The 144,179-nt window shown below is 41.5% G+C and overlaps 3 protein-coding genes and 3 long non-coding RNA genes across 6 annotated transcripts in view; 2 read left to right on the plus strand and 4 right to left on the minus strand.

Annotated features, from left to right (window-relative positions):
• Positions 1-1,591: 1,591 nt before the first annotated feature.
• On the minus strand, positions 1,592-33,546 carry LOC144583092 (uncharacterized). Its single transcript, XR_013536684.1, has 2 exons — positions 33,320-33,546; positions 1,592-4,586 (listed from the first exon to the last, which is right to left on the minus strand). It is a non-coding gene; the product is annotated as an uncharacterized LOC144583092 (long non-coding RNA).
• Positions 33,547-33,654: 108 nt separating this feature from the next.
• On the plus strand, positions 33,655-49,209 carry LOC140707321 (uncharacterized). The gene is made up of 2 exons (XR_012087274.2): positions 33,655-33,833; positions 47,728-49,209. It is a non-coding gene; the product is annotated as an uncharacterized LOC140707321 (long non-coding RNA).
• Positions 49,210-58,628: 9,419 nt separating this feature from the next.
• On the minus strand, positions 58,629-119,349 carry LOC140707319 (uncharacterized). Its single transcript, XR_012087272.2, has 3 exons — positions 119,263-119,349; positions 59,644-59,696; positions 58,629-58,693 (listed from the first exon to the last, which is right to left on the minus strand). It is a non-coding gene; the product is annotated as an uncharacterized LOC140707319 (long non-coding RNA).
• A 2,227-nt stretch (positions 119,350-121,576) lies between these two features.
• On the plus strand, positions 121,577-124,637 carry RPS19BP1 (ribosomal protein S19 binding protein 1). The gene is made up of 4 exons (XM_020810137.3): positions 121,577-121,697; positions 121,810-121,944; positions 123,261-123,358; positions 123,819-124,637. The coding sequence occupies exons 1-4, from the start codon at positions 121,646-121,648 to the stop codon at positions 123,957-123,959; spliced, it is 426 nt and encodes a 141-aa protein (XP_020665796.3). The 5' UTR covers positions 121,577-121,645; the 3' UTR covers positions 123,960-124,637.
• A 2,827-nt stretch (positions 124,638-127,464) lies between these two features.
• Positions 127,465-130,460, minus strand: ATF4 (activating transcription factor 4). Its single transcript, XM_020810139.3, has 3 exons — positions 130,241-130,460; positions 128,648-128,962; positions 127,465-128,422 (listed from the first exon to the last, which is right to left on the minus strand). The coding sequence occupies exons 2-3, from the start codon at positions 128,862-128,864 to the stop codon at positions 127,554-127,556; spliced, it is 1,086 nt and encodes a 361-aa protein (XP_020665798.2). The 5' UTR covers positions 128,865-128,962; positions 130,241-130,460; the 3' UTR covers positions 127,465-127,553.
• A 6,828-nt stretch (positions 130,461-137,288) lies between these two features.
• The window catches only part of MIEF1 (mitochondrial elongation factor 1), a 7,475-nt gene continuing 584 nt past the window's right edge, over positions 137,289-144,179 (minus strand). Inside the window, exons 3-4 of the mRNA XM_078376148.1 lie at positions 143,016-143,278; positions 137,289-141,319 (exon numbers count right to left, since the gene is read on the minus strand). Coding sequence (XP_078232274.1) covers positions 140,510-141,319; positions 143,016-143,278 — 1,073 coding nt within the window. The 3' untranslated portion in view covers positions 137,289-140,509. The remainder of the gene's footprint in view (positions 141,320-143,015; positions 143,279-144,179) is intronic.

Raw genomic sequence — 144,179 nt, forward strand, 5'->3', positions numbered from 1 at the left:
GGAAAGTATCTGCAGAATTCACACGCCTGGTTTACATTTCTGCTTGGTGACTTTGGCTTTCTATCCTCAAATCCAAATGTTAGTCTCAAAGACTGGTGTATCTTAGTCATATTTTCCATGCTCCAAATTATGGCCCAGGATACTCTGTGTGGTATAGTGGACAGAGTAATCAACTAGGAGGCCTGAGTTCAAATCCCTGCTCAGCCATGGAAACTCACTGGGAATGTGGAACCAGTAAAACCACTCCTTAAACATCTAATTTACCTTGAAAGCCCCGTTAGGGTTCCTGTAAGTCACTTCTGACTTGAGAGCACATAACAAATTACGGCATACTCGTAAAGGATACATTTAATCCAGGCTTAAGTGGACGAAAGCACCCTTCTAAAAGCCATCTAACCATCTTGAAAAGCCTATCCTTCTTTGTATAAAATGTAGTCGAGGGGTCTGCTTAGTCAGGGGAACACCATTTATGGCACACACAGAAATAAAAGATACTTATCCAGTCGCTAATGCCAGTTTGGTCCACTTGGAACACATCAGACATGCATAAAATACTGTGGGTCTCTTCTCATCATCAGTTAAGTAGGTTGTAGATCTCAGATTCATATCCAACAAGGTAAAGATATTAGACACTGCTATGGCTGAACTGGTTAAATTACTGGATCACATACTGCATAATAGCACCGTATTACATAATGGATTGCATCTCACTTATGCAAAGAGGCCTAACATAATACACGAACTATTTTACATCTCTAGAGAGACCTGGCTGCAGGAGACTTTTGAAGAATCCATTGATCCACAATTGATTCACAAATGTGACTATTCAGCATTAAAGAATGGAGGCTTGGGGCAGAGAAAAAGAAAGAGCAAGGGGATGGTTTGATGCACCTATTTTTTTGAATTTATAAAATAAACACTATCAGACTGAACATTTTAATAAAAGAACCTAGGGCTCTTGCAAATGCATAATTCACTTTGCTATAGGACATGGTTTTGATGCTAATATCATCAGCATAATGTGCAGACTCCAAACAATATTCTTCTTGTCCAGATTTTTTCCCCACTCAAATCACAGTCAAATTTGGATGCTTTCTTCTCCTCTGGCTATGAAAGTGCTTTAAAAATCATTTTAAAATACTTTTTTTCTTAATTATCTCACTTCTCTCATAGGTATCTACAATATTACAGCTGGCTGAAATCCTATTACTTAACATAGTAAATCTCGCTAGAGGTAAGCCACTGAATCGGTGGGGATTTGCTGAATCAACTTCTCTGTAAATTCTGTTGATTCAAAAGGCCCTACTCAAGTTGGGACTTCGTATGCTAAAGCAAGTTGCACTTTGAGGAGGCCCATTTGAATCAATGCAGCTTACAGAGAAGATGACTCACCAATTCCCACTGCTTCAGTGGGCCTACTCTAGGATGATGTACTACACTAAGCAACAGGATTTTGGCCAGTACATTTCACACTGCTGATGGGCATCTCCTCGCTGACATATACGTACAGTGCAGTGCCAGCGGGACAGACCTCTCCTCAGATTTACTGTCCTTTTGCCCTGCCGTTCTTTCATTCTGATCTCAAGTTGCCCATGCTCTTCTATATCCACAATAGTAATCCTTCTTCCATTTTGTTTTCCTTTTCTTAGTTCAGGACCATAGCTACCTTGAACTCAGTGGAAGAAGGGCAGGATAGAAATGTAACTAATAAATAGCTAACACACACATACTGTCCAAGCCGAGGTGAAGAATTCCAGCTAAAATATCTGACAACTGCAGTTGTCCTCTTTTCTGTTGTGGTTTATATCCCTGATGCAACGTCTTCACTTCCTTGTAGCTTTTGGCAAGACTGCATTAAATCACTTCAACACTGAATAACTAGCATTACCTTAAAAAAATATTGGATCAGTGCTGTGTCACTCTGAGTATTGCAATGATACACTGTAGTTAGGGAAGGAAGAGGGAGAAGACCCAGAGTCCAGTGTGAATGACAGGTGGAAAAGGGAATAAATGACAACAGATATGTCATCTTTGAATGCAGACACAACATAAAGTGTCCTCTGCTGGGGTTAAAGAAAACAAAAGGAACAAAGCAGTGCTCAGCAGCACACAATTAGGAAGAGTGCTTAGTTTTTCAAAGACTAGTAAGACTACCCAGGCCCGTTCTTTTATATGTTGTCAGCTTATGCTCCTCAAACTCAAGATTTCAGTCATCAATAACTATGAAGTGAAAAGAAACTATTCTTCTTCTTTTGCAGAAGGAGCCATAGCTTAGTGGCAGCACACATACTTTTTCTTATGGAGGCTGAAATCCTGTTGCTTAATTATGCATGCAGAAGGCAAATGGCATTAACATTCAGTCACTCCTAGCAGGCAATTAATTCATCTCCATTGGGACTCTCAAGCACACACGAAGCCCATAGGCGCATACGCCCACGTGAAGCCCAGAGGCAAATCATTACCACATACAAAAATTTAAGCTCTCCAGAGTTTTCATTGGCCATATTAGTTGAGGGAATCATAGTCCACAGAAGTAGCTTTTCCAAATTCTTGGTGCAAAAAGAACAAAAGGAAGAAATATGCTTTCCTGCTGAAGATTATGTTTCCATGCATAGCCGAGGGGAAAGAACTCCTGCTCTACAACACAGTCCTCTGAGGTTGTTCATGGAAGCTAGGTACAGACAGCCATCACTGCTGCTATTAGCAGATAGTCTCCTCTCACTATGCCTCAAGTATAATTTCCATAGCTGTGAATTCTCACTGTCTGCATGGCAAGTAGGATAACAGTGAAACATATGATGTATAGACCACAAACCCATAAAACACCATCTGGTTTCAAAGATGAATGCAGAGTGGTATGGAACTCTAGAACATGATATCACTATAGTTATGAGACCATGTCTGTATTGATCTGCACCTGCCTTGTATGCAATCTGAATGATTCAGCAGGGAAATCTGCAATAAAAAGAGCTGCTACTTAAGATCACAGATTAAGACTTTGCTCCTGACGCATCCCTTTAAAGAGGATGGAGCTGGCCATGCAGTTGACTTCCCTGCCATAGGTTTCTTTGGCAAAAAGCTTAGCTCATATTTTTTAAAAAAAATCAAGATAATTCCCAAGGGCGAGTTTGATAGGGAAGCAGAGTTTTGAAAAGTTACTTTTTGGAGTGACATTTTTTAGCTTTGGGGCACTTCTAGCCCATTGAATTCCAGAAATGGAAACTGTTCCAAGCTCTTTTAAAACCGTAAACTGAATCTTTCAAGGACAATGAAGTGTGTGGTTAGTTAATTCAGTACACGCATAATGATAACAATTCCTGTGTTAGTTCAGATACACTCCATGTATCCAGCAATGGAGAAAGGCAGTGAATAGTATGGCCAGACAAAGTACTCTCCACAAACTTAATTTTAGAAGTTTAATGTTAGCTGTAATGTTTTCATTCCATCTACAACAGTGACCAGCTTTATCTCTGCAAATATTCTTTATTGCACACCTACATTTCCAGCTGTTTCTAACTGGCTGATTCCAGCTGTGGCCTGTAACAAAGGCACTGGCACTGGTCTGTTCTAAAGAAATTTCAGACCATATTCATATCAGACACATGTAAGATATAAGCTATCTAATCACTGCACAATCTGAAATTCCCAATCCTCTACAACAACCTTCCACAGCATGGCATCTCCAGTTGTTTTGGACTACAACTCATATCATCTGCTGTAACCATTGGGTTTGCTGGGAAATTGACCATAGTTGCAATCCCAAACAGCTGGAAAACGCTAAAGGGTGGAGGAGGAGAGAGGCTGCTGTGGAATATACTTCTCCGTTATATAAGAATACCAAATGCATACACAGCACAATGAAGTTCTCCTGGAACTAAGTTAACATCACCCTCACCTTTGCTCTGTGGCTTTCAAAGAGTCACACCATCATGCCTTTCATAGCACAGAAAAATAAAGAGAGAAATGAATGGAAAATAAAGTTTAAACACCAGACTCTCTCTCTCTTCTCCATGGCCCTCATTTCTGTTTTCTTTATTCTAACCGACAGAAGCTCTCTCTGAAGTTTTCTTTTTCACAAGCAGCTCCTTTTGATCACAAACTGTAACAGCCAAGGTGCTGTTTAAATGCAAGCAGGGAACAAAGCGATTTATTAAATATGTAAGGGATGCCATCTCTTACCTGTCAGGTGCTCTGCAAGGGCAGGAGGAGAAAGGGAAGGCAAAGAAGAAATAGAGGGAAGGCTAAAAAGCAAAATTCATGGCTTTGAAAGGATATGGATTGCACACCATCTTGATACACCAGCTCCGAGGGCTCGTAGTCTGTTTCAAGCAGAAGAAAACCACAGGGGCCAAATCAGGGTAGGGTACATCTGGGTCAGGTGCGGGCTCCATCTCAGCATCATCATCATCATCACCCAGGTCTGGGGAGGGTGGTGGCTGCTCCAGTGGGGTTGATTGCTCACTAATTCCCAAATCCACATGTTCCACAGGGCATAGAATAGGGTTGTAAGTAGGAGGGTTCCCAGAAGTCCAGGCAGAAGAGGTGTGGGTGCCATGTTCTGCCATGTTGGCACAATATGAGAACCCCTGGAGAAGAAGAAGAAGACACGTCTGAAGAACCATCTACCATCAAATGCATAATGTGAGTGTTTTTGCTTTGACAACGCTGGCAGGCAATGTTGGGTCAACAAACCCACTCAAAGCAGTCACATATGCTCTTTTAGGGAGAACAGTTCTCCATTTGAAGGGCTGCCAGATGACAATCTTCCTTTTCAGGTTGTCCTCCATTGGAAGGGATGCCTGGTCCAATCCTGATTCAAAAGCAACGAATCAGAAAGAAAGAGATCAAGGACCTGGAAGGTGCCCGCCCACAGTGAGCACTTGGGCAGCAGGCAGAGAGGTAAGCTGGTTACAATCTCCCCCATTCCTGAATGGCGGGTTGTAATTCATTCTAAATTATAAAAACTGCACTGCAAAATACAAAAATAGTTATGGTTGTAACTAGCTATATAGAATCGTTTCTTCTTTCTTAAGGAAAAACTACGTGTACTAATTTTGTATTAGGGCAATTTTTAAATTATGTAGATATACATAGTAAGCTAAACTACTTAAACAACAACAAACAAACAAACAAACAAACAATGTGCCATCAAGTAATTCCTGATTTATGGAAAGCCTTTTCAAAGTTTTCTAAGAACAGACTACTCAGAAATGGCTCCCCAGTGCCTTTTTCTGGATGCACTTTGTTACTGTGCAGTTTGCCCAAGGCTGTACAGGCTGACTCTTCTCTGGGAAGACACAGTGGGGAATTGAACTCCCTCCAGGCCCACAAGCAAATACCTAACTCACTGAGCTATCCAGCCAGCTAATTGTGTATCTGTCTCACGGAAATTAACAAATAGTCAACATAAATGGATTTTCCACAATAGTGTTAAAATTACTGATACTACAATACTGGAAGGTATTCAGCAACTTGAATTCATTGTATAAAGACCACAGTTATTTATTGATGCTTACCTGGACATTTGATTACCTTTAATTTAAGCATGTGTACAGTTTTTTTTTCCAGATCGTTGGGCTTTTCTTTTAGTAGTTATTACTATTATTTGATTCCTTGCCCCTTCTGATATTTGTTTCTAGTTTTCTGTTTGGGGTCAAAAGAAAATTGGCCTGTTTGTAGCTTTCTGATTTATTTTTATAATTTAAGTATAGGAAAATGTAAGTCATTTCTAACTTCACATCTATACATATAATGAACTTTATATAATGAACGAGCTGGGGTTCAATCCCAGGTAGCCGGCTCAAGGTTGACTCAGCCTTCTATCCTTCCGAGGTCGGTAAAATGAATACCCAGCTGGCGAGGGGTAGGCAATGTGTAGCCTGGATAATTAAGTTGTAATCCACCCAGAAAGTGCTTGAAGCACTATGGGGTGGTATATGTAAGCAGCACGTTTTTGCTTTAGGTTTTGATGGTATGCAAATGGCTATCCTAGACCTATTTGCTAATGTCCTTATTGTTCCAGACCAGGGATGGTCCATGTCCCAAGTCTTTGGTACAAAGTCCTGATTCCCAAGCCTGAATCCCTATTAATCACAAGCTTTTTTTCCCCAGAAAAGAAGAGAGGTGGGTGGGTGGGTTCCAAGTCGTGAGTCGGGTCTGAGTCATTGAAAAAAAATCAACATGAGATAAGTCACCAGAGCAACTGAAGTCTGACTTGACAGTGAGTTTCGTGATTGGAGCCTCCACCCCTTTCCCAGACCATAACAAATTAACTTCCCATAAGCCCTCCTCGCTCTGAAACAATAAAAATGTTTAAAAGGCATTAATAATAGACCCTGATATCAGAAGTGCAATCTGACTCAACAATGGTCTATTAAACAGTCCCATTTTATAACGGTTGCAGACCAGCAGTAAATAAGTGATGGTCTAAAGCAGTGGTCCCCAACCTTGGGCCTCCAGATGTTCTTGGACTTCAACTCCCAGAAATCCTGGCCAGCATAGGTGATGGTGAAGGATTCTGGGAGTTGTAGTCCAAGAACATCTGGAGGCCCAAGGTTGGGGACCACTGGAAGAAACTTCATGGCAAACCTCATGCAAGGACTAACTGTTGGCAAACAGCCATTCTGAGGCTGTGGTGAACTGTGATGAAGTACAAATTGATTTGCACCTAATTTGATTAATACTGGGAAGGGTACTGTCTTCAGACAAATGTATAATCATGAATTGAAATCACAGCTGTTTCTGCATTTCCAAGGCAATCGCAAGGTGTACCAGTACCTTAAAAGAAAGATGCTGAACTAACACCAAGGGAGCAGACCCACAGCTTCGCCCACCTATGAAGGCTCAAGCCTTTGCTGAACTCTCCAATTGCTGAGGCTCTCTAAGTCAAATCACTGACTTGTAGCATCTATAGTCCACATTGATTTCAAAGCTGCAGTTTAAAGTGAGGAACCTCCATTGCAGCAGAGTGCCTAGGTTTGGCACACTTGAATCCTGTCCCCATCCCCTTTCAACTTTGCTTGTTAAGGACTGAACACACATGTGTTCAAAGATGAATGCCTGCATTCCTTTAGGAAATCTGAGCAGTTAACTTTAGGATGCTCAGATCTATCTTTGTCCCTCCCTTGATTTCTCTTGTTGGTGCAATGGTGCCACTGCCAAAGTTCACAACAGCTGTCTCCTGTTTCTCTTTTGCTTCCATTCCCTGAGCTGCAGGTGGGGAAGTAAATCTGCTGCAAATTATTCTGATAGTATTGTCACATTTGTTTTCCCCATTTGCAAGAACAAATCCAGAAACATTCAAACACCAGCATGGATCTGGACAAGGACTAGGTCTGGAGTGTCTCCAAAAGGGCACAGGGCCAGTTAGACACCAAATTTTGTGCACTTATTCAGGCATAGTTCGAATGGAGGGGCCAGTGCACATCCCTAGTTGTGCATAGTTTCTGTAACTTACATGTAAAAAGCTTCTGAAAATTTACCTATACTGAGCCAAGTGTTGGAACATGGGTCATTCAATAAACTATTCAAATCATGATATCATCAAACCCCTGTTTCCTCACAGGCTGCCTAGAAGCTGCACAGATCTACTCAAGTCAAATTTTAGCATCCCAATTCAGTTGAAGTACTTGGCATCGAAGCTTCTCAAATACAGAAGTCTCATTCCATCTCTTCCCTTCATACCCTACAAAGCCCATTCAAAATCTCCCTGCCAAAGTCACCTTAATCACACCATGTCAATCCTTCCCAATTCAATTTGTGAATCACTTTATTAGCTCTGTGTTGACCATGAACATAGCACTGCAATCAAACTATTTTCAGTGTTTTCCAAGAGATTCGATCTTAAATCCAGGATCAAGACTCTACAACAGAGGCCTTGTCTTCCCAATCTTCTTTTATGTCAAATGCTTAGTCAATACTTGTGGGTAAGCAGCAACTGCAAAATACCAGCTGTCACCAGGTAGGTCTAGGAAAAGAATTCTTCCTTAGATTTTGAAAAAAAGTTGCCAATCATAGTTGAGAATGCTGAGCTAGAAGGCCCAATAGCCTGACTCAGTGTAAGGCAGCTTTTTGTGTACCTAGTTTCCCCCCAGAATTTACAGCCACCCCGATCAATGCTAAGGGATTCTGCAACCTCTGGTCAAAAACATCTGGAATGCCACAGATTTGCAATTTTGTGTATTGAAATCAAGAAATCACATTTACTAAAATTTCTGTAATTAAAAACTTAATTGGAATTAACCAAACTGTGAGACCAACTTCCTGAGTGAATCATTACACTAACCAAAAAAAATCCTGTTGCCTTTGACTCTCTTCAATGCACTCTAGAAAGCAATACACATATCAGGGAGTGGGAGGGGGGGCATGCTAGGTATTAAAGAGATAATAATGGAGACTATGATATCACCAAGTGCCCTCCTTTTAAAATACAAAGTGAATTGTACAAAGTGAATGGATGTGGCATTTTCCCTCTTGTTTCTAAGCTTAATCAAAAAGTGACAAAAGGTTACAGGAAAGAATAGGACAGCAGGCTCCACCACAGTCAGCTTGAAGCACTGCTGGGTCTGGCACAGCGCCCTGACAAGCAGCTGTTTAAGTCATTCTGAAACGTATCACAACTATTGGCTTTTTTTAAAAAAAAATTGCCAACAATTGTGTGAATTAAAGAAGCAGAGAGGTGGTCAACATTTCAACTGAAAACACAACTACACCATGGCTTAGGGGGTTGGTGTGTAGTGGAGTTTAATTTAAAACCTACCATGATGTCTGTAGTTTGAGTGAGTTGGAGGGACTTTTCTAGGATGGGGTGATTATCTATCCAGCACTTACCAATTGTTCTTTCTAATTTTTTAAATTCAAGAAGAGCCCCACCACTCTTTTGTCAGTTGGTGGCAGTTGTTTGTTGCTGCTCATCTGTTTGGTTGGTTGCAAGTGTGTGTGCAATAAATAAAGCAGCATGCAAGCATCATCTAGGGTGAGAGTTTCATCAGAAGCAATGCAGATTGCAAAATCCAAGGCTTCCAAGAAGAGGCATCAACAAATATTATCATAGGCATTATACAGAAGAAACTCTTCCACATACTCCCCTTTCTTTCTTTCTTTCTTTCTTTCTTTCTTTCTTTCTTTCTTTATTTATTTATTTATTTATTTATTTATTTATTTATTTACAAATAACAAGGAGTTGCGCGAACTGGGATTTTTCCAGTGGCCAAAATTCTATTACAAAATATCATACATATAAGGGGAATCACACAAGTAGTTTTTCCACCTGGCATGCCTCCAGCATGTCTGAGCACATGGCAGACAGCTGTCTGGATTGTACCGACTGGCTATATGCAATTTTTTATTTATACCATGTACACCCCAGCAAGATTCTCACCAATGTTTCTAAACAGGCAATGAATGAGTGTCAATACTCTTATGCTTCATAATGAGACAGGTAGCATGGTAAGGGTCATGTCCAAAGCACAATATGAAAGTTTCCGGCAGACTTAAGATCTCTAGATAAATGTAGGAAGGAGGAAATGAAGCCTGAATAGAAGGAAGTTGAGTAAAATCTTCTGAGAGGCATCTCTCTGGCTCTCAAGTACTGTAAACCATTTTCTTTATGCTATTTTTCCTTATACACAATGGCTCAAATCAGTAGGGAGTTAGAGGCCTGGTGCTGTTAAATCCTATGATGTAGAATCCGAAACCTCCAAATAGTCACCTTCTACCTCCTTTTTTGATAAGCACCTGATGGTGGTGCTTTTCTCCATGTTTTTGGACCTGCATTTAGTGGTTCCTTTCAAAAATAATTTTAGAACGGAATTTAAATGTTGTTTTTATGGATTACAATAAATTGGTTTGGGCAACACCAACTGGATATCAGGGTGGGGAGGGGGAGTGCGCCAAAGACATATTTATCTCTGCTTCTCTCCCTTATTTGACAAACCTTACCAGAGAACAGAACTTGCTTTTCATGAAATACCTAAACATAAATTTTAGGTGCCAAAAAAACAAGAACAAATACAACCACTGAGACAAGAATCTATTATCTCGGTGCTTTAGATGATGGCGTTCTGGTTTGCTATGCGACAGAATGGCATACCTGTCATCCAGTTATTATGGGTAGGGCATCATGAAACAGCATGTCACACTGAGGTGGCTTATGCAGCAATGCAAAAGCATTTTAAAATATCAGCCCTGAGTAAAATCCAATTGCTAACAGTACAGGATTTATCAGTGACAACGATCCAAAACACAGAGCTTATCTGTTCATAATCCCTTGCCTTCGCTCTAAAAGCTGAATGTTATCTTGCCTAGGCTTCCCAGATCTATCCCTGAGCTTGTCTTTCTTGTACTGTTGATACCCAGTCCAGGTTCAGTCAATTTTGCTCAATCTCAACATGTAGCACCTCCTGTTGTTTGCTTAAGACTTTTCTTCCCCATAGGCCTGCTTCCCAAAGGTGGAGAACCCGAACCCCTTGAGAGAGAATTGGATTGCATCTTCTGTTACCTCTTAAGACTAGCCAAGTGGCCATGTTGACAACGATTGATAAGATGTGGGAGGCCAACATCCTCTAAAGGGTCATACATTCCCTTTCTCTGTATCAGAGAAGCCCTGTCCATGACTGTGTCTAGTCAACACACCACATTTCTCTCCAGTGGCATTACTTATAATTATTAAAGCAAGGCAGAGTCAGCTATAACTCCGTTTTTTCTGATAAGGATAAATTTACCAAGGGGTACTGAGGCGGCATGTGAAGATTACAGTAAATCAAACATTGCTTCAAAGATACAGGAAAGACTATATTGTGTTGCCCAAGCAAAGCTCCTTCCATTCTGTGCAAATGCAATGTTTTTTTTAAATCTAAGAATAGTGTGGAAAATTTCGTAACAAAGAGAATTTTGCATATCACCAGAACATGTTTAATTGTTTTCAAACAATTTTCTAGTGTGGCATATCCTGGATGGTGGATTTTGGAAGTCTTTCCAAGAATGGACAAACTGGACAGTTACACTTCAGTTAAATGTGGTCAAGAAAGAACAGATACTTTTTTTTTGAAGAAACAGCACAGCTAATTATCCATTATTGGAATCCACTCTCCAGAAAAGCCATTCCTTCTGTGTCTAATATTCAGGCTGTGAAAGCTGTCAGCCTAAACAGCACCAACTGTGCATAAGATGGGGGCATCCCCGGGTATGGGAGAAATGAAGATTTACTGACATATAAAAAATATTTAGGAAAAAAACACATAATGGAGAGAAAGAACACTCCAAAGCAGCCCGAGGAGTATTGAGCATGCTCAGGAACCATAGGGTGATATTGCATGGAGTGAGGGACTGAACATCTGCTGTTGGAGAAAACGACTAGCTGGAATCCTCAAAAGGGAACATTTCACACAGTAACATTTTGTTGCAGATCTAGTCATCAATATCAACATATATGTGCAAAATCTTGTTCAACACCTGTGGAGTACGATGCCCTGGCAACAATAGTGCCATCTGATCCCAAGAGGAGATAACCCACTGAAATTAAAGTCCAAAACTTCTCCTTTATTGCATCAGAACTCTCTGTGAACAGAATGCCTTTCCAAGATCCTGGCTAATACGTTTTTTTTTATAATAAACTTTATTAACTGTTGCTATCTTTCTATTCTTCCTGTAATGATTTCATAGTTCATATGAATTACTTTTGCATCAGTACATATTTTTAATTATAGCATGTGTTGCAAGAATTCAACACAATTATACCAGTACTTTGGAGTTGCAATAAGACACACACTTAGCTGAGTATTAAATCCCATTGCAGAACCTACTAAAATTGTGAATAGAATTGTGTAGTAAGGATTATGCACATACAGTATAAGGCTATGTCTATAATTTTCAGAAGAAATTCTCGGTTTCATTTGCATCTCTCAAACAATTGTTTTGAAAGATCTGTGTGCCTAAAGGGAACATATTGTAAGACGAGGGCATGTGCATTTTTCCTACTGTACGATATGACTTTCAGAATTTGCAATATTGGTGTGAGAAAGGAACAGCAAACCAAAGATGCATGCTAAGGTAACTCATCCTTAAAGTAGAGAAGTCTGTAAGTGAGGCCACAAACATTGTATCATCCTTACAGTTATGGCCATAACTGTAAGGAAATAATAACCTAAAGAAATATATTGAGCAATCCAAACAATTAACAGCAGTACCAATTAGCTAAAGTAGTCACATAATCAGATTTGGTACATTCTATTTGAGATAATATCCAATTAATTTATTCAGTTTTCCAGCCTCTGCAAATGAATATAGTACTGGAAGGGTTAACATGGCTAGAGACAGTAGATATATTTCTTCTCATTTTACTCCAAAGCAGCGTGGCAATAGTTATGCTCCCTGAGGATGATGGAGGTTATATTCCAGCACATGTGGAAAGCATCCAGTTGAGGAACTCTGTTCCAAAGAGCACGACATAGACAAACAATTTCAAATAGCAAAGAACAGAATTTCAACTAAAGGTTAGGAAAAGCACCCTGACAATACAAGCTATCAGACAATGCATTACAGTGCTACCTCAACTTGAGAATGTCCCCATATAAGAACAATTTGAGTTAAGAACGGCTCTGTTCACAAAAAGTTGCTTCGACTTGAGAATGGAGCCTTGACTTAAGAACCAAAAAAAGAAAAAAAACTTTCCTGCCCTTTTTTTTTTTACCTAAGTTCACCTTAAGTCAAAAGAAGAAGAAAATAAAAGAATTCACCCCCTAGTGGTAGATACAGATTAACTGGCTTTGCATTAGTTCCTGTGGGAATTAATGCTTCGACTTAAGAACAGCACCTCGACTTAAGAATGAAAAACAGCAGATACAGATTAAATGGTTTCAATGCATCCCTATGGGAAGTGGTGCTTCGACTTAAGAACGTTTTGACTTAAGAACACAGTCCCAGTACCACTGTAGTCTTCCTTACAAAGTGGTGTACTTTTTTTTCTTAGAGGTTTCTGTGTTGAGGCTGAGCAATGCTGGTGGTCTCCTTTATTAGTGAACTTTGGGAAGCCTATACGAAATCTATTCTATTCTCCTATAAATGCAGTCAGCTAGGATGCTCTTACATCAAACCTTAAAAATCCATTTTACCTGTATATATTTATATTTTACACCAGAACCAATTATTTTATTCCATATTGTTAAATCACAGAAGCCTCTGTGCTGCAGGGTCAGAAGACCAGCAGTTGTAAGCTCGAATCCACGTCATGGAGTGAACTCCCATCACTTGTCACAGCTCCTGCCAACCTAGCAGTTCGAAAGCATGCAAAAATGCAAGTAGATAAATAGGGACCACCGTGGTGGGAAGGTAATGGTGTTCCGTCTAGTCATGCTGGCCACGTGACCACGGAAACTGTCTATGGACAAACACTGGCTCTACAGCTTGGAGACGGGGATGAGCACCACGCCCTAGAGTCGGACACGACTGGACTGAATGTCAAGGGGAACCTTTACCTTTAAGCCATTTTAATAGGCACAAAATCACCCACAGAGGAAGATTTCTCCTTCTTCCCCTTACTCTGAACAGTTATTGTCTCTTCAGCCTTTCAACATGCTGTGCTTCTGTCTAATTTCCATTCCAGTAACGCTACAGAGCAAAGACTAAGCAGCCAGGCAGGGAAGGGAGGGAGTCCTGCCATTTATAGTCAGAAAAGTAACTTTCCAAGCTCTGTTGCAGAAGAGAAAGTTAAGTATGGACAGGTGGGAGGAATGGCTTATTTATTATGCAAACATTATGTCCAGACATAACCCAAAATGTGCTTACAAAGCTTTATAATTAACAATATAATGCAACAAAGGTATGGAAAACAACCTCATTAGCATTTCCCTTCATCTCTTTGACTTTTAAATTCAGGGTTACTTTCGTGATCTTACTGCTGTCCCTCCACAAGCACAAAGAGCCAGGCAAGAACAAGCCTGGCAGATCTTCAGAGATTAAATTTAAAAATACAAAAAAACAAAACAGAAAAACAGAAGAATCACTGCATCAGGCAGATTATCTGTTTGCACAGCCTAAAACAACTCATTAGAGAATGCATGAATGCAAGGACAGATTAACCCGTTTGGGCACGGTGAAGCTAAGAGCACTCCCTTGATTGAGAATGGCCCCTCTCCATACAGCTCAGATAAATCCTCCAATAAACCCACCTCCAGTTGTAATAGGATCATGCTTTGTTGCCATCCAGGGCAGTGGAAAGTGATGGAATTCTAGAATGTTTGGAAAGGAGGATGAGATAGAGAGGATGTCAGCCAGTGACGCCAGCTTCAGGGCTTCCCTAAATCCATTCTAGGTTTTCACCTATACTTTTCAGGAGCTATCCAAGGTACTGAACTCTACAACAAAATACTGTAATGGGCAACATCTTGGATGACTCCTGTAAAGTGCAGACAAAAACCTGGGAACTTCATTCCAAGGAAATTAATTTAGCCGACCTACTCTGTAAATACTTGGCTTTTGTCCTAGTTAGGAGAGAGGCACTAAGCTGGGCACAGGGGATCTGTTCTCCAGAAAAATGCAAGAAACAGTTATTGTTATTGTGTGCAGGGGGGTTAGAGGAAGGAATGTATACATTAGCTGAGACAAGTATCTGAGGAACAGTAAGTTTATCAGGTGGACAGAGCTGATAAGAGAGAAAATTAATGCAAGTCATGTTGCACATACTAAAATGCAAGCTTCCTGGGGGGCAATGAATTTACTTGTTTTTATATAATAGATCCTAGGATTATGATTGGTAAGTATGATTATGATTGATTATCCAAATATTAAGTGATTATGTTTGATGCCTATATAATGGAATGGATATGCCCTTGATAAGTACCAGTTCTCTCAGAACTGAGCTTGTCTCAATGCATTGATTTTATTAATAAATAACTTTTGCATACCATGAAATGTTTCTTTAATTGATTAAGACCCTGATCTAAAGAGTCCGCCAACACCAGCTGTCAGAGGGAAGGAATTTGTCTCATCAGCCAGAGCCTTCCCATGTGCTCAATGAATGGAGAGCCTGGGCTTTTCATCAGCACTTGAGTTGTCAATTTCCTGCTTCTGACTGAGTTACTTTCATTTTACAAGTGAGAATCACTGGTGCCAAGTGTTCCTGCCACCCCCAGGATTTTTAACTTCAAAGCAGCAAAGCAAAATTTGGTACTTTGGACAGTCCCAACTCAATTTGAGCACCAATTTGGACTTCTGCATTTCACTTTGGATCAGTCTGGAAATGGACAAATACTCCTGCTTTATCTCATTTTTCAAATACATTCCAAATCTGAAGTACATTCCTAGCTATTATGATTTTCCTTTAAATGCATGCAAAGTCCAGATGTGTTCATCATGGTTTCTACTAATTAATGGTGTGTGTTTTGTGACATCAAGTCTTTCCAGCTTACAGAAACCCTACAAGTTAAGGACCTCCAAAAGGTCCTGTCAATAACCCTGCTTAGATCTTACAAATTAAATTCTGAAGATTTCTTTATTGAGCCTCTCCATGTCATGTTACTGTAGTCCTTCTTTGTTTCCTTCTGCCTTTAACTTTTTCTAGCATCCGTTTCTTTTCCAGATAAATTCTTCAGTAATCATAATTTTTGCCTTCATGTTTAACTATAGTTCTTTCTTCACATATCAGGCAAAATCAAAATTTAAAAAAAATGTTGTGGCACCTTAAAGACTAACTCCTATATTCTAATGTGAGCTTTCATGGACAATTCCACTTCCTCAGACATAAGAGTGGGACTACATAGAGAAAATGGCCTTTACACATGGCCTCAAATCAGAGAGTGTACTGGTGCACCAGTTGTTGACCTGGCAGTCATCCTGTTGATATTCAGTTCCCCTCCAGGAAGTATCGTTCTGTAAACAATGACAATGATTGGTGGCTAAATTAATCCCAGGCTATAGATAATGAGCCCTTCCTTCACAGTTTCCTCTTTAACCATCATCAGTAAAAGTTTCAGATCATTATGATTTTCTGGCACTAATGTGGTGTCACTAATAATTAATGGAATCAAATACTGCAATTTCTCTACCCTGATACTGCTCAAAGATATACTTTTAATCTCTTAATCAAACATACACAAAATTCAATCTTTAGAAATCAATGTGATAATCTGAATTCATCACTTGAAGTAATAGTGTTAGGTAGAATGTCAGTTAGGGTCTTTTAAGAGAAACGTTGAGACTGCCGCAAGCAAAACTCATATCCCCTCCTAATATCCCTTGCCTTAAGTTGCTTGCAACTCAGTGTGGTTCAGTTGCATGAGTCTGTCTTCCAGGAAAATGCAGCAGATTTTCCTTGCTCCTTAAAATATTCTGGGAAAGAATGTACATAGCCACCCCATAGCCAGCCTTCTGTTTTTTCTGGTGAAAAGAGCAGCACTCTGCTTTTTCTCATTGCATGTCCTGACATTCAAAGGCTGAGAGGATGGATCAGGATTGGTACCAAAGTAGCAAGATGGGAAGGTGAGCTGTTGGCTGTGGATGGACAAGTGGATGGACCACAATAAAATTATCTGTCTTTCCTGATGTTTTAATGCCCCTTGTTGACAGTAATACTACAAACACTGAACATATATCATATGGTTCCACTGAAAGCTAATGAAAAAGTTCACTATTTTAGTTAGCAATTAATACATCAATCCTTCCAATTAAATAAGCAGTGATTTCAGCCCTGATGCAAATGTCTTTAAAATAATCACTCAGTTTTTATTGTTGTGGTTAGTCTGGAGAAATACAGACAGGTGCCACAAAACCAGCCAAGCAATCTAGAAGCAATGAGATGGAAAACATATTGATGAGCATTTGGTGGCACTGGCTTTTGGCTAATGCATTATATGGAACAAAAGTAGCCACATTTTGCTGATTAAGAAGAGGCGTTATCTCTCAGTAAGGGAAGGCAGCCAAGAACATTTAGAGGATGAAGGACAACTCAGAAGATAGAGGGGAAAAAACCCCTAGAATGTATGTTTTCTGAAAATTCAAATTTGCCTTTACTAATTTAAGAGGTAGCTGGCTGGAGAGCTCAGTGAGTTAGGCATCTGGCAGCAAAGCCATAGATTGGGAGTTTGAGTCTTCTCTGTGTCTCCAGGGAGAAAAGCGAGCCTGCGTAGTTTTGGGCAAGCTTCATAGTTCCAGGATGCCCCAATAAAAGAGAATGGTAAAGCACTTCTGAGTACTCTTTACCTAAAAAACCCTGGAAAGGGCCACCATAAGTGAGAATTGACTTGATGGCACATTATTATAATTCAAGCGATGTGCTGTAGCAAAATATGCATGCATCTTGTTGGAAAAGTGAAGTAGCAAATAAGATTTTTGTACCAATTGCATTAAAGATGACGGTGCTGGAAAATTGCACTGTATCATCTATGGATCAGGATTTCATGAGTAATTCAACCAGTCATTATGAGCATGCACACTGAAGCCAGCCATGAGTCATGAAGGCAATGTGCTGTCCCAAAACAGAACAGTAGTGATGATCTTTTATTAAAAACAGCAGCAGTAGCAGCAGTAACAATAAGAGTCCACCATTCCTGCTCCTCTTTTCTTGTGAACCGGCACAGAAAAGTCAAAAACAGTAAAGTATGCTTTACCTAAAATGTCAGCTTCAAACAAAATGGACACTGAAAAAGAAAATGATTTCTGACTACCGTATTACCCTTTGTAGACCTAGTCACTGAGACCCACAGATGTCCTGTTAGTGTCAGACAACAAAACATTCTGAGTGCATGCACTCTCTCAATGGCTATGAACATGAGGACATCTCCCTTTTTGTATGGTGCTTCAATATGTCAGTACTGCATTAGTGCATACCTAAGAGGCCAGCTGACAAAACAAGTAACATATTCTCAGAAGAAATAAAGAAGAGCTCCTTGAAAACAGATAATCCTTCACTACTTATCTTTGGCTGGAAGGGACAACCTTCTCTGATTCTGTGGAGCAAGAAAGCAATGCTTTCACATACAAGGAAGGAGCCAAAACAGATTACTCAAGTGACAAGACTTTCATTAGACACTGGGAAAAGTGACACAGGTTTGAACTGAAATAATCAAAGAACTGCACAGGACAGAGATAAAATAAGCCACTACATGTAGGCCTTTGTGCAAATGTATTTAGCAGACGGTGGGGAATTTATTACATTCATAGGAGCAACAACGTTGGTCTTAGAAGGCAAAGAAAGCTGCACTTTAGGAGAAGAAAAAGATAATTTGGCAATGAGGAGAAAGTGCTGAAGGTCCAAGAAAGACGTTTCAGAGAACGTCTGGCAAAGTGTATTATTTGCCACCGTAGTCTGTCCATTTTAAGAGATACCTGGTTTTGAAGACTCCAGTGAGACAATCATCCAGTATTGCTTGACAACTGACAGAAGGGCAGGGGAAGAGCTGAAATTTCAAGAAAGTAAATGACAGCATCTCTTGACATGTACCAAAATGCTGTGAAACTGGAACTGTCATCATTTCTACTCCAGTCATCAAGTAGGTTCACACAATGTATTTCCATCCAGGAGTATACATTTCTACAATAAAATAGAGTAGATAACCATTCCCATTTATTAGTTACATTTCTATCCCTATTTCTCCCTGAGCTCAACATGGCACATATGGCTCTTCTCTTCTCCGCTTTATCCTCACAACAGTCCTATAAGGTAGATTTGGCTGAATCTATGTGACTGGCCCAAGGTTAACGTGCTTCAGCGCCAAGTAGAGAGTTTTAAGTTCCCCAAGTCCTAACCCAACTTTCTAACCACTATCCCACACTGTCTCTATGACAAAAATAAATAAGTAAGTAAGTAAGTAAGTAAGTAAGTAAGTAAGTAAGTAAGTAAGTAAGAAAGAAAGAAAGAAAGAAAGAAAGAAAGAAAGAAAGAAAGAAAGAAAGAAAGAAAGAAAGAAAGAAAGAAAGAAAGAAAAAGAAAGATGCATTAGATAATACTACCAAAGGAAATGCACAGAAATTCTGTCTGTCCACAAATCAAGACCATTTGTAGAGCCAAAAATATATTGTGTGAAGAACTATCCATCAGAGTCCCAAATACTTTATAATATTATCCTCCTCTAATTGTCACATTCATTTTGTATCATTACAAGGAACTGACAGCTAATGATTCAAGTGAACATTCAGGCCAGGGTGGAGGTGAACTGAATTCTCTGCCTTATCTGTGTGGGGTTTTTTTTTTACCAGCTGTCTTGGTGTCAGCTTCAGCACTAATAAGCTTACTGATCCACACAAAAGTTCCACAGTCTTTTGGCATGGGAGAAGACACCGGAGAATGCACCCCACAGTGAACGCAGAATCTCCTCTAGAACAATTCCCCACGTGCTTCACTTACACAGACTGGGATGCATGACTCATAATCACATTTAAACTCAATTTACAACCACAGAATTATGCAGCAAATGTTGGGAAGAGGGATTGACCACATGGTAGCTTTATCTTGTCATTCTTGGTTACAAAGAAGAGAGGTAATGGAAAGGAAAAAGCAGCTGCATCAGAGATAACTCTTCCTTTCCTGTCTTTCTTATGAAAGGAGGGATGATCTAAGCATCATTGGGCAGCAAAAAAAATGATCCTAGGCCCCAATTTTTCTTTACAGAAGAAAATGGGATGGGCAGAGGGCAACCAGTCAGCCAAAAACATTGAGCATCTAATGTGGAAAATTCAGATGGTATTTCACCATTCTTTTTCAATGGCCATAATCCTGTTGGTTATTTACACTGGTATAACATAATTGTGTAATTGCAATAGCGAATTGCCACTAGTTAAATTTATCTTCTTCCCACTTTGCCACTCCTTAATGTCTACCAGACTCTGTTGGCACTACTATCATTGTACCCAGGGAAGCAGCCACCTCAAGTGCCAGGTGCTGAGGGCCAGAAACACATATCAGAGCTGTGTTTTCCAGGTATATTGTGCATAATCATCCATCAGTCCAGTTAGTTTTTGTGTATGACACTGAATAGCAGACAGGTGGCATCTTGTCCTCCGCTCCAGGCAGCAGAAGATCTTGGGTGGGCCCAGGACCTGTAAAGTACCTGCAATTGCCCTCATGTTAAGGCCACCCTTGAAAAGAAGCAGAATCATATCAAAGTTCCCAGCAGGGTTTCTAAGCTCTGATGTTTCTCGCTGTGCCTCTCTTTTTAAAGTAGCCAAAGCTTGAAATTTTGTAAAGGTGTTTGGAACATTCTAGGCTGGAACTTTGACAAACCTCCCTGAATTGTTTTCATACATAGCACATGTTCAACTTCAAAGGTGCCCACAATATGCTGGTCTGAAATAGGAACATGGTGGGATTTGCCATGCCAATTTGCGTTATGGCAGCTGGCAGTGCAGACCACCCCTCAGCTTCCTTGCCTGGCTGTTTTTCCACTAAGCATTCCCTTTGTAATTCATCTCCTTCCATGAGATTTATAGTTGCCACCTATTTGCAGATTCCTAGCATGTGTCTTCACTTTGCAAAGCTATACATAATTAATTCTTAACCCTTCGTTATAAATTAATCTTCCAAGCCCCCTGGTCATCTGCGTTCTTCTTCATCAATTCCTTCTAATTTGCCAGAACCTTATAGAAAGTAAAGTACCAGTGATTAAACATTGTATTTAGAAAAAGGTCACAAGCAGAGAGAGAGAGAGGCAGAGGGAACGTCTATGGGGTGGGGGGGCACACAAAGGACTGTGCCTTCCCCCCCCCAACACCCTATTGATGATCAAGATAATCTCAAGATCTGCTATCCATTCTTTTACATTTTCCTTCTATGCCTGCACATTTTTACCTTTTAATACAGGGCACCACCACACGTACAACAAATTCTGTTTTATAAGGGGGGGCTGTGTCACTCTGTTGCAGGCGAAACAGGTGCAGTGGCACCTTTAAGACTGACAAGCTTTATTTCAGGTGCCTTTGAAGAAGTGGGCCCCAGTCCACAAAAACGTATACCAAATAAAACTTGCAAGCCTAAAATGTGCTCCGTGACTGTTGTTTTCACAGGCTTAACAGTGTGACATAGGGATCATAGAGTGCTGAATAAAGACTCAGGAGACTTGAAAAATCCCCAATCTGCCATGAAGACTGCTTGGTGACTTTGGGCCAATCATACTTTGCCTTAGTCTGCCTGCCTCATAAGACTGTTGTACAGATAAACTAGGAAGGAGGAGATCCATGTGCCTTGCCTAGAGCTCGCTGAGAGAACATTGGGATATAAATACAACAAATGAATACACTATCCACAGTTACAGTCTCTCTCTTTCCCACTAACACAGAGGTCCCCAACTCCCGGTCCGCGGCCCAGTGCCAGTCCGTGGCCTGAGCCAGGCCGGGCTGTGGAGACAGACCTCCCGCCCCCCCCGCACACAACTCACCCCACACACAACTGATTTGCGCATGCACGCTCTCTCCAGCATGCCCATGTGAGCGCTGGGCTGCCATGTGCACATGTGCACATGTGCACACACCCGAACAAGCACCACACTGCTGTTCACACATGCACACAAGCACGCCTGCACAAGCGCCATGCCGCCACTTGCGCATGCATGCACGCTAATTCACACATGCGCACAAGCACGGGAGTGCCCCGCCTTCCCCAACCGGTCTGCGGGGTGAAAACAGTTGGGGACCCCTGCACTAACATTATCCCACAGATACAATGTTTTTGTTTTAAAGGCAAAAACCATCTCTCTCTCTTTTTCTTTTCTTCCTGTGCTTGCTTCTAATCTTCCCCTGGTTCCCATTGTATGATTTCTCTATCCTTGGTGCCAACTGAAAACCTTCCAATTTATTTTCATCTGTCAGTTTCATTAATATGCTATTTACTCGTTCTGGATCTTTAATGAAGATGTTGATGACAATGGGGCCTGAGAAGGAGAAAGAAGAGGCTGTGTGCTAAGGAGCCAGCTCCCAAGAGTGAAGGGATGGAGGGGGAGCCTTGGTCTCACCACAGGGTGCCTCAGGCCAGGACGTTTAGCATTGGCAGGAAAGAGGAAACTAAACAACCAGCACTTTGCCAGGTCTTTAACATTCCTTGCTGTTACCTAGTTTATATGGAGTGTGAAGTTGTTTTCTAGAGGCACATTATTATTGTCAGAAAGCTTATTTCAAGAACAAGAATAAGAACAGCAACAAGAACAAGAACAAGAACAGCAGCAACAACAACAACAGCAAGAACAAGAACAAGAGCAGTAGCAGCAGCAGCAACAACAACGTATCATTACATCAATTCTGACTTACCGAGACCCTTTTTTAGGGATTTTGAGGTAGGGAATACTCAGATGCGGTTTACCCTTCCCTTCTTCTGGGGCATCTTGTGACTATGCCACTTGCCAAGGGCCAAGGCTACCTTGTCTGGGATGCACAGCGGGGAATCAAACTCCCAACCTCTGTGCCAAAGCCACTGAGCTCTCCAGCCAGTGTTATTCTTAACAACAAGAAAAGAAATCCTCCATTTACATTCAGTGCCATCATTCCCACGCTGGCACCACTAGAATGCCCTTTTAAAAGGCGAACTTCTACAGATTCTTCATCCAGCTGGGCATTACAAAGTTTGAGATGGCGGTGGAATCATTTTAGCTACAGGATCTGCAGTTAAACCAAAGTTCTAAGATGAAAACTCCAGGCATGAAAAATCAGGAGGACAAGTCGCATCAGGTTTTATTTCAGGCCCTGTGAATCTATTGGGATTGCCAGTAACTCAGTAATCTCTTTTTGTCAAAGCACAAGTCTCAAGCTTACCAAGTGACTAGCTGTTCTTTGCTTACTCAGTAGGGGAGAGACAACTGTTTCTGCATTCTGGAAAACTTCAAAGATTGACTTGTAATGATAAATAAAGCAGGAATGTCTGCAAGTCTTTGGATCTGAGTCCCAAGTCCAAATTCGAGTTTTTGGTACCAAGTCCTGAGTCCCAAGCCTCAAGTCTAGGTCCCTATTAAAAATGAGGGTGTTTGTTTGTTTGGCCCCAGAATAAAGGGAGGGATGAGTAGGTTCCAAGTCATGAGTCAAGTTTGAATCATTGAAACAAAAATCTGAGTTGGGTCAAGTTGCCGGTGTGACTTAAGTCCAACTTGACAGTGAGTCCTAAGACTCCAGTCCCCATCCCTGTACTTTAGTGGCCCAAGGGAGGTTCTTGCCCAATGCTGCTTCTGGATTTAAGGCTATTCCACCCACTGGAAGGACTGATCCTTCAAGCATAAGGGACCATGTTCCCAAATGGAGGCCAGGAGGGAAATATGCAACAGCAGAGTGGTAGGTGTGCAGGCTCCAGCTTTCGAGAATTTCAAAGATAGGATGGGTTGGGAATGAGGGAAATTGTCTATCTGCACAAAAGAGAAAGTATGCGCTGGTAGATAAGGAAATATAAAACATAAACATATGGCTTGCTTTGTTCCAGTCTGGTCTACTGCTGGGATCCATACCAATACACACTGATTTTCACTTTACGTTGCCCTACTTTCTATCTGGACTTGAGTTCTACTAACAGCCTTGCTTGCTAGGAATAATAGGATGTGTAGTTCAAAACATCTAGAAGGTTGGAAAAGGCAAGATGAAATTGTGTGTGTCGTGTTGTGACACAGATACTATGCCACTGCAAGGCCACTCTCATGCACTGTTACTTCACAGTCCCCTTCCTCTGCTCTGGTTTCAGATTCAATAGGCTGGTAGAGATTCAGATTTCTGCCTGTTCCAGCAAGGTACATTTATAGCTGCGCTGAATCCTTTGGGTGAGGCAGATAAAGGTGCTATAATGCGTCTATCCTATTATCTATGTCAGTCCTTTGTCTGTGGATTCATTGTGACCCATAAAAATAGCTAACAAATTTGATACACACCTATAGGAAAGAACAACTTCGAAATTCACCCATAAATGTTATTTACTAAGATTGGAGAGCTACAACTCTTACCAAGAGACTCAATAAAAGGCAAAGGTTGCAGCTACTAAAAGCAACCTCATTCTCTAGCATTGATAACTACTCTCAGGCATTCAGAGAGACTCATCTAGTTAACCCTTCAAACATACAAAATCATCAAGATACAATATCTCAACCATCTCTAGACAGACATTTATGATACCAGGCCAGATTAATTTACCACTGTTTCAACCCACAGTAATTAAAGTGGGATAGAAAGGCTGGACAAGGGGATTTTCTACCTGTCCTGCATTGCATTTAAGAGATTATCAATTATTCTAATTGACTTCAGCAATCATGAGAACACTCCAAGGTAATTAATCCAGGATTTTCAAAAACATGGGTAAATTCAGGTGAGGAGAATTCTTTCAAAAATGTTTAGGAGAAAGAGTTCAGGTGCCCGTTTATCACCTGATGGGTTGTACAATAGTCAAAGTATATTGACTTAATAAAATATATGTGAAAAGACACAAAAATGGTATTATGTTCGGTTCTAATCATCATTTATTGAGGTCACAACTCAGGAAAAAAATGCTTTCGGACTATTTATTTATTTAAATATTTTTACCCAGCCTTTCTCCTTTAAAAGACCCAATTACTCTCCCAGCATCTCCCAAGCTGCATGGCCAATGGCTATACTGATTCTGGGATCTATAGTAAATAGCAACAGCTTTTCCAAGGTCTGACTAAGAAACAGAGTGCATGTCTATTTTGGCTCTTTTGGAGTGGGCTGGTGCTGCCTAAATAGGGCTGCTTGTGGTCACAGGGAGGAGCAATATGCCCTTTGATGTGATTCTCATGTTCAAATGGCATATTGTCCTCCAGTGACCCTCTGGCTCCTCCTCCTATAGGTTGAGGACTTCCCCTGCTCCTCTGTAGAGGGGCAGGAGAAATGATATACTGTATATATATATTTTGCCTGTGCTAGACTATCAATGATAAACTGAATCACTTAGATTATTTTGTTTTTAAAATTGCCTTATATGTTGGGTCAATTGAGAAGCTGCCCGCAGCTGTAGTTCAAATCAGCACTTCATACAAAGGCAAAGAAAAATAATAATAATTTAATCTAAGTAATTCAGCACAACAGTGATGGTCTAGCAAAATCATATAATAATTTCACTTCTCCAGCCCCTTGGCAGCAAAGGAGGGGCAATATTCAATTGGCCAATATCCTGAAGTGGCTTGCTTATTAAGCCAGTTCACAATACAGGAAATTGAAACCAGAAGGAGCCTTGGCAACTTTGATAGTTGCAAGGCTCAGTTTTAGTCCATTCCCAGCAGTTGTACACACTGGAAACAGAGTAAACTAGAGCACACCAAGCTGCACCAAAGAGGTAGAAGGAGCTCAAAAAAATTGTGAGTTGGGGGTGCTCTGGATGCAAATTAGTTTAATCTAGTGATTACGACATCTGGTCACCAGAAAAAAGGATGAATCAATCCATTCCTGCAATGAACCAAACAACAGGGCAAACACCCATCTGTAGAAGCCCAGAAAGAGCTATACATACCCTCTATCCATTTATTTGAACTAGAAACCTGTGGCTGCATAAATAGCCTCCACCACCAAGAAAAATGTAATTGTAGACAAAACCCACCTACAGAGGAGGCTTGTCTGAGGAAATGAAGCAAATTTATTATTTCCAGCATTAAAGGGAATGCTGTGTTTATCCTATATATGCTCTCATTGCAAGGCAAGAGCAGCAACTGCATGCTAGAAAGTCTTTCTGTCTCCCATGCTTAACTTAATGCACTCATGTCACGCAGTCCTAGAAACTACAGGTCCTTTGTTTCACTGCATAACTCTCTGCAGTCTTGAGTAACTATAGTTAAAACTACATAGCCCTGAAAATGGGCTTTTTTTTCCTTTGGGAAGGTCTCTCCAAGTTTCTCTTCCTTGGGCAGCCTGTGCCCAAGTTCCTTCTGGTTTCAATTTCCTGTGCTGTGAACTGGCTCAATAGGCAAGCCACTTCGGAATATTGGCCAATTGAATACTTCTCTTGCTTTGCTGCGGAAAGGCAGGGGAAGAGAAACAACAACAACAACAACAACAACAACAACAACAACAACAACAACAACAACAACAACAACAACAACAACTTCCACAGGAAATCTCTGCATTTCAGCTCTGAGCCAGTGAGGTTGATTTGTGAAACATGACAGCAGCTGGTGTGCACACACTGTTGTCATCTGCACAATGGCCTGAATGCTACCAGCTGCATAGCTGTGAAAGGCAGGTAGAAGTCACTGTTAGTCAAACCAGAATGCAGAGCTGGATGTGTGTTGCCCGGCGCAGGATTCCTATCATGTTAGGCTCTTGGATTTACACCAAACCTGGAGACTTCATCCTGCCTCTAGAGGTTGGCGTTGGGTGTGCTTATCTCTTTCAGTGTCCAGAACGGGTTCTGAAAGCCGAGTACAGACATGCCTCAGAAGGTTACTGGGCTGGATCCCTGATTCAGACTGTATTAGCTAGACTCCCAGAATCCCTAAAAGGCTTCTTTTGCGCCATCTTGTGAGACTGCTAACCACTTTCCGCTGTTCTTAAATTACAAGCAGATATGACTTTAGAAATGTAATCAGCTACATCTGAAGACAAAGTTACAATGCTACGATCCACATGTGGCTCTGCCACAAGACCACACAAACACTGAGCACAGAACACAGTGTTCCTGATTCAATCCATGACACTCTGCCTGCATTGACTCTGCTCATGCAGGCCCAAGCCACACGCTTTATTTTTGATATAGAAAACTTGGAATGCTCGATGGTTTTCCTAGCTGAAAAGTTTCATTTCTTCCACAGCCACATTTCTTTTACGGTAATACTGATGACATTCATCAAATCTTAATTTGACATTTTCCAAAATGGGCCCTGTTTTAGGATACAATCTAAATAATAAATAAATAGCACACATGACATCTCTCACTTACCCTCTAAGAGATGGAGTGGATTTCATTACTATTTGCCATCAGCACGCTACTTTTAATCCACAACTTATATAAACCTAATTTTATTTCCTTCATTCTGAAAACAATTCTGAAGTAGACTACTATATTTTACAAATGCAGGACTGAGGCTGAGGGATTAATTATCCTGAAGTACAGCAAGAAGCAGAACCAGTGTGGTGTGTAGCAGATAGTGTTTTAGACTAGGGCTCAGAAGACACTGTGAATTGTGTTCAAATGCTGGCTCAGCTTTGGAAACTCACTGGTGGGTAGCAATGGTTAGCCACTCCATCAACATCTCACAAAAAGCATGTCAAAAAGGATGGTGACAAATTAGAACAAGTTTCAGAGGAGGGCAACAAGGATGATCAGGGGCTGGAAACCAAGCCCTATGAAGGAAGTCTGAAAGAATTGGGCATGTTTAGCCTTGGGAAAAGATGACTGAGGGGAGATATGATAGCACTTCTCAAATACTTGAAAGGCTGTCATACACAGGAGGGACAGGATTATCCCCAAGTGCAGGACACACAACAATGGGCTCAAGTTACAATAAACCAGATTTTGGTTGAATATCAGGAAAAATGTCCCGTTAGAGCAGTCCTGCAGTGGAACCAATTACCTTGAGAGGTGGTGAGTGTTCCAACACTGGAGGCATTAAAGAACAATTTGGACAACAACCTGACAGATATCCTTTGATTTGCATTCCTGCATTGAGCAGGGGGGGTGGACTTGATGGCCTTATAGGCCACTTCCAACTTCATGATTCTATGATTTCAAAAAGCCAAAAATCAGAAGCTGTTTGGTGGCATGTAACAACAAACAGGAAACATGCAAGAAGGGCCACTTTGGATGGAAGGCTCTTAGACCATTCATTGTCCATAGTGCAGGGCTTCTTCTCTTCCTCCTTTCCTCTCAATAACTTTTAAGTAATATGGCCGCTTATGAATTATTAAAAAAAAGGGGATACACATCACTCAAAAATAGGTCAGAAGATGACACAGGGTTCTCCAAAATAGGAATATTCTTAATAATACACATAAGTGTGCATAGAGAAACAATTACTGTAACTGAAAAAGAAACTCAACACATTGCATCTAAGTGGGGAACAGTATGAGAGCAGAATCCCATGTGTGCCTGCTGTTCAGTTATGGGTGGGCATCTTCAAGAGAAGTGCTAACTCTCCCTCCTTCTGATTCTTCAAATACATGAGGGATCTGGACCCTTTTGGACTGCAACATCCACCATTCTGAGCCAGCACACACAATGGTGACAGATTATCAGAGTTGCAGTTCAGCCTCTAGAGGTAGATGGCACACATTTCTTTAGTCCCAAAGCCCATGATGCTCTCAAATTGAGGACTGCCCTCTGACTGTCGTTCAAATGCAGGCCACCTGCTGTTAAATACCAAACATATCCACCTTTCTTCCAACTGAGTCAGCCAGTCCAATGGATCACGTGCTGGATTGGAGTCTTAGTTTAACAACAAACTTCACTGGCTAGCTGCTAAGTAAGAAAGCATCTGTCAGGTATCACCAAGAGATTGAAGGCAGAAGGCTTATGAAGCAGGTCCTGATTCCCAGCACCACCAAGACATTCAGAAGTGAGGAGCAGAGGACACCACAGCTGGGAAGTCATCATCCTCGGGGCCTAGGAAATCAAGTGATGCTTGAGGGCCAACTGATGTTTCTAAGTGGTACAGAAACCCATCAACCTTCCTCTCAACAATCTGTTCCTTAGGGAGGAAAAGAAGTCCTTCTCTGCTCCTCCAGACTTCTAGCTTCCAATTTACCTGTTCCCATTCTATCTATCACAGTACTATCACATGCACATGCATGGCGCTCACCTGTCACAATCATTTAAAGCTTTTCTTTCTGCCTCCATTTCCAAGCTATGTGATGTTATGACAACTATGGGAAGCCTCTCCCCCCCCCTTTTTTTTAAAAACTCTTCTGAAATAATAAAACAGACACAATTCAAATAGATGGAACACAATATGCCCATTTTCTTTTTCTTTAACTACGTTAATTCCAAATATCAAACATGCACCATCGAGGAAGGTATATTCAGTTGTATCCAAAGATCACAACACAGGTTTGCCTACAGACACAATAAACCACTAGAGAGAGTCCTTTGCTGACAAGGGAAATGAGGGCAGCTATACTTATGCACATGCACAGTTCAACTGTGAAAGGATGAGTTGCGTATGTGAAACAGACATAGGATAAGCACTTAAAAGTCACATTCAGACCTTTCATTTCCCTGCAAACTCTATGCTTCTCAATATAAGAAATTTACACATTGAGCTATGAGGCTTCAAATTAGATATTTAAAAAAAAAAAACAACACACAACTGATTGCACTTATCACCCTTAAAGCAGGGAGATCTGTTGGATCTGATCCCAAAACATGACTGGTTGCAGATTCATACCCACTGGTTCAGAGAGACCCTGAGTTTATATTCAGAGGCAGGCCTTAGATTCCTGGGCCACCTTTTATACAGATCCAATTCACAGCAAATCAGGAGCTGGTTATTTTAATGAATTCTGCTGCATTCACACAATTATGAGTCCAATGGGATCAGCTTCAATTTTTTAAATTGCTGTTTCTGTTCTGCAGTGGGAAGTAAACAGGAATAAAAGCCACCCACGTTTCTGCATTTCAAATAAAACCAGATACATAAATGACTTATTTGCATTGTTCTGCCTAGTGACTAGAATTCCAGTCTCTCCTTTTCTCTGCGCAACCCCCCCCATCTACAAGTAACACTACATCCTTTTCCATACTGGCCTTGATGTTTCCATACTGGCCTTGATGCTTGCAAAGTATGTTTCTTAAGGATGAACCTATTTTACTTTAGTTCTTCATCACAGAATGATTAAGAGGGCCAAGGGCTGCAGGGCAAGAGTGGGCAGAGCTGTGTGGTGGTTCCTAATCCAGATTGCTGGGAGACACTGCAGCAGCTAGGATTAAAATGCAGACTTAGGCTGGGGGCTGAAAGCAACAAGCAGCTCAGGGAATATCAGAACAAATGGAAGTGAAGGCCAGATTCAGAGGGAGATGAGCTTCTAAACTGCAGGAGTGTGCCCAACAGCACATATACACACCAAAAGACTGAAACGTAGAATTATTGCCCTCTCTAATTCCACAGATCTCCAAATTCCCCCTGGTCTCCTTTGCCTTACCCAATATGTGCAGTGGTACCAAGCAATCTTGAAACTACTGATCATTCATCTCTGGTCTCAGTTACACACGTGTTTTTGAATGGTGTCCAGACAGAGGCTTCCCATCTTCTGAGATATAAGAAGCATTAGATACAAGTATGGAAAAATATATTTTCCACAAAAGGATTCCAAAACTGGAAAGATGAAGAAACAGTAACATATCTTCGGCGGGACAGTAATGCCACCTGCACTAATAAATATAATATTGTCTCCCATATATCATTTGCATCTCTCTCTCACACACACACACACATACACACGCACGCACACACACATGCATGCACGAGCACGCACACATACACACACACACAGACAGAAGTCCTATATGCCTCCCTTTCTTGGAAGAAAGGTGGACTACAAGTGTACAAAACACACAAACAAATAAAGACAAAGGAGCCAGCCCACACAGGAGACTGGTCCAAATCCCTGGGTATTTTCAGGTGCCCTGAGGTGGTGCGCCTGATGCCTAGAAATCTCCCATTTGGAACCACTGCTCAACATTTCTCCACACATATTTACCCTTCTATATAGTACAAAAGATGTCTTACCTCCCAGACACCCTGTGCCTAGATCGGCACAACTGGACAGGTATCGCTAGACCTGATTATTTCACTGGACATTGAAAATGAGGACTTGAGCATTTGTTACACATGTAGCCTTACCTTTTTAATATTCCTGGTACACTTGTGGCTACAAATCATTCTTAAACCCCCTGAAGCCAAGAAGACAGGGCATGAGAAACCTCTTAAGGAATGAAGTAAATGGAAATAATGCAGTAGTGATGAGTAATCTAAATCATTTGTAATGCAATGACAGCCAGTTTGGAACGCTACTGAACCAGGGCCGAGAAGGAGAAGGACGGAGTTCAAAACCCCCTTCAGCAACAAAGCTGATGCAGTGTGCTTGGCACAGCCACTCTCCGAAACTCTTCCACTTATAAAATAGATCAGATTTACGTGAATTCCTTGGAAGAAAGATGGAGTGTATATCTGCGATGGAACATATAAGGAGTGCAGGGCAGCAAGGTCCAGAGTTGTATTGATCTTTTGCACATACCAGTCCTTTCTTTTGGTGCGTGGGCTAGGTTGAGTAAAAGGAAATCAGACACAGGGCCTTGTTCTAGTTCCCATCTGCCCAGAGAGCACAGTATGAAGATACACAGTAACTCCTATGGGTTTTAATATGTCTCTAGTACACGGAACCACCTTTGCCACAGCAGAGTTGCCACTTTAATATAAGAGCCTGGGAACCAGCACGTAGAAAAGGGCTGGAGAATGTCCCTAAGCATTGCCAGACACATCTTTGCTACCTGAGCCCCAGCCTGTCTTCAGGCTGAAGCCATCAGTATCCTCTCCCACTCTTGCACACAAGGGGTGACACCATCAATCCTGACAAGATATGTACCTGTATTTCTCCGTGTCATGCCCGTGTTTTGAGATTTCAAGTACCCAGGCACATGGTTTCTAGAGAGATGTCTCAGAAACCTCCCTTCCCTATTCTTTCCAACAACATCAGCACACACACACTTACACATACACAATGCCAGCGGTAGCTGGATAACTACTGCCCCCTTTCTAAAGCAGGGTAATGTGACATTTCTTCCCAAGCTAGTCAGGTGCACAAGGATGTGTGTACATGTGTCCCTAGCACGAGGGGGCACCTACACCCTCCCTGCGGAAGAGGATGACCTTCCAGAAGGTATGTCTAGACTGAGAGAGCAGGCTTAACTTTTTGTGCTTCATATGAAGCTAATAAACAATTATATGCCACTGATAACCATGAAATGTTGTCGCTCCAAATGCACTATTCTCTTCAGCTTGTTCACCTCAGCCAGAGACCCAAAAGGGCTTCCACACTCTCCAGAAAGGATCTACAGGGTTAGAATCCTACCATCCCTTTTACTCACAACTGCAAAAGTTGCTTTTACAAGAACATCATACCCCCCCCAAAAAAATTCCAGCTAAGAAGATGAGAAAGGTGGGAGGAAAGGAAGGAAGAGGCAGGGGAAAATAAACAACTACTAGTAAGAAAGCAAACCATCCATTCTCATTCCATATTCTTAAGATATCAGCAAGCTTCCTGTAACACAGAGGGACTTAACAACTACAGTATTGCTCTAAAATGGTAGAAGTGGAACTGAAGCTCTGAACAGAATCAGACAGATCCCTTCTCATCAATCTTGTTTTGCCCGGGAGGGAAAAAAAAATGTAATTTGGGCTTCTCTTGTTGTTTTCATTTTCTAGGTAATGATTCTTATTGAAATCTTCCACCCCCCCCCCCAAAGCTCCATCTGCTTCTCACCTGTCTGTTACTACCATGAAACCTATTGAATTCACCCAAGTGCTACAAAATAATAAAATGGGGAAGAAAACAAGAGGGGGAGGGAGAGAATCATCACTAAGTGCTTGCTAGTGGACATGATGTTCTATTCCCCCCCCTTCCCCCTTGCCCCAAACTTCAGAAGCTTTCCCACTTGGAAGCAGATCTTCTTCTACATGCTTGGAATAATGAGAATAATTCCTTATTTCTTACATTACAAAAGTGCAGTCCAACTCCGACCCTCTCTGCTGTACAGCCAGTTACAAAGAACAACTGGTGTGCTTGTATATTTTTATTTCAGTTTGTTAAGGATTCAAAGCTTTAAGCACAGACTTAAATTAAGATGAAAGAACAGCAGACAAACATCTCTGTCAAATGTTTAAAAAAAGAGAGAGAGAGGGAAGCTTTAACCAAAAGTTATAAGGAGAGCTTCTCATTTCATAACACCCCCACCCCCCACTTTCCACCTGCACAGAACAGAAAATCACCCATGACAGATATCATGCGTCTTTGGATTATTCATAGCTGTTATACCATATTTACCGTCATACAAATACACACATATGAGGGGCGATATTAGACCCACAGAGCTTTTCCTACAATGGTCTTGTTGATATATGGCTAGTTACCCGTTCTGTCCTCTTCCCTCCCACCCCACACGTAATATTACTTACTCGCTGGGTAAACAAATGTAAGGAGAGCCCGGCACAGGGAGAGGTAACTTTATTTCCTTTAAAAGAAAAACGGCCCATATTACAGGCAAGTTTAGTTTAAGCGATTCCCCACTTCATCCCCATTAGCTAAGGAGGAAACAGGTGCTAAAGTGAAACGTTGAAGGGGGCGAGGGAGTCCCAAGTTTCCTGCTAAAAATGAAAGAACGAAAACAACGCCCGTATATTTGGCTAGCCAGGTGTGCTCGTTGCCCACCTACCTTTGCATGGAAGAGAAATATTCAAGGGGTGTCGGAGGGCGGATGAGGTCCGGATCGGAGAAGTTGTTTAAAGAAAAGGGTGGTCTGAAAAATGCCGAGCAAAAGAAGGTACCTCCGGACCCGTCCTCGTCGGGCTTCCAGCTTCAAGACGACGCTGAAGATCAACTGAGCGCCAGGCAGTGAAGGACAGGCAGGCAAGCAGGAGGCGGTTGGGGTCGATCCCTCGCTGTGGGCATCGCGGGCGCGGAGGCAAGAGGAGGCTCGGAGGGAAAAGGCATGGTACGGAGCCCACCCCGGCTGGCCAGGATCGGGAGCCTCCGCCAAAACGCGCGCCCGAGCTCGCCCGCTCGCTCTCTCTCTCGGTCCCTCTCCCGCTCAGTCCGGCGGGGCTGTGGCGGCGGGGGCGAAGATGATGATGATGATGGTGGCGGCGGCGGCGGCTTTAGCGGGGAGAGGTGGAGGGCATCGACGAGAGGGAAAGGCGGCCAGCCGGCTTCCTGGAGAGAAGCGCCAGGTGAGCAGCAGACGCGGGGAAAGGAGGGAAGGCGGGGGGGTTGGAAGCCAAGCACGGGAGAACTTTGGTAGGGATGCTCTCCGGGAAAGGGCTGGGGATGCGCCGCGGCTTTCTCGCTTTCTTCCGCGTCGTCTCAGGAGAGGCTGGCGAAGGGGATGCACCGGGAAAGCAACAGAATAACCGGAGAGACAGGAGGAGAGAGAACGAGAGGGAAAGAGAAAGGGGGGGGGTGAGAGAGAGTGAGAGAGAGAGAGAGAGGAAGAGAAATGGTGTCCTTACAGTGACACCAAATGTCTTTAGGGGAAACCTACAATTACTGAAATGCAATTTTAAGAGATCCAGAAAGGAAACGCGCGGCTTTGATTGCCCCCCCTCCTCCCGGGGAGATGAAGAGGAGCGGCACCCCCCCCACCCTTCCCGCCGCCTCCACATGGCTTTATTTTCATCTTCCCCAACCCAGCGCCCTCCCAATGCATGGGGACTGCAAGCCCTATCATCCTCAACGACCATGGCTATGTTGGTTGGGGATGGTGGGGTTTGTAGTCCAGCGCCTTGGGAAGGCGCAAGATTGGGGAAGGCTGCTTTCTTAGAGGGTCTTCTACTGTAGAATGACTTCAGGTTTCTTGGTTTTGTGTTGCGCAGCGGGGGTGGGTAAACTTAAGGCTTGCAGAATGCGCTTGGCTTTTCCACTGAATCCTGACACCCACCAAATGGAGTCTGTGCAATACCTGTAGTATTCAAGAATTCTGAGTTCAAGAATTTCTTTTTAAGTCCTTGAAGTGAATAGAGCTCAGGGTCCCTCCACAAAAAAACCCACCCCCTTCTCCTCTGTCTTCATCTCAGCAGCATAATCTAGAAGTGGAGAAGCATTCTTTTCCTATTGTTAAACCACTCTGACAAAGAAATCCTTATCGATTTACTTTGCATCGTCCACAAAATGATCCATAGATCTACATTCTCCCCACCCCATTGGAAAGGCCAGTAAATCATGAGTGTGCCTCTCCTTTAGGGAACATTGGTTCCTTCGACTCCCAATGAACTGCCACCAGGAAATTATCAGAATAAATACATTTAATATGTTTTGAAGGCAGATAATACAAATGGTTAGAAGGATTTTATCAGACCAGAATCCTAAATTAGGATAGAAACCTCATCAAAAGCTGGCGCAAGTTGGTGGACCTTCTCCTTATTGACGTATCTCAGCTGTCTGAAGGTGTGCCCGGTCTGATCTAGAACTGTTGGGGAAACAGAGTACTCCACTAGCTTTGATACCAAGATTGCAATCCTACACATATATGCCTGTGCATTAATTCTGAAGAGTGTATGCCCAGGCGAATAAATATTCATAGAGTCAAACTATTAGATGTATAAATAATACAGGAACGGAAGGAGAGCTCTGCTTACTGGAGTGGACAAATCCAACACTTGGAGGAAGCCCACAAACTGGCCTTCCGAGTTCAGCAGTCTGTCCTATTGCTCCTCAGCAACTCACACCTTGGCCACTTCCAGGCTGGACTTCTAAAATAGAATCTAGCCAGGGCAGCACTCTGAATACAGTTCCAAAATTCCCCCTGGTTTGGAATATTATGACTAGATTTCTGTCCAGGACTGGCAGAATGGACCTTTTAAAGCAAATCCTGTGCCAATTTCATTGGCTTCAGACTTGTCTCTGGGATTATATTAAGGCACAGTCTTTGTCTTTTAAAGCCCTAAATGGGCTGGAGCTTATATTTTAGCAATCATATCCCATCGTATGAACCTCTTCAAGATCTACATTGAGTTTTTTATATCCTCCTCATCATTACTCATCCATTAACAGAACTGTGGACTAAGAAGTGAAGGTTCTTCAGTTGTAGCCACCAAGAAAAGTCAACAGGCTCCTTCTTGATTTTAAACTCTTAAAATTATTCTTTTCTGGAAGGCTTTACAAAAAAATGTTAAGCCAGAAAATTGTGCTTTTGATATATTTTTCAGTTTGCTGCTGTCAATATGACGCTTTGTGTTACAGTTAGACTTTTATCTACATATTTCTTGCGCTTTTCATGTTGTTATTTGTCAGTGGCTTTAAGACTGAGTTTATAATAGGCAGGCCAAGAATAGAAAGGCCATTTAAATAAATAAGATAGTTTTCACCAACACATTGCTTCTAAAGATGTGTTAGAACTCTCCTGTTTCCATCCCCCGCCAAGAATTTGTCCAAAGGTGTTCATCTCATCTTGTGACAGCAAATAATTCCTGAAATGAATTGTATCTTATTTGTGATTAAGTGCTTTTCTGTCTATCCTGAATCCAGTGCCAGTTAATTCCATCAACTAACTCTGAGTTCTAATGCTTGGGAAGAAGAAGATGCATGCATGTGTGTTTCTCTATATTGCACATCCTTTATAAACCTTGATCATGATACCTCCTATTCAAATATTATCCAAGCCTGGCCCTGCTTAGCCTCAGAAATCAGAGATCACAAGAACAAATGTCTTCTGCATTGCATAGTGGTATTGCATTAAACATTCTTAAATATTGGCTGGAATCCTGTTGATAATTTTAATTGAAGTAAGTTAAATTGGATAACTCTCAGTGATGAAATGCCACTAAATAACAAGGCAGTGGCCACATTACAAGGTGTGTGACTCATTGCACAACAGGCATGTGCTACTAATGAAAATTGATACTATTAGTTAATGGCAATTAACTGCCTCAAGTTGGGCAGTTTAACTAGACGTGTATAAATCACTAACAGGATTCTGGTCTGCAAATTCATAAAGATCTTTTGTCTGATTAATTACTATCAGTTCATCACTCTGGGTGTGAAGGTGTACACATTACATCAATGCAAGAGAAAGGTGATACCTTTATTGAACCACTTACAAATCATATATATTGCAAGCTTTTGTGAGTAAATCTCACTTCTTCAGGCTGGTCACTACCCCTTCATAGATAGTGCAGAAAAATTGCAAGTTAGAGTCTTAAAAATTCATGGAAGATGTCCCTGGTGAGTCTGCTGGTATGAGGTAAATTCAGAGGTTTTTTGGAATTTTTAATTTCCAAACTAATTACTCTTGTAATTGCCTCCCCTCCCTACCACACCATTTCATTTCCTGCTCCTGAAACTGTAAAAGTTTATTCTGGACTACATCAAATTCCACTTTCTTAAATTCAATCTGAATCTTATTTGCCATTTTCTAGTTCCCCCAGTTTGGACAGATCCTTTGGGAGCTTTAAATAACTTGATGTCACCAGCAAATTTCACACACCTCAATCCAGATTTGTTGCATCATCCCTGACCTACTTCTGAGAGGTTTGCAGTATTGTAGACAGCACACGATACAACTCACTTTTTAGAGTCTTGCTATGCTTAACTACCACTTAGATATATTGGGTATGTGGGTTGAATGCATCCATGCAGAGGTTGGCACATCATACGGTGGCCGTACTTCATTGTGCTCCCTTTGCAACTCAATCCACTTTTATCACAGCACTGTTAACCTACTTTCAAAAGATTTGTGCTATCACTGTTCATGTCAGCTTAGATGAGCATGTAGATGAAGCTCATTCCCAGAATGCCAGCTTTAGAATGCAGCGATGCTCTGAAGCGAAAAGTACTTCTGGCCTGCTGCATTTTGCCTGCTCTACTCCTCTGTTTATATATGGATGTCTTTATAGTAGCCCAGCCCTGACATTAGGTAAGATAAGGCAGCTCTCTCAAGCAGAAGATTATGAACATCAAGAAAGGTCATCGGATTGTTACCTGTTTAATTTGATGTTACTGATTTTTCACTGCCAAGAAGGAAAAAAGGTACTTGTGCGCTTTCTGTTGCAGACAGAATATAGGAAGTTATTTTTTAAAAGTAATGCCTTCCCATTACTTGCTACAGTTTTCAAGAACTGCTTCATTATGGAGGTGTTAAAAGCTCTGCTGAGATAATCACAAATCTGTCCATTCTTAAGTACAACAGTGGAACCAATTACCTCAAGAGGCGGTGAGTGCTCCAGCACTGGAGGCATTCAAGAGAAACTGAGACAACCGCCTGGCAGATATCCTTTGGTTTGTATTCCTGCATCAAGCCTGTGTGTGTGTGTGTGTGTGTGTGTGTGTGTGTGTGTGTGTGTGTGTGTGTGTGTGTGTGTGTGTGTGTGTGTGTGTGTGTGTGTGTGTGTGTGTGTGTGTGTGTGTGTGTGTGTGTGTGTGTGTGTGTGTGTGTTGGACTTGATGGTCTTATAGACCCCTTCCAACTTCACTATTCTATGATTCTATGAATTCCTTTTTTCTATCTGTAATACAGTGGTGCCTCGCATAGCGAGGTTAATCCATTCCGGATTAACCCTCGCTATGTGAAAACATCGCTAAACGGATCATAAAAACCCATTGGAATGCATTAAAGATCGTTTAATGCGTTCCAATGGGCCCTAAACTTACCGTTCAGCGAAGTTTCCTCCATAGCGGCAGCCATTTTCGCGCCCTCGGTAAGCAAGGGGAGGGTGCGAAAACGCTGCGCGTGGCCATTTTGGGCGTCCGGCGGCTGTTTTAGAACTGCCAAACAGCTGATCCGCGGGCATCGCAAAGCTAAGAGTGGTAAGCGAAACGCTTACCAATCGTCGCTATGCGAGTTTTGCCCATTGGAACGATCGGTATGCCTCCGCATTAGCGATCCCGAAAAGATCGCTGTGTGGATTCATCGTTGTACGGTGCGCTCGTTAAGCGAGGCACCACTGTATATTGTTTGACCTTTTGTATCTTCTCATTCATTGCATCTGAACTCTGGTTTCAAGTACCAAAATAACTTAGCCAGTTCGGGATACTATGTGTACCTTGTAGTGGTACAGGGGGGCACAATTTGCTGCTATCATTCAGTTCTCCTGAATGATACAGTTCAGAGCTTATTGCAGGGGTGGGAAACATGGGGCCCCAAGGGTCCAAATACACAAACTTAGTAACACACACACAAACACACACCCCACAACATTTCTAGTAATTTTAGGTGGGAAAGGAGTGTTTCAGAAAGTACCTCTGTGTCCTCCAGATTCCACTGGGTCCATTGATGATGGAATATCCTGTCTCAGCATAACAACCACACTATCCAGCCTTCAGCTTCCTTCTAGCTTGGCAGAAGTTCTAACAGGTATGCTCTTGTATTTCCATCAACATCATGGAAACAATGACTTCACTAGGTTCAAATAATTACAACTCTATTAAAATAAATTGACCAGAACCACAACTAGTGTAAATCATTTTAATACAAAGGCAGGTCCTTGAGAACAACAGGGTCAGCTATACACAGACCAGAAAGCAATCTCTGCTGAAACCAAAGGCTGTCTAGATGATTTTCTGAGTAGGTGTATTCAGTAACTCCAATGCTTTCTTCTGTCATAAAAAAAAATCCTGAAAGTATTCCAAGCAAATAAACTGGCCATTGTGTAACCCCAATGAACTAACTGGTTCAACTCAGTAGGTGAGGAAATCTCAGTTGAGAGAGAGCAAGAACTGGAGAGGGTAGGAGCTGTTCTTCTGGAAGATAATATAAGTCCTTATCATCCTGAGCCTTAAATATTGTATACTCTGCTGTGGATTTTCTGACTTGGGCAATAAATTCATCTGGGACCCATTTTGCATCAAAGAGACATCTGCACCATTTCATTTCCCCCTAAAACCTACTCATGCTCTTGAGTAGTGTTGGTAAATGGAATTTGAGAGTGAATATTTTGTAGCATCATTTGGATCATGTTACTATTACTACTGTTGTCATTCTGTTATTTGTGGGGGAGAGGAAAATAATTCACATCTTTGTAAAGCTCATTGTGTTTGTAGCACTCACAAAAAGAAGATAGCCCATAAAACCGAGAGAGTGGCAGTCTTGAAGGGTGTTATCTGCTGAAGCACATACTAAACTGTGCTTGATTTTTGGCTTCTCTACTGTCAAGCATTTTTTAATAACTATGGACAGCACCCTTCAATTATATGTATGTGGAGAACGCTTATTTCGTTCCTCCCTTTAGCTATCTATGTCCCAGGATCTTTGGAATGTAGTAAAGATCACCATGCAGATATCCAGTTTCAATGGTAGCTTTCCAGTCATGCAGTAGCTTAAGGAGACAGCAAGTCATCATATTTTTTCTACATTTTGGTTTGCCTTTGCAACTGATCCTGCTTCCACCTCACATCTGGTTGTTCCTAATGGACAATTCACTGGAATGCATTTGAAGCATTGCTTTCAAACAGTAGAATGTATAAGATGAACACATGACAGACAAAAAGAAAGCCAAGAAGTACTGAGGCTATAAACAGTACAGTAGTAAACCTGGACAGATTGCTGATATTTGAAATTCTTCTAAGAGGCACAGGAAAGAAGAGACAAATCCAAAACAGGATGGAGGATACTTGGTTAACCAACAGCAAAAAAATTGGGAGCTACATTTGAGAATAAGTAAAAGCATTTGTTTGTGTAATGGTGTGACACAGAAGAGTGTTGTGAGAAGTTATTTATTCTACCTGGGAGGCTCTGAGTTTATGAACAGATGCATCACTTCCAAAACTGAAGAAGAAATCGTATCACTCCATTCATCACTTTTAGGACCTCATGATTCTAGCTGAATTGACTTCATGGCAACACATTTCAATAAGGTCTTAGAAAAAAAAAGAATTCTACAAGGCTGGAATAGAATGTGAGGGTTGTTCACTTGTTGTGTTATCAGCTCCAATTAATGAACTACCCTACTTGCAGAGTAGTATGCTATATGAGAATGTATTGGGGCAAGACTGCATTGGCTACTCCAAAGATGCTGATACAGGAATTCATAGCTAAAAGATCTGTGACAGATTGGCATCCAACTTCCCCACAACCCAAAGTGGCTAAACCAAGACACAGGTTTACTGAATTAGTGATGGCTCTGACACTGACAGTTCCTAGAAAGACTTCAGTTTTTAATGGATGCCAAGCAGAAAAACATGGAATGAATAAGATTTATAAGCTACTTCCAGCACCATAGTCACCAAGCACAAACACATAAGGTGTAGAAGTTCAGCTTTAATGTCGAAGTACTTTTGTATTGGGCTTTCCTAGTTTCTAAAGTGCCCACACAAATTATATAAGGAATATGGTGAGATATCTTGGCTTTCGGTTCACTGAATCATACAAATACTTCATACAGAGTACTGAGGCACACACCAGCAAATCTCTCTGGCTGTAGATGGATCCCAGTTTTCAGATATGTCAATCAGAACATTCCTGCACCATTTTCACTATACTGTACTACAATGTTTTTTTAACTGAATATTGTTTGACTAATTCTGTAAATAAATACTTCAAATCCATTGGCAGATGGGCTACAAATTATCTAGTTAGGGCACCAATTAAACTGCTTTTTCTTTTAAAAATATCATTGAAATACTTTTTGGTCTTCTAAATTGCTGGCATCCATGAACTGACTGGTGATACATATAAACTTTTGAAATATGACTTACATTATCACCGTATGAAAAGTAAAGGAAGCAAAGCACAAAAACTGGGCCTTTGGAAGATCGCAGCTCTTTTAAAAAAAACTCTCCAAAATTAGGACACACAAATTTCTGCATGGTTATTACATACCTTTTAATAGTGTTGTTTTGCCTCAGGGTATTAAGAGGTATGTAATAACCATGCAGAAACTTGTGGATGTACCATTACTGTCTTTGTGAACAAAACAGCAGACTTAGCAAGAAGGTTTGGCAAGTCCGTAAATAACTTCAGTATGTAAAGCAAAACTAATGCTGCAACTGTTTTTCTCTCAAACTTTTTTCATTTCAGCAGTGGGCAACTTTGGTGGTCCCAGCAGCCAAGTTTCTGACCCAGGACCCTCTGGGGACCACAAAAATGTTTAAAAAGAAATGTGGTGGTGGCCAGACATCCATTTCCAATTTTGAAAAATCACTCTTTTGTGGTGGCAACCTTGCACTGGGCCTCTGGAACCCATAGATGTCAATTCCCAAATGCTTTCAGGAGCAACAATAACCCTTTTATATTACTATTGAGGAAAACCATTTTGGAAGCGAAGTAAAATAAAATTTGGATATATATTATGATGGACAGAATGAGAGATCAGGACTCAGGAAACCTGGGTTTGAATCCCTGTTTTTGCCATAGAAACTCACTTGGTGGAGAAGGTGGCCCTAGTAAAACTACTCTACACTTAATTGGAAAGCCTTATTAGAGCCATTAGAAGTCAGTTTCAACTTGAGGACGTACAGCAGACGCCGAACAGGACCAGAAAAGCAGCCTGGGAGAGCTAAATTGTGCTATTTGGCCATCTCTGCATTAACAGGAAAAAGAGCATGTGGGAGAAGAGGCCCTGAACCCTTCCCCTACGTCATGGAAAGAAACACACAGGAAAGAGGTTCTGAGACTTTCTCCCCCCTGCACCTCATTCCCTCTCAAATCCATTGCTCCAGTGTCAAATTACTGACAAATCAGTATATATCCCCAACCCAGCCACAGCAGAAAATTTAAGCAGAGTCAGAAATCTCCACCGCTCTATCACAAATCACTTACAGATCAACAATAAAAGTAGATCCCTATTGGCATTCTACCCTTCCCAGCTCCGCATAGGTCAAAGCCAGAAAAGCACAGACAATAGCTCTGGCAGAGCTAATGTGTTTGTTTAACCTGGGGTAAAAACATGGTGAGTTCATCTTGTCAAGGACAGCTTAAGTGGCAAAACTAGAAAGAGCACCATTCGCATACAGTGGTGCCTCGCTCAACGATGAATTCGCATAACGATGGCCTTTGCTGGAAATTTTGCCACCTCACCTAACGATGTTTCCTATGGGGGATTTTCGCATAACGATGTTTGGGACCTTGTTTCACTTAACGATGACAGTTTTAGGTCCCCTGTTTCGCTTAATGTTTTTTTTTGACAGCCCTGTTTTGACTATTTTAAAAATATTCTAAAATGTTTAAAAAATGTTTAAAATGCTTGGAATCATTAGTGCACCTAATAAAACTTTTGTTAAAGTAATTTGGCTTCGTTCTGAGTCTTTTTGAATTTTTGGTGATTTTTTTTCACCATTGAAATGTATTGAATAGGCTCCTATTGGAACAGATTAACCGGTTTTCAATGCATTCCTATGGGAAATGGTGTTTCGCTTAACGATGTTTTCACATAACAATGTTTTTAATGGAACCAATTAACATCGTTATGTGAGGCACCACTGTATTTAAAAGCTGCATGATATTTTTAGAAATATTGGCAATGGGGAGAGACAATAGAAATCTGGACCCAGGCATGAAGGGTAGGGGTCTTTAAACCTTCACACCACCCTACTGTAGTCTTGATCCATATAAGAGCCCAGCACCTTCTGTTTGCACTGGGGAATTTGTTCCCATTTGCTTCAAACACTTTAACCTTGAGTTAATTCCTTTAACATGTACTGTAAACATATTACATGGGAACCAAACTTGAAAGGGTAAAATGAATAGGTCTCAATTTTCTAACTCAGAATTTTAAAAGGGCAGCAGAAGCCTGGTGCGATGTTTTGTTGCCAGGATGTACCATTACTGCAGGCAGGGAAGCAAATAATTTAATGCCTCCTGAACTAAAATCATCTTTACACAGGCAAAGCTAGAATAAAATGCTAACTCAGAGCGATGTCCCTGCCATGTGAGGTTATCTGTGGAAGAATAGTTTAAGTCGGGCAGATTATTCAACTTCTTCCCTACACAATGAAACTGTGAGCTGATCACTTGTTTTAGCAATATGATGTCCCAGATGAAAGTACGGGGTGCTATTCTCTATGCTAGCAAAGGCTCTATACCTTTAGCAAATAAATGACAGAGATTTGATACATACAGTTTCCTCACCACTGCTGAGTCCTCAGTGTAAAGTTGGACCTGACAAATTTCATTACAGCTATCAGAGCCACAGAGCTTCCTCACTTTGGAAAGAGGATGATAACCTTATCTAACATTTTACAGTTCATAGTAGATTCCCAAGTTATAGCAGCTTGCTTTATGGCCCACGTACAGACACTTTTGCAATTACTACAATGTTATCCACTGCCCTCCTCCACTAATGCCCCAAACTCAATTTTTACAGCATCTATGACTGGCACACTGATGTCAGAAAACATAACAGAAGTGGATGGAGTAATGAAGTGTGAGAGAAGACCAAGACATACAATGTAGGACAGCCAGAGGAACGGAGGGAGTAAGAAACAAAGCAGAAAATGGATGGAAGAAAAAGGATGATAAAATCCAGCATATAAGTACAGCTACATTTTGCTTTTTACTTCCTTTGAAATCAAGAACTCTAGTAAAACATGGTCACTTTCCTCCACAGTTCCCCTTACCATCATTTCATCCATCAAGCCATTTCTGCTGGTTAGAATCAAGTAGAGGATAGTTAACCCTCTATCTTCTCCCTTTTTTTGTAGGAAATTTTCAGCCACATAAGTGAGAATTTCTTGGAAGGGCCACGTTTAACAGAATTTGCCTCCCAATCAGGATGATTGAAATCTCCCATTACTACTACATTGTGCCTCTTTGAAATTCTCACAATTTGTTTTTCAAAGATTTCACTTTTATCTTCTTCTCCTTGATTGGGTGGTCAGTGGTAGATTCCCATTACCACATTTCTTTTATTTTTCAGACCAGTTATATTAATCCAGATGCTCTTGATGAGACAACCAAGCTCATCCTGTATTTTTGTGGAGGGATATTTATTTATTTATTTATTTATTTATTTATTTATTTATTTATTTATTTATTTATTTATTTATTTATTTATATGCCGCCCACAATACCCAAAGGTTTCTGGGTGGCTTACAACATTTAAAATACAATAAAAATATGTGCAGGAGAGGTTTTTCTCTCAGTCCCACCACCCTCACAGGTTCATCTTATGGAGACAAAAGAGAGGGCCTTCTCTGTTGCTGCTCCCAGACTTTGAAATTCCCTCTCACAGGAAGCCAGACTAGCCCCATCATTGCTGTCCTTCCGCAAACAAGCAAAGACCTTTTTCTTCAGGCAAGCCTTCCCTCAGTGACTGGCTGCCTGAATGGGATTTTTTTTAATGGATTGTTGTATCTTAGTGCTTTGAATGTGTTTTTAGTGTTGCTTTTGTTTGCCATTTCTTAGAGTAGTATTTGTTTAATGATGTAAGCCACCTTGGGTCCTTTTTAAGAAAATAGGTGGAATAAAAATATTTTAAATAAACAAATGATCAATAAATTAATAAATTAACTTCTGACATACAGTATGCTGCGATTCTACCTCCCTTCCTATTCTTTCTGTTGTTTTTGAATAATTTATATACTTCATTTTCTGCATTCCAGTCATGGAATCATCCCACCAAGTTTCAGTTCTCTCTATCAAGTCTTATTTATTCCTCCTGTTTCTAAGCAGTCATCATCATTCTGCACTGCAGGGAAGATGGCCCATTGGTTTAGTGTGGTGCTCCTTGTCTGCCCAGAAGTTTTATTTAACTACAAATAAAACATGATTTATATATCATACCAATCTAATAGTAAGAATGCTTGCTTGCTCAGGAAAGATACCGATTCCCAAATAGGAAACTTGTTATACATCAAACTTTTTTTCTTAGCAATTTAAATCAATTAAGCACCTCACCTTGATTAAATCGTTCCAACCTGTCTTCCACTGACAAAAAGCGCAATTCAAACATGCTAATCAAAAGTAAACGGCTCACTCAGAGCTGTTTTTAATTGGCTGTCTCTCAGTTGCTATGGTTGCCACGTGCGAAACAAACTTTCCATTATGCACATTTGCCAGACCTCTATGTTTTTATTACTGGATTACATCACTTTCTTGCTACTGTTCATTGGCAGATTGTCGATGAATTGTGGTCATCATTCATGGCTCCATAGAATTTGCTGTTTACTACACTGAACATATTTTCACCAAATAAAATAGATTTTTTTAAAAATTTACTATTTAGAAATGGCTTCTAGCATTAAATAGCAGCCTGAAGCAGGGTAAAACAATGCAATCAGTCTGAACAGTTGATAAATACTGACTGGGAACCTCTTTCATCCTGTTAGCTAACCACTCATGCTATGACTGTAGTTCAAGCAATCTGAATTTTTCCAATGCTTACACAAGGTGGACTACAGAACTTCCTTGTGCTGCTGTAAGCTTGGTGTTCTTAAAGGATACCTCCTGTTACATGAGGTCAGCACTAGCACAAGTGGGAGATCCTGCATTATTGACTAGCAGAGCAACATGCACCGCTGGTGCTCTGAAGGATGAATCAGTATCACTGTATCAAATCCAGAAACAGATTGCTTCAGACATTAAAGGCAAGGTGACATAGACCCTGTCTGAGGACTACACAGGGTCATAATACATATTGTAACTAGCTCCCCATTTTCTGATGGTTAAGTTTGCCTGGCTGTCACTGTTTCCCCTCTCACAAACAAGCAGTCAACATGGAAGTAGTCATTATTCACACGTGGCTGTGTACAGACAGCCCCCTCCCTGCAAGAAACACAATGCACTATAGTCCTTGCATGAGGATGGTGCCATCTAGTCATGTGTATGGGGAACTGGCCCTCTCTGTTACCAACTTGTAGAGCACTGAATTCTCCCCACTCTCACTAGAAGCATCGCCGTCATTTCTTTATTTTGAGGGGACTGGCAGAGAAATAAGCATTTCAATTCTATCTCAGAAATGATAAATCGGAGCATTATGATTTCAAATGTCTGCAATTCACCAACAAGCCCCTTAAGGGGGGGGAGGAAAAACGAAATTGAATTTATTCATGCATGAATATCAATATGAGAGTGTGAGAGAGAAAGAAAAGAGATGAGCAAGAAAAGAGGACAGCGAAGAAACTGGGTTATGGCTGGTGGGGAAGAGACAGGAGTAAAGAGGGAAAACTGGGGTGTCAAAGTAAAGGAAAATTAGAATTTTAAATGTCATGAAAAGGAGGTGGGGGATCAAACTACATCTTCAAGATTTCCCAGTGATCTAGATTGGCTAGTATTGTTTCAAATACAGACTCGTAAACACTACAAAATTACACTTTTATGATGTTTCATCAAGCCCCTTGTGCCTTACAGTGATCTTAACCGAATTTTCATTGTAATGTGAGATGTTAAAGAAGTGGGATGAGGGGCCAGTAAGTTTTTGTAAGTGAGCAGGGATTTGAACCCAGGGCTGCATTTTAGTTCAACCCTCTGTCCACTACACACACTAGCCCAACACAATTACAGGGGAATCTGCAAAAAGACAGAGAAATATAATCTAGCAAAAGAAAGCGAGTATGTTTAACTTTACACAGATGCTAGTTTCTGAGTAGCATTAAACAAGCATGATTCTTTGGTTCCTACTCAGAGTAGAAGCAGGAAGACTGTGAGAAGCAGGAAGACACATTCTAAGACCAAAAAAAAAAAAAAAAATCAAGGCTAGCAATACTGGTCCCTAGCAAAAAAATCCTTAATAGGCCTTGCCTTTATTGGGACCCCTAAATATACCAAAATTAGTGGGTGAGCTCTGGAAATCCCTAGATCTCACTTCAAGAATGCCTGGATGGCCCATATTCAGGTTATTGCCAGAGAAAGATAAAATAATGGAGTTGGAAGGAAGATACAAGGTATCAAAACTAATGTCCTGCTCAATGCAGGAATCCGAATCGAAGTATTCAGACAGATGGCTGTCTAAGTGAGTGATGAGTGCCTCCAGGTTTGGAGTGCTCACCACCCCGACCCCCAAGGTAATTAGTTCCAATGTCATACTGCTCGAACAGTCAGGATATCCCATTATTAGTGTCTTGTACTCTAGAACAGTCAAAAACAGATCCTGCACCTCCTCTATATAACTATCTTTCAAGTATTTGAAGAGTCTATCATATATCAGTCTTCTTTTCTCTAAGCTAAACATGGCCAGTTATTTCCATCTTTTCTCACAGGTACTTGTTTCCAGTCCCCTAATCATTCTGGAGAGTTCCAGAAAAACATCTACTTCTGCTTCATTGACTACGCAAAAGCCTTTGACTGTGTGGACCACAGGAAACTATGGCAAGTTCTTAAAGAAATGGGAGTGGCTGAGCACCTTATCTACCTCCTGAGAAACCTATACATGGGGACAGGAAGCAACAGTTAGAACTGGATATGTAACAATTGATTGGTTCAAAATTGGGAAAGGAGTATGACAAGCCTGTATATTGTCTCCCTGCTTATTTAACTTATATGCAGAATACGTCGTGCGAAAGGCTGGACTGGATGAATCCCAAACCGGAATTAAGATTGCTGGAAGAAATAACAACCTCAGTTATGCAGATGATACCACTCTGATGGCAGCAAGTGAGGAGGAATTAAAGACCCTCGTAATGAGGGTGAAAGAGGAGAGCGCAAAAATGGTCTGAAGCTTAACATCAAAAAAAAAAAAAACCCCTAAGATCATGGCTACTGGTCCCATCACCTCCTGGCAAATAGAAGGGGAAGATATGGAGGCAGTGACAGATTTGACTTTCTTGGGCTCCATGATCACCGCAGATGGTGACAGCAGCCACAAAATTAAAAGATGCTTGCATCTTGGGAGGAAAGTGATGACAAAACTAAACAGCATCTTAAAAAGCAGAGACATCACCTTGCCGACAAAGGTCCACATAGTCAAAGCTATGGTTTTTCCAGTAGCTATGTATGAAAGTGAGAGCTGGACCATAAAGAAGGCCGACCACCGAAGAATTGATGTTTTGAATTCTGGTGCTGGAGGAAACTCTTGAGAGTCCCCTAAACTGCAAGGAAAACAAACCTATTCATTTTGAAGGAAATCAACCCTGAGTGCTCACTGGAAGGACAGATCCTGAAGCTGAAGCACCAACACTTTGGCGATCTCATGAGAAGAGAAGACTCCCTGGAAAAGTCCCTGTTGTTGGGAAAGTGTGAGGGAAAGAGGAGAAGGGGATGACAGAGGATGAGATGGTTGGACAGTGTCATCGAAGCTACCAACATGAATTTGACCCAACTCCAGGAGGCAGTGTAAGACAGGAGGGCATAGCGTGCTCTGGTCCATGGGGTCATGAAGAGTCGGACATGGGTTAACAACTAAACAACAAACCATCCTTGTTCTCCTCTGAACTTGTTCCAGTTTTTGGCATCCTACTTAAAGTGCTGTGTCCAGAAATGGACATAGTACTGAGGAGTGCTGAATACAGGGGAACTAATATTTCACAGCATCTGGAGACCGTACTTCTCTTAATATAGCTTAAAATAATATTTCCTTTTTTTTATTGTTGCACCACACTACTCCTATTTAGCTTGTGATCTATAACAATTCTAAGAACGTTCTCGGATGTGGTATTGTTGAGCCTAGTATCACCTGTCTCGTAATTGTATTTGGTTTCGTTTTCCTAGATGTAGAACTTTGCACTTAAACCTCTTAAATTCCATTCTATGATTCTGTTTTGTTTTATGTGTATATATTTTAGGGACACATAGGACTCTTATTGGAGCTAAGATTCACTAGAACTAATTTGAGAGCTCTTTGGCATAAACTGGTTATATGGAGTAATACAAGCATGTGTGTGTGTGCGCGCGCACGGTTTCAGCATAGGTTGCGTTTTCCCTCCATTTCAGCCTTTGCCTTTTTTGTGGTGGAGGGACTATGGCTTTCAAGAGAAATAATGAAAGCATCCATCTTTCATCACCTGAATCAATGGTATACCAGTGATAAAAGCAGGAGGCCAGATAGTTCAGCTATCAAGAGCCCTAAGCATTCAAATTCCACCTGGAAATAGACTTCAGAGATAACTATTGATTTTACTGAGAGGGGGCAATTGATACTCAGTGTGACTTGCTTAATGGCAAACAACTTCAGACAAAAGGAGTGCCAGTGGTGAAGAAAAGATGGTTGGGTCAGGTAGACTGGCTATCCACAACCTGCAGTCCTAGAAATGTATTACCTTTTGGACTATAACACCCATGAACCCCAGTCAGCATAGCCATTGGAAGAATTACCATACTGCCTGGGTGGTTGCAGTCTAACATGTCAAGGATTGGATCCAGACTTTGCTACATCAAGATTAAAACCGTTAGCGTTAGCAGGACTTAAAAGTCTAGAAAGTACAGTGGTGCCTCGCTTAGCGAGTGCACCGTATAGCGATGTTTCTGTATAGCGATCCCTTTTTCGGGATCGCTATACGGAAACATACCCGATCTTCGCAATGGGGAAAACCCGCATTGCGAAGATCGGGTATTGCGGCGGCCATTTTGGAGCCACCGAACAGCTGTTTGGCGGCTCCAAAATGGCCGCCGGAAGCCCGGAAATGGCTGCCGGCAGCCGTTTTCACGCCCTGCCCTCGCTTAGCGAGGGCGTGAAAATGGCTGCCGGCAAGGGGAATCCTCGCTGAACGGGTAAGTAGGCAAGGTTGGAATGCATTAAACTAAGTTTAATGCGTTTCAGTACATTTTCCCTACCCGTTTAGCAACGATTCCGCATAGCGAGGGTTAATCCGGAACGGATTAACCTCGCTATGCGGGGCACCACTGTACTAGGTTGGGGAAGACATACATACATACATACATACATACATACATACATACATACATACATACATACATACATACATACATACATACATACATACATACATACATACATACATACATACATACATACATACATTTATTTAACTTATATGCCGCCCACTCTACCCAAACGTCTCTGGGCGGCTTACAACAATTATTACAACAAATAGTTGGTCTGATCCAGGAGGATTCTTCTTATGTTTTGCTTAAATGTACTTTACTATTAAATCTAAACCTTCTTGTCCTAACCTAAAGTAAATACTGTAAACAGCTGTGTATCCTTTTCTTTAGAAAAACAAAACACTTCAACATGCTTGGAAAACGCTCACGTTTCTCCCACCAACACCTGTTTTATATTTTCTTATCACCAGATCCTGGAAATAGTCTAAAGTTTCATTCATAATTTGTAAGAGACAGATTCAATTCACATTTCATACTTTTATCTTTGTTTAGGACTCGCATTTATAATGCTCAAGCAAATCCTGTGCAGAGCGCAGGAAGTTAATTTGAAACATAATTAGATACCATTATACTTACAAGCACATACAGCCATTGGCAATGTTTGAAAAGTAACCCTTTACCCTTTCCAGTTCTGGGAATTAGCTAAAGTGGTTGTTTTAAATTACTTTAAAAAGTCTGGATCCTACAAGCTACTAACCTGTAGTACAAACCACACACTCTTCTCCACTTCATTGTCATATCAACATCACTTCCATAATAGGGCACTGCACATGGGGAGTACTTGAACCACATGACACTCCTCCACCACTACTTTTTAAAGCTGTATCCGTGTTAGTCTGTGCAAGCATTTCAACAAGAAACACAAAATAAAACAAAAACAAGAAAAACACATTGTGGCACCCTAAAGATTAACTGCCATAGTCTTTGTTTGTTTGTCTTTTGGTGATTCAAAACTATCAAGGTTGGAAATTTCTGGTTTTGAGACTACAGGACACAGAACCTCAAAGTGAAAGTGGCCATCTGTGTAATTCTGGGAGCTGTAGTCCAAAAAACGAAAACCCATCTCTGAAGAATACACTCCTGGGCGTGGGATCACTGTCTTTATAACACATGCTCATTTCTCTTTGTTTTTAGACAATATGTCTCTTCAAAGAACATATCAGCATGGTAATCTCCATTGGGGCAGTTGTTTTACTACCAGTAGTGGTAAAGCTAATCACCTATACTGTACAAGACCCAGACATCATGCACTACAAGGAGGATAGCTGAAAACAATATTTTGTTACTGGGAGTAAATAGAAAAAGATTCTCTATTTTCAGCAATTCTGAGGATTGTAGCTACGTTTACAGGGAACATGAGCAAGGAACTACCATAAATGACAGTGTTGTCCCTGCTAATCAAGAAGTCCTGTAACTTCAATCCTGTGAGCCCTGGTACTACTACACCATTATTTACCATATGTTCCACCAGCCACAAAGGAGAGAAATACACCTTGGGCAGATATAGGAGGTAGTTCTTGCATTTTTGTCAGGTTGACCCCCTGCCTATGGTAGCCATTACCTGCAATACCAAGTGGTAACGATAGACTTGGTGGAAGCAGGTTGCAATCAATCCCAGTTGTAGCTAGAGTAGGAGGCTCAGGCTGACTGCAATCTCTAAGAATAAATGTTGAACATGGGATAGATCTGCAATTCCCAACCACCTCAAACTTCAGTATTGTGTCCCGGCCTTGCATCCTCTGAATTCTCTCAGATGGATGAACTTCCCTATACCAACCAGAGCAAATCCCATTGTCCTAGGTGGGCACTGTGTCGGGGGCACTTTCCCCTTGATGAAACCTCTTTTAAACTGAACCTCCAGGCCTGGCCTTGCCACTCCCTTTCTTTGCTACTCTACATAAATGAATTAGTTTATTTTGCCTTTTGATGGGTAAAAATGGAAACAGTATTGGGCCCGTCCCTCTTGTTAAGGAGCTGATTCAAGGCTGAAAGGGATGGTAACAAAACTGTATCCACCACTACAAGGTGGTTATGAAATCACCCTGGCCCCCAATCAATGCCATTCTTATGCACACATCCAGAGCTCCTGTGAGTCACAGTGAATGTGCATGCAAGCCCAGGGATGAACATAGGATGCCCAGTTGCAGGAGGTCAAGGTCATAGCTTGATAGGACAGATTTCTCTATACTTAAGAAAGCACGATGCTGGGCTTCCACCCACCATGGCTGGCAGCAGGATAATGTGTGTTTGGCTTCTAGAATTTAATGCTCAGTTTTTCCCACACCTTTGAAAATAGCAAGAGAATAAAAAGAGAGCGAGAGAAGGAGAGATAGAACGAAAATATAAAGCTGTGACATGAACCTAACTTTAGATCTCAGAGCTGATGACTCATGGGGTGTGTGTGATGCAGCTGAGTTGGCTGTAGACTTCTGTGTATATCCTTCACTGAGCTAAATATACAAAATTGAGAAGTTCTTCTGCTCTGGTCTGGCAGCTCCCATCTGCATTGGATTCCTCTCTGCTGTCATGCTCCCGATTTCTTTCAAATCTCTCTCTCTCTCCCTCTCTTTCCAATACTGCTTTATCCTAATACCCTGCTTAGAGGGAACCTGAGTAGGCTGCACCAATTCCAATTGGCTCATTCCATTTGGACAGCAAAGTATCAAAGGGTTTCTAGAGCTCATACATCAGTTCCACTACAACACATCTATGTTCACACTACAATGAGTCATTCCTGTTGAGCAGTAGGCATTAGCCCCACTATTTGCTAGCTTTTCTCTGTCTGAGTAGCTCAGTGAGATGAAGCACCTGAGTTGGGAATTCATTTTCCCATCATGCTTTGTAGGAGAAAAGTCAGCCTGTGTAGCTTTAGACAAGCTACATATGATCCCAAAGTGCTACCTGGAAACCACCTGTCAAATTATACACCTAGAAAACCCTAGGAAGGGCTGCCTTAAATTGGAAATGATCTGATAGTGCCTAACTAACAGATTATTTAAATTTGATAGTCTTCATCCTACAAATAGCATGAAAGGTATCAGCTGCATTACTGTATCTGGGCCTTTTCTTAGGTCTTCCTCTATCAGAGGTATGACTGGTGGCAATGTGAGTTATGGCTTCCCCAGCAGCCATTTCCAGACTTTGGAATTCCCTACCAAAGGAGGCTAGACTAGCAGTTACTCCTTTTACCAGCAAAGCCAGATTTATCTGAGTAGGCCTTTTCCAGATAAACTGGTCTGCTGTTGAATGGCATCTAAATACTTGTGTGCTGCTGAAATTTTTTTAAAATGCCATGTTCTTAGTTTGTTTTCATTTTGTTTTTCATACTACTGGAGTTAGATCAACAAGTCACTTTTTGGGATTATAACTCTCTGAATCAGTCCCTCATCTAGCATGGCAGGCGGTTATCAGATAAATATCTTGCTCATGTTTAGTCTCCTTTCTTTAGTTTCTTTTTTTGTTCATTCAAGGGCAGGCTTGCATATTTCTCCTTGCCTTGTCATATGTGGCAAATAATCACCCACTCCAGAAGATCCAGCATTGAAGATTTCATTCATTGGAAGAACATTTGTTAATATGTATTCTGAATACGAGTGTGTGTAAGTAAGCGTATTAATAAACTTTGTTATGGGCTAGTACATTCTGTGGACTTGTCAGCAAGGATGGCTAAATAATTAATTAGATCCTGTTCAAGTTTAGCTCTCATTCTCGCCAGCTTCACTCAGGCACTGTGAGGCCAGGACTGCTTCCTTCGTCCTGCTAAAAAATATCTCATATACTAGTACTAAATTTTCTTACTGAGCTTTCATTTCCATGCTGTCACCAGATCAAAACTTCAGAAACCTCTTTTGACTACCGTTCCCTCAATCCCCCAGTCAGGAGGGTCATTGGCCTTGCTACCTGGGGAGATCAAACAAGTAATATTTCCAAGCAACTGTAGCCCTCAAAAACATTTCCAAGTGTTGATCAAACCTGAACAACCATACAGTTCTGAGGGTGTATTTCTACACAAAATGTTAGGATTGATATGACTCAGTACATGAAAGATGAAGACCTTCAGAATGACAGATGAGAGGCTCTGAAGGTCTATATCTAACCCCATTGCATTAGATACAGGACACTAAATGCAGAAGCTGTGCAAGCTGAGACGGCAACATCAAACAGGCTGGCCTTCTCCAAACTGGTTCTTTGGTCACATTGTCTGGGGATCATGGGAAATGCATTCCAACATGTCTGGAGGATGCTGGGTTGCAAAAGACTGGAGCTGAATAAAGCTTTTGGAGCCATATAACCATCTCCTCCCTAGGTGGAGTTGTTGTTTAACTCACACAGGACTGCCTTTCGCTTATTAGTTGTTCAACAGCTCCATGTCCATTCAGTAGGAGACTGCAAGGGAACACAATCTACACAAGGTGAAAGACTCTTGGGAAATCTCCATTAAGTAGCTTGTGTGTCTCAGAATCCAATTGATTAAAACTTGAAACAAATTGATCTACGTGGCAAAAAAACACAGAGGCCTTGGCAATGAAGATTCTGCAGAAGAGAAAAGAGACAGAGTTACACTGATCCCATGTGAAGAGATAAGAAGTAAGAAAACAGAAGCAATAAACAAAGCATGAAGCGGAGAGGAGAAGAGTAATGAGAATGTTAGTGTTCCAGTGCTGGAAGTCACCCAGCAGTAGAATTCAATTTAGTTCCTTAGTTCACGCTGTTGAGGAAAAGGCACTTAGATTTCAAAACTTTTTCAAGAAGCAGTTAGAGGAAGAAAAGTTGCTGGGAAACATTATTTTTAAAGTGTCTGCACTAGTGAAATTGTGGTTTGATCAATCCACAATTCAGCAGCCCTAATGTTGATGTATGAAGCCTTACCTTATGACCCTCTTTTGCATTTCCCTGTATGTTCACTTTGAGAATGCAAAAAACTGATCCATGCCTGCCCTCCTAACCTTTGGCCACTACCTCCCTCCTCCTCCAAATCCTGTCACTCCTCTGACCCAAACAAAGCTGATTATCGTACTTCCTATCCTTCATCAAATTTGAATATCTGAACCACACGGAGCAATATTCTTGTTTATTGAGGACAACTGGATTAAAGAAGCTATTTGGATGAATAGCGAAATGTTTCAACCTAATAAGAAAGAAGTTCCAGTTGCATGACTCAACTTCCAGATAAGCGTACCTCGATAACTGAGAAGCTTCACAGATAAACTGGACAAGTGGTATCACATTGGGATTTCTCTACCATGGCCCAAGCCAAGGAGGGCAACCTCACCTGGAAGTGGTGGTACATTGTGTCTTTCCAGTACTTGGACTACAAGCCACAGTTGCCAACCATTTAAAAATGTACAGCTTATTGTGTGCTACAAAGAGATGAGGAACAAAACCAACATCCATTGTGTACATAAAAGAAGGATCCAAGGACAGAACAATATGCAGAAATAAGGCAAATCTCATGTACCTAGGCTTTGCTGATACCACTTATGATCAAACTTTGCTTTAATTAATGCAGGGGTGAGCCAACTGCAGATAATTTTTTTAATATAGTTAAGTTGCAGAACTCAATCCACAATTTTATTTCTAGAAAGATTGTCAGATGCATGGCTAGAATGCAAAAGAGGCTCAACTTGTTATTTTTCACTTATTATGTATTTATCACATATTTAACCCCACATCCCCTCAAGGCGGTAGCTTTTGTTTTGGAACTGGTTATCGGGAAGTAAACACAGGCCTCATTTGCAAATCTGATTGTTCTTTGAAGGAACTATATGTCTGGAGGGGGACAATATCTATAATAGCATGAAAGATCCAGTTTCTTAAACTTGATTTGATTCTGAGTGTTCAGGTTCCAAAGAGGGTAGAGACGAACAAGCCAAGCCAACCTCATAGCAAAGTCTCTCCTTTCTGAAAATCTCCAGGGCTGTAAGACTGAAAAGAAATGTCCTTGGAAAGGAAGAGTATGTTTGGGTGGGGAGAGAGAAGAGACTGATTATTATTTATTATATTTGTGTCCCACCATTATGGAACTAAATATAAGGGGGATGGAGTTCCCATATAGCTCCCCATCTAAACACTGTTCAGCCCAGGGCCTAGAATAGCTACTTTTTGGGACAATTCTCAGAATTCCCAAACCTGAAAGTTATACTCCAGATGAATCATTCTCACTAGCCAAGGCTGGTTGAGCTGATACCAAGCCAGTCCAGGCTGTGCTAAATCCAAAAGCTTCCTAGCCTATGGTACTGAAAATCACTTAGGAGTACCTATGCTATTTAATATCTATATGAGGCCTCTGGGGGAGGTCATCAGGAGTTTTGGAACTTTGTGTTACCAATACATGGATGACACTCAGCTCTGTCTCTCCTTCCATCCTTCTACAGTGGATGCCATTCCGTCCCTTGAGCACTGTCTGGATGCAGTGCTGGGATGCATGAGAGACAACAAACTGAGGCTGAACCTGAACAACATGGAAATCCTGAGGGTGGGGGGCCCCCTAGTGTCTGTGGTCTGGTTGCCTATCTTTTTTGGGGGGGGGGCACTCTTTCCACAAAGGATGAGGTTCATAGCTTGGGTGTGCTTTTGGACCCATCACTATCAATGACATCTCAGATAGCGTCTGTGGTCCAATCCACTTATTTGCACCTAAAGCGGATCGCCCAGCTACGTCCCTACCATGACACCAAATCCCTCACTACGCTGGTCCATGCACCAGTAGTCTCAAGATTAAACTACTGCAATGGCCTCTACATGGTGCTGCCCCTGGGACTGCTATAGAGACTGCAAGAGGTCCAGAATGAGGCAGCCAGGCTTCTCAGTGGGATTAGAAAATACCAACATATCTTCCCCCACCCTGGTTGCCTTACACTGGCTACCTGTTCACTTCTGCACCAGTTTCAAGGTGATGATATTAACCTATAAGGCCCTAAATGGTTTGGGACCTCGATATCTGGCCAAGCGCCTCCTTCCAGTTAGGTCTGCCTGTCCTATAAGATCATTGCAGGCAGGGTGGCTGAGCATTCTGACATTGAGAGAGGCCCAGAAACAACCACTAGGAATCAGGCCTTCTCAGAAGTAGCTCCACAACTATGGAACTCTCTTTTGCCCGAAGTCCGCCTGGCTCCTTCACTGGGCACATTCAAAAAGGTACTTAAAACCTGGGTATTTAGACAGGCCTTCCCTGAACAGATTACACTCTGATACAATAGTGCCCGATAATACAGTGGTGCCTCACTTAACGACGATAATCCGTTCCAGGAAAATCGCCGTTACGCGAAAACATCATAAAGCACCAAAAAAAAAAAACCATTGAAACGCATTGAAACCCGTTCAATGCGTTCCAATGGGGTAAAAACTCAACGTCCAGCGAAGATCCTCCATACGGCGGCTGTTTTCACTGCCTGTATAGCGAGGAATCCGTCCCTAAACACAGCGGGGAGCCATTTTAATCACCCGGTGATTTTGAAACCGCCGATCAGCTGTTCAAAAAACCGTCATTTTGTGAAGAATCAGTTCTCGAAGCAGGGAACCGATCATCGCAAAGTGAAATTTCCCATTCAGCCCATCATTCTGCGATCGCAATTGTGATCGCAAAAAGATAGTCGTTAGCCGGATTCGTCATAATGCGGAGCAATCGTAAAGCAAGGCACCACTGTATAACTCTATCATACTGCCATGCTCCATGTTTTTATATTTTTCTACACTTTTAATTGTATTTATTCTATTGTTATTTTGTCTTCACCACACTTTATGACTTTTGATTTTTGCCCCTATGTATTGATGTTATTGCTATTTTGTTACTCTGTTGTTTTATGTTACTTGTTGTAAACTACCCAGAGTGGCCTTGGCTGCTAGATGGGTGGTACAGTATATAAATCAAATAAATAAATAATAAGTACCCTTGTCCCTCTCTAAACATAAGACCAGCACAATTGCTGTGAATCTGGACTGAGAGGCGTGTGGATCTGGTGTTTATTGAGTTCCTTCCTCACCTGTCCCTTTCTTCACCACCATCACCCTTTCCCCCTCTTTCCCCAGTTGATCTCAACCAGCACAGCAGTTACACCAACAAAAACAACTTCTGTCCATTCCAAAGCCACTATAACTAGTGTATCTTTGCATCTGTATTGCACTGTAAGAAAATAACATTTCCATGTTGTGTTCTTAACTGACTGCTACTTAGCTTTGCAAATGTTGCAGCTTCTCAAAACACACCTTGGACTATGTCCAGCATTACCTGGTTTCATTGCTGCCAAGTGTCCTCTTACTGAAATGCCATGTCAGCCTGTAACATTTGCAGAAGTATTGGCAGTATGCAATCCAAGTAGAAATGAAAGAAGTGTAACATGTTGGTCCAGAACACAAATGTCCCACAACTCCAAATTTAAAATAGTTCTAATAAGAGGATAAATAAATACGTTAGAGAAAACAGCATTTACATATGAACACACACAAGTATTGATTTTAACCCAGTAACCAAGTAGCTTCTGAATAAGAATTTCTATCCCAGGAGAAAGTGTGATCCTAAGCTGTACCAAGTCATTAGAACACATTGAAGAAGAGGTGAGCATATTCAGAAGCTCTTCCTGCTCTTGCAGCCAGATCAAGCAATTGTAACTTGGACCTGCCTCTGGTGGAGCTGTGGGCTAAACCGCAGAAGCCTGTGCTGCAGGGTCAGAAGACGAGCAGTCGTAAGATCAAATCCAAGTGACGGAGTGAGCTCCCATCGCTTGTCCCAGCTCCCGCCAACCTAGCGGTTCGAAAGCATGTAAATGCAAGTAGATCAATAGGGACCACCTTGGTGGGAAGGTAACAGCGTTCCGTGTCTAAGTTGCACTGGCCATGTGACCACGGAAGATTGTCTTCAGACAAAAACGCTGGCTCTGTGGCCTGGAAACGGGGATGAGCACCGCCCCCTAGAGTTGAACACGACTGGACAAAAATTGTCAAGGGGAACCTTTACCTTTACCTTTATCTTAGCACTCAGCAAGATTTGCCATGCTAGGGATTGGATTAAATTTCAGACAAACAAAACAACTGCTGTCTAAAAGGTTGCATTCAGAAACTCTGCGGCAATGTGGATTCTGTCCAAGTGCAGCTTTGGAGAACAAAGAAGCTAACACTCTGCCCTCTGCTAAACAGAATCTCTTTTCAATGCATTTAATTTATTCAGCATCAGAAGACTCTTCCCTTGCAAGACAGATTCTTTTATTTTTCAATCATTGTACAGTTTTCAAAAGTGCAATTAGATGCCTCATTCTCAGTGAGTGACATGGAAACAAAACAGAGCTAGCCCAAGATATTTTGCTGACCAAGGCAGACATGATACCATTCCAATTACTCACCAGTGGAGGCTGAGAAGACTGGCAATGAAAATTTTACATCTGAGGGCAGCAACCTGGAGTAGGGGACAAAACACAGGTTACATAATATGACTGCACACAGGTGCGAAGACATTTGTACACATATAGAGCTTTTATTACCAAGAGTAAGGAACAGCTGGGGAATGCAGGAGAAATGGGAGAGGACAGGTAGCCTGACACTGGTTTACCCATACGCATTGTAGCAACCACTCTCAGGTAATGGCTTCACTCTGCCTTATGGTAGGGCCGGTCCTGCTTTCAAATCTATGTCATCATGGGCAGAACTGAGAACAACAAACTCAGAGATTTGTTATCCTTGGGTACCTTTGCTTGATGCTCTGTTCACCCCTCAAACTCATGTATCTGTGCCCCAATATAAAAGATACTTATTTGCTATTTACATGCCCACAGAATTTTACAGGTATAGAGAGGGAAGAAAGTCCAACAAGAAAATCCAGTTGTTTTTTAAAAGCTGTTTTTTTCAGTCTGATACAGTAACTTTTGAAGTTGGATATATGTAGCCACAGAAACCAGGCTAATTACTGAGTGGAGCAAGAGCAGGGCTGGTTCACAGGTTGGAAAAATTCCTCTTTTTTGTATGGCATATCACAGATTTCCTCCATGCAACATGGTTAGCTGGTCCTGAGGAACCAAATTAATGGTTGTTGTGGGTTTTTTGGGCTCTTTGGCCGTGTTCTGAAGGTTGGTCTTCCTAATGTTTCGTCAGTCTCTGTGGCCGGCATCTTCAGAGGACAGCACTCTGTGCTCTGGTGTAGTTGGCTTGGGAGTGCAGTATTTATGGCTGTGAGTGCAGTATTTATGGCTATCTCACAGCCATAAATACTGCACTCCCAAGCCAACTACACCAGAGCACAGAGTGCTGTCCTCTGAAGATGCCAGCCACAGAGACTGGCGAAACGTTAGGAAAAGCAACCTTCAGAACATGGCCAAAGAGCCCGAAAAACCCACAACAACCATTAGATCCCAGCCATGAAAGCCTTTGCGAATACATTGAACCAGATTAACCTTCTCCTTATAAATAAACTGCATATTATACATTAAATGCATTATGTAGTTTGCAGCCATGAAGGAAAGCAATCCGGATTGAGATTAATTTGTTCCCTCTGTAGAACAGTTCTGATAAAAATCACCCACATGGAGATGAGGAAACCATCCCTGGCACTCAAAGCAGTCTCCAGCTTGGACAGACAGCAGCTTTGGGGAAACAGGTTATTTGGACGGCATCACAGGTGAAAAGGATTAACACGTTCTTCCCAGGGACACAGGCCTGCTGGGATCTGCTGTTTAACAAAACAGATAAATGAAATGTGATAATGTGCTTAATGCACATTAGCCTTGCTACTCAGTTGTCCATCACCAACAGTAATGGGAGGGTTTGCAGTTTATCAATGCCCACATTCAATCTACAGAGCACTAGCCCAAAGAGAGACCACCTGAGAAGGAGGAAGGATTACATTAGAACTAATGGAGGAATCAGATACATTGTTCCATCCTCTGTTTGGCTACCTGGCCTTCATCTCAGCTTGCAAAAAGAAATGATCAAACACTGAACTAATTTTTTTTAATTGTTTCAAATCAACATGAACAGTTGCTCCCATTCTCATTGCCCCTTCTTTTTCATCCATCTCTTGATTTTGCCTCTGCATCCCATTGATGATTTTGAGGATGGCGATTTCCAGAATTTCCCAGTCAATATGATCAAACTGTGGTGCTGTCATCAGTATGGCTCATTCTGGTTTTAGATACAAGCTTCATGCACTGTAAAATGACTTTGCAGTAAGGTACCCAATCGACAGCTTGGTCTATATGAAAATCATAAAGCATATCTCAGTACCTCAACAGTTCAAATAAAAAAAATAGTTTGGATGGAAAGTAAGCATGGAATATGAGGTCTTGAAACTGGTCTTGAAAACTACCTTCATTCTTTGCTACCCTTCTTCCTAATTGTCAAACAACCAATGAGTTTGGCAACAACTGCTCACTGGATAAACTATGACAGGACTTCAAGATTTGTACTTCTTCAAGCAGCCTTTTGCAAATTAGCTGAGGAAGATCTCTTGGGCTACAAACTGGGATAGTGAGTTTTCTAGTCTAAAACTTCTAGATGTTAACAAGCTGAAGAAGGCTGCCTTAACGCATCTTACTCTGTTTACCTTCTAGCGCTGAAAATGCCATTGGTCGTTATTGAGAGAACTGGTTGTTTGAATTCCTGCGGTGGCAAGGAGAAACAGTTTTCTTGATTCTATTCCTCAAAACAGTATTCTTTCCCTATGGTTGTTGTTGTTGTTTGTCATTAAGTCATGTCCGACTCTTCATGACCCCATGGACCAGAGCATGCCAGGCCCGCCTGTCTTCCATTGCCTCCCAGAGTTGGGTGAAATTCATGTTGGTAGCTTTGATGACTTTGTCCATCCATCTCGTCCTCTGTCATCCCCTTCTCCTCTTGCCCTCACAGTTTCCCAACATCAGGGACTTTTCCAGGGAGTCATCTCATGAGATGGCCAAAGTATTGGAGCCTCAGCTTCAGAATCTGTCCTTCCAGTGAGCACTCAGGGTTGATTTCCTTCAAAATGGATAGGGTTGTTCTCTTTGCAGTCCAGGGGACTCTCAAGACTCTCCTCCAGCACCACAATTCAAAAGCATCAATTCTTCAGCAGTCAGCCTTATTTAAGGTCCAGCTCTCACTTCCATACATCGCTACTGGAAAAACCATAGATTTGACTATGTGGATCTTTGTCGGCAAAGTGATGTCTCTGCTTTTTAAGATGCTGTTTAGGTTTGTCATCGCTTTCCTCCCAAGAAGCAGGCGTTTATTTCATGGCTGCTGTCACCATCTGCAGTGATCATGGAGCCCAAGAAGGTAAACTCTGTCACTGCCTCCATATCTTCCCCTCTTTTTGCCAGGAGGTGATGGGAACATTGGACATGATCTTTGATGTTGAGCTTCAGATCATTTTTGCGCTCTCCTCTTTCACCCTCATTAAGAGGTTCTTTAATTCCTCCTTGCTTTCTGCCATCAGAGTGGTATCATCTGCATATCGGAGGTTGTTGATATTTCTTCCAGCAATCTTAATTCCGGCTTGGGATTCATCCAGTCCTGCCTTTCACGTGATGTATTCTGCATATAAGTTAAATAATCAGGGGGACAATATACAGCCTTGTCGTACTCCTTTCCCAATTTTGAACCAATCAGTTGTTCCATATCCAGTTCTAACTGTTGCTTCCTGTCCCACATATAGATTTCTCAGGAGATAGACAAGGTGGTCAGGCACTCCCATTTCTTTAAGGACTTGCCATAGTTTGTTGTGGTCCACACAGTCAAAGACTTTTGCATCGTCAATGAAGCAGAAGTAGAAGTATTTCTGGAACACTCTGGCTTTCTCCATAATCCAGCGCATGTTAGCAATTTGGTCTCTAGTTCCTCTGCCCCTTCGAAATCCAGCTTGTACTTCTGGGAGTTCTTGGTCCACATACTGCTGAAGCCTACCTTGTAGGATTTTGAGCATAACCTTGCTAGCGTGTGAAATAAGTGCAATTGTATGGTATTCACATAATCCTTCACATTGTCTCATAATAACCAGACTAATTATACACAGTAAAAACTGATAAAACCCCATACAATCTCTATCTGTGCCTTTACTAGCAACAAAATACTGGATGGTTGAAATGCTTTTTTATTTCTCTGTTACACCAGGAGAGAAGGTTCCAGGCTGGCTTGACTGATCCAGTGTGGCAGCCCCTTTGTTTCTAAATCCTCTTGTGTCCCACAATCCCCTTGGGTGGGCCTTCCACATAAGAAGGGAAAGGAAAAGAGACAGGAAGATATAAATATCTGAGATGATGCTTGAGCTCCAGCAGCCTGCGGGAGAATTTTAAAGCCACAGTTTAGAGAAACACAAGGTTAAATAAAGGAGACTTTTTATTAAAGTGTACTTTGCATTTTCCCCCTTAAAGAACATTCCCAGGTTTAAAATCAGTTTCTTTTCCCCATCACCCCCCCCACAGTCTAGCCTCTTCTTTTTCCCCCCATCACTCAATTCTTTCTGCTCTGTCACTCTGTGTCTGCCAGCAGATTTGATGTGAAGTGTCTGCCTCATGCCAGTTTGCACCAATGCCCCAGACAATCTTGACAGCAAACACTGGCCATTCTCCTCCCAGATGAGTCCAACTTAGTGAAGATCCTGACACACTAGCTCCACACATAGGAAGGACTTAAGTTGCGACATTCATTTGCAAGGGAAAAAAAACATGCAGAAAGAGAAGGAAAACAACAGGGAAATGACAACAGAAGCAAACAGTGGGGAATTCTAAGACTATATTTGCTTGGCCAAACCTAGAAAAGGAATGCCAGGAAAATATTTCAATTTATTTTAACTATTCTTGGCTTACTTAGGGAAAACTAATGGAATGGAAACAAGAGCAAAGTTCTCAGACTGTGGTCTGTGGCCAACTAGTCATTCACAATCTTCATACGGGGATCCACTGCTGAAAGACATCCATGTCTGGTTTCCCCCCCGATAATATTAGTTGAGAGCTGTGGCTGTACTAGTAAACAGGTTGACAAGGACCCAGCCCGGTGTCACACCCTAGCTGTTACAGTCCTCTTCAGAGGATGAGACTCAAGACAACTTGCCTTAGCAGGAGGGAATGAGGACAGAAGATGAGCTTGAGGTCCCAGGTGGCAGCCCCCATCCACAGGAGGCCTGGCCTTTCCAGAGAAGCCCTATTCCCTCTAGGTGATAGGGAAGTTCCCAAGGTAAATAATGTCTGCCTTTGAAAGGACACTGATGGCTCAAAATGCTAAGTAAGAAAGCTGAACAGAACATATCCAAGAGTGACCCAGATGTAGCAAATAATTGAATCATTACAACTGGGGAAAAGAGACACCCACGCCATGAACACAACTCAACCTCCAACCAAGTTGTGGAGGCCAACATATCCAATATTCTCCTATCCTCAGTCATTCTCCTATCTTACCTTTCTTTGCCTTCCTGCAAAGGACTGACCTTCTGCCCACCTTACCTGGACTACTTAGCAACCTTGCTTCTGGCTTCTTCCCATCTGAACTGTTGCTTTGATACCTGGGTGATTTATAGACTCTGGACTGTGGTCATGCACTACATTATCTCTGAATTCTGGTAATGCCTTCTCTGTGCCTTGCCATCATTGATCAGGATTTTCAATAGGTGGCACTCTTGTAGGTTACAAATTTCTCCCTGAAAATATGCCCATTGAAAATAATTTTGCGAAACAGGCCTGAGGCTGACGCCATTATGCCCAATTTCAAAAACCTTTGTTTACAGTAACAGGCACACTTGTCATATTAGAAACATACAAGAATACAGGAAGCCATCTGATATGCAGTCAGGGTCTGTCTCTGGTTCAGGACTGTCTACACTAGGGTGGGATTACCTCAGACCCTGGGGCCATGTTCTGCCCTCCCTGAAATCCCCTAGTTTGGAGTGTGTCTCCTGGTCTTTAGACAAGAGCCTGTGCCACTCCTACTTAGAGATTCTGGGGGCAGAAGCAAGTCCCTTCTGCATATATGTGCTCCAGCACAGAGCTACAGTCTTTCCCTAGATGATGGGCATTGTAACAGAAGTTATGTATATGATGCAGAAGGAAAACGAAAGTTTGAATGGTACACCTATCAAAAAGTTCAAGTAGTGTGCAGAAAAAAGGAAGGGATATTTGAGAGCAAGAAGCTGCTTGACAAGATACACTGTTGTGTTGCCTTGCTCCCCCCCCCCCCCCGGTCTGCTTCTGAATGGTCTTGACATTCCATACCATACTTTCCAGGAAAGGCCAAATGAATTGCATCAAAATCAACAAAAGCCTCTCCCCATTGCCTCTTCACAGCACCCATGTTATTTATTTAGCAAAGATAGTCCAATTATGTCAAGCCGCAGCATCCCTTGTCTCCTGCTTCGCTCAAAGCTTTCAATACAAGTCTTCAGTGAGTCTAGCAGCAAAAGGACAATGACAGACAAGATGGTGCATGACCGTAGCTAGCAATAACTTCAACACCATGGGATAAGCCCTTTGTTCCAGAGCTGTTTGGAAGGAAATCAAAGATAAGTAGACCAAACCTTGATTCACAGGTCTCAGCAAAAGGTTCATTTTTCATAATGTAATCAATGTTTTTCCCAAGGCACATCATCTGAATGACCGCTGTTTATTAGAAACTCACGCGGGCATACACAGGATAATGTCTGCCCTAAGAATCTCTTTGTCAATTGCCTGTGTGTGTGTGCTGTTTTTCAGCAGACAATTAGTTCCAATGGTGTGCGAAAACTGAAACACATTAATTATTTCCTGCTCTCATCAACTACCCATGTGTCACATTTGTGTGACCTTTCTCACCTCAGCTAAATATGGTTAATCTCCTAAGCAAGGGCCAGACCATGCTTAATTTTGTGCAATACACTTTTGGCACTAATTAGAGGTACAAACAAAATACATTTCAACATAGTTTCTTCAGCTGATGTTAAATGGACTTTCTTTTACTGACAAAGATGCAGCAGCAAGTTACACCCAAACTTGTTTCTCACATGTTTCTCTATATTTCTCCTTTTACCTATCTCAAGTCTGTTTTATCACCTTTCTGCATTAGTCTGTGAACTATTATTTAGGCTGCAAAAAATGTGTATGCATTTTCACCACTGTATTGCCTTTAATATATTCAATTTTTAAAGCAATGTATTCCAATTTGAAGAGGGACTTGTTCAGCAGACCGAGGCAAAGAGGCAGTCCTGAAACCAGCAAAATCAGGGAGCTGGACAGGGAACAGATTGTATTTTGTCTTTAGTATGGAAGGGATTGTCACTCTTCAATTGGCCTCCTCAGCCACACTAGATGCTGTTCCAAGACCTCTATTCAGAGCACGTTACCATAGTCTCTCGAGACTGAAGGATGTCTACATTCGTAATCTAATATGATGCATTTTATATACTATTTTTCATTTTGGCCTGTACTTCCCAGTAATATATATAGCTGTGTATGTTTTGGTTTGTTTGTTTGTTTGTTTGTTTTGGAAAACTACACTAAAAAAATCTAAAGATGTGTGAATACAGCAGGATAATGGCATTTTGGCTTGTCTGTTGGTTCTACAAACACAAATTATATACATTCACATTAAAATGTGAACCAACAAATTTTGTTCTAATACAAAGAATTATTATCTACAGCTCTTAAACTAACACAGATCTGGAGGAAAAAACTGTTTTGACTATGAATTTCTCCCTAAACTGAAAAAAGCACCAATTTAGCATAATCTAGAATGTATGAGTCGCTTCAAAGGCAAATGCAGACATCCAGGAAACATTTGCTCCTGATACTTTTTGTCCTTGCAATGCACATTTAGTCTTTCTAGATGTCTTGCAAAGGGCGGTTTAAAGTGAATAGCACTCCACAGATGAAATTACTACTGTGCATTGACCATTGATTAAAACCCTGCATCCATTAATGAAAAACAAGATGCAAATGAAGATCAGCCCTCATGGCTGATGCAGGTGCCTGGATTGCCACAGAGACTAAAGAACTGGGGTTATTGCTCTTGAAGAAACAGTAAGATGGTGGTTTTTGGAGAGGAGAAAGTGGCACAAAGGTGCTCTGTCACAGTCAGTCATACAGCATTCCATTGTAGTCAGAGAGAGAAGGGGGGGGAAGTGTTGGTGGGGTCTGGAATGTGGAATGTCATTTATATTTGTCAGGAGGTTAAAACAAAGACCCAAATGAAGCAGCAAGGGCCAACGCCTGTAGGACTGAATCATTTGCTTAAGCTGCTGAAAGGATTCAGCACCAAATTTTACAGGCTTCATTAGAAGCTGAAATCTGTCAAGTTTTCTAGACATGATTCTGGCAGACCTTTATGACTGAACATTCATTCTTGCATACCAACAAAGTTTTCCATCAACCAATCACAAAGCAAAGTAATCCAATTTGCAAACTACACGAACTAGCAGAAGTGCCTACTTCAACAATCGAATGTTTTCAGAATTTAATACATTCTCCCTTTTAATGATAGGCTATCTATAATGTTTAGTTCAGCCCTTCTATTTTTGAAGCAAAAGAAGAGAGAGATGCAACAAAAATAGCAGGAGGACTACAGGGAAAACTGTGCAGTTTCCAGAAAGAAGATGCTGTATTGTCACAAAACAGAAAGGATGCCAAAACTACTCATAAGGGAGATGAAGGGCTCTAGTTCTGATTCAGTACTGGCAGCTTGATCATTCTGAAAATGTAATTGGGGCAGGTTGGTAGAAATAGAGAGTCTCATGATGGGTGGCAAGTGGTATATATTCTCTTTGTATCGTTACAGATTGAATCTGTTTCTTCCAGTCCCATGCAAGTTAAATGTATTGTGTACTGCTCAAGGTGTGTTGTTTTTACTGATCTTTCTTGTGTACAGCTTTGAATTATCCATAAAAAGTAGGGCAAACACTTGCAGATGAAAAAAAAAACACCCAACTCACTGCATCATAGAACCATGGAGTTGAAAGGGGCCTATAAGGCCATTCGAGTCCAACCCCCTGCTCAATGCAGGAATCCAAGTCGAAGCAGATCTGACAGATGGTTGTCCAATTTACTCTTGAATGCCTTCAGCATTGGGGCACTCACCACCTCCAGAAGTAATTGGTTCCACTGTTGTATTGCTCTAACAATTAACCCAAAGCGTGGTGAAACTGATTAGACCAGACTGCTACCCACCCATCCCAGAACAGTCAGTGCTGGGGTGGGGAGTCAAAATGGGACACAAGCATCAGGAAGGCCAGCCGATGAAGGCTTCAGATTGTTCTCCTCTGCTCCTACTTGCAGCAGAGGGGAGATCCCAGTTGTTACATACAGCACTGATGGTACCTGTCTGTCATGGGTTTGGAGGGAAAGTTCCATCCTATGGGGAGTGGAAGGCGGGACATCAGGGGGAGGAGCTGTACTGTATATATATTTGGAGCTTGTGTGGAGAGTGAGGAGTGGGAGTCTGTGTGTCAGACTGGGTACAACTGTGTGTCAGTTAGTACCTACCTGATAGGTTCAGGTTTCTATGTGGGTAGCCAGAACTGATAGGTTCCGGGTCTGTGCTTTACTTTAAAGTGTTCTGTGTGAACCAAACTGTTGTATGTATGATTGAGACTAAGCCACGTTACAGTATCTTATTTACTTGATCTTTTTATTTACCCTGTTTGTTGTTTAAATAAACCTGGTTCTTTCGTTTGTTAAAAATCCATTCCTGGTCTGTGTGACTTCTTATAGGGAATGGTTGGTGGCAGCATAATTAGAGTGTGGCATACTCCAGTAGGTCTGGGGTTGTCACATTGATTGGTGTCCAGCGTGTGGGATACGACTGGTCCAGTTGTCCAGTGGTCCAGCAAAGCCTTGGCAAGTGTGCCCAGAGCAAGGGGGGTCTAGTCAGGGAAAATCTGAGAGCGCGTAGGTAATCTTCTAGGCTTACCTCACGGGGAGGTACGCTAGTGGAAGAACGTGCCACCTCAGATTGGGGACTAGATGAGGGAGCTCTGAGGCAACCCGTTTTGGCGGGAAAGGGCTGAGGCAAAGCTGTGTGAAGTAACAGTGATCTAGCCTGTCTGCTGAGAGGCCTAGCAGAGGGGGTGGATTCTGCCTGGCAACAGTTGCAAGTTAGTGCTGAAGGAACAGCAGCAATCTATAGAAGGCTGTTCTGAGGCAAAAGGAAAAAAGTCGTCGCTTTATTTTGAGGCTTGACTTTTGAGGGCAGCCTGTTCTGGGGGGGGATTATGCCCTTGACTCGAAGCCAAATGGCAGAAATGGGGGAAGTAAGAGACCCACAGGTAGACCAAGGTTCTGAGGAGGAATTTGGCTCAGTGCAGGATGAGAGCACGGGAGAACAGAACCCAGAACTCAGAAAAATGCTCCTAGCCCAACAGCATGAACTGAGGGTGAGGGAAATGGAGGAAAGATTAGAGAGAGAAAAAATGGCGTTGGAAAGGGAAAAGGAAGAGAAACAGGAAAGGGAAAGAGAGAAACAAAGACAATTTGAAATGGAGAGGGAGAGAGAGAAAATTGCTCTGGAAAAAGAAAGGATGGCGTTTGAGTTAAGAAAATTGGAAATGATGAACCAGAATAATAATAACAATAGAGATTCTGAGATGGGCCAATTGTCTAAAACTGACTTGAAGAAATTCCCTGTGTACCACAAGGGAGATTGCCCTGAGGTGTTCTTTTCCCTCGTGGAAAGAGCGTTTGTGGACTTCTCAGTAAGGGAAACTGAGAAGATGACTATTATGCGATCTTTGATCAGTGGCAGCCTGGCAGAAGTCTATGCAGAGATGCCAGTGGAGCTGTTGAAGGATTTCGCTGAGTTTAAAAAACTGGTGTTTGCCAGACATGGGATAACTGCTGAACAGCTGAGGCAAAAATTCAGGACACTCACAAAGAAACCAGAGCAGACTTTTACCCAAGTGGGGGCCCAACTGGTGAGGCTGCTAGAGAAATGGCTGTCTCAGGAGGGGACAGAGACCTACCAGCAGCTCAAAGACCTGATAGCGCTGGAACAGTTTTATTCAGTCCTGCATGGGGAACTGAAGTTCCAGGTGAGGGAGAGGAAACCGAAATCTGTGACGGAAGCGGCAGAGATCGCAGATTTTATTTACCAAATAAGAAAGCCCTTAGGTGCTGAGGGGAAATCTGTAGGTAAACCCAAAGAAACCTACAGCAAGTACTCTCAGGGACCAGGGAAAAACCAGCAAGGGGGAGGGGCCCATGTTGAAGGGAAGCCCTCAGACATGAAACCACCAAGACCTCAGATTTTGGAGGGAAAACCAAAACCAGAGGAGAAAGACTCCAAGTACAGCAGAAAATGTTATTTCTGTCAAGGAAAGGGCCATCTAATCTCAGAGTGTGAGAAATTAAAGCAGCTGAAGGGAAATGTGCCTCATGATTTGAGTGGAACCAAGCCAAAAGCTGTGTTCTGTGTCCAGAAAGAGCAAAGCTCCTTGCCACTGAGGGAGCCTGTTGCCATGGCTACTCAATCTGGAACAGTTACATCTGCTGATCCGGCTGGGGAAAATGGTCCTCTTGTGGAGGTCAAGCGCTGCTTACTAGTGAGGACAGATTCGCAGTTGTTTGAGACCGCAGGGGTGGACGTAGGAATACTTGACCATCAGTATAGGGGGCTAAGGGATACTTGTTCCCAGGTGACCCTGTGCCATCCAGACATTATCCCTAGGAAGTATATAATCCCAAATGAGAGCCTAAAGGTGGCAGGGATTGAGGGGCAGGTGATCTCACTGCCAGTAGCTGAGGTACCTGTGAGCTTTCAAGGCTGGAGGGGAGTTTGGCGGCTAGCGATTTCATCGACTCTGCCAGCAGCCGTGCTCGTGGGAAATGACCTGGCTGAACATGTGAAACGGGTGCTAGTGATTACACGTTCACAAGCTACCACGGGGACAGGTCAGGGGGGTACTGGAGAGCCCGAGGCTGGAGCAGATGAGGGTAGTCCCGAAGCTGTGGTAGAAACCTTAACCACAGACAGCAAATTTGGCCAAGAGCAAAAGGCGGACGCCACTCTCCAAAAGTGTTTTGAACAGGTGACAGACACCCAGCTAACACCTGAAACCACAGCGAGATTTCGTGAGAAAAAGGGAATTTTATATAGAGAGACCCTGATGAATATCTCAAAAGGGGGAGATGGGATCAGAAGTCAGCTAGTGGTACCTGAAAAGTATCGCCCCATGATCTTACAAAGGGGGCACTCTGACATGTTTGCTGCGCACTTAGGGGTGAACAAAACCCAGCAGAGAATCACACAAAATTTTTACTGGCCTGAAATAGGGAAGCAGATCAAGGAGTTCTGTAAACAATGTGATGTGTGTCAGAGGCAGGGGAATAACCATGACAGGACCAAAGCGAAGTTGTGCCCTGTGCCTGTGATTGACACACCGTTCAAATGTATAGGAGTGGATATTGTGGGACCTTTGCCCAAGGCCACAAAGAGGGGGAACCGGTTTATTCTCACCATTGTGGACCATGCCACGAGGTACCCCGAAGCCATTCCCTTGACTAACATCGAAACTAACACAGTGGCAGATGCCTTGGTGGGGTATATGTCCAGGATGGGATTTGCCTCAGAAATAATCACAGATTTGGGCGCATCGTTTACATCGAAGCTCATGAAACGGTTATGGCAAATCTGTGGAATTAAACACAAGGAAACCACTGCCTATCACCCCGAAAGTAATGGGTTAACGGAGAAGTTCAATGGGACTCTGATGCGCATGATTAGGGCTTACTTGGCAGAGAATCCAAACAATTGGGACCAGAAGCTGCAATCCCTTTTGTTTGCTTATCGATCAGTGCCACAAGCCAGTACCGGGTTCAGTCCGTTTGAACTTTTGTTTGGGAGAAAAGTGAAAGGTCCACTAGATTTAATCAAACAAAATTGGGAACAGATCACCCAGGATGACCCACAAGATGTTGTGACATATATAGACTCTTTAATGAATGACCTAAAGAGAAACCTAGAGCTAGCAGCAGAGAACCTGCAAGCTCAGAAGGTTAGACAGAAAACTTGGTATGACCAGAAAGCCAGGGAGAGGCACTTTAACCCAGGGGAGGAAGTGCTTTGGCTTAGGCCCTGCAAAGAGAACAAACTGCAGCTCAAATGGGCAGGACCATATAGAATCATTTCCAAGATGTCGGACCTGAACTACCTTATAGAGCAGGAGGAACACCAAGCAAGGAGGGTGGTACATGTGAATGCCCTGAAACCCTACTACAGAGGGGAACAGAGGGTTTTATTTGCAATAAAAGCAGCTGAGAGTGAGGAAGCTGAATTACCCTTCTGGGAGGGTAGAGGGGAAGTAAAATACAACCCAGATGAGGTAAAGATCAGTCCTGCACTCACCCAAGACCAGCAGCAAGTACTAAAAGTGCTGCTCACCAAATATCAAAAGGTGTTTTCAAATAAGCCGGGGATAGTGAAGGGAGTGATGCATCGGATCCATACAGGGGATGCAACCCCACAAGCAGTATCCCCATACCGAGTGACGGGACCCTATAGGGACAAGGTGCGGAAGGAGCTGGACGAGATGCTTAGGGAGAACATAATCGTCCCCTCTTCTAGTCCTTGGTCCTCTCCGATAGTCCTGGTGGACAAGCCTGATGGGAGCATTAGGTTTTGTGTAGATTACCAGAAATTAAACCGCGTAACCACTCCTGATGCCTACCCAATGCCCAGGCTAGACAACCTGATTGAAACCATAGGGGGTTGTCGGTTCATTTCATCATTGGACCTAGTAAAGGGATACTGGCAATTAAGGATTGATCCCAGGGATCAAGAAAAGACCGCATTTTGCAGCCCTTTCGGTCTATATGAGTTTAGAGTCCTGAGTTTTGGTCTCAGAAATGCACCAGCCACATTCCAAAGGCTGATGGACCAGACCTTAGCAGGGCTCAGTGACTTTACTGTGGCCTACATTGACGATATAGGGATCTTCAGTAATACCTGGGAAGATCACCTGAAACACCTGGAGATAGTGCTGCAGAGGTTAAGTGCAGCAGGGCTAACAGTAAAGGCGAGCAAGTGTCAGCTGGGTAGCCCAGAAATAAAATACTTGGGTCACATAGTAGGGGGAGGAGTGATCAAACCCCTAGAGGCCAAGATAGAAGCCGTTCGTGATTGGCCCAGACCCAACACCAAGAAAAAGGTCAAGTCATTTCTTGGGTTGGTGGGCTACTACAGAAAGTTCATCCCGAGGTTTAGCGAGATAGCGACTCCGCTGACCGATCTGACGCGGAAGAAGACTGATGACCGCATCCTGTGGACCAGCGACTGTGAGGAGGCGTTCCGGAGGTTGAAGGAGGCGCTCATCCATTATCCAGTGCTGCGTGCTCCAGACTTGGACCGGGAGTTCATCATCTACACCGATGCGTCTAACAGCGGGGTAGGAGCAGTTCTTTGCCAGGAGGATGAAAATGGTGACCAGCATCCAGTGTCCTACCTGAGTAGGAAACTCCAGAAAGGTGAGAGACATTTGGCAACCGTGGAAAAGGAGTGCCTGGCCATAGTTTACGCGATCCAGAAGGCCAAACCTTACATCTGGGGAAGACATTTTGTTCTGTGCACTGACCACTCACCACTGCAGTGGTTAAAGACAATGAAAACCCACAATAGTAAACTTATGAGGTGGGCTTTAAACCTGCAAGATTATGACTTCGAAGTGAAGGTGGTCAGAGGGTCAATGAACTGTGTTGCTGACGCCTTGTCAAGAAGACCCGAAGAGTGAAGATGGCGAAGAAATATGGACTATGTATATTTTGGTGACCAAAAGTTAATTGTACCTGTTTATTGATCAGTCTTGGTTTGTATTAATAAAGGTAACTTAATGTATTGTAAATATGAATGTTTAAATGCCTAATTGATATGTTTAACCTAGAGTGTAAGTATGGGATTGTGTTATTGTATAACTGTTTTTGTGTGTTTTGATCCTGGTTGTTTTTTTGGAGAAAAGCACTTTAGCTTTCCCCCTGCAAAACAACTTATAAAGAGGGGAGGTGTTACATACAGCACTGATGGTACCTGTCTGTCATGGGTTTGGAGGGAAAGTTCCATCCTATGGGGAGTGGAAGGCGGGACATCAGGGGGAGGAGCTGTACTGTATATATATTTGGAGCTTGTGTGGAGAGTGAGGAGTGGGAGTCTGTGTGTCAGTTAGTACCTACCTGATAGGTTCAGGTTTCTATGTGGGTAGCCAGAACTGATAGGTTCCGGGTCTGTGCTTTACTTTAAAGTGTTCTGTGTGAACCAAACTGTTGTATGTATGATTGAGACTAAGCCACGTTACAGTATCTTATTTACTTGATCTTTTTATTTACCCTGTTTGTTGTTTAAATAAACCTGGTTCTTTTGTTTGTTAAAAATCCATTCCTGGTCTGTGTGACGTCTTATAGGGAATGGTTGGTGGCAGCATAATTAGAGTGTGGCATACTCCAGTAGGTCTGGGGTTGTCACACCAGTGTTTACACGGGATGCACATAGTAATACATACACAGTGCTTTGGACATACCTGCAAGCATCGCCGTTTGATCACACATAAATATATCGAGAATTATATGATATAGAGTCCAAGTAAATGGATGGACACCACTCAGTGAGAGCCCTTTCCTTATTTAGGGGTCACCTTTTAAAGCAAGCAGGTTGCCTTTGAAAGCAAGCAGGTGGCTCTAGCCAGCCTACACACTGATTAATTCTCCTCCCCCACTTCATTCCAGAACCTGTTCAAAAACTCCTTGAAAACTAATCAGGCTTGTACAATTTGGGGGGGGGGGGCTCATTTCCGCTGCAGTACAGTTTATCAAATTGTGTTCACACATGACTCCATGAAACAGTGCCAGGGGAGTTTTGTCAAAAAGACTGGGAGGATTACCTAGACAAAAATAACCCAGCTTCCTGAAAGACAAAGGGACAAAGAGGCAGCAGAGAAGAAAGGAAAAATCCTCAGTTGTACAGGGATACCTACGAGACACGTCCCACATTTAACATGAAGAGCCTTGAGGAAGCTTTCTCCATCTTCCAGCCACCTTTTAATCGTTTAAGCATACCACCATATGGCTGGTTTCAAAACAAAAACCAGATCAAAGTGGTAGAAGTAAGGAAACACTCTCCTCTGAAACTCAAATTCAGAAGAAACTATTTAAAATTTGGAAGAAATCTGCTTGTGAATAACTGGTTTGAAGCATTGGGTTCAAACAAATGCCCCTTCTATCTGCTTTTCTCTAGGGCCCCTTGGCATGCCTAAGGTACCACTTTCCCACAATCAGCTACAAATGGAATTAAAATAGAGGTTCCATATATTATCCAGCTGTACCAATATCCTCCTGCAATATTTACTCAGATTAAATCCCTCAGTCTAGTCTCAGTAAATGAGTAATTTACCAGTGGATCGTATCCTGGCCAGTACCCTATCACTAGTCCTAACTGGAATAGATCCATACACTCAGTAGGATTTAGAGAAGAGTTGACTTGTCATTTCAGCAATTGAGCCAATGATTCTGTCCTTAGATGGGACTAGTAATAGGACGCCAACCCCTGAGTAACTAAATAAAGATCTTATTTTCTTCATGTCCACAATGCACAGGCTGTCCTTGTTTGTTTCATAGCACTGTGTGGTAAAAGCCTACATTTCTGCATTTGTGAATGCACAGCCATTATCTGAATGCTATCTTGTAGCCATTAAGATTCTTTCTAGAAATGGAAAGGGTTGCTCTGTGGTTGTATAACAGCACCACATTTTAAGACAGTGCCTTATCAGGGGATTACACCCTTGTGAATTAATTGACAAGCCTCTGGTCACCTGTGGATCCAGTTTCCAACATACTAGCAGGAAATTTTATTTTAGTACAAAGAGCTGGTTCTCTGTAGGTATCCACCTCTTTGTTCTCAAGGTGCTGAGGAAGCACAAATCACTCCCTTAAGTGTATCAGGGCATATACATTGAAAACTATCTTACACTGACTGTCAGGTCATTGGTTCCCAACTAGACCACTATTATCAACTCTAAAAGGCAGCAAACCTGCAAGGTTTGCAGCGAAGGTCTTTCCTAACTCTACTCGGAAGACCCTTGATATTCCCTGGTGGTCATCCAAGGCTTTAACCAAACCTGATCCTACTCAGCTTCTGAAACCAGTTGAGATGGGAGGCATTCAGGATGGAAAGGCTGGCTAATAAACTTATTGGTTGTCTTTGCAAAATAGTACAACAGCATCCAAAGTCAGGAAAAAATTCTCTCTTTTGGACTACAACCCCCAGTGGTTATGCTGGCAGGGGGTTCTGGAAATTGTACAGCATGTAAGTAAACTTTCTAAGCGCTGAACTGGCATGACTTTTCAAATGTTTGAAATAAAGTCCCAGTGTGGATTAGACAACCTCAAATCAGCAGCCGTGTTTGAGGGCAAGGGCCTTCGTTCAGCACAATGTACTGTGCCCGGGCCATTGCTTCCCCTATCTCCACGGCTCTGCCTCCTGGTGAGTGAACGGAAGAGACAGCTGAAAGTACACTGACAATTCATATGAGTCCACTAATAATCAGGCTGGCAAGGCTGTGGAGAGTGAAAAATCAGGCAGCAAGAGTAGTCGGGCAGCAAGCCAGCAGTAATTACCGTGATACTGTAACCAGCACATACACACACACACACGGCCAAACTATACTACCCTCTTAATTACTATTTATCTCTGTTTATGAACCTGGACAGCTGTGGGGTGGACTGGCTAGCTGACTGCCTTTAAAGCATAAACTCCTATAGGGACTGACTGGAGGGAGAAAGGCATCTATTGTGGCTGCCTAACTTTCCTTATATAAAACCGAGTTAACATACACACGAGACTTTGTCTCTCTTGGGGAAAATTGAGGAAGTGCAGAATATAAGATCCCCAGGAGACATGGCTGAAAAACAAAATATTCTTGGATTGAACAATTCACTGCCTGTTTTCATAATGATCACAACCAGGCTGTTGACCAGGGCCAGCTACCTGGTGTGTGTTTAAGGGGGGAGAGACAGGGACACACAATCCCAGTGTTACAACAGCTTCAAGAGCTCCATTTGTTTCTGGGCACAATTCAAAATACAGCTTATGACCGATAAAGTGCTGTAAGACTTGAGATCTGGAGATGTGAATTTCATTCTCCCATATGAACTTGCCTAGGTCTTTAAGCTCTTCAGGAAACAGCTCTTTTTTCTGGGTCCAGCCACTATGGGAAGCACATTTGTTTAGTGGGGATGCAAAAGGAGATCTTCTTGGGCGTCTTCCCTCCAGATGCTGGCGCTCCCTGTGGAGGGAGGTTAGGCGAGTCCACACAGTTGTCCTTTCACCAGTAGGCCAAGATCTTTTTATTCATGGTTTATGGTATCTGAGGGAATGGTTGTTTTCAATTGATTTAATTTTTAAAAACATTTTAACTGTATTTTTCTTGTTGTTTTAATTATCTTTAATTTTCTTGGCTACCATTTTTAGCAGAAATGTATGACATAACCTTAATAAACAATAAATTATCTGTATTCCGTGAGTTACTGGAATCATGGCTTTCTTCCGCAGGGAACAAGAGAGTAACAATTTAAGGCACTCATTTTTAGACAGGCATTTCATCTTACATGAGCTGAATTATCCTGCATATTTTGGTTGCAATCATTTCATACTTAGCCAGGCCAACACCAATCAAAATAAATGTGTCTGCTTCTAATTAGAAACACGTAAGCTTGAACTGTAAATATTATAGTATAGCTAAATTAATTTGGGCTTCTAAATTATTTCACTGTATTTTATTGATCTGATGTATTGATTTTTTCCATATCTGTTAGAACAGAAATGTATACACAGATTTAATAAATGTGTCCTATGGGTTTTTCATTTAAGCAAGAGTTAACGGCTATTCATTAAACAACTTACATTTTTCAAAGCCATTTGTAAATATTAATATAGACTTTACTTGAAATAAAAAGCAAAAGCATAAGACCTGTTTTATTAAGGAGGAAACTGGTAGATTTTGATGAAGCTGATCAAGTCATTAAAATCCAAGCAAGGACTTAAGGCCATTGCACACATAATATTGTGGTGTTTGTAGAAAACCACAAGTTAGAGTTGACTTGACAGTACACACATACTCATGCATAAATAGCAGATCTATGATAAGTCATGGCTTCCTACCATGTTCTTCCATGATGCTTAGCCAAAAAAAAATAGGTAGACACCTGAAATACAATTTTACTAGCTATACAATAAAGGTCTATAACACAAATTCACTGAGAATGTAATGTGTGAAGCTGCCCAGTCTGATGCCCTCCAGATGTTTTTGGCTAGGACTACTACTATTGTCAGCAGTCATTTGTCCTTCTGTATATAGCCAGTTATCAGGGATAGTGGAGTTATAGTCCAAAATAAAGCAAATTATGGGAAACAGCTTCACCATAGAGTCACACTAGCCCATTTTTGAGTAAACTGTTAAGATTTAACAACATGTCCTGTTCTGATTTGCACTTTATTTTTAGTTTTTCAGCACTATGTCATTAGGTAAAGGTAAAGGTTCCCCTTGACATTTAGTCAGTCGTGTTCGACTCTAGGGGGCAGTGCTCATCCCCGTTTCCAAGCCATACAGCCAACGTTTTGTCTGAAGACAGTTTCCGTTGTCACATGGCCAGCGCGACTTAGACCTGGAATGCTATTTACCTTCCCACTGAGAGGGTACCTATTTATCTACTCACATTTACATGCTTTTGAACTGCTAGGTTGGCGAGGAGCTGGGACAAAGTGACGGGAGCTCCCTCCGTCGCATGGATTCGATCTTACGACTGCTGGTCTTCTGACCCTGCAGCATACGAAGGCTTCTGCGGTTTAGCCTGCAGCACCACCACATCCCCCTAATGTCATTACTTCATGAAAAAGTATCAGTCTTAATATAATATAATGTATGGTTGGTCACCAAAGGTATCAACATATCGCGCTGTGATAGCCATGAAGGTTAGTTTGTACTTACAGGCATTACATGTTTTTACAAATGATTATATATGTGAAAAAATAACTATGTGGGGAAAATTAATGCACAAAGGTTAGTGCATCAAGCATCGTTAAGTGCACAAGACGGGAGCCCACAAAAAACCTATAACCTCTTCCTTGGTAATTGGGAATTGGATTTAATTTCTAACCAGAGTCCAGGTCCCCTCTGCTTTTAGGCTGATCATCAACACTGCCCCAAAATATGAATTACAGTTTTAGAAATCAGAGATGAGCGCTTCTCTTCTTCTCTTCCAAAGCCTGTTTCCCCTTCCAGAATGAGACAGAATGGATTTCTCTGCTCTTAAACTTAGCTGTAATTGCAGAATGTGGGTTCTCTGGGTAAATGACTTTGCACTCTTAAAGATGTGACCACAGATCTTCCATGTAGCATGCACTCAACAACAAAGGCTTAAAATATAGTATTTTAAGAAAAGGAAAGAAAATGCATTTGGTACAATGTTGCTAGGTGATATAAGCAATAGTGCAGTGTAAAAACACAAAGAGTTACTCCCCTGGGAGGATCTTAGAGTTACTGGAAATGAAGATGCACCTCATGGTGAAAAGAATATTCAAAACAACAAACCAAAAGAAATACAGCAATTGCATATAAGCAAACCTCTGAGCTACACACATATTTACAAGTTTTGTTCTCAGTCCCTGGTCAGTATCAGATTCTGCAGTGGCCACTCAAGGTGTGGCTAAATTAGAAGCAGGGAGTGAGCTGGTGAGGGCCACGTTGGAACATTTGGGCTTGATTAGAGTGATGTAAGTGATCTAATCAAGCCTGACAGTTCACACAGAAATCACTCCTGCATCCAAAGCATGCCTTCTGGTTTGAATTTGCCAATATCATGAAGTGGCTTAATAAGCAAACCACTTCTGGATATTGGCAAATTAATCACTTCCTCTGCTCTTTGGAAGAGGGGCAAGGGAAGTGAAATGTTTTTGACTGCGTATTGAACTATTCTTGATGCACTGCACCAGTTACAAAAATAAAAGACAAAAAACTTGCAGGCAGTTTCTTGACTAGCCCTCTGAGCAGAGACAGACAGGAGTGCACGGAGAAAGGGTAACTCTTCTATTATTCATATAATGAAGACTATTCTTCCTCCCCTTTCTCCCTTTTCTATTCAGACATGGGCACAGAGGGGGGAAATGAGATTTGTCCACTTTTCCTCGCTGTGCTCTGTTGTTTGAGAGTTATGTGGGAGAGAAAGGGGTAGAACATTGGAGGGAGGTCTCTACCTTCCATCTGACCTGCCCTTTCCCCAATCACTGTGTTTATGGTTCCTCATAAATTACAGCCATCCCTGCATAAAAAAATCAGCAAGACTTGTGGCAAGAAAACCCCATCCCTCAACAGGCAACCTAAGAACCCCAACAATTCCTGCCCAGCTTCTGCTTCTTCCCCTCCTTGTTCTTCTGTGAGCACAGTCTTCTTTTTCAAAATGATAAGAGCATTTGCTTGCCTTTTCTTTTTAAACATTTGTTTTGTATTTAAGACTGTCAAAGGCTGTACATGACAGGAAATGAGACGCATGCAGCCCTAGTGGTTAGTGGTTAGACCCGGATTTAGAGAAACAGGTCAGGTGCTCAATCCAACCACATAACTGAATGGCATGTTCTCATGATAAAATCTTTCCTGAAAAAGGAAGAGTCAGTCTTTGCTAAAAAATGAAGTGGCACTTACTGTATCCTCCAATCCTCCTTAAAAGCTTGGGAAAGTTACTTTTTTGGACTACATCTTTTTTTAAAAAACAACCCATGATGGCTAGGGAGACAAGGAGTTGTAAGGTTTTTTAAAAAAAATTAAAAAAAACTTTTCCATTTTAGGGGTATCTTCCACCTACACTCTAGGGCACCCTCCCATCACACTGCCCGTAGAATGTTGCCTGCTGCCATTGTTGTATGGGTAAGAGTACCATTCCCACCAAAGATGTGGCATATTATGAAGCTCCAAGGGATGCTAAAGATTCTGTATAGTAAAGGACTGGAACATGAAAACTGGCTCAGTCACTTTATCACAAGTGTCAGAGAACCAATTCAATTGTCCTCTGAAGCCTTTTTATCTCCAGAGTTATTAATGAGAAAGATCACCTTTCTCCAAAAGTTGAAGACTAGCCCCCAAAGTCAAATAAGTCACTTCCAGAGGAAAAGGGAGGGGGGGAGGTCAAACTCTTGAACACAATGTCACCTCTTGATGAAACCATTCTGATCCTTGCTCCCTCAGCTATCCAAATGTGACACTTTTTTGCTTTCCGATGCTAATTCCGTATTGTGCTATGGTGACAGATCCCACATAGCAAACATTAATAGTCAATCCAGGAGAGTGATAGGCAGGCAGATGACACCCACTAATCCAGATGCATTCAGTGTATATATAAAGAGCTGAAATGGATGCAGAGAAAATGAAGTGTGCATGAGAAATGGAGACAAAGATGGGTCAGACAGCATGCACAGCTGCATTATATAAGCCATGCAAATCAGCACTGCACCAAGTTGGGGCACAGCAAGCTCCTTCACAATCATGTCTTATTCCTCTCATTGTGCACAATCAATACAGCTATAACACCGTCGTCATCAGAACAGAGCAGTTACTGTGGGGAAGGTCATGTCTCCTTCATAGAGGCTAAAAGACTGGGATGTAAAAAGAATCTGTCAGAAGTCGGCTTCACTAGAACCAAGGCATGTTGAGGAAGCAGGAGTAAGATTGAAGGAGCAAGGCATTGCAGAGGAAATGGTTTCCTTTTGTTACTTCAATTTTTAAAAAAAGACCCGTGACTCAAAAGCTGTACTGAAAGACCATGCATTACCACAAGTCTAACTGTTAATTTTGCAAAAGCTTTGTAGTGATCTGCTTTTGATTCATTTATTTAATCATTTTTAATACTACTTTTCACCTTATCAGATTTTTGGACTGCAGTTATGGAAGGGAAAGAAGTTCTCTGATGTGTCTTTTAAAACCAAGTAGTAGTAGTAGTAGTAGTAGTAGTAGTAGTAGTAGTAGTAGTAGTAGTAGTAGTAGTAGTAGTAGTAGTAGTAGTAGTAGTAGTAGTAATATGCCGCATTTCTCCCAACAAGGGACCCAAAGTGGCTCACAATATTAAAATTCACCCAATTAAAAAAAAACAATAATTCAAATATTAAAATATAAACTACAAAACATATGATTTAAAATACAATTCAAAGATTAAAACATGAAAACATAAGAAAGATTAAAATGTCTGCTAAAATGGGGTTCAGGGATTCAGTTATAATTGTTAAAAGCCTGCCTGAAGAGATGGTCTTTAGTTTTTTTCGAAAGGATAACAGGGGAGGGGCCATCTTGATCTCTCGAGGGAGAGTGTTCCATAGCCTGGGGGCTGCCACCGAGAAGGCCCTCTCCCATGTCCCCATCAGCTGCGCTTGTGCTGGCAAGCATCAAGCAACCATCTTCCAGTTTGTCTTACACAGAGAAACATAGACAGAATGCAAACTACTTCCTTGTATCTGATTTTAACTAGGAGACCAACTTGGCCATGCAGGAGAATGTATCATTCAGCTTCAGGAGGCACCAGAAGGAAGAGGAGGAGAGCAGAAGGCAGGAAATGGGTCTCTGGTGTAGAAACCCTTTTAGAAGTACTCAAGAGGGATTAGGAATGAATTCATGAAGGCTTTCACGGCCGGGATCTAATGGTTGTTGTGGGTTTTTCAGGCTCTTTGGCCATGTTCTAAAGGTTGTTCTTCCTAACGTTTCACCAGTCTCTGTGGCCAGCATCTTCAGAGGACAGCACTCTGTGCTCCAGTGTAGCTGGCTTGGGAGTGGAGTATTTATGGCTGTGAGATGGGCTTTTGTCTTTTTCTGTAGATGGGCATCCACACCAGAATCAAAGAACATGAGAGAGACTGCAGACTAAAATAAACAGAAAAATCTGCAGTAGCTGAACATGCCCTAAAATAAACTGGACATGAAATTCTATTTCAAAATACCTAAATACTGGACAACACCAGCAATCATTACATCAGACTGCACAGGGAAGCCATTGAAACCCACAAGCACCAGCAGAACTTCAACAAAAAAGAGGAAAGTTTTAAACTCAACAAAACTTGGCTCCCAGCTCTCAAAAATACAGCGTTCAAAAAGTCAACGAACTCTACCCAGCCACAAGGACTGGAGATCACTACACACAAAAGACCAGCTAATGACACTCATCAACCACAGTGGCAGATAATCTCTCCTTCTTATCACAACAATACACCCACAACAAGACACACTAATCACCCATCTACAGAAAAAGACAAAAACCCATCTCACAGGCATAAATAGGGATTAGGAAATTTACTGTTTGGGACACACTGTAGCTCCCAGAATCCTCCAGTCAAGATTTCAGTGACATCTCCTGTCACCTACAGCCAGCATCAGCATTGACAATTGACAGAATTCTCCACCCATGCTAGCTGGGGCATTCTAGCTGTTGTCATCCCAAAGGAGAGTAACTTTTCCAAGTCCTAGTACTGAACTGAGCAGGGAGGTCATTTGGGCTAGGCTCTGCCAGAAATTGTGTCCTGGGGAGATAGGATTGAAATGTAGCCGCTATTGTTCATTAATTTTCCCAAAGTTCTAGCACAGGACAGGCTGAATAAAACTCCTTGTTTGTGAAAGTCTAAAGCCAATGAGCAGCAGTGGGGTTGGGGCTTGGGGGAGGAGAGAGAGGAACTTAGGAATGAATGTGGATGAAACATAAAACTGCCAGACAGTGCAATATCTGAATTGTCTGTGACAATTTAGAGACCAGCTTATTTTTCCTAGTTCCTTTTGGAGACAATGAGTCTTGACTGCCTGTCAGAAAGTACCCAAGATATGTCACTGGCAAAGAGTGGGACCACAGGTGTTCACACCCCATGCTGCTGACACAAGTGTGATGATGAGGTCAAGGGTAGCATTTCCCAGAGACAGGCACTGAAGCATTGTTATCAAAGCCAAGTGACTACATTGCCAGGATTGCTATTGTTTAACAGAACACAAAGAGAAATTCTTTCCCTGGCAGGTTTGCAGGTAAAGGGAGAGATAGGAGGCAGGATCCTTTATGTTCTCCACAAAAGAGCTTTGCCACCAGCGCATTAGCTGCAGCTCTATTGCCTGTCTGGATTGTGTCCTTGTAGTTTTTGTCCTCCTGTGACAATGTGTGCACATTGAGAATACCCAACAATGAGCTGCATCTTGGACAAGTGGCTTCTGGCCCTCTAAACAAAGGAATGGTAGCCATGCTTGGGCAATAACCAACAAAAACATCTAGCCGGCAAAGGCTGGGTTTGCAAAGCTTATAGATATTAGCTTTTGTTTGTTTGTTTGTTTTGGGTTACTTTATGGTTGTTGGTTCCAAACCTGGGAAATGTTATTTTTCTAAGCAAGCACTCCCAGAATCTTCAAAACACCTAGGACTGCTGACCATGATGGCCAGGAGATTCTAGATTCTGTCAACCAAAAAAGAAATGTTTCCTAACTCTGTTCTAAACAAATAGATGAGGCTGTGGACTGAAACCATCTGTGCAGAGTTTTGTGGCATTTTGTGGCTCTTCAGTGAGTTCAACCAACTATGCCACCACTTGACCTGCTCTGCCATGACATGAGTTCTATATTGGGTGCATGTCAAAGTCCACACAGAACTATTTTGAACCATGGCAAATCTTTGTACAGATCTATATAATCCCAGAACTACAACTTTTGAACTACAGTTTCCAACATCCCCCAACCAATATGGCCACTGGCTATGCTGGTTGGGGGATTCTGGGTACTGTTATACCAAAAGTAACATTTCGAAGCTACCTCCCACAACATCAACATCCCAATACAGTTATGGGAATGGGGTTACCGTCAGCTGTCAGAGGCTTCACTTTGTGGCCCCCAAGAGTGTCTCTGCTTATCAGGCCGTGACCACATCCTTCCTTCCTCTTTTTACACTTTCTGAAGGGCAGAGACCAAGCCCATCCTGCTCTGTTTTTCAGCTCAATAAATTTTCTATCCAGCAATCTGCCAGCACTGAACATCACCTAATCTAAATGTCACAGGTCAGCCAGTACTCCACTGGCTCAAAGAATGGCTTCCCGTGAACTGGTGTAGTGTAGCTGTAATTTCTGAAATAACTGCTGCCTATCAAACAGCAGTGACTCGGGAAAAAATAATAATTGAAATTTAATTTGTGCTAATTATTGAGTTACGCAGAAGGCTGTGTGTGACAACAAGCTGGCATCAATCAAGCACCAGATTTTAAAATTCTTGAAACAATACATGTATGAGGCCATAGCAGATTGGTTCCCATCCAAAGAGTAAGCAGGACAATCTTCACATTCTCCTCAGCATAAAATATGAAAGCCATATCTCGTTCCTGTCTGTGCAACATCCATTCCCTCTTCTTCCCTCCCTCTTGCAAAGTACTGTAGCACACATATTGCTAACAGAGCCAGCTCTTCCACTGTCTGCTACCAGCTGGACAAGACTGTGTGAGTTTTTCAATTCTGAGGTTGTGGTGTTTGCTGGAGGAGAAGGATCTCTCTCTCTATCACACACACACACACACACACACACACACACACACACACACACACACACAGAGAGAGAGAGAGAGAGAGAGAGAGAGAGAGAGAGAGAGAGAGAGAGAGCATCTCTCTCAGTCTGATTTATCTCACAGAATTGTGAAAATAAAATGGGGACCCATGGCAGTTACAGTATGTAGCCTATTAACCTCACAGGAGGGAAGACAAGACATACAAATACAACCAATAAATAGAGAAATAAAACATACACTTATAAAAGTGCACATACACATATAGGCCAGAGACCTACTTCAGAGAGCAGAGCACCTTTCCTCTAACCATCCCCTGGCAATATGTAGGAAAGAGGCAGAAATTGGGTGGGAATGAGATGAAATTCAGCAGTGGAAGAGATCAAGGAACCTGCAGAGGATATACATAAGGGGCTTAAAGGGTTCCTGAGCTGGAGGTTGGGCAGTCTTGATTTTGGGAAAAGGACATTCGTTCACAAACACACACACACATCTGGTGTTGCACTTCTGTCTCATTTACTCTGTGCCAAGAGGCTGGCTGGGCTTATGGTATTGTCTAGTGAACTGCAATATCTAATTAACACAGATTTAGAGTGTTAAATAACATGTGAAGGGGTCAGATGGAGAGTGAATCATACTTGCCATTCCTGTGTGTCAAACAAAATATTCTCATGCCTTCGTAGCTTCTCACTCCTGTAGCACTCTGGTAAACTGCTAGATTTTCTACTGGGAAGACTACAAAGAGAACTTGCTGGTGAAGTCCAGTCACTGAACTGGGCTCTCATCAGAAGAAAGCAGCTTTACAGCTTTCCCAGAGACATGGAAGAATTTCTTAAGCAGTCTCAGGAGCATTAGGGAATGCTAACAGTGTGAAAATGATGTATGGTCCCATGGAGAAAGCCTTCTCTGCCCAGACTGAACAGCTCTGACTGGGGAAGATCATCAGCCTGTCCATGCCTGATTGGAAAATAATAAGGGTGGAATGTGTCATCCCTTACTTCAGCGTAGCAAGAGTAAACTGAATATCGTTCTATGGTGAAAAAAAGCTTCATAAATGGTAGAAGTGGAAATTCAACATTTAATCTCAAGGAAACTAAAAGCACAAAAATTTCCCATTAATCCAATCTGCAAAGAACATAGAAGTATAGTGCGTTTATTCTGGAGAGCTGAGTTTTTCTATTAAAATGTGAATGTTTCTAAAACAAAATGTGTTTTATAGAATAACTGGGGACACTGGCGAAGGAGGAAACCTGTTCCATCTTTTTGGAAAAGAGGAGACAAAGTACTATGTTGCACTGGACTTCGTGCTCTACTCTCACTTTCATGGTGGACTGTGATGATCAGGTTAACAGATAAATCTCTTATGTTGTAATTCATAGAACTGAATGTATTGAATAAAAGCATGGAAGCCCTATAACTAAGATCTAAGAAATGCTACTCCTTGGACTAGAAGTCCCAGATGGGCTACAAGTTCCAACGTGTAGCCCATCTGAGGAATTCTGGAAGCTGCCATCCAAAAAGTATATAAGAACATAAGAAGAGCCCTGCTGGATCAGGCCCCAAGGGCCCATCTAGTCCAGCTTCCTGTATCTTGCAGTGGCCCGACCAGATGCCTCTGGGAGCACACAAGACAACTAGATACCTGTCTTCTGATACCCCTCACTTGCATCTGGCATTTTGAAGTACTGTACCTTCCTTTAAAGCCTGGAAATTATAACTTTTCCTAACTCAGATGGGTCATGCCTTACTATAGCATTTCTCTACCTAATACAATCCAGGTGTGTTGGACTGCGGTTCCCATCATCACCAGACAGGGTGGCTATGCTGACTAGAGATGTTTGTAGGCCAACACATAAGATTTGGGGAAGATCGCCTTTGAGCAAAAATGCCCACCAATGTTAGCCTCTTTTCTTCCTTTGGGGGAATTGTGGGAGCTGGAAGCAGACCCACACCCACCCACCCAGCTCCCTCTGAAGAGTGAATGCTCATCTTTATCATGGTGTCCTAGCAGTTCTCATGCAACGTATACAAAAAGTCAATTTATGCTGAAAACAAAGCTTTCCAACTCCCAGGCCTACCTACATCTAGATGTTAATCCCAAACAAAGTAGACCCATTAAATCAACTAAATTTGTGCAAGTATTAACTTGATGAGTATCACTGTTTCAACAGATTTTGATTGGGACTAGCAATTGGATTGAAGCCACAATTGTTTGATAATAGCAACAAAAACATGCCTTCTTTCCTTCCTAAACTAGACTGCTGAAATGAGGAAAGGGATAATTTTTTTGGTGGGCGGGGGGACTGAAAGATAAAAGAATGTGTACATGCCTACCAGCTCTCATATTAAAAACTGTTGCTTGACTGAGCATATGCTCTGAGGTGCCTTCTTCTGCAGTTCAACTTTCACATCATTGAGCTACTATTTTGCATCTTGCTCCACTTGGTAGAGTTTGTAGTTTTATGGAAAAACACAGTAGCTCCCATAAACCTAGCCACTATTTACCCTGGACTTACAACAGGGTGCAGGGTGGGGCAACAAGCCAAAAGAAGTGAAGAAGCTGTCTAGAATTAATCCAATTATCCTGTCATTATTTATCATCCTTTTTTACTTAACAAAAAAAATGCTGAATAATTTTATTACATTTGCACTGGTAACAGCTTTGCAATGGAAGTCACCGTTTTTCCCCCAAGGGGGAAACAATGTTTGCTGACAGGTGACTAACCCAAATCTGTACAATGTGTCAATGCCAATCTGGACTGAAGCTTAGGTCCTCTAGAACAGTGGTCCCCAACTTTTTTTGAACCACAGACCGGTTAGGGGGCGGGCTCCGTGTGCGAGGGGGGCAGGGGCACCCACGTACTCCGAGGTGGGGATGTTGCGCTCATGTGTGAACGTGTTGCACTCGCGGGGGGCTGTCACACTCGTGGGGAGTCATGCTTGTGACACTCCCCATGAGTGCAACCCCCGCGAGTGCAACATGCCCGCCATGCCGGGGGTGGTGGTGGTGGAGATCCATCTCAGCAGCCCAGTCCTGGGAAGCCCATGGACTGTCATGAGGCTGTGGACTGGGGGTTGGGGACCCCTGCTCTAGAATGATCCAAGGCAGACACTACCAACGAAGTCACATTGTCTTTATGTGGAAGGATGACAAAGACTCCAAACTGACACACCAGCCGACACCATTAAAATGATTGGTAGGGTACTCTGCCAATGTAACTGCTGGTTTTATCTGACAATGGCACTGAACCAGGGGGACAGGAGCAACATATTCTCGTGAGGACAATAGGTTTCGGGTGACAAAAGCAACACTGTGCTGAGAGTGGGATTGATGTGCTGCACACAATGTAGAACGGGTTGTCTGGAAATGGTCATGCCTCTGCTGAAGAAATCCTCCTCAGACAAAGACTGTGAACCTCCAAGGCCAGATGGGATGGAGAAATGAGCAGCCATTGATGACCCAGGACCCCACAACATCATCTCCATGTGCCCTCAAGTCAATTCTGATTTATGGTAATCCTTTACAGGGTTTTCCAGCTACTGTAACTACTCAGAAGTGGTTTACCCTTCCCTTCTTCTGGGGGCACCCTGGGACTGTGCAGCTTGCCCAAGGCCACACAGACTGGCTCTACTCATAGGAAGCACAGTGGGGAATCAAAGTCTGAAAAGTAAACTGTAAGATCCTTTCCTGCAAAAGGACAGTACCTCCTCCTAGTGCAAGCCAGAAGGCAATCCAATGCACTGCCATATTACAAGACAGATGTCCTCATATGTGAAAGATCTCCTACACAAGAGGGTTCTCCTCCTGAGAAGGCCTGAGGCTGGAAAACCTGCAGCTGAGTCCTGGGCAGGTCACAAACCAGCACAGCTAGAAGATGCTTGATTGAAGGCTGAAGAAATTCCTGGAAATATTGCTTCCATTATGACTTGAAATTATCGCTTGAAATATGTTAAGGTATATAATTTTTATATAGCCTGAACATAATATGTATGTGTGCAGAGCAAGAATAAGATGACATCATTCCTCCATCCCTGGCTGATGCAACCTACTGCAATATGAAAACTGCCACGCCTGTGTTCATGAAATCACCTCAGACGGGATTGTACCAGACTGATACCAGGATTGTATATAAGAAATGAACACTGTACAGTCTTCCCTTCTCCTGTACATTGATGTCTGCTTGTCATGCTGCTGGTTTGAATACTGAGCTATTGAAGTGCTGTATGTATGTATATTTTGTTATATATTTTGTAAATACACTGCAAGAAAGAAGAATCTGTTGTGTTCGTTTATCTGCGCTTTATTCTGCTGAAGAAAAGATAAAGACACAGACGCACATTCCCTCAACAGAGGTTATGGGCCCAGAAAACGTTCCGCTGCGCTGAAAACAGGAGGTGGTGAGTAAATGAAAGAGGAGACCCTAAGCAGCAGTGATAGTGAGACAGAAACCAGTTCGTCTGTAAACCCGGGGAAGGGAAGGATACAGAGAGCTGCAAGGATGGCATACAGCACGGGAGGAAATATAGGTGGCCTGGCCATAAATAGACTGAATGAAAATAATTATAGGACATGGGCAGTTAAAGCCGAGATGTTGCTAAGGAAGGAAGCCCTGTGGCGTTATGTTAGAGACCCCCCAGCGCAGCCCAATGAGGAGGAAGAGGCAGAGCATGAGAGGGCTTTAGCCACGATCATTTTGGCCATTGAAGACTCCCTTCTGACCCACATTCAAGGACTGACAACAGCAAAAGCCGTTTGGGATAAATTAAAAGGCATTTATCAGAGGGAGACGACAGGCACAAAGATTTCTCTTACCAGGAGATTGTTCCAATGCAGGATGAAATTGGAAGAGTGTGCTTCGGAACACTTAAAGAATATGAAGGACATGTTTAATCAACTGCAATTAATGAACGTTGTTTTCCCTGAGGAACAGCGCGTGTATATTTTGCTAAGTTCTCTGAATGATGATTACTCCATGCTGGTAACAAGTTTGGAAAGCATGCCAGAAACGGAGCTTTCAGAAGAATATGTGACGAACCGAATTTTGCAGGAGGAACAGCATTTAAAACAAAGAATGCTGAACAAAAAAACAAGCCACGTGCGTGCTGACCGCGAGAGACAGAGATACTCTGATGGCAGCGTGCCCAGGAGGCGGACGGACGAAGAACAAAGAGGAAGAGTGATGATGACGAAAGCCTGTTTCCTCTGTGGATCCACCAATCACCTGCAACGGAACTGTGACAAAAGCGGAAGACTTCCAAGCAACAGAGACTACAGAAAGAAAGTCTCCAAACGGTTTCAACAAAGAGACGATAAGAGGCCGGTCTCCTTGGTTACCAGAGGAACGAGAGACAAGGTTCCCGGCAAGACAAAAGCAGTGGAGTGGCTGATCGACTCTGGCGCTGTAGGGCATTTGACTAATAATAGAGATTTGTTTTGTCTTCTAGATGAAACCAGCCTCAGAAGTGTGATGATGGCAAATTCACAAGAGACGGCCGTCGAAGGACAAGGAACTGTTTACATTCCTTCGTTGAAAAATGAGATAAGTGGGGTATTTTACGCTCCTGAATTGTCGTTTAATATAATAAGTGTATCAGCGCTGACTGAACAAGGGTTCACTGTCACTTTTGAGAAACAGGAGTGTATAATTAAGAAAAATGATAAAATATTAGCAAAAGTGAAGCAAGAAAACAATCTGTACATGTTAAAGAGCCAGACACATGAAAGTACACACATGATACATACAAACAAACCACAACATGATAACTGTATACATTTACTGCATAGGAGGCTGGGTCATGTAAATTTTAGATCATTACAGAAGATGGAAAATTTGGCTAGGGATATAAACATAAAGGAATGCAAAAATTACTTGGACTGTGATGTCTGTAAAAGAAGCAAAATGAATGTGGCCCCAAAAGGGAAGAAAAGTGACAGAATCACAACCAGGCCATTTGAATTAGTTCATGCAGATTTAATGGGACCATTTCCTCCATCATTAGGAGGAGCGAAATTTGCAATGGTTCTAGTGGATGACTTTACAAGGTTTTCTTATTGTTATACACTAAAATCCAAAACAGAAGTGTTTGAAACATTTAAAAAATGGTTGTTTTCTGTAGAGAGGAGATTTGGCCACAAGGTGGCACAGTTGCAAACGGATCGTGGTACAGAGTTTACAAACACTAGGTTTCAAAGATGGTTAGAAAGTCTGGGAATTAGACATAGAAAAACAAGCCCATATAGCCCATTTCAGAATGGTGTTGCTGAAAGATGGAACAGAGTATTACAAGAGATGAAAAATGCATTATTGGCAGACTCTGGGTTGTGTCACGGTCTGTGGAGTGAAGCGATTCTAACTTCTAATTTTTTGATTAACAGAATTTATTCTTCCTCGATAGATGACACACCATATTTCATGTTATACGGTAAGAAACCATGTTTAAAATATTTGAGGGTGTTTGGATGCACGGCATGGGTGTATATCCCGAAACAGCTCAGAAGAAAAGGTAAAAATAAAACAAGAAAAATGACATTTGTGGGGTATGAACCCAATTCAAAGGCATACCGGTTTTTTGATGGGGATAAAAGCGTAATAATCTCTAGGTCAGCCAGTTTTAATGAAGGAAAAAACTGGGACCAAGTACACGCAAACTCACAGTTATCCATCCCTCTACACGAAAGAAAAAGTCAATTAAGACAGACAGAAACACAGAAGCAAGGCATGGAGTCCTGTGATAATGAAGAAGAAGAAGAAGAAGAAGAAGAAGAAGAAGAAGAAGAAGAAGAAGGAATAGAAGATAGTGATGAGGAAGAACACGAAGAGGAGGAAGTACACACAAGTAGTCAGATAGAAACACACACAAAAACACATGGTCCCAGAAGGTCCCAGAGGGAAAATAAAGGTGTGCCACCCAAAAGATATGGAGTGGGTGGTATTACAGTGTGCAATGTTTATATTGAACCTAGAAACTATAAGGATGTTTTGAAGCTTCCTGATTATGAGAAGAATAAGTGGTTAGAGGCCATGGAGGAGGAGATGAAGTCCATGGAGGAACATCAAGTGTTCACTGAAACCAAAACTACCAGCAGAGCATAAGGTAATAGGTAGTAAGTGGGTGTTCAAAAGAAAATTGCAAAATGATGGAAACTACAGATATAAAGCGAGATTGGTTGCACAAGGTTTTACACAGAAAAAGTTTATACATTATGATGAGGTATTTTCTCCGACAGTCAAGTCCGAGACATTGAGAGCAACGCTTGCCTTTGCTACCAGTAAAAATTACCTAATTTATCACTATGATATAACAACTGCATACTTAAACGCAGATTTAAAGGAAGAGTTATATATGGCAAAAGCTCCAGGTTTTGAGGGTACTAAGCCAGAACTAGTATACATGCTAAACAAGGCAATTTATGGTTTAAAACAATCTGCTAAAAATTGGAATGACTGTTTACACCAGGTTTTGATGAAACTAGGATACAAGAACGGTCTAGCAGACCCTTGTTTGTATACCAAGAAAGTTGGAAATAATCTAAATATACTTCTGGCGTATGTTGATGACCTGTGTTTTATAGCAAAAGATCAGAGCCAAGTAGAGTTGTTTGAAAAACAATTAAAAAAGGAATTCAAATTTAAAAATCTAGGACCAATACAAAATTACCTGGGTGTACAAATAAAGAAAACAGAACATGGGCTTGAATTAAGTCAAGAACACAAAATAAAACAAATGTTAGAAAAATATTGTATGGGAGAGTGCAAGAATGTGAGTACTCCCATGACAGTGGATTTTCAAAAGGAAGATGAAATAAGTAAAGATTTTGAAAACAAAGAATTATATCACTCAGCAATAGGGAGTTTAATGTACCTAGCGAACTGGATGCGCCCGGATATAGCGGCATCAGTAAACATACTCAGTAGATATATAGAAAAACCTAGTGAAAAACACTGGCAAGGATTAAAAAGGATTTTTAGATATCTAAAGGGAACATATAATTATCATCTAACTTTGCAACCATCAACAAATCTAAAACTGTCAGCTTATGTGGATAGTGACTGGGCCAACGATGAAAAAGATAGAAAATCTATGACTGGATTTGTCATAAAATTTGGAAATAATATAATTGGTTGGAAATCACGAAAGCAAAATTCTGTAGCAATTTCAACTTCTGAAGCAGAGTTTGCTGCATTGTCAGATTTATGTTCTGAATTAACTTGGTACAAACAATTAACAAAAGACTTAAAGTGTAAAACAGATGATGCAATAAAAGTAATGGAAGATAATACCACATGTATACAAATGGCCGAAACAGATAGAGTAAAAAACAGAAGCAAACATGTTGATATTAAATATCATAACGTAAGGGAAGCTGTAAAAGAAAAGTTAATTGAATTAGAATATTGCAAAACTGAAGAAAATATTGCAGATATATTGACTAAACCGTTATGTGTTCAGAAGCATGAAAGGTGTATAAATATATTAGGAATGTGTAATGGGTTCAGGAAATTTAAAAATTAGGAGGAGTGTTAAGGTATATAATTTTTATATAGCCTGAACATAATATGTATGTGTGCAGAGCAAGAATAAGATGACATCATTCCTCCATCCCTGGCTGATGCAACCTACTGCAATATGAAAACTGCCACGCCTGTGTTCATGAAATCACCTCAGACGGGATTGGACCAGACTGATACCAGGATTGTATATAAGAAATGAACACTGTACAGTCTTCCCTTCTCCTGTACATTGATGTCTGCTTGTCATGCTGCTGGTTTGAATACTGAGCTATTGAAGTGCTGTATGTATGTATATTTTGTTATATATTTTGTAAATACACTGCAAGAAAGAAGAATCTGTTGTGTTCGTTTATCTGCGCTTTATTCTGCTGAAGAAAAGATAAAGACACAGACGCACATTCCCTCAACAAAATATTACTTTAAATATCAACAATGTTACACTATATCTTGAACCTTCTGCCTTCTGCCTCATTTGCCTCCTTATGAATGACCCAATCCGTACCTCTGTTTTCTCTCCTGTTCCTGCTTTGTCAGCTTCCAGCTTGATTGATCTGCTAATCCGACCTTGATGCTCCTCTGATTAAGCTTTCAACTATTCTCCATTTGAACTGACACTGACAAAGGACTCTAAATTATTGCATAAATCCAGTTTGTACTTTGACAATTCTTTGTCCTGCTACACTGAATTCCTGCATCTGTCTTTGATTTCCCCCTTGGTCCCTTTTGAGAGACTGCCCCTCCCATCTGATGTGCTCCCCAACTAACTGGGCACTGTCAGGTAGATAGCAGAATGCTACTACTCAGTCAGACCCTCCTTACTAATCTCTGCTCCAAGATGACCAAGACCAGCTTTCACTAACCCACTGGCCTCCAGAACTACAACCCCCATCACCTGACCATTGGCATGTAAGCTGCCAGTGAGGGAAGCAGTAGTCCAACACCAATTGAGAGTGCCAGGCTGGGCAAAGCTGGCCAAGTCTGAGGTGCCTCTTGACAGATATAAACATCTGATACACAGCTTGCACAATTGCAATGCCTTTGTTGGTAGGCAGGTGATTAGAAAGTCCACACTCTCCCTGACTCTTTTAAGTCAGCTTAGAAACTGAACCCCTGAAACTCCCCAGCAAGATACAGAGAAAATAGTATGTCAAATGTGGTATCACGTAAAGAACAGGATTGGAGGGGAGAGGGCACATGCTAGGGATCAGGAATAATAATGCTGAACAGAGGTTCTGTAGTGGAAAGGGAACAGTCTGCTCATCACTAAGGCAAACAGAATGTCACTGGGAAAAGATGAGCGGAATTAGAAAATCTCCTCTCACTGGCCAGGGCCCTCTGTGTAGCCATAAGGTTATATGAGCAACTGTTTTGTTTCCTCTTTCCCCGTTTCTGTTGGGAAAACAGAGTATGGGAAATAAAGGTCTTGGGCAACATAGGAGGCTACTTAATTCTGAATCAAACTATTGGTCCATCTTGCTCAGTTCTATGAACTCTAACGGTGCTTGTCCAGGGTTTCAAGCAAAATATTTTCTAAGCTATACCTAGACGTCCCTTGTGGTCCTTCATGGTCTCCCATCCAAGCCCTAACCAAGTACTGTAGATTGTCATGTTGAGAATGGCACAACTGGACACAGTGTATCACTCCAGGGCTGAGTGTAAAATGATGAAGGCAGTAACCAGGAAGATCCTGGGGGCACTCAATATTTGGCAGCTATGAATAAGATGCTTGCTAGGAAAGGGACTGGCACAACCTCATAATGCCTATATGCAAGCCCATAGGGAAAGCAGACCATGGCTACCACAATATCTTGTCCATTTCTCTAATATTGGAAGGCCTTGCTAACTTAACTGAGACCTGATTTACATGTAATGCCAGTCACAAGCAAAGAATTTACCCTTATTTGCATCCCAGAGGGACACTCTCTTGTTGAAACTTACTTACTGTGCGTATACACACACATACACACACACACAAACACACATAACATTAGCACACCTGTGATCTTTACTCTGAGACCAAAGCTCAGAATGTTACCTTTTACCTTTTAATTATATAAGGCTGCAGGACTCAAAACTATTCCAGCTTGTTTTGTAAATGATATCGTGAGAATCTGGGAAGGAAAGACAAAATACAACATACGTTTAAGCTAACTTCCCTCTCCTCCTCCAAAATCCAGTACAAAACAGGTCTCTTCATGCTAACCTAGATGCCTGTGGGGATCCTCCACCTCCTAGAAGTACTAAGCTGCAACCTCATCTACTTGTTCCTGCTTCCATACACATACTAAGCTGAATTCTCATCTTTCTTATTCTAAAAATAATGGCTTCATTCTGACATTAGAAATTATAGCAAGAGGCTTCTAAGTCTTTTGGATAACAGTGAGGAAAAAAACAAGTTGAGAGACACACAGCATCAGTTGCTCGGGTGGCATAGATGATGTACAAATCTTCATGCTTTATTGCTCAGCGGAGTTATTAGATTTTCAGTCAACAATCAAACTAAAGATGCAGTTTCTCTGTGAAAGTGAAATAATTTACTCCTCTCTCCTTTCTCTCCACAATCCTTTCCTGCTGCTCAGTGAGATCTCTCAGTAAACAAAAAAACAATATCGGGAAATGTTCTGGAGCACTCAACGTGCACACAGACAACGTACAACAGATAGAACAAAGAGCTAACAGAAGAAACATCCTCATTGACCCCACCATCAGACCACTACTGCACTCTGTAAGAACTCAGTGATGCATTATATCAGTGATGGTGAACCTTTTTGAGCCTGAGTGCCCAAACTGCAACACAAAATCAACTTATTTATTTCAAAGTGCCAATACTGCAATTAAAACCCGAATGCTGAGGTTTTAGCTTAGAAAAAACAACTTCTCCTGCACTGCAAGGGTTAAATGCTTGTATTTTCTCTTTATGGGTGGTATTAACAAAGAAATATTGTACTTACTGGTCCTCCAATCCCCCATTGGACTAGACTGGTCATGGTCACCATTGCACCCCTCTGCTGGACCACTGCACCAGCAGAGGGGAGTGCCAAAATCCGGGATTGGAGGATGGGCAAATATTTCTCAATGGCAACTTGTGGCTTATATGCCCACAGAGAGGACTCTGTGTGCCAACTGTGGCACACGTGCCATAGGTTCACTATCACTGTATTATATTATTTGTACTAGTAATACAAAGTGGTTTGTATTAATAAACTGTGACATATTTCTAAGCCATAAAGAGAAATATCTATTAAATGCTGCTATGGAACTCTTGGCAGCTGGAGGTCACTGAGTGAAGCATCTAGCAAGAAATGCAGAAAAGAAGAGGTTATTCAGCTGCCACCAGCAGTATTCTATACCTTTGAATCTGGCAGATTTCTCTGAAACCTGAGAGTATAAGGAGGCCATCTTTAAAAGTCTCTTATAATGTTTAATTTCATAGGGCTGTTGTTGGGAGTGATGTTGAGGGAATTCCTCCTGAAGCAGTCACAGTGGTTCTTGACAGAAGTATAAATCTGAACAACAGCAGTCAATCATTCCCCATTCTGCCAAGGCATAGAAATACCAGAGGAATTTCCTGTATTGTTCTCTCCTTCCTCACATGTATTGATTTGATCGTTGGCCCTTTTTTAAAAAAGAAAGGAAAGCAGAAAGTAGGGAATTTTATCTACCTGGGGTTAATCAGGAAGGATTCTATGAAAAGATGCACCAGGCCCACATCTTCTAATTTCCCCACCCTCAAACTTCCGTTGCCATGGCAGTGATGCTGATGATTCCAAGCCATAAACCCAAATTTGCATTTTAATGGGACACAATTAGAATGCTGAGACAAATGGTTCTTCCTCTCCAGAAGGTAATAAACTAGTGTGCACACTGCATATCACATAAGATCAAGAAGCTCTGCAGTGGTAGACATCACGCACAGTAGCACTAATATAAGGGGCCTTTGAACAATGTTGTGCTCTAGGAATGATTTGAAAAATGGCACAATTTAAAAGAATTCCAGTAGGAATTAAGACAAAAGGCATGCCTTCGGACCTTAGCTTCCTGCCCCTGGCCTGATTTATATGCACAGTTCTTTCTGTCTTCTAGAATAGGGCCTGAGGTTTAATTTCAACATGACATGTAACACCTATGGCTGGTAGGGACCAGATGCTCCAAATCATTCATTTTCTAACTGGAACTATGTTCCAGACAGAGCTTGGCAACAATACCTTTGGTCTATACCCAAATCTTACAACACAACATGGCCATGTTGCTTGGGGGATTGTGGGAGCTGGAATCAGTAAGTAACTTTTGTAATCACTGTTTTCAAGAGACTTATGGATTCCTTAAAAGCTTTTATTTATTTTTATTATTTATTCAATTTATATGCCGCCCAAACTACCCAGAGGTCTCTGGGCGGCTTACAATAATTAAAATTCAATACAGCAAAAGATAAAATAATTAAAATACAATTAAAATACAATTAAAATTGCCATCAGACCCACAGCTAATATTATTTCAGTTAAAAGCCTTCTGGAACAGGAAGGTTTTGACCTGGCACCGAAATGTCATCAGCGTCGGCGCCAGACGAATCTCAGTCGGGAGGGCATTCCATAGTCTGGGGGCAGCTGCCAAAAAGGCCCTTTGTCTACAAGCCGTCCCTCTTACCTCCTTAAGGGACGGCTCTTTCAAAAGGGCCCCCTGGCTAGATCTTAACTGCCGGGTAGGTTCATATGGAAGGAGGCGGTCCTTCAGGTATCCAGGGCCCAAGCCGTTTAGGGCTTTATATGTCAAAACAAGCACTTTGAATTGGGCTATTCCAGGAGCTATTCCATGCCAAGATTAGTAATAGACAATAATCTGTGAAAGACACCTTTCACATAAATTACAGTGGGGTCTTGACTTGAGAACTTAATCCGTATTGGAAGGCGGTTCTCAAGTCAAAAAGTTCTCAGGTCCCATAGGAATGCATTGAAAACCATTTGATCCGTATCTACTCTTTTCCATCCATAGAAACTAATGGGAAGCTGCTATTCTGCCTTCGACCACTAGAGGGGGATATTTTGTTTCTTTTTCTCTTAGGTCAAGAAAGGTTCAGGGAAGGCAGGGAAAATACAGTCCAGGCAGTACCAGCCAGTCCGAAGACTGTCTCCCAATCCACTCTCTAAACGCTGGGAGGAGTGAGGAAGCAGTCAGGCACCCTTTTCACTGGCCAACAGTTAACTGAAAGTTCAAATTTTGCACTTTCCCTGCCTCCCACGTGGTTTTTTTCAGTTCTTAACTCAAATCTAATATGTAAGTCAAGTCAGTATTTTCCTATGAGATTGGTTCTTAAGTCAAAATGTTCTTAACTCAAGTCGTTCTTAAGTCAAGACCCCACTGTACCATCTTCTCTTAAGGCATGTTGAAGAATGTTTTATGACAGGGGCTGGAACATTCTTTTCTGGCAAGCATCATGTTCCCCACTCCATGGGTAATCAAGTGGGTCCGATGATATCCTGGTGATAGTCAGGATTGACAGAGTGATAGGGCCATATTCCATGGCATCATCTCTCTCCTAGATATCATCTAATGCCTCCCTGCAACAGCAGCGGCTAGTCATTGCTTCTCCTTCAGCTTCTTAGACTGGAGGAAAATATTGTTAGATAACTGTCATGCATTTTCAGCAGATGGGCAGATATTTCAAAAAGGCAAAAAGGCCACTTAAAAAACCGCACGCACTTCTAAGACAACTGTATTTAATGCGGGATCTATTTCTCTCTTCCATCCCTGGCAAAAATCCAGTACATGTAAAAAAATGTAAAGGCAAAAAGGGAGAGAGAGTTTTTCTCGCTGCCCTTAGTGCAAACTAAATTCAAAGCAAGCAGCTGGCAGGAATGAATAGAAAGAGGGTGCAGAGGGAGAGAAATAAATTAAAAATAAGAAACTGAAAAAGTGCAAGGGAGAAAAGCAAACAAGTGAATCATAAAAGCAACAAACTGCCTAGAAATTTCATTTGGCTTTTCAATTTGAAAGTGGCAGGACGCTAAACAGGAAAGTCAGGGGAGGGGGACACTTGCCAAACTGCAAAGAGGAACAGGCAGCCTAAATAAACATACTGGAGTCCATCCAAGGTTTTGAATTGACTTAAATGACACTGCCACCACCCCAGCAGGAACTCTTCCTTAACCATGCCAATTAGGAGTTACAAAAGTCTCCCCTGACTAGCAAAAACCCCCAACAAAAAAACAAAAACAAAAATGGATGGATCCAGAGTGATGATTGTGCCTTGCTTGGAAATATAATAATAATAAAAAATCTCCTTTCCCAATAGGGAGGTGATAATGTACTACTCAACGAGTTCCTTGAGAGGTACCAACAAGAGCCTAGCAGTGCCTGAAAAAGAACAGGCTGTGTTAACTGAGTATACAGATACAATAGAACAGAACTGGGAGGGGTGCCAAAGGACATCAAACTACAGGTTGGAAATGTAACAAGCTAGGTCTATGTGCAGGAGGGGCAAGCTAATACAAGCCTATATGGCAACGACCCCAGCACAAACCAGATATTGAGCTTCAACCTGTGGCCACAAAGTTTAATCACTTCTTAACATGTAAAAGCATGAGAAAGTAATTCCGTAACTCAACCACTAAAATATTAAACAAATGAGTTTTCAAGTCCAGCAGGACCCTTCATCAGGCTGAATGTTACAGAACTTGACGGTCATTCTAGGTACTATCCAGTTCAGGGCTTGATCTGCAACTCGAGTGTAAAGCCAATCATCACTCAACTACTGCTCCATGTGAGCTTTTAATCTTCCTCTGACTGCTAAGTAATGCTCTTAACTTGGCTCCAATAAACATCTGTCTTCCAGAATCTTTCTTTATTCATATCAGAGGATTGCACAATTTGAAATTATGGATGTAAATGAAATGTATAGGTAAAATTTTAAAAATGAAATTTTAAGATAATTAGAGTAATTCTATCAAGAAGCAGGCTACTTCACTATTGTAATTTCAGCCATTTGCTAATTTTTTTTTTGTACACGTGGTGGGGCATAAATTACATGCACATAAGTGATACATTGGTTGAATTTCTCTACAGTCATAGAGCATTTATCCTCTATCTAAGTAGCCTCATTTTTCTTTATTATTCTTTGATCTTCCTAATTAACATCAGTTTATTATGTGACTTCCAGATGTTCCAGCTAGAGTCTTGTCATGGTGATCTCCTGGTGCAGTGGTGGCAAAACTTTTCGGGCTCGTGTGCCCAAACTAGGGGGGGGGGAAACAGCGGGTGGCGGAACAGGAAGTGGCAGCAGAAGGGGAAATACCGGCATGGAGGTACCTCGAGACCCCACTCCGGATCCACTGCCTGCCAAAGTGCCAGCACTGCAGCTGCCTTCTCAGCTTTGGCTGCACGGGGGGGGGGGGAGTAGAGATCTGGCGACTTGTGGTTTGCGTGCCGGCAGAAAGGGCTCCATGTGCCATCAGTGGCACATGTGCCGTAGGTTCGCCATCGCTGTCCTAGTGTAACAACAAAACTTACTCTCCTCTGATGGTGGCTTGTCATGTCTCTGTGTACTCCCATTTCCCGACAAGCAGAAGCTTGGATACAAGGCAATGGACAATGTACCAAGTGGTTGGCAACTCATTCTGGAGATGAGGAAAAACAATTATACCCTACATGTCCTGCAGTGAAACCTAACAGCTCAAGCTAAAGGAGCAACATTGCAGTCTCCACCTTGGGATGTTCAGATTCTGACACTGCAGGTTTATCACATCTGAGCAGGGTGATTTCTGGACTATGTGTCCCTACATCCATACCCATTTGAGCTCTGCAATGCCCAGTCTGAAGAAGGGTCCTGTGGGAATTGACAGCTTACCTCTAATTTTGTGGTCCAGCAACCTGCCTCTGGTCTTGGAATTTCTGCAATGACCACATCTATTTTCATTCCATTCTCAGTAAAAAGTATAGTCATTCACAGAGAGTGAAACACCTTCTTTGCTTCCCTAATATTTGCCCTCTATTTCTTAAATACGTCTTTGTCCTTTATTCATGCACAGAAAAACTATTTGAAAATTTTGGGTAATTTCTGTTCCATACAACAAATAAGGTGTGGATGGGTGTGCCAGTGTACCAAATTCAACTATTTTCCTTAGAATGACCATAGTTATCTCACCCACCTGCTCCCTAAGTACAAGCACTGAGCACATGTGTGGACAGAAGCACAACAAATTACAAATATCTCTGGAAGCTGGAAGAGGTGGTGCTTCTGGGTGCAAAGATCCATTTCACCTCCATTCATGATTTGTATAAGAGATAGCCAAGCTGCCCAGCATCATGGATAGAACTGCCCACCATAACAGCATATCCAAACAGTTTACTTTGTAGAGTATGGAAAAACTATTTTTCGTGACGAAGATTCACAGAATCCACCAGCCAGCATGGCCATTTTCCAAGCTATGCTTTCTTTTATAGGAGCAGATGGCAGCCATTCACTTATAGAACTGAAAATAAAAGGATGCAGAGGGACACCACTGGGTCAGAAGAATTATTTACAGGCAGAGTTGTTTGTTTGTTTTCCTGATCATCACCAATCACTGTGTAATCATACTTATGAAACCAAATGAAACCTTAGAGACACACACTGCTTTCTCTTTCAAGAAATTCCATCTCAAAGGTGTATAAAATATTGCAGTAATAGGTAGGTTGTGGTCAAAAGCATGCATCTGCTTTTTAAACCCTCAGAAAAGTGAGACAAACAGCTGGGGATCTTTGTGGTAGACCAGTGGCAGATGTGTGAACCTTAAAGGTAAAGGTTCCCCTTGGCATTTAGTCCAGTCGTGTCTGACTCTAGGGCACGGTGCTCATGCCCGTCTCCAAACCATAGAGCCAGCATTTGTCCGTAGATAGTTTCCGTGCTCACGTGGCCAGCGTGACTAGACATGGAACGCCATTACCTTCCCACCGAGGTGGTACCTATTTATCTACTCACATTTACATGCTTTCGAACTGCTAGGTTGGCAGGAGCTGCGACAAGCGATGGGAGCTTACTCTGTTGCATGGATTCGATCTTATGACTGCTGGTCTTCTGACCTTACAGCACAGAGGCTTCTGCGGTTTAACCCGCAGCGCCACCACGTCCCTTTGCGTGAACCTTAGTGTGAGACCAAACATGATAACCCAGATGCCAGAGCTGTTGTCCCAACAATGTGTTGTCCAGGTTGACAGAATGAACAGTTGGGGTCTTTATAAGAAAGGATGAGATGAGATAGACTTTTGTATCATCTAACTAAGAGAATTGTGGGTTGTGATTATAATTTTCTGACTTCAACTATTTTTTTAAGCAGATCTTTGAAATGTTACTTAGTGGCAACATCAAAATACCCAGAACTCCAGACCCAGCACTGCCACTGGGTATGCTGGCTGCAGGGTTCAGGAAATTGCAGTCCCAAAAAGTAACTTGTCCAATCTTTAGTACTGGACAAGTATCCAGTTTGTGTGGCCAGCCCTATTATTGTGCAAAATGGGGCAGTCATTTCAGGCTGAAGATTTTTGTCACACTGTGGATGACAAAAACACATTATAATCATGCTTCGGCCACTAAGGAGGAGGAAATGTGTTTGTGGGACATTTCTGCCTCAGCTGTCAACATAATGTAACTGGCCTTGGGGACTGCATACCATGATTTTGAGGGTCATAGCACCATTTGCTACTCCGCCTTGGGCAACAAAATGTCTTAGGCTGGCACTGCCAGTGCCTGATGCAAAGGCTCATGGTTCAAGTACCACTGTCCTGTAGTTTCACAGCTTCGGCAATCTCAATAGGTCACCACCTCGTCTTGCCTTATCAATATGTAGGAGTTCTGACCATTTACAGTACATTTCATGGTTATGAAAGGAAATTTCCACCTGGCACGTCAGGCCCCTGAATTAGAAGCTGGAATATTAATGAACAGAAATAAATAAATAAAATTACAACAAGTAAGCAGTGTTTACGTGTTTAGAATGATATTACGTCAAGAGGTCGAGACTGTGAAAATGTTACTTTTTGTAATCCAGCTACCAGTGCCCTATCTGGCTGGGGAATTCTAGGAAACAGAGTCCAAAAAAAGTAACTTTTCCAAATCTCCCATCTGCCTAACCTGCACTTCCTTCCTCCCCACCCTATCCCACCCCACCAGCACCCCTGCCTTTATGCATTATGTTATCATTCCCACCCCTTCAGGAATTTATCGTGCATTTCTGAGGTAGGCAGAAGAGCAACTTTTACAAATGGAATAAATCGGAGTATTTTAGAATGGCAACCAAACTCCTGAAATCAAGGTAGCTTGTTCTGATACCCATAATTAGGATCTTCTGTTTTACAGCTTAGAATTTTTAAAGGGTTGACATCTAGAACCTACCTGGCAATGCTATGGTGAGGATCTACTCAGCTTAGCCCCAGAGCTGTCCAGTCCCCAATATGCTTTCATCTGTAAAAAAGAGCTGCACAGACCATTTAGGGCTGTTTCCATAGCAGCACTGATTATTGGAGTGGGGTGAGGGAGGGAGGGAGGAAGGAGGAGAAAAGCCTTAGACAGCTTGAAGCTCCTCTTTGGTAGCTCCCTGTGCTGCTGATCGTGGCTTCTCAAGGAATAACCCCTCCTGCTGTCCCACACAACTGACCCCATTTAACCCTTCTGACCTCTTTCATTTGCTGGAATCAAATATTAATAGCATGGCACCATGATGGAGAGAACATTAATGTGTTCTGGCATTTTATCAAACAGAGTTGTATTCAGAGCCCCTGCCTGGCAGAGCAGAGATGACATTCACAGCGGCAGAGACATGCAACATCATATGGAATGGTCACCAGAGAAGCCTTCTCATATTTTTCTTGTGCCATTTCACATGCTCTTCATCCATAATCTGAAAGAAGGCTCAAATCCGGAGTAAAACAGCAATGCATATTCAATGCTGATCCTAAAGTTTGTATTAAAAGTCCTCCAGATTGGCATTTCCCGCTATCTATCCCAAATAATAATAATAATAAAAAGAATCTACATGAGACATAAATTCTGGGAGGATTTTAACTTCCATGCTCCTTGAGTTGGAATATGGGAGTTGTAGTCCAAAAAATTAACTTTTCAAAACTCTGGGAATTATCAAGAGTTCAAAAGATTGTCCTGTGCTATACAGCACAATAACATGATTGCATTTCAGATTTTTAATAAAGGATTTTTAAAAAGCAAAAAACCAGAGTGACTTGAAATATAGTATGACCACTGACAACCCTCAACACTAAAATTAAATGTAGAGCCATTTACAGAATGTTGCACTGGGTGTGAGTTAAATTAGGACCAACAAGGTACATACAGAGAAAGTAGCCATAGTTCGAGTAATAGTAGTTCTAATGTAAATGTCTATGCATATCAGATCACAGGGTTTCCCAAGACCTATGTAGGTGGGTGTTTTTTGTTTTTTTGTTTGTTTTTTTGGTAGCTATTCTGCACTCTTTTCTTTGAAATTTTGGAGGAACCAAAAAAATGGCCACTATCTTTTTAGGCACCTGCCTTAGGCCCTCTGCTGGCAAGAAAAATAAACATCCCACTGTGCCATAGCAGTCCTCATAAGTGGAGTTTTGAGTGTATACGAATGTGCACAAAAAATACTCCTAGTTACACAGGTGTCCCCTAGAATTCTTTAAAATGGGGAAATAAGAGGGATGAGGAAGATACAATTTTACTCAAAGCTGAATCTTCAAGAAAGAGCGAAGAGACAAGGGCAGAGAAAGCAAACAATAGAATACAAAGATACTGACATAAGGAGGTGGGGATGAAAGGAAATAGACAGAGAAAAGCAGGAAGAATAATAAACTGTGAGGCAGAGAGAAATGCTATTTAACTGCAGGCTGTGTTAGAAAAAGCAGTTATGCACGAATGAGACATGTCTCATCTGCCCCTACTCAACCGGACCCATAACAGGCATTTTTGTTCATTTAATTGGACAGTCACCCTTCTGTGCTTGCAAGTGAGGCAGCATACAAATGGGTCTTTGGGTCTGTCTGTCTGATTCCCTTAATCACATCCTATTTGTGTTTGCTAATAGAGACAGAGGGTCACTCCTAGTGCTTGGATCTCATTATAGCAATGCAGCAGATCATGAGAATCACAGAGAAAGAGCACGCTGCCAGGCATGAGCACAGCAAGCACTACATAGCTTAGCAGAAGTTTTATTCCTTTATGCCAGTGCTCTTAAGTTAGACAAGAAATCAGCAGAGCAATGAACAGCTGCATCAGCGTCCTTTCAAATACAGTACTGTATTAGGTAGCTTGAGTCCCTGAACTGCTGCAGTTTTCTTGATCCAGCTAAGACTACTCCCCGAGTAATTTCTCTTTGTGGTGCTTCTCTAACTTTCTAGGTCTCTGATCAGATCAGACATATTCAATTTTCCAGAGTATCAGAGTGCTACAAGGTATGCCACTTGTACACCTGCCAAAAAAAAAAAAGCTTTAGTGATGCTCTGCATTGTGGTATACATTGCCAGGGAATAGCCCCATACATTTGGGATGCAGTTATAGGGCTTCTGTAACAGCATCTTTACCATCAAGTGCCACCGTAAACATCAGTTTTTTAAAAACACTTTGGTGGATGGAAAAGAGACATTGTACATATAACTACTACACAGCTTGGTAAAAATGACTGAGATAACCCTCTAGCAAGCATGGCGGGGGAATTACTGGACTTGTAGTTCAGGAAAGTCTCTTTTCAACACTCTGACCTAGCTGAACAACAACATATTATTTGGATTATTGAGTTCTAATATGGGTATACAGGAATTTCTAGGCATATTCACACAACTCTAATAATTTTAAAAACCTCTGTGGAGGTCAGACTTGAGGTCAACAAGTCAGACTTGAAACACAGCAAATTACAGTGCAGACTGCAGTGTTCCAGTCGGCCATGTGTTTTTTCATGCCTTTCCATTCCATCTGCACTACAGAACTCAGCATTATGCTGCCACTCCGACCCCACAGGCTGTTTCGAGATTCCTGTTTCCTTTTATTTTTTCTCTACCTGTTTTGCCACACTCACCACCAGTCCTGAGATGCTTTCTTCATGCACATGCATGACATTTTTGACATATAAAAATGAGCTCTCGGAGAATGAATCCACTGTCAGTAAACACAGAATATGATGAGAACTAAAAATGGTAAAGGAAATCAGACCAATTAAGATATGCTTAGTGAACAACAGGATTTGTTGATCCCTGAAAAAGCAGGGGAAAGATGATGGATCATCAGATACATCCTTCTGCAAGATGTAAAACAATATCATTTTTTTTTAATGGTAGTGGTAAGGAAAAGATGCAAGACCAGCATCTGGTGGCAAAATAAAACTGAACACATTTAGGCAGCAAAGCTTAACATATTTACTGTAGAGGAGAGCACCAAAGGTATTCCAAGAGGCCCTTATAATGCACCATCAGCCAAGGAAGACTGCAGGAAAGAGTGTCATGAGTTAAACTGAGCCCTATATCAATGTGGAGAAAGAAATGAAGTATGGAAGCATCACCTCAAGCAGGAGTGGGCAGCCTTTGCAGGAGAACTGTCTTATTTTTTTTTCCAGATTTGCCAGCAGTCCAAGGGCTGCATGCCCCCAAGGGGTGACCAAACAGGCTAACTCACATGTTGAATTATTTAATTTTTTTAAAATAAACTTCACAGCAATGTATTTTGTTAAATGAAAAATGGGTTAAACTTACCCCCAAAATGTTTTGTTTACCCTTTGACCCTTCTAGTGACACTTTTCAAAAATTTTATTTGAACATCTGAGGGTCCTAGTGGTGTCAAGGGACCATCAAAACATGGTGAAATTGCCCCCATACTACTTAGACAGCCACAGTGACTTTCTGAACCTTTTAAATTTTAAATTAATCTTAACTAAATTTACATTTTAAGCATAGGAGTGTGACTATTACTGAAGGATCATCATTATTAAAAAGACTATAAACACAGGCACTGTTCTGAATAATGTACAAAGCACAGGAAAATTTGGAAAGACATGAGGTTTTATAGCCAGTAACCGACATCATTTACAAAAGTGCTATTTAGAAGAAACCATGCTGGTAGATCATGCTTGTAGACTGAGCAGTTCTAGTGCAACCACTCAAAAGGCACTATGAAGCCACTGCATTTTCCCTTAATCCTTCCCTAATAGATTTTTTTCAGGTAAGGAAAAAGATGGAAGAAGTGCTGTCAATCAAGATGCAATGAATGTTACAAATGAAAGAAAAAAGATGTCTGGAACTGCCATAAACTCTGAGTTAAGAGCAAGATTTAAAAAATACCAGAAATGCAAAAATTTAAAGGCTCTGAAAATGGAGAATTCCAGCAGCAACAGTTTTTCTCCTCCATGCACAAGCTGCATAGTGTAGAATTCCTTCCTTTTGCACAAATCTTAAGAAAACAGGAGCCCTGCCCATATTTGCATGTGGTCTCTTTGGCAGAAAAAGGCAGTGTAGATACAGAACTGGACCTGGATCAATGAGCAGTTTGTTCAAATCTCTGCTCCACCATAAACTCATTGCTGATGGATCAACTACAAGGAAGCCCCATCCTTCAGTTTAAAAGAGCTGAGCAAGGCAGTTGAGGACATTTTGGAGGTCACTCATTCAAAGGGTTGCCATAGCTCTGGAGGCAACTTGATGGCACATAACAACAGCAGCCATTGTTTCCTGCCAGTATTGTGAGAATGTTAGCAACCAACCTTGCAGATCTTGTTGCAGGATAAATGAAACAATTGCTATGAATCATTTTGCACAATGCCAAAGAAATAAGATGTAATAAGAATCTAGAGAAAAGCAACAATGAAAATTGAACTTGCACAATGGTACTTGCATAATACACACACAAACCCTACCACAGGTCTTCACCTATCTTTTCTGTGGTCTTTCAAAAAACAAAACATTTGGTCTGCCAGAAAATGGCGACATCTGGTGATGAAACAAAGCCATGACAACATGGACTAGCCTGAGTTTTCCGTATGTTCTTGCTTATGCTCCATGCTGGCTGTAGTCCGAAAACTAACATATTCAAACTGTCCTTAGATCAGTGGTTCCCAACCTTAGGTCCCCAGATGTTCATGGAGTACAGCTCCCAGAAATTCTGGCCAGCACAGCTAGTGGTGAAGGCTTTGGGGAGTTTTAGTTCAAGAACATTTGGGAACCCAAAATTGGGGACCACTGACCACAAGATTATAATACAGATTATCCAGTAAGAATGTGTTGCATCTACAGAACTACATTCTACATAACAAGCACAACAGCAATGGATGTGATATTCGGAGAAAAAAAAATCATCTTTCTATGTACAAAATATTTCACCTTGGAAAGTGTGTTTACAGTGGACCCTTGACTTACAGACGGCTTGACTTACAGACTTTTTGAGTTACAGACTTCTCTGGCTGCAAAATTTAGGTTTGACTTGCAGCCTGAGAATTGACTTACAGACCAGAAAAAAACCAAAATGGAACAAAAACGGCCTGTTACGGGATTAATCGGTTTTCAATGCACTGTAGGTCAATGGAGACTTGACTTACAGACTTTTTGATTGAGAACCGCCTTCCAATACGGATTAAGTTCTCAAGACCCCACTGTAACAGAAACAAAAAATGCAGGTGAGAGCCTTCCAATCTGCAGCAGGAAATAAAGATTTAAGTCCCTCTTGTGTCCTCGCCTACTAGGATCTGATCCAAATCAAGTCCCCTCTGTTTACTCCACATTAAAAATTATATAAGAGCCAACTACAGATATTTCCAGAGGAAAGGCTCTTTGCTTTGCAACTGTATATCAAATGCAGGTTTATTGTTAAATATCCATACTGTACTATTTTGATCAATCCATTATGTTTTCTCCTCCCACACCAACAGGATATTGTTATTGTCATCCTTATCATATTCCATGCCATCAAGTTGCTTCTGAATTTTAGCAACTCTATGAATTAGTTACAAAAGGCACGGTCATTTAAAGCTCTGCTCAGCTCTTGAAAGCTCAAGGCTATGGCCTCATTTATTTATTCAACCTGTCTTATGTTAGGGCTTTCAGCCCAAAGTAGTGCTATGACACCAATGGAAGTGAGATACAAATTGAATAAATAAATAAATGATTTTTTTCCATCACCTGTAACTTTTCCCAAAATTACTCTTCATGGTCTAAATACGACAGCTTCTGTTTAGACATTTTTGCTTGTAGGGAGAGTTCAAGCTTGATTTGCTCTAACCCCCATTACGTTTCATTCTGGTGGCCAAGGCTAACCACAAAGCTGTCCTTCAACACCACATTTCAAATGAATCCTTTTTTCCCCTCTCACCATTATTCACTGTCCAGCTTTCACATTCATACAGTTATTGAGAATACCTGAGTATAGGTAATTTTTTGCCTTGGTCTCTAGAGACACATCCTTACACTTGAGAATTATTATTATTTTATTTGTTCCATAGAGCCTATGTCACAGGGCATGGCAACATGCAACTTTGTCTTGGATTGATGCGATATTTTCTGTGCTGCACCCTGGCTTACTTACCTTAAAAGTCAAATGTCTATTTAACATTAACTTAACTTGATTAAATATTTGTCTCCTCCAATTTAAACTTAATTGAATTAGGTGTCAAACCTTTTCTACTAACTTTCCTCTGGTGATTAGAGAGGAGAAGGAACCTTGCTATAGATAGAACACATTTCTAAAAGGTATGTTACTGGCAGCTGCAGGAAAGGCAAAATTCCTTGGGGAAATTTTCAACCCCTACAGGAACTACTGCAGAGGCAGGTAAAAAGCCAGAATGCTCTAGTTAAGGAAAGACTGGGATAAGAATTGCAACTATGATAAGCTGACAAGAGGACAAGTACAAGGTCATATAGATCAGGGAGATTAAAGCAACAGTGACCAAGATGAACTGCACAATAAAAGCCTTGTCTGAAACCACCTGATATCTTTAAAACATGACCCCTGGGAAATGTGGTAGCCTTGTAAAATACATGTAACCTCAAAGAAAAGCATATGATCAGGTTAGTGAATGATAAATGCACATGTATTGAGCAAAGAAAGACATCTGATTGGGCAGAAAAGCACTATACAGTAATCAAATATTTTTTTAAAACCAAAATAAAAAATATTTCCAAAAAAATAGTACAGATATACTACATTTTTGTAAGATTGGATGACAGAGTATTCCTGAACAAAGAGCAGCCACCACTGAACTAGGTTATTTCAAAATTAGGCATGTCTTTCTTTTTTGTATATGGACCTGCCCTTCCACTATGATCTATGGTCAAATTTGGGCTATAAGATTATGTTTTTAAGGAGGCAAAAGATTAGAATAGTAAAATGAAACATCCTGAAAAAGCAGAATTATGAGAAGGTGGACATTCACTAGGAAGTTCCCCTGCACATGACTTTATTTGTTTTAATAGGTCTTATACAGGGGAATTTCCCATTGGGTTCTACTGTGGCAAACTAGACTTCAAAGAAAGCAGTGGCAAGACTTAAGAGCAATTTTCATTTTTTTTACTTCACTTTCCAGAATGTCTATGTTAGTGGCCCTATTGGCTTGGGGATTCTGGGAATTGTAGTCTAAAAGAATAGCATTTCCAAATTCTGCAAGGGGACAGAATACCTCCCAAAGGCACAGCAGATGAATAATAAAAACATACTGAAGAACTGAAGTAGAAGTTCCCTTTGTTTGCATGACTATCATCTTATATCCTGATGGGTTTTTCATTACTGTATTTATAAACATATCTGAAGAAAGAAAAGACAAAATTTAAAATGAGGTAGAAATTAAATAACTGATGATGGAGGGGAGAAGGGGCTTTTTTGTTTCTTTGACAGACAGAAATAACTACATGCTAGAAACACAGAAGAGCAAAAGTCAAGGAATTGGCTCCCATTTGCTTGCATTCAATCAACCATAAACACAAGGAAGAAAACATTATTTTTCAAAGCGATGTCAACAGTTAAAAGCAAAAAGTGTCTATGCCTGCAGAACAGGAAGGCAATGATCCACATCTCTTTGTAGGGACAGCAGCTGTAAAGCAAATTGCCTAAGGTTGGCAAACACAGATAAATAAGAATAACTACAGAGGTTGATGTTGACACATAATGCAATGTTATTCCAGAGAAGATGTACAGTACTGTAACTAATGGAAGTGTACAAAGTCAAAGTTAAATTGCATTTTGTATTCAGGTTCCCACATGAGAACAGCTCTGGAACCAATTAGTTCAATATTAAACAGCTAAATGCAAACTGATTTTTAAAAACTGGTTAATGGTGAGCTTTTTTTTAATGGGTAAGAATATCTTTGGGGGAGGGGAAGTTTCCACAATGAAGGAGATCTTTCAAACAGCTTCCAAACTCTACAGTACAAAAAGAAAACAAATTGCCCATCTGTTACAACTCACACTGACAATAAGAATTGTAGTTAAATCGATTTAAGCAATATTTAAATTGATTTATTAAATCTCGTACAAGTAGCTCCAGAGCTAATGAAGTACAAGTAGCTCCAGAGCTAATGAAGTGGTTGGGCCAAAGCCGAAAGGACGCTCAGCTGTGGACGTGCCTGGAAGTGAAAGGAAAATCCAATGCTGCAAAGAAAAATACTGCATAGGAACCTGGAATGTAAGATCTATGAACACTGGGAAGCTGGAGGTGGTCAAACAGGAGATGGCAAGAATAAACATCGACATCCTGGGCATCAGTGAACTAAAATGGACAGGAATGGGCGAATTCAGCTCAGATGATTATCATATCTACTATTGTGGACAAGAATCCCGTAGAAGGAACGGAGTAGCCGTCATAGTCAACAAAAGAGTGGGAAAAGCTGTAATGGGATACAATCTCAAAAATGATAGAATGATGTCAATACGAATCCAAGGCAGACCATTCAACATCACAATAATCCAAGTTTATGCACCAACCAGCATTGCTGAGGAGACTGAAATTGAACAATTCTATGAAGATCTACAACACCTTCTAGAACTGACACCAAAGAAAGATGTTCTTCTCATTCTAGGGGACTGGAATGCTAAAGTAGGGAGCCAAGAGATAAAAGGAACAACAGGGAAGTTTGGCCTTGGAGTTCAGAACGAAGCAGGACAAAGGCTAATAGAGTTTTGTCAAGAGAATAAGCTGGTCATCACAAACACTCTTTTCCAACAACACAAGAGGCGACTCTATACATGGAAATCACCAGATGGGCAATATCGAAATCAGATTGATTATATTCTCTGCAGCCAAAGATGGAGAAGCTCTATACAGTCAGCAAAAACAAGACCTGGAGCTGACTGCGGTTCTGATCATCAGCTTCTCATAGCAAAATTCAAGCTTAGACTGAAGAGATTAGGAAAAACCACTGGGCCACTCAGGTATAATCTAAACCAAATCCCTTATGAATACACAGTGGAAGTAAAGAACAGATTTAAGGAACTAGATTTGGTGGACAGAGTGCCTGAAGAACTTTGGATAGAGGCTCGTAACATTGTCCAGGAGGCAGCAACGAAAACCATCCCAAAGAAAAGGAAATGCAAGAAAGCAAAGTGGCTGTCCAACGAGGCCTTAGAAATAGCAGAGAGGAGAAGGGAAGCAAAATGCAAGGGAGATAGGGAAAGTTACAGAAACTTGAATGCAGACTTCCAAAGAATAGCAAGGAGAGACAAGAGGGCCTTCTTAAATGAACAATGCAAAGAAATAGAGGAAGATAACAGAAAAGGAAAGACCAGAGATCTGTTCAGGAAAATTGGACATATTAGAGGAACATTTTGCGCAAAGATGAACATGATAAAAGACAAAAATGGGAGGGACCTAACAGAAGCAGAAGACGTCAAGAAGAGGTGGCAAGAATACACGGAGGAATTATATCAGAAAGATGTGGATATCCCGGACAACCCAGACAATGTAGTTGCTGACCTTGAGCCAGACATCCTGGAGAGCGAAGTCAAGTGGGCCTTAGAAAGCCTGGCTAACAACAAGGCCAGTGGAGGTGATGGCATTCCAGTTGAACTATTTAAAATCTTGAAAGATGATGCTGTTAAGGTGCTACATTCAATATGCCAGCAAGTTTGGAAAACTCAACAGTGGCCAGAGGATTGGAAAAGATCAGTCTACATCCCAATCCCAAAGAAAGGCAGTGCCAAAGAATGCTCCAACTACCGTACAATTGCACTCATTTCACACGCTAGCAAGGTTATGCTCAAAATCCTCCAAGGTAGGCTTCAGCAGTATGTGGACCGAGAACTCCCAGAAGTACAAGCTGGATTCCGAAGAGGCAGAGGAACTCGAGACCAAATTGCTAACTTGCGCTGGATTATGGAGAAAGCCAGAGAGTTCCAGAAAAATATCTACTTCTGCTTCATTGACTATGCGAAAGCCTTTGACTGTGTGGACCACAGCAAACTATGGCAAGTTCTTAAAGAAATGGGAGTGCCTGACCACTTTATCTGTCTCCTGAGAAACCTATATGTGGGACAGGAAGCAACAGTTAGAACTGGTCATGGAACAACTGAGTGGTTCAAAATTGGGAAAGGAGTACGGCAAGGCTGTATATTGTCCCCCAGCTTATTTAACTTATATGCAGAATACATCATGCGGAAGGCTGGACTGGAAGAAACCCAAGCCGGAATTAAGATTGCCGGAAGAAATATCAACAACCTCCGATATGCAGATGATACCACTCTGATGGCAGAAAGTGAGGAGGAATTAAAGAACCTTGTAATGAGAGTGAAAGAGGAGAGTGCAAAAAACGGTCTGAAACTCAACATCAAAAAAACTAAGATCATGGCCACTGGTCCCATCACCTCCTGGGAAATAGAAGGGGAAGATATGGAGGCAGTGTCAAATTTTATCTTCCTGGGCTCCATGATCACTGCAGATGGAGACAGCAGCCCTGAAATTAAAAGGCGCCTTCTTCTTGGGAGGAAAGCGATGACAAATCTGGACAGCATCTTGAAAAGCAGAGACATCACCTTGCCAACAAAAGTCCGAATAGTCAAAGCTATGGTTTTTCCTGTCGTGATGTATGGAAGTGAGAGCTGGACCATAAAGAAAGCAGACCGCCGAAGAATTGATGCCTTTGAATTGTGGTGCTGGAGGAGGCTCTTGAGAATCCCCTGGACTGCAAGGAGAACAAACCTATCAGTTCTAAAGGAAATCAACCCTGAGTGCTCACTGGAAGGACAGATCCTGAAGCTGAGGCTCCAGTACTTTGGCCATCTAATGAGAAGAAAAGACTCCCTGGAAAAGACCCTGATGTTGGGAAAGTGTGACGGCAAGAGGAGAAGGGGACGACCGAGGATGAGATGGCTGGACAGTGTCTGCGAAGCAACCAACATGAACCTGACACAACTCCGGGAGGCAGTAGAAGACAGGAGGGCCTGGCGTGCTCTGGTCCATGGGGTCACGAAGAGTCGGACACGACTAAACGACTAAACACACACACATTAAATCTCGTGCACACGATGCATGGGTGAAATCAATTTATTTTGGCTGCAAAGAGAGTTTTTTTCAACTGGCCAGCAGGGGCTTTTTAAAATACATTGCTTCTAAATCAGCTTCATTCAATTAGGTTTGGTGGCTGTGGACAGTGTTGTTGATTTACTTTGTGCCTCTGTTGAATGTCAGTAACATTGGCACCACTGTTTTTCCTGTCCTATCATTTTAAATTTCCTACGGAAATCTTTAGTGATGCATCACTTAGTGCATTGTCACTACAAACATGTTTTTGTCAAGTGTTTATCATTCCATCAATTAATGCATTCTACATTATAGCTATCCCCCTTGTTTGCTCCTTCCCAGTGATGAAGCCATATATTTCCACTAGTTATCACTTGTGCTCTCCTCCATGATGCTTCCCCTCCTTAGTTCTTTGGAGCTTATGACACCAGGTGGCGCCTCGTCAGCAGTTCTCAGATGAATGCAGCCATTGATTTATCATTGCATTACTTTTTTTAAAGACAAAATGTTTATGAAAAGTGTGCTCTAAATCAGAAAGGAAATTAGTCGGTTTCACCACTGCAGACAACAAGACCAGTTTTAATTACCAAAATAAATCTATTTAATTTCAGTCAAAGTGAATGTAGCTACCAATTTATATACTATGTGACTTGAACCCAATATTAAAACAGTCAGAACAGGAATCAATTCAAATTGGCATTGGAACCATACTCTCAGGCAGATTCCATTCATTTCAATAGGTCTTGACCCAAGGATTGTGTTCTTTGTGATGTCATGTGGTCCACTTAGAAACCCAATGGCCATGCTGACTGGAGACTTGAATAATGTAGTCCAAAAATGGCAACACAGCTCCCATTCAGTTAGTGGAGGCTTAAGCACTTCTTTGAGTATGGCATCTTATTAAAAGCCCAATAGTAATGCTTGTCAAGGATAATAGGCATTGTAGCCCAATAAATTTACAGAGCTCAAGGTTGAAAAAGATTGGTCTACACTCTTCCAGGAATGTTGGCAAGTCTTTAGATTCAAGTCTTTGATACCAAGTCCTAAGTCTGAGTCTGAGGCCCTATTAAAACCAAGGTCAACCTATTAAAACCTATTAAAACCTCAGAAAAAAAGAGAGGTTGGGTGGGTTCCAAGTCATAAGTCAAGTCCAAGTCACTGAAAAAACAAGTTGAATCTGAATTGAGTCACCAGTGGGTCTTAAGTTTGACTTGACTACAAGCCCCACAACTTGAGTCCAGATTCCTGCAGTGTTCACAGCTCCTTCCATCTAGCCCATTTCATTTCCACTTCTGGATCACTGTTGTTATCGTCCTTCACCACTCTGTTGTCATACCAGTGAAGTATTGGTAAGCCTCCATTTACAAGCCAATAAACCCAGTGCATTTGTATAAAGTTACTTCATACGTGGTGGCGCTGCTGGCTAAACCACAGAAGCCTGTGCTGCAGGGTCAGAAGACCAAGCAGTCGTAAGATCGAATCCACGCGACGGAGTGAGCTCCCGTTGCTTTGTCCCAGTTCCCGCCAACCTAGCAGTTCAAAAGCATGCAAATGCAAGTAGATAAATATTTTGTTTTGCTTTTTGCATTAGTGATCATATACTGAGGCCCTAAAACAGAGGTAGGAAATGTGTGGCCATTCAGATGTTGTTGGTCTACCATCCACATCATCTCTAATTATTAGTTATGCTGACTAAAGAAAATGGGAGTTGCAGCTCCCAAACAGGACCTCAGCTTTCCAACCCCCCTTGCAAATTGTAGCTGAACTGAATCTGGCAATGTAAGTGGGACATACTTCTGAATACACACGTAAAGTATTCTGCTGTGGGAGACTATAATGAATTTTCAAGTAATTTTTGAAGACAGCAAGAAGAATAGAGGGGGAGGGAATAAGGAAAGGTCTTACTAAGTGCTCCAAGTATTAAATCTAATTTGAGTATAGGGGTGTTTCTAACTGCTGAATCAGATAAAACAACATGGCAACTGAAAAGGACATTAGTCATTAGTGTTGCTTGAATTTATGGGAACAATAAACTATCTAATAAAATTAATTCAAAGTCTTTGGCCAATAAACTCTTAAAAGAACTGGCACAAAACAATGCTATCTGGCAGTGAGAAGGCTAAAATAAACTTGATCCCTTGAGGAACAGAAAATGTAATGAGAAAAATCTCTTATTAGTGCCAGAATTAGCATTACAAGGACAAGGGCTACCAAAGTCACCAATTTATTGCAAGTGCTACACTTCACTTGTGTGCCAAGTAGGCTGAAATCAGAATAGAACAAGGAACAAAAAAGAAGATGAAATGAGGGGGTGTTCGCTATCATTGTCCAGAAAAGCTGCCTGATTATAATTTGAATGAAATAAATTATCACTGATCAATCTAAATTACATTCAAAAATATTTGCTTGATTCAATCTCTGGAAAGTTATTTTTAGCAAAGTTTTAATATGCTTTTCCAGGACTGGATCAACTTTCAAACATATAAAGATGAAGATCGGGAGCTGGAGCCAGCTTAGAAACTTATCTGTGTTGAAGCAGTTGTACAAACTCACCTCTTATTTACAGATTTTAAAAGAACAGGGATGTAGTGAATATTTATTTTACAAAATATTTATGATACGAAATTCTGGGTGATTTCATTTTCTTATATGCATGTATGTACACACACACACAGGCCTAGAGACAAGGGGAAATTTTGTTTTGGGGCGTGTGTGCATACTCACAGAGGTTCACAGATCCATACACTCAAAATAAAACTTGAAAGACTGTACTTAGTATCCAAGTTGGCAGGATGAAAATAATCATTATTCTTTTATATAAAACACTTAGTTTAAAAATTATCTGCATATATGAAATCATGTAGAAGGACAATGGTGCAATAGTAATGAAAGGCTCATAGGACTCAAGGGATAGGGTTACAGGGTTCACCTCAGAGAAGAGTTTCCCAAATTTGGGTAACCCAGGTGTTCTTGGACTGCGACTCCCTTAAGCCTTCACCGCCAGCTTTGCTGGCTGGGTTTTCTGGGCATTTCAGTTCAAAAACACCTGGATTACCAAAGGTTGGGAACCACTACCTTAGAGCCTTTTACTTCTCAACACTAAACCCTGTTCTTACTAAGCACAGAGGAAGAAAAAAGACCTAACCCAATTCTGCCAGCTGCATTAGGTCTGACAAAGAGCTAAGGATCTCTATTAGTCTCTAAACCCTCTTTGTTCTCTTGTTACTTTCCATGTACAGTATCACATTCATCAGATTCTTCAACATAGATAGCTTGACTGCACAATGCAGTTGCCTTTTCTGGACTAAATCCAAACATGGTCTGGAGCACATTTTCTTTGGCATTCTTGATTGTGGAAACCTGTTCTGATTCATAATGATGCACAGAAGGAAAGGTGACCTGCCTTTGTCAATTTAAGGTTGTGTGGCTCAGTACGCAACAGGTAACGGCTATAGAGATTCCTTAACTTACAAAAATTCACTTCCAACAGTTACACCAACTGTAGAACTGCAAGTGTAGTTTAGGGACCCTACAAACATTTGCTAGGGAATAGGCCATACCTTTTCTCAGAGTAGGATGATCCTGGAAACTGCAGTTGGGAGAGTAAATATTCCAAATTCTGCTTCTACCAAACATGAAAAGGACTGTACTGTAAAGCAACAGGAATTTTTTTGCATGGACGAATACCAAGGGTGTCACAGAAGAATGCCACTTACAGCATTGTTTTTAGATTTCTAGTACATGAAAAAAGAAAAATTTAGCAGGTGCTTTTAATGCAAGCTGCACCTGCTGAAACTTCCACCTCTACCCACTATTAAAGGTATAGGAACCCTGTCTTTTTAAAAAAATCTAATCACCCTAAAACTCAACCCTGTATATATGGATAGATTGATCACATGGAAGAGATAAGGTTCTATTAACCTTTAATAGTTGTATAGCAGTGAAAATTTCAGAAGATGAAACATGTCATGCAAGTATTTTTTTAGCAAGTATAGTTTTTATAACAAACGACACCTGCTGAAATGTCTACTTCTACATGCTTATTAAAAGCTCTTTCTCATGTGGCTACCCTAAAAACTTAAAATATTATCACAGCATGTCGGAGGGGAGCAGGTGGCATATCATTCCTGATATTTTCTATAAGGAGTTTCATATTAGACAAGATTGGTTCTCCTCCTACACAAGATCATGTGGATGTATTGCTATGGATGATTCAGATCTTTCCAAATTCTGTTGAATTAAAATTCATTTTATCAGTTATAGAAATCATTCACAACCCTACAGGACATTGTTCTTGATGGTAGTTTTGAGAAAAGATGAAACTTCAGATAATCCGCAAAGTTGCAAGTTGTCCTCCTAGGCCAGTATCCTTTATAAGGCCATTTATGTTTTCTTACTGCTTTACTTTATCTCAATCATGAGAACTGTTGTGAATAAACTAAGTTCACATCAGCTTTGCTGGCAGGACTCTCTTCCCTTAAAACCTGTAAAACTTCTAAAGGCCTTTTTATCACTTGTAACACTTCATGCTATTTCAGCCAACAATGACTCCCTCCTTCACAGCAACTTTGCTGTTCTACCCACATTCCCAGACTTCAAAAGCAGCAATTTTCTGGACAATCCTTTATTACGCTTCTTCTCAAACTATGGGTCGTAGTCTATTCCTGTATGTGTTGCACATTGAAGATCTCTGGTCTTGTGAAGCCCTTCTGAGAAGTTGTCTCCATTCTTTCTTATATTTCACACTACAATTATTTACAGACACATATTGTCTATATTATCATTAAAAATAAAAAATAAAATATATACATGTTACTGCTGATACATTGTTCCTATTGGGCTTTTTTTAAGGGGAGAGGCTGCTTGTTTTAAAGGGTGAAGTATGGCTACAAGTTGGAATATTTTGCTATTATAAGAAATAATTTATTCAACAAAAAAGATGAAATTAGTTTCCAAGTGTGTCCCATGTCAAAGTGTTTAAACCCTGCTTTAGCAAAGCAGTCATGCAAACTATATCTGCTGAAATTCCCTCTTCTGCATTATTACAGAAGAGACAGGGATCCTTGTCCTCTTTTTAATGTGGTCCTCAAACTCTTAACTCATCTCTTAAACACACAGAAAGCTGACTATGTAGTACTATACGCCCCTACTCAGATGCAGATCCTATTTTGTTCAGTAGGCCTTTTTGTAGTAGTTTTGTGCCCTAAAGTTGGATCTGTGTGATATCAATCCTAATAGGATTTTCAAGGTGAGATGTTTTAAGGAGGGGTTTCATCATTTCCATAGCCTTAGTGAGTCCTCATTGTCCAGCGAGAATTCAAAATCAGGCCTCCTGAGTTCTAGTCCTTCACACACTACATCACACTGGGTATTCTCAATAGGCCTTACTATGTTTTCCTAGGAGCAAGTCCCATTAAACTCAATGAGCCCTAGTTCTAAATACATACAGAATTGAGCTGACGCTAGAATATTCTTTTCTAACTTTAGGAGAGCACTCAAATATTATTTGTGCTCCCTTACTGACACTTTTGGTTTCAGAAACCGTACATTTCACAATAATACTGAAATGACGATTTTCTGTTTTGCAAAATGATTTTCATTGTTCGCTGCCTTCAGGAACTCTCTTAAATTAGATGGGAGACTGTGTGCTAAGCAGCTCCCCCCCCCAAAAAAAAGGCTGCAAATTGCTGCGCACAAATGTATAGCTTTAAAATGCGGCTTTACACACACGAGCTACTCCCTCAACTTCTTCAACAAAACCAAGTCTTCCCTTCTACGCACGCGCAGAAAATCCTAACAGCGAGCAACACAGAACTACCGCTGAATCCAGAACCATAGAGCAAAGCCATAAGAGGAGCGGAACACGGAAGTGAGCCCAATCATAGAAAACACCATAGAGTTCAACCAAGGGAAGGCTTGGGTCACGCGGGGGAAGGAGGAAAAATGTCGGCTTCCTTGCTGAGGAGAGGGTTGGAGCTGCTGGAGACGACGGGAGGTATGTGGGGCAGCGGAACGGCTAAGAGAAAAGGGCAACGTCCATTCCTTAATTAGTCCTATCTATCTATCTTTTCTTCTCTGTTTCATTTCTTCCCTTCTGTTCTGGATAGCGACCAGTTCCTGCCCTAAGAAGGCAGCGACCGCCGCCGAACCTCGTCAGCAGCTGCGAAGGAGAAGGAAGAAGTTCTCGGCGTCCAAAAGAGACACCGCGACAATCAAAGGCAGAGTCATCAAATCTGCGTTAGGTGAGAATTGGGGAGGGGGTCCCATCCTGTGATTTCCAGAGGGGTTAACTGCATTGTCGCAAATCAGCAGTTTTCGACCACTTTAAAGACTCACTGGTTTAATGGTTGTTGTGGGTTATTCAGGCTCTTTGGCCGTGTTCTGAAGGTTGTTCTTCCTGACGTTTCGCCAGTCTCTGTGGCCGGCATCTTCAGAGGACAGGAGTAAGAACTCTGTCTCTGGAACTCCAGTCCTCTGAAGATGCCGGCCACAGAGACTGGCGAAACATCAGGAAGAACAACCTTCAGGATACGGCCAAAGAGCCCGAAAAACCCACAACAACCATTAGATTCCAGCCGTGAAATCCTTCGCGGATACTCACTGGTTTTATTTGGGTTAAGTTCTTGGTGAGCTGCTGTGGTGTGTGGTGGATAGAGTGACGGACTAGGACTCAGGAGGCTTGGGTTCAAACTCGTGCTCAGCCATGGAAATGCCATGGGTGACAAAGTTGCCCCTTAAGCAGCTCACTTACTTTGAAAGCCATCTTATAATATGGTTGTCAGTTGGATGTGACTTAAAAGCATATCACCAGTTTTATTAGACCTTGTGTCATCATGAAGTGGACTGTGAACTACAAAGGCTTATGCTAGGCAAGATGAAGCTTTGTTTCTTTTTCTTTATTTATTTTTAGTTCAACTCTTCTTTCTATGTCAGTTGCTGGTGTGAGCTTTTCATAACTAAAAACTGGATGAGTCTGTGCTAGCATAGGCAAAACCAAAGAAAACTAATGATTAGCCAATTAACTGCCTGACACAACAGATATATTTGTAGACATTAGTTGTAATCCTGTTGCTTACATAAGAAAACCTGGAATTTTCAGGTGATTCCTAGCTGACAAAAGTCCATTTCAGGGCTGTTCACACATACACCAAGTAAGAGTATGCATAAGTCCCTGAGAAGTGTAAGGAGGACTCTTTGTCAGCTAGGAATGGAAAGAAAGCTATGAGTTTTCCTGTGCTAAGCAACAGGATTTCGACCATTATTACCAAACTAATTACTCTAAGCGGCTTCTTCTTTGGCGTTTACACACCATTCTTGTCAGCCCAACAAAATACGGTTATTAATTTCATCTGCAGTTCACAATACCATGTGAACTGTACCCTGTATTTTTCTTTACTCTGGGCCTCAAGTGACAGCATCAGCCAAACCTGATGAAGACAGAAAATATGAAATTCAGTAGTTTTCTATTCTATCTCAACCAGGTGAAATGTTCCCTCATTATGTCTTTTTATCTTACATACAAGCATACTTAGATTGTTTTTTTTCCCATCTTTTCCAGATGAATACAAGAAACATCAAGCTATTGATCACTTTCAGGAGAACTTAGAGTACATGACAAATAGTCAGTACATTACAGACAGCACCATCACTCAAAAGGCAAGTTGTTGCTTATGTGAAAAAATAAGAGCATTATGAGAACAGCCAATATGGGAATACAATAGGAAAAACTAGCAAAATTCTGCACAGTTACTTGCAATTTAAATTAAATCCCTCCAAAGCATTGAAGTTATTCACTTCAACCCTCACATGTTCCAGGGTGTTGAGAAGGGAATTCTTCTCCATATCTGTTTCTACAGCCTTTCTCTATATTTATGCCAAAATACGTTTGCTCCCTAATGGAAGTATTGTGAAAAACATAGCATACCTGGACTGAATTTGTTGTTCACTTCTATCACATTATAAATCTCCTTCACTATTTGTTAGCCTGCTTTCTGTTAGCAACCTATGCTCTAATGTTTGAGATGGAAAAAGCTGGACTGAGCTTGGTAGTCATAAGTAGTTTTACTGTTAGTAAAAGTTGCATGTAACATAATTTCTCGTTACATTGTGTCTGAAGGTTTTAGCCCAAAACAGAGGGAGGAAAGCTAAAGACCGCCCCAAAGAAGAGCCAACGAAGAAGCCCGAGGGCACTGTTTTCACGGAAGAAGACTTCCAACGATTTGAAAAGGAATACTTTGGTGGAGGTGGAGCAGTCTGACCAGAAAAAAAAATCGTGTACTTTATTTAGAGCAGACTTTAAAAAGAAAGATCCTTCCTTTCTGTAAATGTTATTTACTTACAGGAAGCTACTTGCAGCTTATTTACCCCAAATTAATTCAGCTATCTTATGCAAGATATTGCAATCTGTTCTTCATGTGAAGAATCCATCTCTGGTATTCACCTGAAAACACAATGTCCACCAGCTCTCCACTTTGAACATTTAATTGAGGTACTCCTGCTGTATGGAACAATGACTAGATGAAAGCCTCCCTATCTTGTATTGACTTGAACTGTTGGCATTTAGATACATTACAAAGAAAATTACATAGTGAGACAATAAAATGGTTTCTCTATCGGCCCACAGCTTTTTGCTGCAACAAACCAAGACAGCTATCTGGTTTAACATGGAACTGTAGATTAAGTTCACGACTGAGTACCTGTTTACCTCATTTTTTATAGTATTGTCTTGTGACATTTTTATTTAAGGAAGTAATGTACTACAGTACTGGCTAAACTACATTCTGTCCTACAAATACTGTTACAAAAAACCTGTATTTTTATAACATTACTTTTAAATTTTCCTCTGCTTCTGAAGGTTTATGTTGCTTCCTGCCATTCTATGTCCTTTCTATAATTCCAGCATTAAGATACTGTAAATAAAAAGGATTTCAGACTATTTTTATAACCATTCTAGAGACTGAGTCATGTTGATCCTTTCTGCTGTTTAAATACCAAGAACCATTCAATGGTACCTGATGCTGTAGCAGTTCTAAAGGTGAGCAAGGATAGGATTGATCCAAAGATTACAACTACAATATATCAAGCCCTGTGTAGAAATAGAATGAAGAGTTCTAAGTCATGTAAACTGTGTTCTAATAATAATCTAAAACAGGACTACTTGGTCTATTTTGGCTCACTTCTGCTGGCAAGTGACTTGATTGATTTTTGTAGGATCACTGATAAATTTGCACTACTGAACGTTTACAGAACTCTTATTAGACTTTTATAACCTTGCAGTTAGTAACCAAACTAGTAAATGCACTTTGCTAACAATAGTAAATGATAGGAAAGTGTCCAGACCATTGCCTAACCCTCCCCCCACTACTTGCTGCACCTTGTTATCAGAAACAAATTATTGCAATATGAACATCTGTGCTGCTTAACTTGTTGCAAGCAGCAGAATAGTCACGTGAATTACTCTGAAGACTAAGATATTTATGAGGATAATTTAGCTTGGCAATTGGAAATGGGGGCTTCATATTCGTATGCAAAGCCCCTTGGCACAGGTGGCTGGCCTGATTACCTTTCACCCCAAGACTCCACTGGACCACTAGCTGCACAGTGCACGGTACATGCGGCCAGCATCATCTTCTATGCCCCAACTGCAGCAATAGCTTGGCTGCCACAGCCCCGCCTCCTGTTCACCCTGCTACTCCAGCAAGCAGGTGGGCGATTCTCCCTGCTCAGCTGGATAAACAGGGAGGTGGGGCTGCAGCAGCCAAGCTACTGCCACTATTGGGGCATAGAAGATGATACTGGCCACATGTACCGTGCACTGTGCAGGAAGTGATCCAGTGGGGTCTTGGGGTGGAAGGCAATCAGGCCGGATGACTTCGTACACGAATACAAAGCCCCCGTCTCTATTGGCAATACTGTATATGGTATATAAAAGTCATAGCTGAACAGGCTGAATGGTGCAACAGTAAACATGTCCAAATGGTGGCAGAACTGTCAGTCTTTCAAGTTTCTGTGCTATGACGTGGTTTGTGATTATGCTGTTTTTTCAGCCTAAAGTGGCTTGAGTATCCCACCTTGAGTAGGTCTATGCAATCAATTGCCAAGTGGTAGGTTGGCTGCTCCCCTTCATGGATTGCTGCCTTGTCGTGGTGAAGGGGTTTGAGTAATTCAGAGTAGCTATGGCCTATGCCGTGCAGGGACACCCAAGATGGACATGTCATAGTGGAGAGTTCTGACTAAATGCCATGCACCTGGAGCAGGAACTGGCAAGCCCCTCTAGAAAATCCCATGGACAAAAACAAAAGGTTAAAAGATATGACACTGGAAGATGAGTCCCTCGGGTTGGAAGGCATCCAACATGCTACTGAGGAAGAGTGGAGGACAAGTACAAGTAGCTCCAGAGCTAATAAAGTGGTTGGGCCAAAGCCGAAAGGACACTCAGCTGTGGACATGCCTGGAAGTGAAAGGAAAGTCCCATGCTACAACGAAAATTACTGCATAGGAACCTGGAATGTAAGATCTATGAACCTTGCTAAGCCGGATCTGGCCAAACAGGAAATTGCAAGAATAAACATTGACATCCTGGGTGTTGGTGAACTAAAATGGACAGGAATGGGTGAATTCAATTCAATTATATCTACTGTTGTGGGCAAGAATCCTGTAGAAGAAATGGAATAGTCCTGATAGTCAACAAGAGTGGGAAAAGCTGTACTGGGATACAATCCCAAAAATGACAATGTTTTCAATACGAATCCAAGGCAGACCTTTCAGCATCACAGTATGAATTTCCAATTATTTTACTCATGCATAGTTTATACCAGCAGGATTTTGCAAATGGCTTCTATAAGACAAGAAATCACTCACTCCAAATTGTTCATAAGCCAGCAGCTTGAGCAATCGTTAACTATGGCTGCATAAGGAAATGACAACTTGTCATTCACTGTGACAGAAGTTCTTGGAACTACTGTATATACCTGTAAACCCGGGTTTTTTCTTCTTCTTTTGGCTGAAAAAGCACCCCCTCAGCTTATACTCCAGTGTCAAAATTACATGTTCTCCCCTGCAGTGTGGGTGTTCTCCGGACTCCTCCGCTCATCTACTGGTGCCTGTAGCCTCTGTGGGTGGTCCGACGACCTTTAAGTACATTGCATTTCTGCTTCCAGGACACTCCCATCCTCATCCTCCCGCTGCTGCATATTATATTGCACCCACCTTCCTCCTCCATCCTCAGTCTCCCTCCATCAGTAGAGCAGTACATAAGCGCAGCATCCAGTCTCCTTCCCCCACAGGCAGTGAAGCATCTCACAGCTCAGAAGGGCAGTATCTTCGAAAACATTTAACCTCTACTGATGCCTCAGTTCCTGTAATTTTATTGGTATCTATTTTTATTTTTGAAATTTACCAGTAGCTGCTGCATTTTCCACCCCCGGCTTATACTTGAGTGTTCCCAGTTTTTTGTGGCAAAATTGGGTGCCCCAGCTAATATTCAGGTCGGCTTATACTCAAGTATACACGGTAGTTTAAAGCATGCGTAATCTCAGAATTGTTGTTAGGCATGTAATTTACACATTAAATGCAAGCAAGCAATTGTGATTTCCTTTAGTCTGATGTATTGCCTTCCAGAAATCTTCCCTTCAAGCCTTCAAGAATACATCTTCCCTTAAGTTTGCACATATCTCTAGGCTTGGCAAAGAGCAGCATATTAATTTAAAAGAAGGAATTTTCTTGGATTCTCCCAAAGTAGAAAAAAATCTCGACACAAAAAATACTAGAAAATAATTTATTAACAAACAATACACATCTATTTGCACCAAGCCTCTATATACATGCATGTAACATCTAGTCTTGGACTACCCTATTCCGGGACTTTAACCTTTTTACTCTTCGCTTTTCGGACCTCTTCTATCAGATCTTTCAAATACTGAATTTCTTTGCTTAGGGAATCTGCCTTCTCCCTCAGGGTCTCGTTCTTCTGTTCCAGTTCTCTACACTCTCCTGATAAGGCCTCTTGCTCTGCCCTTTTCTTCTGCCGATACCTTGTAGCTGCCGTCTTATTTTGCTCCATCTTCTTCAGTTTCTTATCTATTCTTTTTTCTCCCTTTATCTTAAATGGTATTTTCTTCTCTGCAGGAGAATCATAAGGCTTGGGCCGCACAGAACCACCATGTGGAACCGTAATTGACTGGCCATCACTGAGGGAACTAACAGAAGTAGTAGGACTTTGCTGGGGTGACCCTAGGTAAGATTCTGGACTCATGCATATTCCACTATCATTATCAGAATGTGCTTCTGCATCCTTCTCACACTTGGGAATCACCACCAGTAAGATTTGGGCTTCGGTTTTCCCGTCTACTTCAAGAACATCAACTTCACTGCCTAGTTCTAAGCTGAAAGAATGGTCTGCAGTGGAAGTCACTGACTCTGAAGAGATGGGAAACGATAATAAGGAAGTAAGTGAGGCCACCTGGTCTGCCCCAAGGAGAGACTCTTGGGAATAATTAACTGGTTCTGGAATCAGCAATGTTTCTTTATTGGGAATTTCTTGAATGGGTGGAATTTCTTCAATGGATGAGTCAAACAGATCAGACGTGTTTTCCAACGTGGCCATAAGCTCATCTGGGAAGACGGTGGCTTCCAGATCATCAATACCTAATAGCGCATCAAAATCAAACTCCTTCAGATCCATCTTCTCCACCATCCAATCCATGCCAGAGAAGGCATCCTCTGTCAAAGTGAAAAAACAATTTCAATCATTAAAATTATGAGGAAAAAATGAAGATTTTCTCAGTTTTTTTCATGGTGATCATTTTATAGCATACGTTGCTAATACTTGCAAAGATGCATCAAATACCTTAACAATTAAAAATGCCATATGCCTTTATGGAACCAAAACCCAAGGAGGAAACCCGCTTCTTATAAAATTGTCCTACATATGTGTCACTATCTTACCCTGGCTGTTGTCTGTGGCATCGTTCAAACTATCCACAGCCAGACAATCAGAGGAGCCCACTTTAGCCTTCTCGCTGGAGAACCCATGCGAAACGAGGTTCTTGGCCACCTCCAGGTAGTCATCCAAGAGTCCTAGACCTTCTTCAGCCACCAAAGACAGCTGGTTGAAGGGGGAGTGAATATCCCCCAACAACATCTCTGTGTTTGAGAAGCTCATTTTGACCAAGTTTTAGTACTTTGTCGTCAAAAAGCAGAGACAAGTAAATGGTGTCTTTGTCAACTACAGCAAAGCTGCTGTGCAATGCCTTGGAAAACCTGGAAGAGAAAAAATATTTTTATTACAGAGATAATTCACTAGAACTTCAATGTAATTGATTTTTATACAAATACAATACTAACTGTACATGGCCATGCTGCAGCAATGGCTTTGATTCCAGCTTTAGCTTTTTAGTTACCATGATTTCAACCTGAATCCAACTCAAGCACTAATTCTTATGAATACCAAGGTCTGCTGTACAACGCCGACTAAGGTTTGTCAAAAATGCTTTCACCTCTAGATGCCTGCTTGTATTTCCTCATAACCATATATGGTCAGAGACAGTCACAGCTCCACCCACCATTTTGCTTAGTCTGATTCAGGCATTTACTAGCAGCAACAGCTGCAGCCATTTCAGATCTGCCTGCTATACATGTCCCCACCCAATAAACTGGCCGCCATTTTGTATTCTGCCACGTTTCTATTTAGAGCAATGAAGGCAGCCATAGCTGCCCAAGCATTTTAAACTTCTATTCATAGAATAAAAAGCCAAAGAACTTTCCCTAAGTACAGAGAAAGTTGATTTCAAGGTGACAAAAAGTAGGCTAAAAGTTTAGTCCTGTCATAGATGGCTTCACCAAGATTTCCAATACAAAATACATTAACATCCCCCCACCTAAACAGATCCTGTAATTTCCAGTTACCATCCTCCCAGTTGAATCTTCCCCTAAAGTTCTGTCTATAATAGATACAGTATTACTGGTTAAATTTCTACCTAATTAGTTACTGCTAACACAGTACATAAAGTATACTGATTTTTTTAAAAGCACAAAAATATGATTCTAGCACTAGTTGTGACCAAAACAGAACGCAGGAGGAACAAAAGTTCAATTCTCAAGGTATTTTCTTACACGTGAAAAGACAGCCTTCCGCTCTTTAATTAGGTTGGGGAATCCCGAGGGTCATTAAATCCCCAGCCACTTTCAACAGAAACACACTCTTGACACTTTTTCCCCAGGGGAACTCGTAACCACTGGATCACTCACTACCTAAACTCTATTACGACTCTTCTGCATGCAAGAAGCCGTTCACAAGCTGTAATTGTTTTCTTAACCTAGATTTGTATCTCGCTAGACATAACCAACAAAATTCCTTCATAAGCGGCGTATGGCTAAATTACATACAGGGAGATCGTCAATCTTAGAGCCGATTTGATGAGGATTAACATCCAGCATTGTTCCGGATATATTGAATATGTCATGTCTTTTAAAGTATTACAGAATTTTGTGAGTGCTGAAGTGGCATTTTGGCCCCTCATCCTTCTTCTCAATACTCACGCCATGGTTGCAGATGCCTGGAGGTGCCGAGGCCGCGGCCGCTGGTGCTGCGCCTCTGCAATGGCCGATGCCGCCGCTTGCACTGCCGCCCCTACCATGCCATGGTGGCGGCTGGGCACCCTAGAACCTTTCCTCGCTTGTTCGGTCCGAGCCGCGCCCCTCAGCAGCAGAACACCGGTAACAACACCAACCCCTCTTTCAATTCTTCCGGCCAGACAATGAACTCAATGGCGTCGCGTTCTCGGTCTATATAGTCAAACGAGATCCGGCAGCCCAGTCGTTTCACCGGACAAGCCCTCTAAACGAATCCATCCGCTACAAATCTTCAGATTTAAAACACCTTCATTCGACAACGGAACTCTAACGACAACATCCCTCTCCGAAATTTGTCTACTGGACATATGAATAGTTTGTAGGGCTTTTATGCGGAAATCCTTAATCCGTCTAAAAAAATCCGCGGAGGAATCAAAGGTACTATACTGTGTTTTACTGTCTCTACAAGACTCGTCTCTGGCGCCTCAATTAAGGTCAGGCCACGTGACGCAGAAACGGCTGCCTAGCTTCCTATTGGCTTCCCAAGACCAGAGGAAAGACGGCGGGATGAGGAGGTGGATTCCCGCACTTCAGAATAGCACGTGGACATGAAAAATCTCATAGGCTGACAGTTACTCGTTCACGTGGACTGCGAGCTACTATTGGCTTAGAGAAGGAACACGTCAATTGCTTTTGTAGGCTGTTCGGACATGGGAGTGTAATGTTCTTTTGCGTGCGTCGCTCGCTTATTAAAAGTGTTGAGCCTTAAAGCTGGGGGTGGGGAGCGGTTTTAAATGTGTACTGCGTTTCTCTTCAGGCTTTGCTGCCTTGGGCTGTGAACGTGAGGAGGGTTTTGCTCCACCAGGCTTTTCCTTCCCTCCTTCCTCTTATGTCCTTAGAAAAGAAATGGCGGCTGACACACAACCCCATTAGACGACCGGATTCCTGAGGAGGGCGTCGGCGTCTCCTGTCAGCCGCAAAATTAATACCCAGGATATGTGAGGGCACCAGCAGGACTAATTCCTTCCCTGCTGGTTCCATTGCAGAGCCATAGGCTGCCTAGCTCCCTCTCCTTCCCCCCCCCCCCAGCCGCAGCGCTGGTGCCTAGGCAAAATTATTTTCTTCCTTAAAAGATCTTTGAACGGTCGCAATACTACGCGTTTTATCCTTTCTTCCCCACACACACACACACATTTTAAGATAGTCTCACGTGGTGACTGACAGGGACTGTCAGCCATGCCTAAGGTCCTGGGGTCGGTTAAAAGTGTCTGGGAAGCCACCAGATCTTTTGGATGTCAGAAGTTGTTAATTGCAGATCTTTGGTAACAGATGAAACTGCTTTTCTAGCCTTAGTCAGGGTAGTGTCAGGATGGGGAAAGGCAGGCGAACCCAATTCTCCCCAGCACCCCACTTTGTGAGAGAATGAGTGGTGGTTTCTAGAAGGTACAACCATCAGCCTCGTGCTCAGTTATTGCCTCTGAATGGTTCCGCCAAGCCCAGTTCTGCATTGGTGAAACAGTAGAGCTTTCCAGGAGACAGCAACAGAGATGGGCCCTGTTTAACACTTGATCTGAAGAGAAAGGCTAACTGGCTATATAGCAAAAGAAGGTGCAGCCTTTCCTTGCTACTGCGGCTTGTACAATAGTTTGGTGCTTTGAGCTGAGTAAATTTCACCCCCCCACCTCACTCAAAAGCAGCTTTTAGGTTAGCAAGTGGATGATTTCACTGATTCCTTTGTACTGCACTGCCCAGAAAAAAAGACACTGGGAAGGGGACAAGTTTGCTTGTACCTTTTCACTGGGTAGCCATGTTGCCTAGTGAAATCCTTTTTACTAGAATGCTCAGACACTGAAGAAGAGATGAGATGGACACACCGAACTGTCTCCATCTTGATCATACACTTTCTGGTGCTCATTTGAAGAGCTCAAAGGAGACATCATACCCCTATATAAGAGGCAAGCTTCAAGGTCATCTAGCAAAGATTATAGCTGTCTGGGGCAAATGTGGGCAGGCTTTATATCTGTGGACTTTACATTGCTTTTTAGCAGGACTCAAGCTCCACCAGCTAGAGCCAAGGTGCTAAATAATGGTATAAGTCACATTAAGAAAGAAGGTGCCTCTGAGCAGTTGCTCAGTGTGGGTGTTTGAGATCAATAGCAAAACTAAGCTTACATATGCATCTTTTCAAATTAAACTGCTCTTGGTTTTTTCCAGTAATTGCTCCTTTTCAGCAGTCTAAAATTGAGAGAAGAAAGCTTTCAACTGTTCCTAATTTTTAACTACTGGGATTTAGAGCTCATTGGTGATCTCTTCTAATATTCAGAAATCTTGCAGCAGACTTTAATCTGCCTACTTCTGTGCAGGAATCAGAACTGGATTCTTTCCATATTTTCTAAAAAAAAGTTAGTGTTTCAGTATTAAATGTGTTCTGGCCCTTTCAAGTTAACCCACACTTTTTTTCTTGGAGCAAATCCTGTACAGTTATATTAATATTTAGAAATACGTATTAAAAATCAGTTTCTAAAGCAATCTATATTTTGTTTCTAATTATGTCTGATCTACTGTTTCACCTTATTGAGATAACATCTTCAACAGCATAAAGAGGAGCCAAGAGGAATCAAAAGAAAGAACTACAGAGAAGGCAAACAGTCACTTGATAGACAGACACGTCAGCATCTGTGTTTTTCATTGACACAGTAGCAGCTGTCTTATTTGTTTTAAAGGTTACAGTAGATTTTATTGACTGATGCAGGTCAATCTGTGACTGCAGTCATTTTGAAACACTGCAGAACACATCTGATTATCTAACAAGATATTTGATTCATCAGGACATTATACCAAATGTGCACAGATAAATTTCTCAATTACGCATAGTTGAAAATAGTTTGTATCAATATTCCAAGACATATTTCGTAGATCAGGGTATATGTCCTTGCACCAATTGACTTTGGCTTGTGTGTTTATCAGCATTTGTTCAGCTACATAGTTTTAGTTTGGTTTCAGATCTGATTAAGTAAGTAAGGGAGCTAAAGAATTTATAAGTGTGGATTGGCAGCACTTTGCTGTTTTCAACTAGTCATTTTTGCAAAACTCAAAGCAACAAAAGCACCACTAAAGTCACTATCTGCAGCACTCCATGTAGTAAAGTATGAATAGTGAAACTGCAAGATATTTTACTCAGAAAATCTGTCCATAGCAGCAATAATGTAGATGGCATTTACTTTCCACCCAAAAACAACATTTTAAAAAATTTAGTAAGACTGAACTTTCAGGATATTGTTCCATGTGTGACTAGTTGGACAAATGGGTGGACACCATCACAAGGTGGTAATTGCTCAGTATAAACATCTCATATGATTTTCCTTCCTTCCATATACTTTGTTTTTCTTTAAAGGAAATTTTAAAAGATGACTGTAATAAATAGATCTTACCCTTTTCTCTGCAAGAGATGGTAAATCTCCATCAAAAAGCTCATTGTAGAGGTGAACAAAAGGCACAAGTGAGATAACATGAACTGGCTTGCCCTTTGTTATAAGAAAATAAGCTTTAGCATTTGTGCTGGAGAAAGTTTCCAGTTGGGAAATCCTATTCCTGTGCCAAAATCACTCCTGTTTTGATCTCTGACTTCTGATAATGTTGTTATTCATATGTGGTATGGTAAGGTTTAAAACATATTGCTCGTGGACACTGGGTAGAAGAATTCATAGTAGGAGGGGCCATTATTAATGAGTTTACTGAAGTGATGTCAGAGTTCCCTTTCCCAGAATCTAATGACCATAATCCCATTACTTAGTTATGCTGTGTAAATCCAATCAATGGTGCAAATTGCCGCCAGTTAAGAAATGAACACTATATTTCCCATAAGAAATGAACACTATATTTCCCACATGTCAAGCAACTAGTCTGATATATGAAATATAATTCACTTCTTAACTAGTGGCAATTTACCACTGAGATATACACAGATTTATACCAAAGAAAATAATAGGATGCTGGCCATTGCAAGGTAGAGACAACATAAAGCATACACTGTCTTCAGTCTGCCCTAATTTACAGCAGAGTAAGTGGCTTTGTCTAGTAATATTCAAAAGAAATAATTTGAATATTCTATTTTAAATAGAGTTTACTTGTTCATTCATTCATTTAATTAATCACCATGTCACCACTACTTTTAGAACAGCTTGCACATACACATGCAAAGGGGAGTTCTACTTTTAGAACTGCTCTGGGGCTCTAATGATCTGAATGTCTGTTGGGCAGGAAATACTGCTATATTTGGGGAAATTGCAGTAATGTCTAGTATTCGTTATCTATAGAAGGGAACATTTTCATTGTATCTGGTGGTCACAATCATGTCTTTCTTCCTCTGCTGCAGCTCATATTGCTTAAGTGGTTATGCTTCTATCATCCTGTTGTAGCGTAACTCTAATACAGCAGACATACAAAAGGTTATTTAGATGCCAGAGGAAGCACAAGTTAAAGTTAGATAGTTATCCAAACCTATAAAAATGGTAAGAATTTTTTTTTTCAGGCAATATTCTAATTGTTAACAATTCATGCTATGTTGTGAATGGGCCTTTTTTACTTCACACAGACACATGGCTTAGTAAATGTCTAAACTATGTGTAAAGAGATTTTTTAAAAATTACTCAACATCCCATTTCCTTCTCTTTTATGCATCCCCTCCCCACCACTTGAAAAAACTGTAATTGCTTCTATAGGCACAGTCTTGTGCTTGATACAGTACATGTAAGACGAAAGGTTCTACAATTAGACTGCAATTGTTCTATTAGCTGGACAGTTCAGCCTCTAATCTATCCCACAGAAAAATGAGGACAAACTGAATTTTAAGAACATAAAGCCAAGCAATATGACCAATGTTTCCTTTGATGAGACAGTTAATTAAAAGTCAGCCTTTAAAGCAGTGGTTCCCAACCTTGTGTTCCCAGATATTTTATGTATTTCAGCCTTCTGAAGCACTTGCCAGCATAGCCAATGAGAACTTAAATACATAAAGTCTCAGAAGTCTTTCTTTAAGGTCTTCATGTAATGGTTTGAAAACCATGTCATAGACATATTATTTACCATTGTAAAAGAACATATTCCACACTCCATTTTTTTCGGGGGTTTTCCAGGCCTTCCCATCTCTACGAACTACATTCAGGGATTCATGTTAGTAACAATTACTCAAGAGTAGATGTTTACATGTTCGTGTTTCTGCAAATTCCCCAGGCAGCTAAAGAAGTTGTAGTCCAAAAGAACAAATCTATACACTTCTTTTCCAGAGCTTCGTTAAAAGATTCTAGCAATTTGTTTTACACATACCAAGGAACCTGTGTAGAATCAGAAACTAAAGATCTGGATAGCAGCTGGATTTTATATTTTCTAAAATGGGGGAATCGGTAATCTTATACTTTATCATCCCAGAGTTCTTATATCTAGTTTGAAACCTACATAGTGCATTGCTGAACACAGTGACCAAAATCCTATAGCTTATTGCAAGAGTCTCCAAACTACGGCCTGTGAGTCACATTAGGCCCACCTTGCCTTTTTATTTGGCCTGGTGTGCAGCGGTGTGGGAGTGCGAACGTGCGCATGCACGTCTTCCTTTAGCCTTCAAAACTGTGAAACATATATGATGTGGCCCTCAGGCTGAAAAGTTTGGAGACCCCTGGCTTAGTGTAATAAATTGCACTAGAGTAAGCCCACTGATGGTGGGTCAACTCCTATGTACTTTTCAAGAGACCTGGATTTGGTTCTCCAGCTTTGCCATGGAAACCCACTGGGGACTGGAACTGGAATTAGGATTGCTATAAATCTGTTCTGATTTGACAACACATAACAACAAAGTAGCATTACTACATCCATGTGCCTGCTGTTACACACCAGGCTAATGTACATTTACTTGCTCTCATGAAGAAGCATGGATTCAGGAATCTCCCAAGGGGATGCAGTCATATATCTTGCAAGCCCTGTATCCCAAAGCAGAACATGGTACTGATGAGCTCAGCAAGCTGAAAGTACGGAAGAGGAAAGGCACTTAGAAAACATGCAGGAAAAAATTCCCTCAATACATGTAAAGCTAGATTCTACAAATATCTAGCAGGTTGTGGGCTATCACTTGGGGTGGGAAGAGTAAAAGGAACCTACATTCTAGTATGGCAGATAATTGACTATCAGCTCGGAGGCAGTAGTGTAGGGAAGTTATGTCTGTCTTGTCATTACTCAACAAGTTACAGTAATTTGTAGCTGACTGCTCTCCAATAAAGAAAGGTTAGGCATTGCATAACCAATCTATGGGAGATATATCAAGTTAAGAAAGAATTTCATATACAGCAAACTCAAGATCAGATGTCAAGGAAACACTTATAAATTCAACAACTACACAAATTCTTTAAAATCACTGAGAAATACGTCAAGGGGAAGGGCTTCTAAGATGGAGGCAGGAGATCTAATATAAAGAACTGAAAAGCAAGTAGAAGTGTGTGTTATGCAAAGGTCTAAAGCTTCTGGGGCACTCATTTTTTGGGGGGAAAAACACCCTCACATATATGCACATCTTTGGAGCTGTCTGGATAAAGCCTCTGGACTCACAGGACTGGTATCAAGAGTCAGCATGGCTACACACGTGATAAGAGCCTGCGTCTCATCAGAAGGACCACTGAGGGCACTCTCAACCTGCATTTCCTTTTCACCACTGCCTTTACATGGTGATAAGGTGGGATAAGGATGAATGAATGAATGGTAACTGATACTGCAGAACTCATGTCTGCCTTTCACTGCTCGCCAATTTTTATTCACAAATGATCAAGCACCCTCTGAGAATTGAATACAGTTGCAGATGGACTACAGCATTGCTTAAGTACATTCTTCCCCAAAGCATTACAAGATCATAGGACAAGGAAATAAGATTTTATCAATCTAATTGGCACACAGAGCAATTTTCCCTTTACCCAACATAGAGAATGCAGGAATAGCTACAGTGCCTCTTTTTAACATACCGACACAACCACGATTGTGGAAAGTTACTTTATTTCACAATTTCCACATCCTGTTACAGACCATGCACACTAGACCTTCCTCTTTCAAGCCTTTTACATAGCACGAGGCTTGAGAATATCCAGTATCTCATTTCTTTTTCTTCACTATCAAGGGCTCACAGACATTGGAAAAAGCCTATTATCATTTATAAAATTAATACTCCTGTTAAGAATTCCTCTGACCTGGAAGGTAAGTAGCAGGGTTTGACAGTGGCAACAATATGTTATTGAGCTAGTTGATCCCCACTCAGAGATTCAGGGGGAAAGCCTCATTGGTTTATGTGACCCAAAGTCTCCCAAGGCCCAAACGACTTAGATTTGGGGGCCTATGACGATCATTTGATGCCACAAGTTCCTCCTCCCACAAGATTTGGGAAAACAGCCCCTTAGCTTTATTTGCATCTCTAGTTTGTTCTGCTGTTTCACAGGAGAGCTCCACAAATACTTAAGACTAAGCCCTCCTAGCTTCAAATACCAAATATATTCACATGCATTTTTAGTGAATACTGACAAGGTTTCATCTTAACAGTTCTTTGGACTAAATTGTCCAGTCACTTAGTAGCACTAGTGCAAAGTTCTTAAAAGCTGTCCCATACTACCCAGTGTCTCAACATCATGCAAGATGCATCGCCTTCCACAGAAATCAGGAATAGGCCCGACATGGCTGAACTTTGTGGTGAATGAAGCATTTGCTGCTTTTGGAATTATGAGCTCACTACTGTATACACTGACTGTAATCTCTCTTTTTTTAGGTACTTCAAAGAAAATAGTTCATTACTGTTTTGGAAAGGAAACTGGTGACAGAAGGGAAGAAAACCAAATAGTGTCTTGCTGGAAATGGAAGTGGCATAAGCCTACATTCAATATGTATTCAGCCTTATAGCAATAAGGCATAGTCAAGTCTCCTATTAATTATGTTTTTAACAAGTGAATTGGTTTACTTTAAAAATAAGCATATAATATGTATTCACGAGTTGAAGAGCAGGAAATATTACATTCCTCTTCCTCCAAACTCAAACAGCATTTCAGACTCTGACTCATGAGAAGGGAGAGGGATGAATTTAAGCACTGGAAAAAGCAATAGCTTCACTGTTCATTGAAAAACCTGGTATTTTTCCAGGCTAAAAATTTCCAAACACCCCCACACAATCTTTCAAGTCTTTGGCAAGAAGCCTGTTGATCATTAAATACTGGCAACACTATTTCATTGATATGTAACACTGTGTATAGTGAGCATACAAACTGACAGACTGTGAAACGGGGCACCTTCCATACATAAGGGTACATAGACCAAAGCCTTTGCTCTGGAACGACTTCACGTAATAATAATTACATGCCGTGATTTACCTTATTAACAAAAGCAGCAACTTCAAAATAAAGAACAAGGGCAGGCAGTGGTTCACACCTCTGCAGACCTGAAATTATCTCATTACTCATGTTACCTTTTAAAGGCAAGGGTGGGTATTTCATGTGCAGAAACAGAAATCATATCTGCAGAAATACTTGCCCTGCTGGTTAAACTGAGAATAATTACTTATAGGACACTTTCTCAGAGTTTGGAAAAATTACTTTAAGACTGCAACCTCAGGAACACTCAGTATGGCCATTTGTCATGTTGACCAGGATATTCTAGAACTCACCGTCCAACAAAGTAACATTTGAAAGGTCTGCTTGTTTTCTTTTTCTGTATTATGGCAGCAGTAATAGAAGCAAATAGATAACACATTAACAGCCAAGGCCAATTCCATGCCTGCTGAGCAGGAGATAATAATAAAGTGGCTATATCACTATCTCAGGGAGCAGGCAGAGGAGAGCAAGGAAATGTCACTTGAAGGAGAGAAAAGGTTAAGATGATTCCTTCAAAGCAACAGGAACAATTAAGATACCACTCTCTTCAACATGACAAGTAATTTCTATGTATACATTCTACTCATGCTTTCTTTTGAATGGTGGTAATAATCTGTAAGTAGTAACTTTAGAGACAGAAACACACAATAGTACCCATCAGTTATTGGATTGCCACTGTATGGAAGATCAAGATCTGAAAAGAACTTAGAAAAGTTACATTTTCCAATACCAACTTCCTTAAATCCAATTCAGGGAGTTGCAATTAAAAAAATACTTTTCCAAGTACTGGGTCTTACATTTGTCTTCCATGTGTAAAATTCCTCACCACTGTATTGCCATAAAGAGCTGAAGAGATGCCACTGGAAACATCTGAGATGCCTCCTTACTTTTGACTGTTTTGCTCTATACTATAATTCTTTTCTATGGAAGGGATCTTTCTTAGCAATTTCTACTTTTTTAGGTAGCGACCAGATGGATAGGCAGTTCCCACATTTCTATTTTCTTACATAGCTTTCACTTTCTTAGGCAGTTACTGCATCTCAACAGCAACAAATGGGAACTTATACTCCCTACATTCTTTTAGATTTGTTAGGGACCTACTACCACTTTTTCAAACATGGGTGCAACCATGTATGTGCAGTGAAGGGCACCAGAGCAGCAAAAGAGAGTATCCTAGATAACATGCACTCATCTTCCCAAAGATGCCATTATAGTGAAATTCAAAATGGTGAAAAGCTATGCAATGTGCAAATTCTGGCTCTCTCTGGATGAACCCATCCCCCAAACCTTGCAAGTACAATTAGTGCTCAGAGCTCTCCCAAATACATTCCTTGTTATAAATAACTGTATTCCAAAAATTTCTCCCACGTTACTACGCAATACTGCGCACAAAGGGGACAAACAAAAACACACACCCAGCAGAACAAACCCCTGTGAAAACCATATTACCTCACTTAGATAGTTGTGAAAATTGCTATGGTTTACTGGCCCAATCTCACACCTTCCAAGGTGTATGTGAGAGTTTTCACAGCAATGAGGTGTGGAGTATTGGGGAAGAGAAGTGCACAGTGTTGGGACAGGCACCTGGAACAATGGAAGCAAGGACTTTGTAACAGACCGAGCAACAGTTTCACACTAATTCTTCCCTGTCAGACAACTATGAGGGTAGTGGAACTGAACCAGTAGCACCAAGAAATTTTATCCCCTCCCCCACCATACAATTAAAAAAGAAAAAGAAAACCAGGACTGGACTTGTCAAAATAAAGGGGGAAGGTGTGCATATCTCACTCAGGAGGTTTTAGAGAACCTCTCATGTGCAGTAGCTCTATTAATATTCTGTATAAGGCAGCTATTTTGTCTGCAACAGGACTTCTGGTTCTGAAAGGGAACAGTACAGGGTATAGCCCAGCTCATCCACTTCTTCAGGAGTAAGCTCTGAAAACAAGTTCACCTTGGGATTCAAAACACTGGGAAGAACTCCTGCTTCTAAATAGCGAATTAGTTCTCTCAGTGCCTGAAGAAAACGGTCAGCAAGCACATCCTGTGACCAGTCAGTCTCTTCCTGGGTCAGGTGCAGGATGACATTGGTGAGCTGGCTGGCAGAAAGATGAGCCAGTGCAGGGTTCAGCTTGCATATGGCCTTGAGGATCTTGAGGCACAAGGAACGGCAACCAGAGTCAGCCTGGTCTAAGGCTCGTAGACGAGCTGTTTCTGCAGGTCGAAGGCTGAGTCGCCATAGGTTATCATACTGGGCTAATCGGTGAGGTTTGGCTACCAGGACAGTGTCACCTAATGTCACGGATGGTAAAAAATCTATTAGAAGGTGCCGGTCTCTTTCATACTGGACCTCCAATGTTAAAGACTCCAAAGGCGCTGCTGGACGGATCACATAATCAAGGAGGGTCCCAATAGCTGGCCAGTTGATGGAGCCAGCCACTACTTTCTCAAAGGCATCAGATACAGCCCTGGGTGAGAGATAACCTCCCACCACACAGCGATCCCAATAACTGCTGCCACGAGGGAAGTATTCTGGGTTTTCACGACGTACCAAGCAAAAGCCAGGGATGTTCATAATGGTATCTTCACCTGGAATGCATGCCCACAGGTTCTGCTCCAGCACCAAAGGAACAATGAGCTGGATATGATCAGCTGTCACAACCTGTTGGGGTGAAAAGGCAAGAGGCTGAGCAGCCAAGATTCTTAAAGATCACATCAACCACCTGGCTAGAGGTGTGATGGCCAATGTCCTGCTAGAATATGCTCGAGGTAGTTACCCATAAATCCATAAGAATACAGTAATAAAAACAGAGTTTATGCTTCAGGAAAACAACAGCCTTTTTAGCTATTCTGTCAACACTGTCACTGTGAGGCAGGCATTCACAGTTCTACACCTTCATCGTGTTTCATATACACCCAGAGGTATTTTCCCCTCTGAATTTTACTGTCTGGAAATAAACTTTCATAGCGATGAGGTTTAACTGAGATTTTGAATATAACAGGGACAGTCTTGTTTGTTTTGAGGTTGTGCATGCTTAGAATCCTACTTGTGATTTACACTGGCATAAGTGAATTTGCATAAGGTGTGGCGGCAAAGTGACATTCATGAATAAGGTTTTGATCACATTCCTCCAGCAAACTGACAACTGGAGTATAACCAGGAATGTAAGCACCACTACACAAATTAGTGGCAGTTTGCTGCCACAACACACATGACTTCATTTATGCAAGCATATATCAACATTCAGATTCTGGCTTATATTTAGTTTTACCTGTGCTGTTTAAATAGAATGCATAGACCATACCTTAAGAAGACTCCTACGAATATGAGAAACATACAAAATAGAATTACTTCAGTGAAATAAAATAAATAAACGCAACATAGCAAGCAAGGGCTTTTAATGGAAAGGGATAGGAAGCCAACTCACATTGAGTCATACCACTTTTTTATCTAGTTCAGGATGCGGAATCTTTGGTCCTCTAATGCTTTGGAATGTGAATCTCAGAATGCTTCACTAATGGCCATGTTGGCTGAGACTTCTGGGAGCAGAAGTTGAAAACATCTAGTGGACCAAGTGTTCCTCAGTTCCGAGTTAGCTCAATGCTGTCCACATTAACTGGTAACAACAGTTCTTTGGAATTTCAGACAGAGAGGCTTTTCAAGCTCCACTTGCAGATGTCAGGCATTGAACCTAGGACTTTGTGTGCAAAGCATGTCCTTCCCAAATTTTGCTTAAAACCACAGGACAAAAGAGTCTGACAAAAACGGCGGTGCTCTGTTTTTCCGAGAAAAGCTGTATCATCTAGAAAGCAACATTTTCTACTAATGTTGAGTGATAACCTCAAACGTTTTTTATTTATTAAGAAGCAAAAAAAGAACTGTATATGAAAATTATGGTTAGAAGATTACTATATCTAATAAGAGCATTCCTTCATCAAGATAACATGCAAAGAATATCTAGCATATATTGAAAATAAGTCAACTATGGGGGGGAGGGGAGGGGAGAGAGGGCAGGAGAAGAGAGGAGAGAGAAACTATGCAGGCAGGACTTAGGACTCCCAGGATGGTATGTAGAACAGGAAAGACACACATCATTACATTAGAAATATTGATAAAAAAGAAAGACCATAGCAAATATTCAAACAAGACAGGAGAAAAGGTGCTTCTCAGGCAAGGGAAAAAGCATATCATTTCCTATGCAAGGTCAAACAAATCACAAAAAAAGCAAGAAACAAAGTGACAAATATAAGAAGAATATGGTGGTGGAACAACAAAGATGCCAGGGAAACTGTGAAACTATTTCTTCTACCATTCTTATGGAAAAATACTGAAAACCTCCTTCTCTAAAACAAATTACCTGCAAATCATCATAGAGGCTGCCACTCAGATACATTTCACGCAGAGGCATGTCTGGCAGCTTGGCACGGAGGAAACCACGCAGCTCAGCACAGATATCCATAGCAGCCTGCTTGGCCTTGGTCTGCTCTTCTGCTGGGATGGCCACCTTCCTTCTGTAATAGGCAAATAGCTTCTCTTGCAGCGATATCCGTAGGCGAGATTTCTTCAATTCCACCTGACTTTTCTTGGCAGGGGACTTATGCCTCATGGATTTCACAGAATCTGCCAGAAACGGGTTAGTGAAAGAGATACAACAGATTCAGAGGACTTCTCACTGCAAAGGACTTCTTAGCTAGTAATCACCTGAATAAACTGAATATGTTTCAAATACTGTAGTATATTTTGAAATATACAAATAATCATGATAGCATTAAGCTCCCAAAGTCACCACTGAACCAAGACAACCTCCACCACTTAGGGATCACCAGAGCCCAGTAACACTTTTGTCCTGTATATGTTGATCAAAAATCAGGTCCCATTGGTTTTAGTTGAATCTGTTACTAAGGCTATATACTGCATAATTTAAACATTCTTCAATAAACCTATTTTGATTTATGTGACAAATGCTCTAGTAATTGCACTATTTTTGTTGGTCCTTCAACAGCAAAACATCTTCTGGGATTTGGCCTCATTCTGGAAACAGAGCAAGAATCCAACTAGATGAAATAAAAATCTATGACTACACTTCTGTTATCTGATTATTATTTTAAATTAACAGGAATGGGAACCCTAACCTGGACATCAACAAGAGGTTAACTGTTTCTTGCACAATTTTCTATTAAGAAACACATCACCCTCCACCCATCCAGTATTATTCCTTAGAAGAAAATATATAGGTACCCATACATTTTCCCTCTTGAAACTAACAATAATGAGGGGCCAATTTTTGTCACAAAATAGTATGTGAGAAAATATTAACTCCCTATGTCATTATTCTGATTGGGAACTTCTGTAATACAAGAATAAGGCAAGGTGCAATAGATTTCAACTTTCTTGAGTTTGATTAACATTAAGAAAAAAACTTTACAAATTTAAGGGCAATTCAGAAGATGCTCTTGTTATTAGAGATTTCACTAGACAGCAAATATTTTAGATGCATATAATTTTTTTAAGGACAGTCTAC

Source organism: Pogona vitticeps, chromosome 5 (genome assembly GCF_051106095.1).
Source record: "Pogona vitticeps strain Pit_001003342236 chromosome 5, PviZW2.1, whole genome shotgun sequence".
NCBI lineage: Eukaryota > Metazoa > Chordata > Lepidosauria > Squamata > Agamidae > Pogona > Pogona vitticeps.

Bases quoted from the DNA above. Each gene is read 5' to 3' on its own strand.
- RPS19BP1 (XM_020810137.3), top strand. From the start codon at position 121,646: ATGTCGGCTTCCTTGCTGAGGAGAGGGTTGGAGCTGCTGGAGACGACG. The intron at 121,945-123,260 runs GTGAGAATTGGG...CATCTTTTCCAG, and splicing joins AGTCATCAAATCTGCGTTAG to ATGAATACAAGAAACATCAA. The intron at 123,359-123,818 runs GCAAGTTGTTGC...TTGTGTCTGAAG, and splicing joins ACAGCACCATCACTCAAAAG to GTTTTAGCCCAAAACAGAGG.
- ATF4 (XM_020810139.3), bottom strand. From the start codon at position 128,864: ATGAGCTTCTCAAACACAGAGATGTTGTTGGGGGATATTCACTCCCCC. The intron at 128,423-128,647 runs GTAAGATAGTGA...TCACTTTGACAG, and splicing joins TGCCACAGACAACAGCCAGG to AGGATGCCTTCTCTGGCATG.